The sequence below is a fragment of the Canis lupus genome, chromosome 2 (assembly GCF_011100685.1).
Source record: "Canis lupus familiaris isolate Mischka breed German Shepherd chromosome 2, alternate assembly UU_Cfam_GSD_1.0, whole genome shotgun sequence".
In the NCBI taxonomy this organism is placed as follows: domain Eukaryota; kingdom Metazoa; phylum Chordata; class Mammalia; order Carnivora; family Canidae; genus Canis; species Canis lupus.
This window is the reverse complement of record NC_049223.1, coordinates 80637830-80751785: the sequence shown is the minus strand read 5'-3', so window position 1 is coordinate 80751785 and position 113956 is coordinate 80637830. Positions and strand designations below refer to the sequence as shown.

The 113956-nt window shown below is 56.2% G+C and overlaps 4 protein-coding genes and 1 long non-coding RNA gene across 17 annotated transcripts; 2 read left to right on the top strand and 3 right to left on the bottom strand.

The window, feature by feature from the left end:
- Window positions 1-1743: 1743 nt before the first annotated feature.
- Window positions 1744-43669, top strand: CROCC (ciliary rootlet coiled-coil, rootletin). Of its 6 annotated transcripts, none has more exons than XM_038531843.1 (37): window positions 1744-3341; window positions 4860-5004; window positions 6192-6346; window positions 11173-11358; window positions 11452-11535; window positions 11610-11671; window positions 11754-11919; window positions 12409-12515; window positions 15028-15264; window positions 15740-15836; window positions 16902-16985; window positions 17359-17592; window positions 18361-18560; window positions 20176-20358; window positions 21633-21777; window positions 22405-22551; window positions 22963-23193; window positions 23917-24110; window positions 24395-24522; window positions 25651-25820; window positions 27411-27590; window positions 28341-28475; window positions 28775-28918; window positions 29351-29589; window positions 30076-30235; window positions 31780-31947; window positions 33096-33468; window positions 36586-36755; window positions 36861-36981; window positions 37265-37428; window positions 38762-38977; window positions 39827-40051; window positions 40473-40622; window positions 40928-41128; window positions 41316-41447; window positions 42171-42350; window positions 43082-43669. In XM_038531843.1, the coding sequence occupies exons 3-37, from the start codon at window positions 6212-6214 to the stop codon at window positions 43166-43168; spliced, it is 5835 nt and encodes a 1944-aa protein (XP_038387771.1). In that variant the 5' UTR covers window positions 1744-3341; window positions 4860-5004; window positions 6192-6211; the 3' UTR covers window positions 43169-43669. The 6 variants fall into 6 exon arrangements, with proteins under 6 accessions (XP_038387771.1, XP_038387769.1, XP_038387767.1 ...); XM_038531841.1 differs by lacking the exon at window positions 1744-3341 and adding an exon at window positions 4056-4260 and having other exon boundaries at window positions 11754-11847; XM_038531839.1 differs by lacking the exon at window positions 1744-3341 and adding an exon at window positions 4056-4260.
- Window positions 43670-44005: 336 nt separating this feature from the next.
- MFAP2 (microfibril associated protein 2) lies at window positions 44006-50425 on the bottom strand. Of its 4 annotated transcripts, none has more exons than XM_038531846.1 (9): window positions 50343-50425; window positions 47222-47297; window positions 46216-46305; window positions 45984-46010; window positions 45817-45903; window positions 45663-45707; window positions 44943-45030; window positions 44680-44753; window positions 44006-44492 (listed from the first exon to the last, which is right to left on the bottom strand). In XM_038531846.1, the coding sequence occupies exons 2-9, from the start codon at window positions 47256-47258 to the stop codon at window positions 44389-44391; spliced, it is 552 nt and encodes a 183-aa protein (XP_038387774.1). In that variant the 5' UTR covers window positions 47259-47297; window positions 50343-50425; the 3' UTR covers window positions 44006-44388. The 4 variants fall into 4 exon arrangements, with proteins under 4 accessions (XP_038387774.1, XP_038387776.1, XP_038387773.1 ...); XM_038531848.1 differs by having other exon boundaries at window positions 50379-50420; XM_038531845.1 differs by lacking the exon at window positions 50343-50425 and adding an exon at window positions 49328-49390.
- Window positions 50426-51920: 1495 nt separating this feature from the next.
- ATP13A2 (ATPase cation transporting 13A2) lies at window positions 51921-70878 on the bottom strand. 5 transcript variants are annotated; one of them, XM_038531834.1, is made up of 29 exons: window positions 70770-70878; window positions 64341-64435; window positions 64076-64258; window positions 63752-63810; window positions 63511-63625; window positions 63185-63264; window positions 62251-62328; window positions 61988-62057; window positions 61111-61245; window positions 60958-61024; window positions 60740-60871; window positions 59418-59573; window positions 58803-58913; window positions 58668-58714; window positions 58397-58585; window positions 57159-57365; window positions 56572-56667; window positions 56328-56487; window positions 56120-56240; window positions 55854-55978; window positions 55022-55182; window positions 54780-54896; window positions 54577-54656; window positions 54101-54253; window positions 53920-54016; window positions 52907-53130; window positions 52677-52828; window positions 52405-52574; window positions 51921-52314 (listed from the first exon to the last, which is right to left on the bottom strand). In XM_038531834.1, exons 1-29 carry the CDS (start codon window positions 70777-70779, stop codon window positions 52180-52182), a joined length of 3525 nt encoding a protein of 1174 aa, XP_038387762.1. In that variant the 5' UTR covers window positions 70780-70878; the 3' UTR covers window positions 51921-52179. The 5 variants fall into 5 exon arrangements, with proteins under 5 accessions (XP_038387762.1, XP_038387764.1, XP_038387763.1 ...); XM_038531836.1 differs by having other exon boundaries at window positions 61111-61218; XM_038531835.1 differs by having other exon boundaries at window positions 63185-63261.
- Window positions 70879-77150: 6272 nt separating this feature from the next.
- Window positions 77151-109038, bottom strand: SDHB (succinate dehydrogenase complex iron sulfur subunit B). Its single transcript, NM_001252217.1, is given in 8 exon segments — window positions 77151-77363; window positions 80008-80130; window positions 81486-81587; window positions 84883-84999; window positions 85637-85773; window positions 88287-88372; window positions 99621-99748; window positions 108954-109038. Coding segments are annotated over 8 exon segments (843 nt in total). The 5' UTR covers window positions 109026-109038; the 3' UTR covers window positions 77151-77285.
- LOC119870476 lies at window positions 106223-108103 on the top strand. The gene is made up of 2 exons (XR_005356134.1): window positions 106223-106417; window positions 107813-108103. It is a non-coding gene; the product is annotated as an uncharacterized LOC119870476 (long non-coding RNA).
- Window positions 109039-113956: the final 4918 nt, after the last annotated feature.

Sequence of the window (113956 nt, the reverse complement as noted above, 5' to 3'; positions counted from 1 at the left end):
AGTGGGTGATATTTTTTTGAGTCAAGATCTGGTTGACAGGCAGGAAGCAGCCATGCAAAAGAGGGAACAGCACTGCAGGCAGAGAAAGCAGCAAGTGCAAAGGTCCTGGGGTGGGAGCATGCCTGATGTGTTTTGATGAGAATCAAGGCCAGCGTGGCTGGAGTGATATGAGCACTGAGCACGGGGGGATAGAGAAGGGGATGATGAGGTGCGAGAAGTTGACTGGGGTCCGGGGTGGCAAACCTCATGTGCTTGAATTTTGCTATTTTATTTTGATTGTGACAGGACGCAGTGTGTATGTGTGTGTGTGGGGGGGGGGCATTGAGCAGAAGCGGGAGGTGATTTCCATTGTGTGAGAATAGACTAGAATCGAGGGACCATCTCAGCAGTGCAAGCAAAAGATAGCAGTGGCTTATATAATACGCATGCGAGGGTGGTGCACACAGTACATGCTATGTAATGGCAGCTGTTGCTATGATTGCTCAAAACTTTGGAACCAGGCATGTCTGGGTCTCACATGTGGCTTCAGCTCTTCAGGCTGGGGAGCTTTGAGCAAGTTATTTAACCTCACAGAGCCTTAGTGTCGTCATCTGTAAAGTGGGTAGAACAGTGCTGCCATCACAGGGCTGTCAAGAAGGTTAAAAGAGATGAGGTGCAGATGCAGAGTGATGGGCAGAGGGCCAGGCTTGTGGTCGGTTCAATGTTTTTGTTATAATTCCTAGTCAGCAGTAGAGAATAAAGAAGGGCATAAGTGTGGGCAGCCCGGGTGGCTCCGCGGTTTAGCGCCGTCTTCAGCGCAGGGCGTGATCCTAGAGACCTGGGATCAAGTCCTGCATCGGGCTCGCTGTAGGGAGCTTCTCCCTCTGCCTGTGTCTCTGCCTCTGTGTGTGTGTGTCTCATGAATAAATAAATTAAAAATCTTAAAAAAAAAAAAGGCATAAGTGGGCAAGGACACGGGTGTGTTTGAAACTCATGAGTCATCTCTGAGGGGCTTTTTGGCTGGTTCCTGGCACTAAATCTGGCAAACAGCAGGCTTGGACGGTGGGCAAGGCCAAGCAGGCTGGGAGGGTGGGCCAGAGAACAAGTGCAAAGAGTGGGAGAGAACGAGTGCAGAGTGTCTCCTCTGTATTTATTCTCCAAACAATGGCTGAAGCGTGCCCCTGTGTGCCAGGCTCAGGGTTCTAGAAGGGGTACTGCGAAGAGCCCGTAACAGTCGATAGTAATAATAGCGCTGGTAGGAGCCAACACTTAGGCCTTATTTAACAGTGCGTAATCATTAGGGTAGTACTAGCTGATGTGACAGTGAAACCCTGAAATCTCAGAGGCCTAACAGAAGTTTATTTCTCATTCATGGCAAGTCCTGTTGGGTGTTTGACAGGTGGCTTTCTACATGGCGACCCACGGACCCAGACCCTTCCAGCTTGTGGCTCTCGCATCCCCTAGGACTTCAGCGTTCTTTCCTTCCAGCTGGAGAATAGGGAAGGAGGTCAACAGTTCCTCATGGGAGGCTTTTATGGGCCAGGTCTGAAGTGGCACACGTTCTTTCTGTCTTAATTCTACTGGCCGGAACATGATCACATGGCCATCTCTGACTGCAGGGGAGTCCCAGTTCCTACGAAGAATCGGAAATATGTTTTGGTGAACACATAGCAGTTTCTTTTTTTATTTTTTTTTTAAGATTTTATTTATTTATTCATGAGAGACACACATAGAGAGAGAGGCAGAGACACAGGCAGAGGGAGAAGCAGGCTCCATGCGGGGAGCCCGATGTGGGACTCGATCCTCGGACTCCAGGATCACGCCCTGGGCTGAAGGCAGGTGCAAAACCTCTGAGCCACCCAGGGATCCCCCTACACGTAGCAGTTTGTGCCACACCACATCCAAGCACACAGCTAAGCATGGATCGCCTTACTGGATCCTCATGATAGAAACAATCATTATCATCCCATTTTACAGACAGGGAAACTGAGGCTCAGAGGGGCGAAGTCAGTGGCCCAGGTCACACAGCTGGTGGGGAGGCATAGCCAAGATTGGAGTCTGATGCTGAAGCTCTCACATCCAGACTTTTCCTCTGAAGAATTCCATTATTTTGAGATTTGGCTGCAGATGTTGGAGAACTGCATGGACACACAGAGTTTAGATGTGATTTCTTGGGATCTAGAGAACATGGTCAGACTCAAGGGGAGAACTTTGGGCATAGCCAAGGGTTCTGGCATCCTGTTCCCTTCCCCTGATCCCTTAGGGCACTGCTGGGGGAAGGCACAGAATAATTCAGTTCACCAAGCACATGTGGGGCCGCCTCTGTGCCAAGCTGGGCAAGCGGGGGTGCAGACCCTGGCCGAGGGGTGTTTGTGACCTACCCTCTGCTCTGGTTATGGGTATGGAGCCTGTAGAGGGGACTTCTGGAGGGTATCTGGAGGTGGGAAAACGAGAGTCCCAGAGTTTTGTACTGACAGCTCTCTGCCCCTGGCTGAGTTCACTTTTGCCTAGATTTGGCCTTGGTTGCCGTGGCATCTTGATGGCACTTACCTTTTTGACCTGGAGTGCCCTGTTTCCTGGTTTTCCATCTGCAGAACAGATTTCCTAGTTGAGTGTGAGGGGTCCAGCTTGACTGAGGTGCATTTGTGCAGAACCTGCTGCATTCCTCGGTGTGACTTAGATACGTGGTAGTCTTTTTATTTATTTTTATATTTTTATTTTTTTAAAGACAGAGAGAGAGAGAAAGAGAGAGAGGCAGAGACACAGGCAGAGGGAGAAGCAGGCTCCATGCAGGGAGACTGATGGGGAACTCGATCCTGGGCCTCCAGGATCATGCCCTGGGCCAAAGGCAGGGGCTAAACCACTGAGCCACCCAGGGATCCCCATGTGGTATAACCTTAAAGGGAAAATACCTGGCCCCGCCTGGAAGCACTTACTGGGGGGCTGCCTGGCCCAAAAGAAATGAGCTTTGGGCTTACCACTCCCCTGCGGCATCACTTTGAATAGGGGAGAGCTCTAACCTCTCTAAGCCTTGGTTTTCTCATCTGGAATGAGTTGAGGTGGGGAGCTAGTGAGATGAGCCAATATGCCTCCTATGGGATCCGGCGCTCAGAGGGGCCCCGGAAGCAGGAGGGACACTCCTGCTAATGAAAACAGAAGAGCAGCCTCCGCTCCTCATTGCTCACCCCAAGCCCTCTGGGTTCCAACCCCCTCTACCTTTCAGCTCACTGGATCCTCAGAGACGCTGTGTCATAGCTGCTCTCAATCCCATCTTAGAGATGAGGGTACGGAGCTCAGAGAGGTACCTTGTCCGAGGTCATGCTGCCAAGGAGCGGGAGAGCTGGGCTCCCATGTGACCGCAGGTGTGCGGCTCAGTCCAGAGTTTGGGGCCTCACTGCTTCGGGAGCCTCCCAGCGGCCGGGCGGGAACAGTGGGAGGTGGGGGGTGGGCCTCTGGCCCTGGGGTACAGGGACTGTCCATTTTGGATTCTCAAATGAGTGAAATCGGTATTTCACACGATCGTTGTGCCCACGCGGTTTTTGGGTCGCTCTCCCAGACTACTCCCTGAGTGGGTGCCAGTATTATCCGCATCTTACAAGCGGACAAGGAGACCCAGAGGGGCAGAGCTGCTTCTTCAGAAGCACACGGCCTGTGTGGGGCTGGAAGTGGGGGCGAGGGGATGACGGGGTCCAGATCGCTTGGGGTGGGCCATCCCACACCTTCCGTGGTTGCCCTGAACCTGATGTGGGAAAGCGTCATCCCAGCACCCTGTGAACAGTCTTAGCAAACCACGTGACCCCCGCCTGGGTCAGCAAAGAAGGTCAGAGACTGGCTGACCCCACCCCCTGGGCTTGGCGGCTCTAGGACCCAGCAGCTGGGGAGGGAGGACAGTTTGGGGGGCGGCGTGGAGGGTCCCGGTCTCAGGCCCTCTTGCTCCCTCTCTCTATCCTCTCCCTTTCTCCCCACTCCTCCCCTCTCCCTCCCCTCCCCCCTCCATTCCTCCTCTCCCTCCCCCCTCCTCTTCCCTCTCTGCCCTCCCCTCCTCTCCCCTCCCGGCCCCTCCCCGTCCCTCAGCCCGGCCCACCCCGCGGTCACATGGGGCCCCCGCCGGATTTAAGCCTAATCTGCACAGTGCTCAGCACAGCGGTCTGGCTGGCTGTGGGGTGGGCGAGCTGAGCTGATCTCAGGGGCCCTGGAGGGGGGTGCCCCCAGCCTCCCCCCATGAGCTTGGGGCTGGAGGAATCGTCGGAGGCCCAGCCGACACTGGAGACTGTTATCCAGGTGGGTCCTGAGGCCTGGGCCCACCCTGTCCAGGGCAGGGGAGTGTGGGTCTAGCGGGAATAGATGAGTAGTAGGTGAATCTCGGGGTCATGGGGTGGGAGAGGTGGGTGGTGGGGTGCACAGGGTCCCCGCTTACAGCTCCCAGCCGGATGAGGGGTAGAGCGGATGCTCAGGGCTCAACTGCTACGGCTCCCTTATCCTAGTGCCCCATGGGAAAAGGGGATCCCTGCTCCCAGGTTTAAGGGTTGAGGTGACCTCTGCTAGCACAGTGGAATCCTCACCACGTGGCGTGGGAGCTGGCCTGGGCCCCCGACGCTGCGCTGCCCGGATGGGGTTTGTGAGCAGGCCATGCCGTTGGGTTCACTTCTCTGGTCCTCGGTGGGGCCTCCTTCCCCGGGCAGGGGGCCCACAGAGTGTCTTCCCATGGGGCTCTTTGCCATACTAACTCCCAGGCTTCCCTCCATTTGGGGGATTTCCTGAGGGTCTCCTGGGCACCCACATCTTGGGCGGCAGGACTTTGTTCCTCACCCACCCGGGCCAGGGAGCCCAGGGTCCCAGGTCCCTTCAGAGGCTCTCTCTCCCCATCACCGCCCTACCAGACACTGGAGAGCAGCGTCCTGAGAGCTGGCCAGGAGGAGGGCCTGAGCGCGCAGGACCCAGCCCAGGACGCCCCCAGGACCGCCGGCCTGCCCGCCCGCATCAGGGAGATTGTCACCCGCAACCTCTCCCAGCCTGACAGCCAAGGTGCTACTCTTCTTTCACCTTCCACAGACCCTGCCTGCACCTCACCCCTCCTCACATCCCCTTTTTCCATGGTCAGTGACAGTAGTGACTCACCGTGAGGCAGGCACAACCCAATGGTGGAGGGACCCATTTTACAGATGAGGAAATGGAGGCTCAGAGGTACTTTTGCCCAGAGTTGTTCTCCGTGTGGTGCCGCTCCACAGGGGCTGAGCACCCCGTCCAGCAGCCTGCAGCCGAGACTTAGACCCAAACACCACATTCTCTCCCAGGGCAGGTGGGAGCTGCCTGAACCCGAGGTTACAGGGGGAGGGCAGCTCAGCTTAGCTCAGGGCGCTGCAGAAGTCCAGGGGTGGTACTGACCATTCCCCGCCCGGGCAGAGAGGCTGATGGGCCCCTGTGCCTCCTTGGGGGGGCACCCACAGCCTCACATGTGGCTTGAGAGTCTGGGAAGGGCACAGTCCGTCATAGCTGGCGTATTTGCAGCTTTCCTTCGTGGTGTTTCTGGTACCCTGGCCTCAGTTGTCCAACCTCAGCCTCCTTGGGAGGCCCAGGGATGTGGGGCCCCTCGGAGCCCCAGGCGAGGAGAGACGTAGAGAACCCTCACCTCAGGCTGGGAGAGCCTAGAGGCCTGCGGGGTGTGTCCAGTCTCCTGGGGTGGAAGGGGAGCCCACAGGACAGGGGACACTTCTCCCTTTGGCCTTTTCCCCCTCCTCCTCTGCCTCCTTCTCCTCCCAGCATGACCTGTGCTGTCTTAAGCTCTGGCTTCAGAAGTGACACGAAGCCCTTCCCTTAAGTGAGGCCTCCCTGCCCTCCGGGTCGGGCCTGGCTGCCCTTCCGCTCGTTTACAGAGCAGCAAAAGTGAGGCCCAGGGAGGAGTCATAGTTGGAGAAGGAAGGAGCTAGAACTCAGGTCTAGTCCCTGCCTCCAGGACCGAGCCCCCCGCCCGCACGTTCTGGGCCTGCTGGGGCCACCCTTCAGCTGTGGTTGTGTCCACTCCGAGTCTAGCTCTAGGCCCGTCTCTGCCTACCCCCCGTCCTGCTGTGTGTTTGCGTGGCCCGTGATACATCCACGCTCAGGGGCCCGGTCCCTCTTCCTGCCTCCAGTGATGTGTCTAGAGCACCGGTGGGGGGAGGATGTCCCCCTGGACCTGGGGGGAAGCCAACCTCGTGCCTGCTGTCCCTCTCCAGCCCCGCTGCCAGCCACAGAGATGGCCTCCGTGCTGTCACTGCAGGAGGAGAACCAGCTGCTGCAGCAGGAGCTGTCCCGCGTGGAGGACCTGCTGGCGCAGAGCCGCGCGGAGCGTGATGAGCTGGCCATCAAGTACAACGCGGTCAGCGAGAGGGTGGGTGCTGCCTGAGGGCCAAGAGCTGGGCCAGGGTGCTCCCCTGATGCGAGGGCAGGAGACAGCCAGGCTGGACCTGGGCCCTGGGCTGAAGGTGGGCCCGGAGTTGAGCTGGCCTGGGTGTCGATTGTGGCCCTGCCAACATGCGTGGCCTTCAGCAAATCACTGTGCCCTCCACGTCTGTTTTCTGTCGTGGGGATGCTAGTGTGACGTGGGCTGGTGAGGAGTCAATGAGGTGGTGGGATCAAGTGCCAGTCCCCAGAGTATTTCATTCCTATCTGTCTCCTGCTTGGGGTGGGGAACACAGAGAGTAGGACCCCTAGAGGCCCCTGCTGCCCCTCGAGTGTCTGGACGTCTCTGTGCTCCCACGTCCGTGGGTCTTGGGGTCCGGCCAGCGGCGGCTGAGACTGAGGCAGGCAGGCTGGAGTAGGCATGGGCAGCATTCCGCGGGACCTTCCGGGGCAGCCCTGTGGCCACTCTCCATGGGCGTGAGGCCTCGCCGAGGAAGGAGGAGCAGCCAGGCCGGCCTCCGAGTCCAGACAGGATTCACGCTGCCCCGGGACCTGTGCTGCAGGCTCGTGGGGCTCCCAGGGCCTGGGCCCCGAGTGCACGTGGTTTCTGGTGCACTGTCTCCTTTGGGCCTCCAGGCACGTGAGAGGTGACGCTAGGGAGTTGAGGGGGGCTGGAAGTCTGGGAGTGGCAGGAGGGAGGGAGTGTCTGGTGGGGAGGCTTGCGGGTGGTAACAGCAGTCGTCACAGTAACTACTGTTTGTTGAGTGCTTACTGGGTGCCTGGCACTTGGCAGGGTGCTTCACATCGGATGCATCAAGGTTGCGGGACCGTTATGATATTTAATAGAGGGGATAGCAGGCTCCGAGAGGGACAGCACCAGGCTTGGGGTCACACAGCCAGTGAAGGCTGGGCTCTCGACCCCCGGCCCAGGGCTGTGCATTGCCGTTTTGTTTTCTGGGTGTAGGAAGAGACAACTGTGTCAGGAGTTCCGGGGGAGGGGGGGCGGTTGGAAAGCTGGAAGGACCTCAGACATGACCCTCTCGTGGTAACAAATGGGAGACTGAAGGCCAGAGCCGGAAGCCGGCCCAGAGCCCCCCGTGTGCTAGGCAGAGCCAGGTTAGCCGAGGATCCCTGGGCTCGGCCTGTCCACGCAGGGGCTGCATGGTCATGTTGGGAAGAGGGATATGCGTTTATGTGTGTGGTTGTGGGGTATGCCAGTGTCCTGGTATTGGCTCGCCTGGACAGGCCCCCGACTTGTTGAGACTTGCAGAGGAGCAGGGCGTTGTGGGGGGGCATGGTCGCCCCTAGTGCTGGGGACAGTGCAGAGCTAGTTTTCCAGGGTTTGCAGGGGGTGTGGAGGGTGGGCTGGCCCGAGTCCCCCATTGTTGGGGGTGACGAGGCCTTGAGCCAGCTTTCTTCCCAGTTTAGCACCCTCTCATCTTTTAGCCACTGGCACAGTGCCAGGCCCCTAGGGGCTGCCTCTTAAATGCCAGCTTCTGACTGATAATGAAGCTGGTGCGGCCCCCCTAGCTGGCAGGGGAAGGAGAGGAGATGTGGAAGGTGGCAGGTTTTTTTTCTACCAAGACACAGCTGCTGAGGCTGGAGGCCCAAGGCGTTGGGGTGGCGGGCTGCATTAGTCTAGAAGATTCCCCCATGTGGCTGGGGAGGCCCTTGAATAGCGTGTAGAGGGAGCTGGGTGTTTCACTTTTCTCTGTGTCAGGTGGTGTGAGTGAAGCCCCCCCACCTGCAGGCAGGGTTTGGACGAGAATGGCCTCCAGGCCGGTCCTGGGGTGTGGGCTCCCAGAGAACATCAGAGTCTGGAGATCGCCTTATCACAGATGGGGAAGCAGGCCCAGATCAGGGGCTTGGCCGAGGTCATTGGTGGAGCTGGGTTAAGAGCCCTGGTCCAGGGGTGCTTAGGTGGCTCAGTGGGTTAAGCATCTGCTTCCAGCTCTGGTCCTGACCCCGGGGTCCTGGGGGTCCTGGGATCGAGCCCCATGTCAGACTCTGCTCAGCAGGGGTCTGCTTCTCCCTCTCCCTCTGCCCTTCCCCCCCTGCTCACCCTCAAATAAATAAAATCTTAAGGAAAAAGAAAGACCCCTGGTCCAGGGCTCTGCAGTCAGTTCTGTGGGACTTTGTCCCTGCTGCCAACGTGTTCCCACAGTACAGGTGGCCAGGCCTGCCCCTCTGGTCATACATGTGGGCTGTTTTGGAGGCCCGTGAGGTTGTTCTGATCCTTTAAACCCCACGGCATCCCTGGGAAAAAGAAGTGGAAGCAAGATCAGGATCTGTATTCTGTTGACTGCATGTAGGGAAACTGAGGCAGGGGCTCCCTGTGGCCACCTCCCAGATCAGAAGGAGGACCTCATGGTCCCTTTGGAGGCCACCCCCCCCTCCCATCTTCCTGTCCCTGACTAGCAGGTGTTGGGCAAGGCAGCTGGGAATGGGAAGGCATGGCCACGCCCCCTGGGCTCCACAGGACTGACCCCCTGGGCTCCCCCAGTTCCATGGCAACCTGGACTGAATGAATGGCGGGTAGTAGGGCAGTGGTTGCTAGGGGAGACAGTAAACTTCTTTCATCCTCAGCTTGGTGACCCGCCTCTTTTCCTTTTGAATTACAAGTTAAACTGAAAGGCTGTTTTGTGAGGGGTGAAGTTTACAGAAGGGGGTGAGGTGTGGCTGGGAGTGGTCCCGGGCCGGCTGGGAGCACTGGGGAAGTCGGTGGAGCACCCACCAACTGCCTGAACCCTTCTAAATCACAGCAGCAAATAGCACCTGGTTCACACAGATGTGCAAAACATGCAGAGCAGGGGCCCTGATCAGACCTCATGGAGACACACACAGATGCACAAGATGAGTCACTCGGAAACACAAGTCCCCTTAGTGATACACTCCCATTCATGGACTGGACACAGCGTAAGTCACACCCACAGCCAGGTACCACACAGTCCCCCTGGTTCACCACCTAGACGCACAGCCGTACACCAAGATATCCCATCCTGCAGACAACACAATACGTGGTCTCACGTCTCGTGGACCGACACAGCCAAAGCTGTGATGCATACCTGCACTTTGCATAGAGTTGCTGATACGCATGCCACAGACACACGTGGAGCTCAGACACGCTCCCCAGCCCCACCCACTTGCAGGCCTGCATGTAGACATAAAAACACGTGAACACATGGGCACCCACAGACGTCCCCAATGCTTGCACCGCAGCGTAGTCCTGTGGCCACAGATGCCACCTCACTGAGGTCCCTGCGAAGGCCGAGACACAAAGAGGGTCCCCTATGGGGACAAATGACAAAAAGCCCAGCCACAGCCAGTGAGGTACACCCACATCGATGCACAACACACATGGTATCTCAGTGCCACCACGCTCAGATGGAGACACTCGCCTGTCACCTGACTTAGGTCGACTCCACGCAGACACTGGTCATGGGCCTGCAGCCTGCCTTCCAGGCAGAAGCCCCCAAGCAGTCCCCGCTGACCCTTCTTTATGGGTGGCACCCCAGTGGCCACTGTCGCCCTGCCCCAGCACTGACCCTAGCCCATGGGGAGGGGAAGGTCAGAGAGGGTAGGGAGCAGGCGTTGTCGGTGGTTCCTTGTGTGGCTCCCAGGCTTGCTGGGAGAATGTAGGCCCAGAGGGCTGGCCTGGCCTGGCCTGGCCTGGTCCCATTATGTAGCCAGGGTGAGAGCAGTTGCCCTTGTTGTCGGCTTCCCTGGCACCTGGTGTGCAGGGCATGTGAATGCCATGCCTGGGCTAGCGGGCCAGGCACTGGGGAGGTAGATGGCGAGTGTGGGCCTGGGTCAGGCTCAGCCAGGCGGGGCTGTCTTCCCCTTGGTTCTCTCTGGGCCCTGTCACTCCTCTCGTCATTCCTGTTCCCTCCTCCCTTCCTTGGCAGCTTGAGGAAGCTGAAGGGCCTCTGGGACCAGCAGGTGCCTAAAGGGTTAGGAGGCTCAGCCAGAGCAACCATGGTGATGACAACGCAGGCATCCTGCCTGAGCTCACAGGGACTGACAATGAAGGGACTGCCAGCTGCCTGGGGGTGGAGCAGGGTGCCCACAGAAGCTTCCCGTAAGGTGGGAGGGGGACAAGCCAGGGCTCGGCAGGGATGGGAGGGTATTAATAAGCAGGCCTGATGTTAGAGACTTGGTGCCTCTTTCAGAGCGCGGTGTATGTGAGGCGTGGGGGCGGGCCGGGGGCTCCTCTGCGTCCCCCTGGGGATGTTTGAGATTGCCAGTGTGCCTTATGTGTGTGCATGTCTCTCAGCCCAGATATGCGCGTGTGTATTTTGCCTCTGTTTGAATGGATTCACATGCGCTCATGCGATTAATTCACGATCTCAACCAATTTGCTGCTCCCACTCTTCTGGGGCTAAGAGGCAGTGGAGAGCAAAAATCTACGTTTCCTGAGCTCACCTTGGGTGGGGGCGGGGAGACATGGGCATGTTGCTAATAATCAACCACAGCTGCACTGGGTGTTTGGAGGAGAGGCACATGGTGTACCCATGCGAGCACACAAAGGGCCTGTAAGATTTACCCCCAACCCCTCGTGCAGCTTTGTGCCTTGCATGCACGTGTTTGTGGGCCCACCTGCATGTGTCCACCCATGCCTTGTCTGTGTGTCCATGCATGCTCAGTCTGTGTCTGTGCACAGCTGCATTACCCTCTGCACCCATGCACTGCATCCTGGGCTTGCCCGTGTATGCCTGCAAGGCATTGTGGGTCCAGGCCCAGCCTGGCACCCTCTGCAGAGTTCTGTGCTGCCTTCCCGGGAGGCCCGGGCCTCTCACCCAGGGACCTTCCCTGCAGCTGGAGCAGGCTGTGCGGCTGGAGTCTGGGGAGCTGGAAACGCCAGAGCCCAGGGGGCTGGTGCGGCAGAGCGTGGAGCTGCGGAGGCAGCTGCAGGAGGAGCAGGCCTCCTACCGGCGCAAGCTGCAGGCCTACCAGGAAGGCCAGCAGCGGCAGGCCCAGCTGGTGCAGCGGCTGCAGGCCAAGGTCAGGGCCACCCACTCCTCCCGTTCCCCCCTGTACTCGCTTTGCCCCACCCCCCCACCTAGGGCTAATCTTCCACTCCCCACCCATCCACAGACTCTCCAGTACAAGAAGAAGTGCTCGGAGCTGGAGCAGCAGCTGGTAGAGAGATCCACAGAGCTGGAGCGACAGCGGCTGCGGGTGGGTGCCAGGGTGGGGCAGGGCAGGCCCTTCCCTCTGCCTGCCCAGGCTGATGCCCCACTTCTCCCGCCCAGGACACAGAGCACAGCCATGACTTGGAGAGCGCCCTCGTCCGCCTGGAGGAGGAGCAGCAGAGGTGGGGGTGCGGCAGGAGGGTGCAGGGCTGGCAGGGTTGTCCTCTCCTGCCATGTGCACACCGGTCCCTTTCGTACCCCCAGGAGTGCCAGCTTGGCCCAGGTGAACTCCATGCTCCGAGAGCAGCTGGACCAGGCGAGCTCGGCTAACCAGGCTCTGAGTGAGGACATCCGCAAGGTGACTACCGACTGGACACGCTGCCGTAAGGAGCTGGAGCAGCGGGAGGCGGCGTGGAGGCGTGAGGAGGAGGTGGGCACAGGGGTGCTGCGAGGCTGGTGGGGTCTCAGGGGCCCAGCCTGACCCGAGGGGCAGGACAAAGGGGTCAGGAGAAGGAGAGGGAGGCCGTGCTGGCCTGTGAGTCCCTTAGGAGAGGTAAATAGTTGCTTAGCCCCGACCCTGTTCCTCATAATAACTGTGTGGTAGGTGCTGTCATGCACATTTTAAAGAGAAGTTAAGTAACCTGCCCACACAGGTGATGCAGCTGGCAGCTGGGATGCAAACCTGGGCCTCCAGCACTTTCTGACCTTCCGCTGCCTCAGTGCAGCCCAGTTCCCTGAGGGAGGGAGGCTGGAGATTCTGAGCGGGACACCTCCCTCCAGCCCTGGACGCAGGCTGGGCGCTGGCCCAGGGGAGGACCCACTTCCTGGGCGACCCCGCCTCGCAGGACCCTCGGAGTTGGGGGGCGGGGGCGGGGCTGGGGCGGGGGCGGGCCGGCCCTCACTCACCCGCCTTGTCCAGTCCTTCAACAGCTACATCACCAATGAGCACAGCCGCCTGCTCCTCCTCTGGAGGCAGGTTGTGGGAGTGCGTCGGCTGGTCAGCGAGGTGAAGATGTCCACCGAGAGGTGAGGGAGGCCCGGCTGCCAGAGGGGCGGCCTGCGGAGACGCTGCTGCATCTGCTGGACAGCCTCTTTTTTTTTTTCAAATATTTTATTTTTGAGAGAAAGAGAGAGAGAGGAGCAGGGGAAGGGCAGAGGGAGAGGGAGAAGCAGACTCCGCAGGGAGCGGATGCAGGTGGATCCCAGAACCCGGGGATCATGACCTGGGCTGAAGGCAGACACTTAACTGACTCAGCCGCCCAGGTGCTCTAGCCCCTCTTTTTTTTTTTAAAGATTTTATTTATTTATTTATTCATGAGAGACACAGAGAGAGAGAGAGAGGCAGAGACACAGGCAGAGGGAGAAGCAGGCTCCATGCAGGGAGCCTGATGTGGACTCGATCCCTGGTCTCCAGGATCACACCCTGAGCGGAAGGCAGGTGCTAAACCACTGAGCCACCCAGGGATCCCCTAGCCCCTCTTTTTAAGTTGAATTCAGCTCAACTCAGTTGAATGTCAGTCCAACCCAGCACACCTACTGTGTGTAGGCTCTGTGGAGAGGCAGAAATAGCTTCTGGCACCATCAGGGAAGTCAGCATTTACCAGGTGTTACTCTGAGCTAGGCTCTTTGGCCATTTTATTTCTTCTTTTTTATTTTTTTTATTTTTATTTTTTTTTATTTTTTTTTTTATTTTTTTTTTTTAAATTTTTATTTATTTATGATAGTCACAGAGAGAGAGAGACAGGCGCAGAGACACAGGCAGAGGGAGAAGCAGGCTCCATGCACCGGGAGCCCGACGTGGGATTCGATCCCGGGTCTCCAGGATCGCGCCCCGGGCCAAAGGCAGGCGCCAAACCGCTGCGCCACCCAGGGATCCCTATTTCTTCTTTTTTAAAAAAAATATTATTTATTCATGAGACACACACACACACACACACACACACACACAGAGGCAGAGGGAGAAGCAGGCTCCATGCAGGTAGCCTGATGTGGGACTCCATCCCAGGTTTCCAGGATCACGTCCTGGGCTGAAGGTGGCGCTAAACCTCTGAGCCACTGGGGCTGCCCCATTTTATTTCTTCTGGTATCTACAACGTCCCTATGAGGTGGGAATTATAATTCCCATTTTACAGGTGAGGGGACTGAGGCTCAGAGAGGTAGAGTGACCTTCCCAAGGTCACACAGAAGAAAGTAAGTGGCTGAGACAGGATATAAGCTCCTGCATTTAATCCCTTAGAATGTTCAGCTTCTGCTACAGGACCTTGCAAGCTCTAGTGATGAAAAGATATGGACCCTCAAAATTCTAGACTGAGGAAGTGAGTGGTGAGTGGCATGGAAATAGAGAGAATACCACAGATTCTCAGAGGATGGGAGGGTCGGGGAGGTTAGAGAAACACTTCATAGGAGAGGTGGAATTTGCACCGACCTCAAGGGCTGGGTAGGATTTTAACCAGCAGAGCCAGGGGCACTCCAGGCAGAGGGAAGAGTGTGAGCGAAGGCTCGGAGGTAGGAGGACATGGCAGTCAGTGGGGTTGAAGCAAAAGGCAGGAAGGGGGGTCAGGCTGTGAGAGCCCCCAAGGCCCATGTGAGCAGGGGAGCGTGGTCCTGCTTGATCTTTGAGCAGGTGAGGCTTTGGGGAGAGCTTCTCTACATCCAACATGGGGCTTGAACTTACAACCCTGAGATCGAGAGCTGCATGCTCTGACAAGTGACCCAGCCAGGTACCCCTAAATATGTTTTATTTATTTATTTAAAATATTTATTTATTTATTTGAGAGAGAGAGATGGGGAGAGGGAGAAAGCGAATCCCAAGTGGATTCTGTGCCAAGCGCAGAGCGCCTTCAGAACCAGGATCTGGAGAAGAGTATTCCACTGAATGGATATACCAGATTTATTTAATGGTAGCCCTCTTTTGATGCACATTTAGATTGTTACCAGTATTTCTTACATGAGCAATGCTGCAGTGGATCACATAGACAGGTCACTTTCCTTGCATTGGGCCAATCTATAGGATAAACTCTTAGGGGTGTAGTCAGTAGGTCAAAGAACCTATCCATTTGGGCAGCCTGGGTGGCTCAGCGGTTTAGCGCCGCCTTCAGCCCAGGACGTGATCCTGGAGGCCCGGGATCGAGTTCCATGTCAGGTTCCCTGCATGGAGCCTGCTTCTCCCTCTGCCTGTGTCTCTGCCTCTCTCTCTCTCTCTCTCTCTCTCTCTCTCTCTGTCTCTCATGAATAAATAAATAAAAATCTTAAAAAAAAAAAAGAACCTATCCATTTATAATTTTCAGAGCTCTAATTGCCCTGTGTCATGGTTACACCTACTTACCTCATGCCAGCAGTGCAGCGGAGGGCCTGTTTCTCCATAGCCTTGCCTACATTGTGTTTTATGTGACGTTGTGTTTTGTTTTGTTTTGTTGCCAATCTGACAGTGACATCGCTGTCACTATATACCTATAAAACTATACCATCCTGGGATAGTTTTAATTTATACTTGGGACCCTGCCCCTGTCCTGTCTCTATCCTCTGTTCTCTCCACCAGAGATCTGCTGCATTTGGGAGGAGAGCTGGCCCGGGCCTCAAGAGCCATCCAGGAGGCGGACCTGGGGCTGAGTGCAGGCCTGCGGCTGGCTGAGAGCCGGGCTGAGGCAGCCCTGGAGAAGCAGGCACTGCTGCAGACCCAGCTGGAGGAGCAGCTGCGGGACAAGGTGCTCCAGGAGAAGGACCTCGCCCAGCTGAAGGTGCAGAGCAACCTGGACAAGGCCAATCTCAGTGCCAGGTGGGTACCTGGTAGGCAGCACAGGAGGCAGGCTTCCCTGTAGAGTGTGCATCTGGGGATTCAGGGAGGAACGAGTGTCTGTTCACTGGGGATGGGCCCTCCCCCTGTGTGAGCTCAGCTAGTCTTCATAGACACTGTGTGTGACAGAGGCGGGGGACTGAGGTTCAGGGGGCTCTTGTTCAGGGCACGTTATGAACGATTTAACCACTGATGCTAGAACTTCCATTCCGAGCTCCTGTGACCTGGATGAGTCCCAGGGTGTCTTCCCATGAGGGAAAGCAAGTGGCAGCCTCACTCTTCTCTTACAGATGAGTAGTCTGAAGTCCAGAGAGAAGTGACTTGCTGAAGGTCACACAGCTAGGGAGGTGGAGGCTAGGGTCCCTTCCTGAGGTCTGGGAAAGCATGAAAGTCATAGAGCTGGTGGGTCTGAGGTGGGTGGGTCTCCCCTTCATGTCTGTAACTGCCCTTCTGCCAGAGTGACAGAGCTGGCCCTGACCGTGGAGCGCCTTCAGAACCAGAATCTGGAGAAGGATCAGGTCAACAAGGTCCTTACTGAGAAGCTTGAGGCCCTGGTGAGATGCAGTTGCCCCTGAGACATGGGGGGGATTGGGAGACAGAACAGATCTGTGGATGAGGGCTGTGCTTGCTTGGGCCACCCTTAGCATTCCATTTATTGCTTGCTTGCTTGCTCTTTTTATTATTTATTTATTTATTTATTTATAAGTGTGTGTGTGTATGCACACACAGGGGGAGGGACAGAGGGAGAAGCAGACTCCCCACTAAGTAGGGAGCCTGACTTGGGGCCTGATCTCAGGACCCCAAGATCATGACTTGAGCCAAAAGCAGATGCTTGACCCACTGAGCCACCCAGGTACCCCTAGCATCATCCTATTTATTCATAAAAGATTTTATAAAAGATTTTAATTTATTTATTCATGAGAGACAGAGAGAGGCAGAGACACAGGCAGAGGGAGAAGCAGGCTCCATGCAGGGAGCCTGATGGGGGACTCGATCCTGGGACTCCAGGATCCTGCCCTGGGCCAAAGGCAGGTGCTAAACTGCTGAGCCACCCAGGGATCCCTCTAGCATCCCATTTAGACTCAGTTTTACCCCTCATTCATTGAGCACCTACTGTGTGCCAGGCCTAGTGTGAGTACCTGGTGTGTGCCCGGCTTAGTGGTAAGTACGTGCACCTACTTTATCGTATTTCATCCTTTCAGCAGCCCTGTATGTAGCCTGAGTCCCATTACACGGATGAGGAAACAGGCCCAAACTGAGATGCCTGTGCCCTGCTAGCCCAGAGCTCCTTCTCTTGGAGCTTAGCTGCCTCCCTCCAAGAGGGACCCCCTTCAAGGGTACTGCCTGGGTTGGTCATCCTTCTGTGTGGGGCCTGGCCTGGGTTCTATGTCCCGCCCTCCTCCAACAGACCGTGTGACCTGTATAGTGACACTGTGCTTCTCTGGGCCTGGTCGGTCAGTGAGGGCACTGGGGCTGCTCTGGGGTCTACCAAGCGTTTGGCCTGTGGGCATGGCTTTAGCGGCCACCTGTTGGGCAGGGCCCGAGGAGGGAGATGAAGGTGGAGTTTCAGGCTAGGGTAGAAACCCTGACCACTCTTTGTCTCCCCAACATCATGCCAGGAATCCCTGCGGCTCCAGGAGCAGGCGGCCGTGGAGACAGAGGACGGAGAGGGGCTGCAGCAGACCCTGAGAGACCTGGCACAGGTGTGAGGTGGGCGGGAGCCCTGTGCCGGGCGGGGCCAGGTGGCCTGGAGCTGGGCCGCTAGTGGCTGGCGCGGGGACCCCAGGCTGCTGCTGGAGGCCCCTGCTAGCTGAGCCTGGCCTCTGCCCCAGGGGAGCCCCAGCCTGAGGGGAGGCGCTGCACGTTCCAGGCCCACCTGTGGGAAATGCCCGATTTATGTCTTGGCAGCATAGGGGAGACCTCACCGGCGCCGAGGGCTGGGCCAGGGCAGATGGAATCAGGGGGGCCTGTGGGAAGCGAGCTAGGAGCGTGCGCCCAGTGTGGGGGCAGGCCGACGCGTGGCCCCTGGTCCTGCCCAGCCAACCCGCGGCCCCGCCTCCCCGCCCCCCTCCGCAGGCCGTCCTGTCGGACGTGGACAGCGGCGTCCAGCTAAGCGGCTCCGAGCGCACGGCCGACGCTTCGGACGGCAGCCTGCGGGGGCTCTCGGGCCCCCGGACGCCCTCCCCGCCGCGCCGCGCCTCGCCCGGCCGCGGCCGCTCCCCGCGCCGAGGCCCATCCCCGGCCTGCTCCGACTCCTCCACGCTCGCCCTCATCCACTCGGCCCTGCACAAGCGCCAGCTGCAGATCCAGGTGGGAGGCCCCAGCGGCCTCAGGGGCGGCCTCCAGGCCCGGGGTCGCGCTTGGGCCACTCGGGGCGGGGCCAGCGCCGTGGGGGCGGGGCCAGCGCCGCGGGGGCGGGGCCGGGGTTCCGCGGGAGGAGCCCGGGCCTGGGGCCTGAGAGTGGCTGGGTCCTGGAGGGGATCCAGAGCCCCGAGAAAGAGCCACTGAGTCAGGACCCACGGAGGCGGCTGAGAGCGCTGGGGCAGGTCTGAGCCCAGAGGGCGAGGTGCTTGGGCAGCTGGGGGCGGAGCCTGGGGCCAGAGGAGCCGGGGCAGAGCTAGAGTCCTGGTGTAGGAGAGGAGAGTGCCCTACCGCGGGAGCCAGGAGCCTGGGAAAGGCTGGGAGGTGTTGGAGGGGGTGTTGGAATCAATCTAGGATGGGAGGAACTGGGGATCTAGGGGCATCGAAGAGTCTGGGGGAGAGTCAACCTGGGTGCAAAGGGGAGGAGCCCTGGGGTAGTCAGAATCCAGGAGAGGAACGAGTGTGCTTGTTGGTTTGTCTGGGGCCTAGGTCGGAGCGGCCGAGGAAATGGAGGCTCAGAGCCCTAGCCGAGTGCTCAGACAGGTGGTCGGGACAGTGAACAGGAGTGGAAACCTTGTCTGGGGGGCTAGCTCCTCTCTCCTGCTCCAGGCCTCGGCCGCAGAGTAGGCTGGTGTACATCTCGGAACGAGCAGAGAGTAGGGGACGCTCTGGGAGCTTCCTAGGGCTCCCCCAGACTCAGTGGTTCCCATGCCACAGGACATGCGTGGGCGCTATGAGGCCAGCCAGGACCTCCTGGGCACCCTGCGGAAGCAGCTCAGTGACAGCGAGGGTGAGCGCCGCAGCCTGGAGGAACAGCTGCAGCGTCTGCGGGACAAGACTGACGGGGCCACCCAGGCTCATGAGGACGCCCAGCGTGAGGCCCAGCGTCTGCGGAGCACCATCGGCCTCCTGAGCAGGTGCCTGAGAGGTCGGGGTGGGGGCCTGGGTCTAATGCCAGCCCGAGCCCATAAGCATGTGGATTGCACTGACATGCTCATCACTGGCCTAGAATGTCTGTTAACATTTAAATTAATTAAGCATTATCAGGGTGCCTGGGTGGCTTGGTTGGTTAAGCATCTACCTTCTGCCCAGATCATGATCCTGGGGTCCTGGAATTGAGCCCCTGCTTGTCAGGGAGTCTGCTTCTCCCTCTGCCTTTGCCCCTGTTCATGTTCTCTCTCTCTGTCAAATAAATAAAATCTTTAAATTAATTAAGCATTTAAAAAAGTATAAATTCTGTCTTTCTGTTATCCTCACCACATTTTAAGTGCTTGGTAGCCACAGATGGCCAGAGAACATCTCTGTCATCTCAGAGAGTTCTGTTGACAGTGCTATTCTAGACCGTTTCTTGGAGACCTTGGAGACAAGAAATTATCTACTCTTAGATGCCTGGTTATTTTTGTTGTTGTTGTTTGCCGTCTTTTTTTTTTTTTTTTTCGTAAATGTAACAGCAGAATAAACAGTTGGAAAATTGAAGGTGGAAATAAAAGGGCGGGACCTTGTCACAGCCTAACCACAGTTAACTCGCTGGTTCTGCTTCCCACGGTGCTTCCTGGCGGTGAGGCTGAAGAGGCTTCTTGTACACCTGCCGTGTGCCAGGCTCAGTTAGTCTTCCCATCACGCTCAGGCAGTTCAGAGCTGTGACAGTCCTGAGCTTGAGAGACTTGTCCAAGCGGACACAACAGTGTGGCCATGGGTAGGAATTGGAATTCAGGTCCATCTGACAGCAAGACCAGTGCTTTCCATGCCTTGGAAGGAGGGGTTTTAGGTCACTGTGTACACAGTGAACACCTCACTTTGCATCGTGCTGTTCTTACTTCCTGTCGTGCTGTATGGTTTTTCCCACCTACTGCCAGCCTTAGCGTCTAGTGTACATCTGGGTTGCCACTTCGAGTGAAGAGGTGGGGCTGCGGAGGCGATGGCAGCGATCAGCCCTTAGCTTCAGCCAAAAACCCTAGCTGGCTTGGAAGGAGGGGTGACAAACACACATGCCCCCCTCCTTTGCTGTGACTGCTGAAAGTGGGGGGAAGGCAGCATGCTGAAAATCTCCAGAGTTCCCAGTTGCCCCCTCCCTCCCCCTCTGGCTCCCACGTGCTGCCGGTCTGTGCAGCAGGAAGCTGCCATCTGGGCACACCCAGCTCTATCTTCCAGAATTGAGGGGCTCGGGGTGCTGAGGGGCATTTCCTGGTCCTATGGACTAGCAGAGCTAGCAGCAGAGGAGCCTAGCCTGGCCTCTTCAACCTGGTGGGGTGGTTGGAAATAATGCCAGTGTCTCTATCCATCTCATGGGGCCTCCAAGTCGGTGGGTGGGTTGGGGGAGAAGGAAAGCTGGGTGTCCTCTGCTGGGAGGGGTCAGCTCCAGGGAGATGTGGATGAAGTGAGTCACCCATGGGGGGAGGCAGGAAGGCTTCCTGGAGGCAAGTGCCTTAGAGGCCGGAGGATGTGGCTCCTGCTAGGACAGCAGCACGGTCCTCATCTCTGGGGAGAACAGCCCCAGCATCGCCTTCAGCCTCCCCTCCCCTGGTCCTGCAGGGAGAAGGACAGCCTGGCCTGCAGCCTGCAGGCAGCCCAGCAGCAGGCCGAGGAGCTACAGCAGGAGCGGGAGAAGCTGCAGGCGGCTCAGGAGGAGCTGCGGCGCCAGCGGGACCAGCTGGAGGAGGAGCGGGAGGCCACGGCCCAGGACAGTGCACGGACTCGCAGGGAGCTCGAGCGCAGGTGAGTGGCTTCTGGCCTCTCTGCCAGGGCCACTGAAATGTACCCTGGGGCTCCCCACAGCATCCTGCCATCTCGAGGAATCTTCACAGCACTCCTCTGATGTAAGATCTTCCAAATCTTCCAACCTGGCCCTTTGAGGAAACAGGCTCAGAGAGGTATTGTCACTTCCCAGGGGTCAGAGGAGTGCCATGAGGTAGGGGTATGGCTGGTGACAAGAAAAATTAAAGCAACAGTAGTAATATTAATATCATTATTATTTTTTTAAATTTTATTCACTTATTCATGAGAGACAACAGAGAGAGAAAGAGAGCCAGAGACACAGGCAGAGGGAGAAGCAGGCTCCATGCAGGGAGCCCGACGTGGGACTCGATCCCGGGATTCCAGGATCAGGCCCTGGGCTGAAGGCGGCGCTAAACCGCTGAGCCACCCGGGCTGCCCTAATATTATTTTTTATTTCTTTTTTTTTCTTTAAAAAAAATTATTTATTTAGTAGAGACAGAGAGAGAGAGAGCCAGAGACACAGGCAGAGGGAGAAGCAGGCTCCATGCAGGGAGCCCGACGTGGGACTCGATCCCGGATCCCCAGGATCAGGCCCTGGGCTGAAGGCGGTGCCAAACCGCTGAGCCACCCGGGCTGCCCCTGATATTATTTTTTAAATGGAAAATTAACAGTAATAATTTTAATTGTAATGTGACCAAGTGCCGAACACCATCGCAAGCACTGAGATTCTCTTGTTCGGCCCTCAAGGTATGACTCTGATGTGGGACCTGTCACTGTCCACATCTTGTGGATGGTGAGACAGGCACAGAAGGGTCATGCGATTTGACTAAGGTCACGCAGCTCATTATTAGAAGAGCCAGGATTTGAACCCAAGCGTTCTGCCTTCAGAGTTAACCTCTTAACTGCTGCACCCCTTTCTCCTCTGAGGCATAAGTCATGGTGGTGTTTAGTATGTCGGTGGTGGGTATTCTTGTTTCTGCAGACTGTTGGGGAGATCGGTCACGCACTGTTTTAAGCACTTCGTGTTCAGTAGGTCACGTATCCTTAGAACAGCCTCATGAGGCAGCTGTTACCCCATTTTGCAGATATGAAAACTGAGGCCCAGAGTCACAGAGCCAAAAGTGGAGGGCTTGGCTGTCCTTATGAGGGAGGCCCTGGCCTCCAAGGCTCCTCTCTCAGGCCTGGTCCCTGGCCCACGCCAACGTTGTCTGGCTGCGGGAGACTCTGGGCAGGGAAGTGATGCAGGGCGCCCACCACCCACCCTCTGTCCACAGCCACAGACAACTAGAGCAGCTGGAAGTGAGGCGCTCAGGGCTGGCGAAGGAGCTGGTGGAGGTGAGGGAGGCGCTGAGCTGTGCCACGCTGCAGCGGGACGTGCTGGAGGCTGAGAAGGCCGAGGTGGCTGAGGCGCTGAGCAAGGTGGGACCCCATGTGCTGCACAGCCACAAACCTGCCTGTGCCCTAGGCCCCAGGCCCTCTAGCTCTGGCCACAGACTGACCCCGGTGTCGGGGTGGCCGCTGACCCCTTCCACCCAGACCGTAGGCTGACCTCTGACCCCAGCCATAGGTGAACTGACCTCTATTAGTGGTCACGTCCTTGCTTTTCCAGATGCTCCTGGGGCAGTGCCTGTCGTTCAGGTTATCCCGTCCGATCTCTGGACACAGGTTCCGTGGGGTCTGTGAGAGGTGCCTGCCCCAGCCCTGAGATCTGGGTCCTGAGCGGTGCCCTCCCACACCACTCTGGAGGCCCTGTGAGCCTGGCCCTGCCCTGCGAGAGCTGGGTTCTCCTGCTCCTGCCCAGCCCTGCCCCGGGCGGCTTCTGATAGCTTCATAGGCAGCCGGTTTTCTGCCTCACTTTGTGTCCTCTGCACCGCCCCCCCCATCTCTGAGGGGCTCATCTCTCTGCCTCTTTTTTCTCCTTGCCCCCTGCCTCCATCTCTCTGCCTTCTCCCATCTCCGTGTCTCCGCATATCTTTTCCTGCCTCTCCCTGGCTCTCCCCTCCCTGTCTCTCCATCTGACCGTCTCTGGCCACCCTGGCCCCACAGGCAGAGGCTGGCCGCGTGGAGCTCGAGCTCTCAATGACCAAGCTGAGGGTGGAGGAGGCCTCTCTGCGGGACTCCTTGTCCAAGCTGAGCGCCCTCAATGAGAGCCTTGCCCAGGACAAGCTGGGTCTGAACCGCCTTGTCGCCCAGGTATGCCGGGTGCCAGCGGGCCCACCTGCCCCGGGCCCTGCCCTCCCCACTCAGAAGCCGCACTGGCCGAGGTGCCCTGGGGCCAGCCCCAGCCCCGACCCCTGCCTCGGTGCACAGCTCCCTGTACACCTCTGGCCCTGGCCCTGTCTTGGCCGCTGCCTCTCTTTCTGTCTCTGTTCTGTCCTGACTCCACGTGAGAGGAAGCAGCTCCCTGAGCCCTCCTCTGTACTGCCCCCTCCTCAGTGTCCACACGCCCAAGGGACTGCCCCTTACCCCAGGGAGCCTCGCCCGGGCTGGCTGGGATGGGTGGGCGGGGTGAGGGGAGGGGGCATCCTTGGTCCTGGGTGGGACCCCCTACCGCAGGTGGAGGGGCTGAGCCGACGCTCCTTGGCTTCCCCCTGGCTGCCTCAGCTAGAAGAGGAAAAGGCAGCCCTGCTGGGCCGGCAGCGGCAGGTGGAACAGGAGGCCTCCTTGGCGCGGGAGGAGCAGGAGCGGCTGGAGCAGCTGAGGCTGGAGCAAGAGGTGGAGCAGCAGGGCCTGGAGGGCTCCCTCCGGGTGGCAGAGCAGGCCCGGGAGGCCCTGGAGGACCAGCTTCCCACACTGCGCCAGGAGCGCTGCAGGCTCCAGGAGCAGCTGGCGCAGGTGGGTGTACGGGGTGGGGGGGCTCCAGCCTCCCGCATCCTGTCCTGGCGTAACTCCCGGGCCTGGGAGCCTGATTCGGGGTTTAAATCCAGCCCTCCCTTTGCTAGCTGGGAGCCTTGGGCGGGCTACCCAACCTCCCGATGCCTCAGTTGTCCTGTTTGTAATGCGAGGCTAGTTCTTATCGCAAAACATTGTTCTGAAGAGTACACCCGTGTAAGCCCTTGGTAGATGAATGGGCGCTCAGTAAAAATTCATATGATACCAGATAAATTTTGCGTTAGAATTTCAGACTTTTTAGGACATAGCTGGAAGGTGCCTTAGGGTTTTAGGGATCCAGGAACCTTCATACAGTGTCTGTCCTAGAGGGCCTGGGCTCCTGGGAAGGGGCTCTGGGGGGTGGGCCATGAGGCATAGGGAGCAGGGCTCCAGGTCTTCACTCTGAGTCTGTTTTGTATGTTAAGCTCCTCTGAAAGTCTTAGGGTGCAGAAAGCTACTCCCTAAACTGTGGGAGGACACTTATTTTTGTATGTGTGTACAGTGCAGGTCCAGAGGAGCCTGTGATTTGTCCCAAGTACACATAGCACATCGGGGCAGAGTCTGAGCTTGAACCCAGGTCTCCCACCTGCCCGGCCAGGCCTGGGTTGGGCTCAGGGTTGGGGTGCTGCTTGGTGAGCAGCCGGGAGATTTGGGGAGTGGTGCTCACAATGCCTGGGTGGGGGCCAGCTCTCCCGGCAGCTAAGCGGGCGGGAACAAGAGCTGGAGCAGGCACGGAGGGAGACGCAACGGCAGGTGGAGGCATTGGACCGGGCATCCCGGGAGAAGGAGGCGCTGGCCAGGGAGCGGGCCGGCCTGGCGGTGCAGCTGGCGGCAGCTGAGCGCGAGGGCCGGACCCTGTCGGAGGAGGCCACGCGCTTACGGTAAGGCCTCAGGCTCTGCCCAGCCCACCCTGGGGTGGGGGGCGGGGTCTGCTCGGGGCCACACGGTGACCAGCCACACCCTGGCATTGGTCCACCGGGACAGTTACTTAGGAGCCAGGCTTGCCGGCAAGTCCTAGCGAGGGCCCAGGCATCCCCAGGGAGCGTGGGCCCGGCTGAGCAGGTAGGCTGGCGCCCGGCCCACGGCTGGCCCCGCCCTGGGAGTCACAGTTTCCTGGGGCCCGGGAGGCTGAGTCCCAAGGCCTCAGGGATCGTGTGTGCTGCAGCCTGGAGAAGGAAGCCCTGGAGGGTAGCCTGTTTGAGGTGCGGCGGCAGCTGGCGCAGCTCGAAGCCCGCCGGGAGCAGCTGGAAGCCGATGGGCAGGCCCTGCTGCTGACCAAGGAGGCCCTGACTGGTATGGGGGGCCTGGGTTGGGGGTAGGGAACTCCAGCCCAGGCTGTAACCTGTCGCTTTCTGGGGTCTCCGGATGTTGGGAGCACTGGCTTTGGAGTCTGGCTGACCTGAGTCCCAGCGCTGCTACTGCCACTTAGATCCGAGCTTTCTCAAGCAAGCCCCTTCCCGCTCTGGACCACAGGTTCCTCATCCGACAGAGGTGATAATGCTCACCTTCTAAGGCTGTTGCCAGGATGAGGCGAGAAGGGCACGTGAGGACCTTGGCCCAGTGCCTGGTTCAGCCAGCGGTGGCTGTTTCTCGTCACCAGGGCACTGAGCGTGGTCTGAGTTCTCTGCACAGCCGTGGACTCTCTCAGCCCCACGCTCCCAGCCCCGCTTCCCTCCACGTTCCCCGCCCAATGTCTGAACTTAGGGGGGTTCCTCTTGCTCAACAAGCATTGACTAGGCGTCTACTTGGGCCATGGAAATGAACTTTCCTGTCCGCGTCTACCTGAGCCGGACAGAACCAGGAGGGGAAATGCTGACGGTCTCTGGCGGGCTTCTGACCCAGGAGATGGCTTTTGGATTGTCCACAGTGGGGTGTAGCTTCCCCGTCGTCACGTCCTTTAGTGCTGACAGCCCAGCAAGCGTGTTTATGACAATCAGTCATTAGAGGAAATGCCTTTTGGAAAACTGTGCAGCTTTGGGGAATTCCCTGTCTCCTCTGAGCCTCCATTTCCTCCTCTGTAGACTGGGTACGAGATAAGCTACCTGTGTGTTATAGTGAGGCTGTAGTGAGAGTAGATCTCTCGCGTGCTCAGCCAGGAGTCGGACCCCTACTAAGCACTCAATCCATAATGTGGGTTGTTCTCTTTGGCTAACCTCCCCATCTGGGGGGTCTTCCTCATGTCATTTCATTCCTTTGAACGCCATTCCAGGTAGATGGGGAGGGGGACAGGGCCAGTGGGATCATGTGGCAGATGGGGGAATAGGCCCAGGGAGGGCAAGAAGCTTCTCCAAGAGAACGCAGCCTAGATCCCCCGCTCTCCTCTCTGGGATCGTACCCACGTGGCTCGTCTGGTTTGAAGATGCTGCCCCGTGGGGATGTCCTGGCCCAAGCCTGTCCCCTCCTCCTATCCTTCCTGTGCAGGAGAGCTGGTGGGCCTACGGCAACAGGTGACAACCACGGAGGAGAAGGCAGCTCTGGACAAGGAGCTGATGGCTCAGAAGCTGGTGCAGGCTGAGCGGGAGGCCCAGGCCTCTCTGCGGGAGCAGCGGGTGGCTCACGAGGAGGACTTGCAGCGACTCCAGCAAGAGAAGGTTCGGGTAGCTGGTTGGGGCAGGCAGGGCTCTGAACCAGTGTCTCCAATGTGACCTCAGAGAACTCATCCTTCTCACTCTGCATCAGTCTCCAAATCTGTGAAATGGAACTTCATCTCTGTTCCAGAGACCCTAAGGGCAGCTGAGATCCACTGGGGATGCTTTATCAAACATATGGATTCCCAGGCCCCAAATCTGGTTCAGTCCTAGTGATTTTGATTACAAGGTCCAGACATTTGGGAAATGCTGGTCTAATTTAATGTATAGTAGGGAAGCGTTTTCATTTGCTAAGATGTACTGTTTGCATATGAAAGACCCCTCTGGGACCTGAGCACATGAAAGGCATAGAGCCAGGTTACTAGAAGCCAAAACAGAGCTATCTAAGAACACTTGTTCTAGAATTTCGTTGCCTGGGTTTGGACCTGATCTTGGCCACGTCCTGGTTAGGTTACCTAAAGTGCCTTCATTTCCCTGTCTGTGATGACGGGGAGAGGATGAGGCGAGATAATCTGTATAAAGGGTTTAGCGTAATGACTGGCACTTCCTAAGTGCTCCACTCTTGCTATGGCACTGAGTTACTGTCCAGAGCAGGCCTCAGGGCAAGGGACCCAAGGCACCCATGTGGGACAGGGCTGCCTCTGACAGAGGTCCGGGCTGTCGCTCTGTGACCAGTGGGGCACCACATCCCCGCCTAGTCTTCTTGGCTTTGGGGAGCTAGGGTCTCACTTCTCCAGCAGGTGGCAGCAAAGCATTTGAAGAAGGAGCACTTGTGCCTCCTCCCAAAGTTGCTAGGCCTGGCGCTGGGGCCCGGTCCCTGTGGGACCCCGAGGGACCCCGAAGGCGCCGTTCTTGCCCTGTGGATCTAACCGCCCACCCCCCAGTCCCCAGGGATTCAAACTCCCGTGTCCTCTCTGACTCCTCCTGCACCTTCTGACTTGGCCTCTTTGTCACCAAATCTGTGCTCTTCCGTCCATCTGCTCTGCCTCCCCCGCCCCCCTTGGTCCCTCACAGCCCGCCCAGCCCCTCTCTACCCGAGCCCCAATCCCGGTCCTTCTTCCATAGCTTTGAACAACTCCTGAGTCCCAAATTCAGATTACTGCTTGTCGCCCTGACTTAAGGCTCTCTGTTGCCCTGACTATTCTCAGAATCAGCCCGGCCCTCCCTGCAGCCCTTAGGGCCTGGCCCGGCTAAGGCGTGGGACTCTGGTTCCTTTGCTCACCATGTCCCCCTTGTCATCCAAGCTCCGGGGACCTTAAATGGCGTGCCGGGTTTTCTCTATCCTCCAGGCCATCTCTGGGGCTGGACTCTGGGCCCGGGCTTCTGTTGCTTTTCTGTCTTGACCTGGCTAACTGCTGCCCATCTCTCCCTTGGGAAATGTTCTCTGACCCCCAGGCCAGGCTGCCGCCACTCCCTGGGGCCTGCACAGCTCCGGCGTGTCCCCGTCACAGTCCTTATCACTCACCCCACCTCGTAGTTACCTGGTCACCTGCCCTGCCCCTCAGGGTCTGGGCTGCGAGTGGCTCTTGCGGCCCTGAAGTTGCTGTCTGGGCCCAGCCTCGTGGGTCACACGTGCCCTTGCCTGGCCTGCAGGAGGCTGCCTGGCGGGAGCTGGAGGCCGAGCGGGCCCAGCTGCAGAGTCAGCTGCAGCGGGAGCGGGAGGAGCTGCTGGCACGACTGGAGGCCGAGAAGGAAGAGCTGAGTGAAGAGATCGCCACCCTGCAGCAGGAGCGTGATGAGGGCCTCCTCCTGGCCGAGAGCGAGAAGCAACAGGTACGTGAGCCCTGGTGTGGCCTCTGCTGCTGCCTGAGGGGCCCCTGTTCCGGGCTGGTCCTTGGTCAGCCACCCAGCAGCTAGGAGCTAGGAGCTACGAGGCCCTCTCTGGAGCACACCGTCATCCCCTGCAGGATGAGGGGGTCCAAAGGTCATATGTGAAGCATTGCTGAGACCCATGTTCAGCAAGCCATGCCTCTACGTGGTGGGAACTCCCTGAGTGGCAGCCGCATTCATGATACATGAGCGCCGGGGCCGGGAAAGCTGGCCCAGGGTCTGTCATCAGTTCCGCCCCCAGGGGCTGGCCGTGGAGCCCCCAGGACTGCCTTCTGAGCCGTCCCCGTGACCCCCCTCAAAAGAGCTAACTCCTGACTTGCCTGTAATGTAATGGAGTCAGGCTGGACTGCGTCCGTCTCCTCGCCAGCTGTCACCCTGAGCAAGTCACTTTACCTCTTGAGTCTGTTTCCTCATCTGTAAAAGGAGAATAAGGAAGGGCAAGGATTGTTGTGACACATTAGCAAGATTTCGAGGTTGCGTCCCTGTCCAGACTTACTGTTAGGGCTGCCGTGGCCTTTTCTGGGGCTACAGAGGGGGTGAATCTGCACCGCAGCCCTGTGGCCCGCTGCGGTGACCCAGACAAGGTCCTGAGCCCCCAGTGGGCACCTTCCCCAGGGCGGGGGGTAGGAAGCCCGAGCATGGCCCTGTGACCCACCGAGCCCCCAAGCCCCTTGGCTCCCTGCCTCCGCCCAGGCCCTGTCCCTAAAGGAGTCCGAGAAGACAGCACTGTCGGAGAAGCTGATGGGCACACAGCACAGCCTGGCCGCCATCTCCCTGGAGATGGAGCGACAGAAGAGAGACGCTCAGAGCCGGCAGGAGCAGGACCGGGTAGGGCAGCTCTGTGTGAGCGGGAGGCTCAGCCCGTCTGCGGGGAAGGGGCATGGCTCTGCCCTGGGGAAGGCTCCTGGCCGTGGGGGAGCTTCAGCCCTTTCTTGGGAGTCCCCATCAGAGGGAGGAGGCATAGCCGAGGCAGAGAATGGTGCGGGGACCGCACTCACTGGGCATCAGGGGATCAGCAGGTGGCCTGGCCAGGCAGCAGGAGGGGCTGAAGGGGGACAGCTGGCAGGCCCCACTGAAGAGCCAGGTGTGGGACTCCTCCCCACATCTGAGGAGTCCACCTGTCCTAGAGCACCGTGAATGCTCTGACGTCCGAGCTGCGGGACCTACGGGCCCAGCTGGAGGAGGCTGCAGACACACATGCCCAGGAGGTGAAGAGGCTACAAGAACAGGCCCGAAACCTGGAGAGGCAGCGGGAATCCTCCACGCGTGAGGTAAGCTGTCCGCCCCCCTCCTCCGGGCAGCACACTAAATGCCACTGGGGGCCTGGCCTGCTAGGGGCCCAGAAAGAAGAGCATCAGATCTGTCCCTGCATGTGAGAACAAATGGACAGCCAACGCAGAAAGGAAGCAGTAAGCATTTATTGAGTCCTTGTTGTGTACATCTGGGACTCAGGGCATTGGGGAGGTCCCTGCCCTCTTGATGTCCCTCCATAGAAAGGTCTAGGTGGATGATTATTTCAGGCCCTAATACCACCAACTCCGGCATGCTGTGCCCCAAATCAGAACTCCCACGTGTGGTCTGAGTTGCTGAGAGCGAGGGGGCAGGTGCCTGTGGCCGGGGACTCGGATGTGGGCTGGTTTCTGCCAAGTCCCAGCTGGAGTGGGGCCTGTCGCGTGTCCCGTGATGACCTGCCACCCTCCCAGGCAGAAGAGCTTCGGACGCAGCTGCGCCTGCTGGAGGATGCCCGGGACGGGCTGCGGCGGGAGCTGCTGGAGGCCCAGCGCCAGGTACGGGAGGGTCAGGATGGCCGTGAGGCCCAGCGCCAGGAGGCCAGCGAGCTGCGGCGCAGCCTGAGCGAGGGTGTCCAGGAGCGCGAGGCCCTGCGGCGGACCAACGAGGAGCTGCGGGCGGCCGTGAAGAAGGCTGAGAGCGAACGGATCAGGTGAGGTGATGCGAGGGGACCAGCTCTGAGTCCTTCACCAAGCGCATCCTTCACACTGGATCTTGTCCCTAGAAGCTGCCTTCACCCCCAAGATGCTGGAGAAATCACACAGATAGGGAGAGTCTTTGCCCTTGAACCACAGCTGGGCGCTTGGGGTAGTTTTAGGTGATTTTTCTACCTGAAAAAAGGGGAAAGGTATGGCAGGCAAGGTTGGGTCCAGACTCTGACCCCACCTGCTGGGTGTCACCCTGGAGACTAGTCCTGACCTTGGAGTCTGTGTCTTGTGGCCTTGGGCCTGGTCCCCAGCCCTACAGGGCTTAGCTCAGGAGGGGCCACGTGGTCACTTAGCATGTGGGGCACCTCTAGGCCAAGAGCTGGCCGGACCCACTGGAAGGATTAGAGGAGCAGGCCTCTGTGTAGAGCCCCACAGCGTACTCTTCTCAGGACCTGTGGCTGCCTCTGACCTCTGTCTTCTCCCCACTCCAGCCTGAAGCTTGCCAATGAGGACAAGGAGCAGAAGCTGGCGCTTCTCACGGAGGCACGGGTGGCTGTGGGCAAGGAGGCCGAGGAGCTGCGGGCTGGGCTGCAGGAGGTGGAGCGCTCCCGGCTGGAGGCCCGCAGGGAGCTGCAGGAGCTCCGGCGGCAGGTACCCTCCCTGGTGCTACACCTCGCTGGGCACTTGCTGCTGGACCAGTAGCACCCCACGCTTTTATGGAGTGTGGTTCCCTCCATGGTCCCCTGCATGGCCCCCAAGGCTTTGAACTATATAGCAAGTCTTTTCAATTTAAGAACCCCTGCAACTCTGCACGTGTGTGTGTGTGTGTGTGTGTGTGTGTGTGTGTGTACTTGTACGCAGTTATGTATGTAGTCATTCACATTTCTCCAAGAAGAGGGTCTGGAGCTCTTGTCCAAATCTCAGAGGAGTCTGTGAACAAGAAGAGGTGCAGCCCCCATGAGATGGATCACGAGCTGGCAAACATTTTCTATAAAGAGCCCAACAGTAAATATTTGTAGCTTTGCAGGCCATACAGTCTGTCGCAACTCCCCAACTCTCATTATAGTGAGAAAGCAGCCCCACACGGTATATAAATGCGTGGGCATGTGTTCCATTAAAACTTTGTTTATGGACACTGAAATTTGAGTTTTATATCATTTTTCACATGTAAGAAATGTTGCTCTTCTTGGATCTTCTTCCAGCCATTTAAAAAGAAACCATTTCCAACTGTTTAAAAATATAAAAACCATCGTCGGCTCAGGCTTTCCCAGAAGACTCGCAGAACAGGCGACAGCCCCATTGGGTTCCGAGGCTTTGCCTTGCCCAGAGATATCACAGCCTGAATACCTAATCCTCTTTATCTCCCACCAGTAGCCCCGTTTACAAACACTTCAAGCCCCTTCCTGTTGGGTTGAAGTCCTGGGAAACCACAGGAGTCCCTGAAAGGAAGTCACATTTCTGTGCCAGGCTCTTGCTGGGCGCTTTTCGTGCAACAGCATGATGATCTGTGTTCCTCCCTCACTCCAGCGCTGTGGGGTAGTTGGTCTTACCCCCCACCTCCTCCCCTGGGGAACTAGGGGCTTAGGACGCACCTTTGCATTCCGCATGTCTGAGATTGACTTCCAGTCTGCGGCTTGTGTGCTGTGTGACTTTGGACAAGTCACTTCTCTGAGCTTCAGTTTTCTCATCTGTTAAACAAGGATGATGTTAGTACCTGCCCCTATAGACTTGTGTAAAGATGAATGAGCTCATACAATTGAAGTACTTAGAACAGGGATGGACACCTGGTAAGTACCCCATAAAAGTCAGGCATACAAAAAAAAAAGAAAAAAGTCAGGCATACCCAGAGAGAAAGGTGGCTGGGAAGCTGTGGTTCCTGCCCTATAGTTCCTCTTCCTCTTCTGATGGGGGGTTCACCACTCCCCATGATGAGTGGTTACGATGAGGTGGCCAGTGGGGGTCCTGGCCCCCAGGGCCTGGCATGGCTGGAGCTCGGTGTCTGGGGCAGGTTCCCCGTGGGTTTGAGGTGGTGGTCGGTGTTCCTGTCCCTAGATCAGTGGGTCCTGAGTGCACGTGTGCCCGGGCCAGGCAAGGTATGGGGCAGAACTGAAGAGGCCCTCAGCACCTTGGGCTAGAAGGGGCTGTGGATGCTGAGAAGGGTCTGAGGTCCTACCTGTGTCCACTGTCTCCCCCAGATGAAGATGCTGGACAGTGAGAACGCCAGGCTGGGCCGGGAGCTAGTGGAGTTGCAAGGCCGCCTGACGCTGGGCGAGCGGACAGAGAAGGAGGGCCGGCGGGAGGCCCTGGGCCTCCGACAGAAGCTGCTGAAGGGCGAGGCCAGCATGGAGGCCGTGCGGCAGGAGGTAACCCGGGTGGGCGGGCTGTGTGGATGGGGAGGGTCTCAGGAGACAGCTGGGGTGCCCTGTGCTTTCTCTCACCAGCAAGAAGCAGGGGGACTCCAGTGCTGGAGTCATTCTGAGAGATCACTCCCTAGGACTCGTCCCTGTCCCCCACTCTGTGAGACTCTTCCCCGGGTGTGATAGTAATAACAACCGCAAGAACTGTGTAGCGGGGGTGGGGGTGGGGGGTGAGGGGAAGCTCTGTAGGCATAACCGTGTTTGATTCTCCCGGCAGCCTCATGAGGTAGGTACGCTTAACCCCCTTTTACACAGAGAATCAGACACTTAGGCTCAGAGAGGTCAAGGGGTCTATCAAGGTGACACAGCCGCTCAGATCTGACTCCAGAGCCTGCTCTCTTTCCATTCTGCTTTTCTGGCTGTTTCACTGTAGTGAATCTACTGCGACCTTGACTATGTCACTTGACCTCTCCTTGCATCGGAGCATTCATGGGATGGGGGCCCTGCCATAGGTCTTGGCTCCCAGGTCCTCCATAGATGGTGGTTTCTAGTGAAACTGGTGACCACGAGGGGGTGACTTATTCTCTAGACCAGAGGGGTATGTGTGTGACCATGCACTCCATCAGAACGTAATTTTTTAGCACATGCCCCGTTGTGTGATATATTGATAAATTATGTGCACTGAGAGGCAGTACAACTCAGTAGTTAAAAGAAGAGTCTCTGGAGCCGGGGGGCCTGGGTTTGAATCCTGGCTCTCAACGTAGTAGCTATGTGGCCTTGAGTAAGTCATGCCATTGCTGTGTGCCTCAGTTTCCTCATCTGTAAAACGGAGATGATTCATAGTGGTAGAGTTGAGTTTTTTTAAAAGTACTTAGTACCTGGCCCTGATAAGTCCTATCCAAGTAGGTGTTGGTTGTTAGTTTATTGCTAATACTACGGGGCGTTATACACGGAAGAGAGAAAGCAGATTCTAGTAGTTAACTCCCACACTCCCGTGGCTGTTCCTGCACATCTTGCCTGGGTGTGGGGACCGCTAAAACTCGGGTCTCGTGCAAGCTGCTTTTGGGGAGGGGCCCCAGGCTGGGTCTGGGAGGTGGGGTGTTGGGTTGGGGGCGGCCTTGCTGACTCCCACCTCCCCGCGTGGCCCGCCCCAGCTCCAGGGGGCCCAGAGGAAGCTGCAGGAGCAAGAGGGCGAGTTCCGGGCCCGCGAGCGAGGCCTGCTGGGCTCCCTGGAGGAGGCGCGCGGCGCGGAGAAGCAGCAGCTGGACCACGCCCGCAGCCTGGAGCTGAAGCTGGAGGCGGCGCGGGCCGAGATCGCGGAGCTGGGGCTGCGGCTGAGCGCAGCTGAGGGCCGGGGGCAAGGCCTGGAGGCCGAGCTGGCCCGGGTGGAGGCGCAGCGGCGTGCGGCTGAGGTCCAGCTGGGCGGCCTGCGCTCAGCCCTGCGCCGGGGCCTGGGCCTCGGGCGCTCCCCCAGCCCGGCCCCGCTGCCCTCGCCCAGCTCCCCGACCCGGAGTGCACCGGCCGGAGGTGAGCAGAGCAGGGTCCCCATCCCTGGCCGGGCCCCTGCCTAGGTCCGCTCCAGGGGGCTGCACCTCTCCTTTGATGAGGAGTTGAGACCCCAACCCCATGTCACTGCCCTTCCCTCTGGGGAGCCTGCCGAGGCTCCTCCCCTCTGCTGATCCGTGCTCCCTTGGTTGCTTCATCTTCAAGGGGGTGATGGTGCTGCTTCTTAATGTCCCTGACTCTGCCCAGGCTTTGAGGCTCCATCTACTATAGTCGGTGCTCACCACTCCTCTCCATCAGCACCCCATCCTCCTCAGTCTCCCACTCCTAGCTTGATACCCCTCCATACTAGGCTTGTGACCCCAGTGTCACGGCCAGACAGATACACACCCAGCCTAAGACCCCTTCCAGCTGCTCCTGAGGCCCGATGGATGACCCCGGGGAAGTCAGCCCTGTGCTTCAGGGGGTGTGAGCACACCTGTCCAGAGCATCCACCTTGACTCACCCTGATAATCTTGATTCCTAGGGCCTAGACTAGAACCCGTGGAATCTTAGCACAGCTGGCAATTCAGTATGGGATATTGAGGCATTCGTTGCCTCTTCAAATCTGCAGATTTAACCCCAGGATCACATTCACTCAGTTATTCAATGTTTATGAAGCACCTACTATGTGCTGGATGCAGTTGGTTGGAGCAGTAAACAAAACTGACTAGCATTTTTGCTCTTACGGAGTTTATAGTGTAGGGATAGGAGTAGCAGACAGTAAAAGTGGTATATAAATGAAATAGAGAACATAAGGCCTGGAAAATAGGCAAGGAAAAAACGCATCCAAGGGCATTGCTAGTGAGAATATAAAACAGCACCCCTGCTGTAGAAAATACTTGGCAGCTCCTCAAAAAACTTAGAATTACCATGTGCCCCAGCAGTTCCAGTTCTAGGTATAAAACCAAAAGAACTGAAAAAGGGGACTGGAACAGATATGTGTACACTAGTGTCCATAGCAGCATTATTCACGGTAGCCAAAGGGCGGAATCAACCTCTCCACCGACAGATAAATAGATAAGTAAAATATGGTGTATCCATACAGAGCAATGTTACTCAGCTTTAAAAAGCAGTGACATTCTGGGGCACCTGGGTGGCTCAGTCGCTTAAGCTTCAGACTCTTGACTTCAGCTCAGGTCATGATCTCAGGGTCATGAGATCGAGCCCTGTGTCAGGGCCTGCACTGAGCACAGAGTCTGCCTGGGGTTCTCTCTCTCTCCCTCTCTCAGTACCCCCCAACTCACACTCTCAAAAAAAAAAAAAAAAAAAAAAGACACTGACATTCTGACACACGTTACAACGTTACAACGTGGATGAGTCTTGATAACGTTATGTTAAGTGAAAGAAGCCAGTCATAAAAGGACAAGTATAGTATGAGCTAACTTTATATGAAATGCCTACAGATTAGGGGTTCCCAGGGGCTTGGGGGAGGGAAAATGGGGAGCTATTGTTTAGTGGGCGCAGAGTTTCTGTTTGAGGTTGTACATCGTAATTTGCTCGGGGCTGCCAACGCAAAGTACTGTAAACTGAGTGTTTAAGCAACAGAAATTTGTGTCTCACTGTTCTGGAGGCCAGAAGTCTGAGATCAAGGTGTTGGCAGGGCCATGCTCCCTCTGAAGTCGCTAGGGAAGGATGTGTCCCAGGCCTCTCCTGGCTGCTTGTAGTTCCAAGGCTTGTGGCAGCAGAGCTCTAGCCTTCACATGGCCTTCTTGTGTGTGTGTCCACATTTTCTCCTTTTTTTTTTTTTTAAGATTACTTATTTGAGAGAGAGAGAAGGAGCAGGGGGAGGGGCAGAGGGAGAAGCAGACTCCCCGCTGAGCGTGGAGCCCAACTTAGGGCTCATTCCCAGGACCCCAAGGTCATGACCTGAGCTGAAATGGAGACTTGGACACTCAACAGACTGAGCCGCCCAGGCACCCTGCAGTAAAGGCACTTTATAAAGATGCAGCAAGGGCAGGGGCGGGGGCAGGGGTCTTTGTATGGGAGATGGGGAGCCCCACTGGGGAGGTGGTAGGTAGGATGGGTAGGAGAAGAGACTGTGGACAAGTGGGAGGTCCTGAGTGGCAGGTCCGCTGTCTGGTGAGCAGCAAAGGACAGAGCGGCGGGAGGGCAGGGAGCAAGGTGTGGAGAATGGGAGGAGACGTGGCGACAGGATTTGCTTGGGTAATCCTTGCAGGCCCCCGTGAAGATGGAGGTGGGAGCTCTTAGGGGCCGTGGGTAGATGTCCCGCTCTGGGTCCCATGGGTGCTGGTGGGAGCTGGGGGGCAGCTTGGGGGTCACTTGGCCCAGGCTGACCCCCCGCCCTGCAGTTCCGACGCTGACCTTCAGGCGCCGCGCTGTCTCTGCGCACCGCCCCTCCCACCTCTTCAAGCAAAGTTCATTTTTCTGCCGGGAAATAGGGCTACCTGGTTCCACATCTCAGCTCGGGATCTTCCCAGCTTTGAGGCCAACCAAGTCCCCTAATTGCTTTGAGCCCGTCCAGGCCGTGAAGTTGGGACATGGGTCTTTACTTCTCAGACAATTATTATGAAAGTGGAATAGGATGTCCGGAAGCCCAGTGCCTGGCCCATGGGAAGCACTCAGTGCAGGGAGATGTGGAGGTGGTGGTGTCCACCTTTGGCCTGGGCCCTGGGGTTGCAGCCCTCACAGTGCTCCTGGTCTAGGGATGAGCTCACCCCACCCCAGCCTGGGGGCAGGACACCTCTGTGGAACAGGCCTAAAGGAACGGGCCAGGCAGAGAACCCATGGAAAGAGAAGGGAACAGCATGCATGAGGGCCCTGGTGCTGGAAGAGGGAATGTTCTAGAATTTGGGACCTGAGTGTGATGTGGAATGGATAGCTTGTAAAAGGTGAGAGGGCTGTTCTAGGGTGAGCAAAAGAGCCTCTGTGTGATGGCAAGGACATTGGGTTCCATTCTGAGGGTTGTGGGGGCTGGGGAAGGGTTCCGCAAGAGGGTGAGGGCCCCAGCATGCTGCGGGAAGCTCATGCAAGCCGCTGGGTGTGGCAGGGTGGGTGAAGTGGTACATGAGGAGCCTGCAGGCCCCATTCAGGCAGGGGAGGCTGGGGCTCCTGCACCCCTAAGCAGGCCTCCTCCCTTAGGAAGCGGCGAAGGGCTCAGGAGCCCCAGCCCCTTGGAACGCAGCCCTGGCTGTGAGCCGCCATCCCCAGGACCCACCACCTCCCCGGCCTCTCCAGACCTGGACCCGGAGGCAGTGCGGGGGGCCCTCCGGGAGTTCCTGCAGGAGCTGCGGAGCACCCAGAGACAGCGGGTGAGGCTGGGTATGAATGGCTGGAGAGGGAACCGGGTGGCCCAGGGGGGTGCCGCGGGTTGTCAGAGCAGAGGTCTTCCTTTTCCCCGGACGTTGGGGTCTCAGGATGAACTTCGGGCCCAGATGAGCGCCCTGAGTCGCCAGCTGGCTGAGTTGGAGGCTGAGCGGGACAATGCAACATCACGGGTGAGGCAGCTGCAGAAGGCCGTGGCCGAGAGTGAAGAAGGTGAGTGTGACCCCCCCGGGTCCTTGCTCTGTTCTCTGTGCTTCTAGCAGCGGCAGTGGGACCTGTGGGATTGGCCCGAATGGCTCCTGTGTCCCTGCCCTGGCCACCGTGACCTGAGTTGGGGGCTATCTCCTCTGGGGGACCCTCCCTAATTAGCCCCACTCCAGGTGTCCAGACCAACAGACCCTCAAGGGCCCTGTGGTGGGTGGAGGGCAGGCCGGGCACCCTGGTTCAGGTCTTGAGGCTGCGCCTGGCCAGGCCTGACGGGGCTGGGGTGCTGCAGCCCGGCGTGGTGTGGATGCGCGGCTGAGTGGGGCCCAGGCCCAGCTGGCGCTGCAGGAGGAGAGCGTGCGGCGTAGTGAGCGGGAGCGCCGGGCCGCCCTGGACCAGGTGGCCACCCTGGAGAGGAGCCTGCAGGCCACGGAGAGTGAGCTGCGGGCTAGCCAGGTAGGTGGGAGCCGCGGGCCACAGCGAGGGCAGGGGGTGTCCACGTGTGCCCCAGTGGTTGCTGTGAGTCCTACTGTGTGCATCTCTGTTGCCGTCTGCCTGGGTGCCGCACCCACCAAAGCGACCACCAGCATGTGACTGTCCAGAAGCACATTCAGAATCCACCCTCTCGTCCCTTCCTGAGGTCACCAGGCTGTAGAAGGAAAAGCCTGGGCTTGTGAGCCTGATGGGAAAGGGCCCAGGTTCAGTCCTGGGCCTGCTGCTCGTTTTCCTCCTCTGTATGAGGGGAGCACCGCGATTGTCCCCCAGAGACGATGCACGAATGGTCTTAACATGTGTTCAGGGGACCTCAGTTTCCTTGGTCTCTGTGTAGCCGCACGAGCGGCGCTCTGGGGGTTCTCTGTGTGTTTGGGGGACATGTGTGCGTGTGTGTGTGTCTGGGACAGGACACCTTGGCCCTGGTGGTGACAGTCCACCTGGGGGACTGACAGCCTTTCACACCGCCTCAGATCCCCCGCTCCCTCCCCCCTTCCTCCCTGGCCCTCCAGCATCGCCCCCGTAGCCCACCCCCTGCCTCTGGCTCCAGGTCAAGTTTGAGCTGGATTGTTATGTCTGTGGTTCCAGCTCTGGCCTCGGGCCCAGCCGCAGGGGCCGCGGGAGGAGGCCAGGAACAAAGCTGGGCAGGGGCCAGAGTGGGACTGCCAGACCCAGACATGGCAGTGTTGGGGCTGAGCACGGCGGCAGAGGGGCCAGACCTGGGGAAGGGTTGACCTCGATGTAAGAGGACGGTGGCGGGAGCGGAGGGGCCCCAGTCTGTCTTCCTGTCCTCTCCCCACTCCTCAAGCTTCCTTTGCTGTCTGACCCCTTGTGAGGGAGGAAGAACATCACCCCCCAAAACCAGGTAGAGCCCCGGCTCCCACGCAGCTCAGCTCAGGTCACACAACCAGCTTCTGGACCCGCCTCTGGAGAGAGACGCGACAGCAGGGGAGCCCTGGAATCTGCATTCTGGCCCTCCCCCCGCCCCCCAGGGCTCTGTGAACACCTAGTACCCCTGGGCCAGGGCAGTCCCCCCACTATACCGATGTGAAACTGGGCCTCAGAGCAGAAGGAGAGGATCCTGGGTCCTAAAGCCTGTTAGACCCAGCCAAAACCAGAACATGCTCTGGGATCCTCGGGTCAACCCATCCTGCGAACACAGCGGGAGTCTGAGGGTCAGGAGGCACTGGTCACCCAGGGAGTGGTTGGACCGGCCACCTCAAGGCTGAGGGTCCTGAGGGGGAGTGGGGTTGGGGGGTGGCTGGGCAGCGGGGGCCTGATCCCTCCACACCCACAGGAGAAGATCAGCAAGATGAAGGCCAACGAGGGAAGGCTGGAGAACGACAAGCGCCGCCTGAAGGAGGTGCTGGACGCCTCCGAGGGCCGCACCATCAAGCTTGAGCTGCAGCGACGCTCGCTCGAGGGGGAGCTGCAGCGCAGCCGCCTGGGCCTGAGTGACCGCGAGGCCCAGGCCCAAGCCCTCCAGGACCGGGTGGCCTCCCTGCAGAGGCAGGTGGGTCCCCAGTACCATCTGCGGGCTCCTCATCTGGAGCCCAGTGCTAAGTGCTTTATGGAGACTACATCATACTCCCAACAACCCTGCGGGGCAAGCACCCTACTCCTTTCATGGATGACAGAGGCTCAGAGGTGATGCCATCACCCAAGATCACATAGCTAATAAGAGACACAGACAAAATTAGAGTTCATGACTCTAACAGAATCTGTGCTCACAGGAAGCCTGTGGGACAAGTTAGAGATGTAGATTTCACTCCTGCCCCTTTTTGCCTTGGCTGCCAGGAAGCTCAGCTTTATTTACTTATTTTTTTAGAGATTTTATTTTTTTATTCATGAGAGACACAGAGAGACAGAGACACAGTCAGAGGGAAAAGCAGGCTCCATGCAGGGAGCCCGATGTGGGACTCGATCCCAGGTCTCCAGGATCACGTCCTGGGCCAAAGGCAGGCACTAAACCGCTGAGTCACCCAGGGATCCCCAGAAGCTCAGCTTTAACTAGAATGTTCAGTGGCTCTGCTAGCCCTGCATGGTCAGCCACCAAGGCCAAGAGCAGAACATTTCCAGGTTGTGTGGTTACTCTTTCTCCTCCATAGCAGGGAGGAGAGGGGAATGAGGACAGGGAGAAGGCCGTGGGGTCTGAGACAACCAGGGGGGTGGCACTCCCCGTGAGGGTAGTTAACTAGCAGTGGGACAGGGCCCAGGATGCAGTGGGCTGAGTCACTGGGAGCACATGGGAACGGTGAGCATCAGGGATGAGGTGGGAGGAGCTGGGCTTGGGCTCGACCTCCCTGCTGGAGGCTGTGGCGGGAGCAGAGCCACTTTACCATCCTGCGTGTCTCCCTGCCAGGTGGCGGACAGTGAGGTGAAGGCAGGGACCCTGCAGCTGACAGTGGAACGGCTGAGCGGGGCCCTGGTCAAGGTGGAGGAGAGCGAGGGGCTCCTGCGGGACAAGGTGCAGGGCCTTACAGAAGCCCTGGCCCAGAATAGCGCCAGCCTTACCAGCAGCCAGGACAAGAACCTGCACCTGCAGAAGGCCCTCACCGCCTGTGAACATGACCGCCAAGTGCTCCAGGTATGGGGGTTCCGGGCCTGGCTGGGAGTGGGCTCTGAGAGTCAGCCCCCGAGGGCAGGCCTGGAGGGGCCCTGATAGGGAGCCAGGCAGCAGGGCCGTTGGGCACCCTAGGGAGCCAGGCAGGGAGGCTTTGAGGGGGGTGGGCCCAGTAAAAGCATCTGCCAATAGGAGACTTGCGGGGGGGGCAGTAAGAATCAGCCTACTCGTAGAGGCTTAGAGGGACCCAGAGGCAGGGTTGTGGGCAGAGTTGGGGTCTGGGGGGGGTCCCCACGTGTTGAAGGTCAGTGGGCCAGGCCCACCGTCTTCCTCGCCCTCCAGATAAGGTCTTTGAGCTGTTTTGTGGGCTGTGACCCTGACCCAGAGATACAGAGTAGAGGGGAGCCTTCGCTTCCTCCTGGCCCCATCAGCCCCTGTCCCCCAGGAACGGCTGGAGGCCGCCCGGCAGGCGTTGTCCGAGGCTCGGAAGCAGAGCAGCTCCCTGGGTGAGCAGGTGCAGACGATGCGGGGCGAGCTGGCGGACCTGGAGCTGCAGCGGGCGGAGGCAGAGGGCCAGCTGCAACAGCTCCAGGAGGTGAGGGCTGCGGGGGGCCCCTCTGTCCCCAGAACGCCGAGGCCCTCGGGTGGAGTGGGACCTTCCTTACCCAACCTTATCCCAACCCCAGGCTCAGCCTCCCGTGGGGAAGCGTGGTCCATTCATCCCACAGCCCAGTTACACAGTTGGAGAAGCTGAGGCCCAGAGAGGTGGCCTCGGGTGATGTTGTCTGGCATGGGCCTCACAGCCGCCCTGCCGAGCCGAGGCCGGCATCACCGTGGCCACGCTTCAAGGGTGCACTTCGAGGCCCGGCGGCGGCGTTAGGGGCTCCCTGGCTTCTGCAGGTGCTGCGGCAGCGCCAGGAGGGTGAGGCTGCGGCCCTGCACACGGTCCAGAAGCTGCGGGACGAGCGGCGGCTGCTGCAGGAGCGCCTGGACAGCCTGCAGGGTGCCCTCGCCCAGCGGGAGGCCGAGAAGCGGGAGGTGGAGCGGTCAGCGCTGCGGCTGGAGAAGGACCGGGTGGCCCTCAAGAGGATGCTGGACAAGGTGGGCTGCGCCTCGGGGCCCTCCCCTCCCCTCCTCTGGGTCCTAGCCCTGCTCTCGGCCCTGTGTCTGCAGGGTCTGGGGGCCTCGGGTGCCCCCGGTCCCTGGTCTTGCTGCTTCAAAGCTGCCACCCCTCTCTGAGCCCCCCTCCCTTCGGGCATCCTGATGCCCTCCTGCTGTCCCCGCCCAGGTGGAGCGGGAGAAGCTTCGCAGCCACGAGGACACAGTACGGCTGAATGCGGAGAGGGGCCGCCTGGACCGCACGCTCACGGGGGCCGAGCTGGAGCTGGCTGAGGCCCAGAGGCAGATCCAGCTGCTGGAGGTACAGCCCCTGGCCACCTTCTCTCTCCCTAGCCCCGGACCCCACCCCCCGCCCCTGCCCTCGGCCTGAGTGCTCAGCAGCCCAGGGTCCTCAGCCTTCATAACCCACAAGTCGGACCCTTGGAGGGGGCAGCCCAGAGCCAGGTCCCAGAGGGAGGGGTCCTCCCCAGCGTGGAGCCAAGATGCCCCTTAGCATGTGAGCCTGTGTGGGTGTGTGTGTGGACATGTAGAGGCGTGAGTGTGCCGGGGAGTATTCTTGTGCATGTAGCATGAATCTTGTACACGCTAACCTAAGTATTAGGAATATGTTTTATGTGTGTGTCTCTCTGTACAGATGTCTTCATGTATGTAGGTGTGTGTAGTGTTGGGCTTTTGCACATACGCATGTATCCGTGTGAACACGGTAAGTATTGACATGCTTGCTTTTGTGCCTGTGTGTGTGTGGGCCGGTCTCTGTTGGACTGTATCCCTGTGCGTGTGTGCATGTGTGTGCATGAGTGTGCATGCCTGTCAGTGGGGCTCACTAGGTCCCCCGACCCAGGATCCACAGACCAGGTGGGCCAGGAACAGGGGAGACAGACAAGGATCTCTGCTGTACCTCCTGCCTGCACGGACTTGGTCTTGAGGGGCCTTGAGGCTCCTGGGAGGTGCCTGACATCCCCTTGCACACGCGTGCCTGCGCACACATGTAGGGCCGACCCCCGACAAGCCGCCCCTCCTGCAGGCCCAGGTGGTGGCACTGGAGCAGGACCAGAGCCCAGGCCGGCTGGAGGCGGACGAGCAGCGGCAGCTGGAGCTGCAGCAGGAGGTGGAGCGCCTGCGCAGTGCCCAGGTGCGGACGGAGCGCACCCTGGAGGCGCGGGAGCGGGCCCACCGGCAGCGGGTGCGCGGGCTGGAGGAGCAGGTACTCGGCCGGGCTGCGCTCGGGCCCCTCCGCAGGACGCAGCAGAAGCAGCAGGACGTTCCCTCAGGAAGCCGGGCCGGGGTGGAAGTGTGTGGGGTCGGGGGCGGGGCGGGGGGCGCAGGGCCAGCCTCGAGCCCTGGTAGGAGCCCTCAGCGGCACCCATGACCCAAGCGGCTTGGTGCACCCACGCTCGTGTTGGTTGTGACCTAATGCTGGGGCTCCAGTGTTGTCACTGGGACTCAGTCCCCTTGGCGTGGCTCTGCTGTCCTCGTGGCTGTCCCCTGAGCACTGCAGGTGGCCTGAGCGGGCCCCAGCCTGGGTTATCCTAGAGGAAAGGGGGCCTTTTTCCTGGGAGCAATAGCACAGGGGCTGGGGAGGACCCGTACTGGCCAGCGTGGATCCCACTCCCCTTCCCACCCGTCCCTGACCTGACCTGTGCACAGGTAGGCCAGCCCTGGGTCACGGGTCCCCCGTCGGACTGGCAGTAGGCCTAACGATGAGTGTGGGGACCGGGGGCCCCCTGAAGAGATGGGAGGAATGGCCAGAAGACAGCCAGCTGCCCCGTGGGATGCACAGGAGGGGAAGGAAGCACCCTGGTGCTTCATGAAGTCCGTTTTTTCCTGGGACAGGCAGGATGGGGTCCCTTGTGGGGCCCCAGTGGCAGCTGCCCCCCTCCTCCGACACCAGGCTGGGTGCCTGGGCCGCGGCCCCACCTCCTCTCTCTCCTCCAGGTGTCCACGCTGAAGGGGCAGTTGCACCAGGAGCTCCGGAGGACTTCAGCGTCCTTCCCCCCCGCGTCCGGCCCCGCAGGGCAGTGAGCCCCTTCCTCGCTGGCATCCTGGAGACGGCTGCGGCCCGGGCAGGACGGCAGCCCCCTCTCACTCGGCCCGCCCAGGCCCTGGCCTGTCCCGGCCACCGGAGCTCGGCCGGGGGCGGGGAGGGGCCGGGTGGCAGGGCCGAGGGCCGGGGACTCCAGCAGCAGCTTCTCGCGTCATCCGTGGGCCCCCGGTCTGGTCCCTCCCGGGGATGAGCCTCCCGAGCGGCTGAGCCGAAGCTGGGGGTCTCCTGGACCCCCCTGCCTCTGGTTGGCCTGGAGCATGGGCTCCCGGGAAGGCGGGGGAGCCTGGGAGGCAGAGACCCAGGCCCGCCCCTGGCTTTCCAGAGCTCTCTCCGCCTTAGTTCAGCGTGTTTGTCAGGAAATTCCTCAGAGTCCAGAGTCCTTGTATTTTTATACCTTTTTACAGTGTTAACTGTTCAGAACGGTTGTGTTTTTTGTAGCAAGGAGACCTCATTTTCTAAAAACGGTTTGTACAGACGTGTCCTGCTACTTGGGTCCCTCCTGTACTCCTGCGCCTGAGAGAAGTGGTGCCAGGGAGACAGCGGGGCCTGGGCCAGGAGGGACGGGGCGGGCGGCCGGGGGCGCGCAGGGGGAGGGGGCGGCTCATGGAGGGCCCTGGCATTCCCAGCCTCCCGGGATGTCGGCACAGGGAGGTCCCTGGGTAACAGATGGGACTGTGACCCGAACTGCTCAGGATCGGGAGGCAAGACCACAGGTCACCTTCTCCCCAGGGGGCCAGGCAGCCTCTGGGTGAGGACAGGTGTAGTGGGAGGCCGCTGGCCACCACTCTGGCTCCTGCCCGAAAAATGACCGAATCTTTTGTAAAAACCATTTTAATTTTGTATAAAACAAGGGTGGTCTATGCCCGGGAGCTGTACGAAGTCCTAGTGGACCAGCTGGGGTGTGAGGGGCACAGCCTACCTGGAGGGGCTGGGGGCAGGGGGACAGAGAAGGCACATCAGAGGCCCGGATGCCCCTCATCAGGGGGTGAGCCCTGGGCAGTGGAGGAGAGCCCCCCTTGGGTCCCCGGGTGGCCACAGGCTGGGAGAGGGGCCCGAGACCAACCCCCCCGGGGCCATAGTCCACTAACTTCTTACGGAATAAAAGGAATGTCAGGCCGGGGAGAAAAGCACCAGGTCAGGCAGGGCCTGAGGGCCCCGGATCCGAGAAAGGCCCAGGGCTTGGGGTGCCAGCTCCGCCCTAGCAGCCCCCGCAGCTCCTGGCACAGGAGGCCGCCACAGACTGGCACAGGCCGCTGCTGGCCATCACGCCACATTTGGAGAACTTGTCCCGACACAGGTCAGCTGTGGTGGGGGCAAGGAGTGGGGTCAGGGTGGGGGAGATGATGGAGAACCAGCCCCCTTCTTAGCCCTGGGACTGGGAATGTTCTGAGGCTAAGCGGCCAGGAGGGAGCGCAGGACCAGGTGGGCAGGGGAAGGGATGCTGAGGGGGTGGGGAGCAGGAGGGGTCTCGGGGTGCAGGCCCTCCTACCTCGGAGGAGCTCCTCGTGAGCACAGACTGTGCGGACACAGATCTCCTTGTTTACCACGTACACGCGGCGGAGGCTGGGGGTGCAGAGAGGATGGTGGTGTCACCCCAACCTCACCCAGCCCCTCAGGGGGAGCCCACGCATCCCGCCCCCTACATCTGGGCTCGACCAGGGTGGGGTTCCACTTCAGGATTCCCCGCGTCCCTAAAGCCCACCTGGGCTGGCCCCCGCCCTGCACCCCATCCCCCGCCCCACCCCTGCTCACCTGTAGAAGCAGACCTCATTGAGACACTGCTTGCAGGGCTTGTGGATGGAGTAGAGGCGGGTGCAGGGGTACTGCTCCTCGCGGCAGTCTGCGTGACAGGCGGGATCAGATGCGGGGCTGGCGGGTGGCACCCAGGTCGCCCACCGACTTGTTGGCCCTCCCGAGCTGCCCGCTTTTACATGGTGTATAATACGTGCATGGACTCGCAACCGCACTCGGAAGCACATATTGGTAACTGATGGCAACCCACTGCCACCCCTGCCACGCGGGCATGTGCAGGGCTGGGCACGCTCACCAGAGCACCCCCGAGCACTGAGCTCGCGGTGAGAGCAGCCCTCAGTCTGGCTCTCGGGCTTCTGGGGCAGCTCTGTTGGCCTGGGCTGCTGGTCCCCTTTGTGTCACCTGCCGCGGGCACCACCCAGTCCTGCTGGCTGGCAGGCAGGAAGCCCCAGCATCTCCCTTCCCCTTCCCAGTGTCTGGGGGTAGAGGGCCCTTCTTGAGCCCACAGCCAAGCCCAGGAGGAGGGGATCCCCCAGAGCTGCCTGGGGGGCCATGGGGTTGCTGGCCTAAAGCAGGGGCAGGTTTGCAAGCCCCTGACCCGACAGCCACCCAGCAAAAACAAAAGGCCCGGCTATCTCCGTCCCAAGAGCGCCGCGCCCACGTGACCCCGATTTCTGGGCCCGTGCTCCCGTTTTCTCCAGCTGTCGGGGGAGCTCTTACCCAGAGGCCCAGGCTCCGTGGGCTCTGTCTCCACGCTTCCAGGCGCTGGTGTTGGGAGAGGGGCAGGCAGAGATCACTGAGGGGGTCTGTTCCGGGCACCTGTCCCGCCCTGGCAGGGCCCCGCTCCCAGGGTGGACAGGAGCCGGCTGCCTACCTACGGTGGGGGCCGGGATGACTTCCTGTGGGACTTGCTGCTGGGACTGGAACTGGAACTGCTCCGCGGGGGGCCGAGGAGTCACCTCTGAGACGGGACGATAGGGGGTCCACTCCGTCCTCTCCACCCCAGCCCCCAGCTGCCCACCTCCCGCCCCAGCCCTTTACCTTGATAATCATAGTAGTCCGGGTTGTCTGTGAACAAAGACGGATACGGAGCCGTCGGGGGGCAGGTGAGCTCTTGGTCCCGGGGGCCAAGGAGGTCTGGGCAAAGCCCAGGACCACCGCCCCCTCTGACTCCCACTGCCCTAACCCCTGGGCCCCGGCTGGTCATGCACACGGGGGGCCAGGCCTTGACGTGGCGGGGCGTGGGGAGACCCGCGCAGGGTGAGGCCCTTACCTATCTGGTCACTGTAGTGGGTGTACTGGACGTGGTCCGGGAACGGAGGCAGTGGGTCGAGGTCGTATTGGCCCTGAGCTAGCAGGCCAGCTGTGAGGAGGCAAAGCATGACGGGGTGCCCTGCGGGGGCCCCGGAGCACTTCTGGGGAGGAGACGCAGAGGTCCCAAGGGCCACCCGCGAGACCCGGAGATTCTACAACCAGACTCTCAAATCCAAGGGGCCCAAACTCCTTCCTCGACGGTAAAGGCCCTCACATTCCCTGCATCTGTGTCACCCCGCTGACCTTTGCTGGCCTGTCACCCCCATGCTAGCGTCCTGGCTATTCCTGGAACTCAGCACACTCCTGTCTGCCCCAGGGCCTTTGCCCTCAACTTTTCCCTAGGCCCAACTTCCTTCACGTCTCAACAAAAAAGTCAAGGTCAGTCCCGCCAAAAGGCCCTCCCTGGCCCAACCACCCTCTCCACCCCCTCCCTCGTTTCTTGCTGACATTTATCACATGCACCTGATGTAGCAGCCCGAGGGCAGGGATGCGTCTCCCCGGGGGCTGGCCCAGGGCCTGGCACATAGTAGGAGCGCGGCAAGTAGCTGTCACATGACACGTTAGACCCGGCCGGCCCTTCACCCCCACAGACAACTCCTCATTTGACCGAGAGGGATCAGGCCCCGGTCAAGGTTGTGTAGGGTGGCTGGTTCCCAACCGGGTCTAGGACCCACACCTACAGACTCCTTGCCCTGTGCCTCTCCCTCCTACACTTGGGCTCCCGGCAGGGAGGAAGAGCAGGGGCTCCCAGTGCCCGCGTGTGCACCCACTCTCCAGAGCCCCGGCCTGGCTGCTGCTGCTGCTGCGGAGGCCTGGGGTCAGGGGCTGGGAGGGGTTGGCCAGTCCAGTCTGTGGCCCAGGAACCCCGGGAGCTGAGCTCTGGCCCCAGGGCACAATAAAGGTTGGGCCCAGCTGCCCTCCGGCCACACCTGGGAGCTCCCCAGGCAGGAACAGGAGCCACTCACCAGGCAGGAACAGCAGGAAGAGGTAGGCAGCTCTCATGGCTCCGGGGTGAGGCCGTCTGGGCTGGTGTCAGGACAGCTGGAGGAAGAGGAGGGGCAAGCTGCGGCTCCGGTGGGGGCGCCGAGCCCACCTCTGCTCCCCCACATCCAGCCCGGAGAAGGAGGCCCCAGAATAGAAGCCAGGGGGCCGGCGGGGCGTGGCAGGGGCTACTTCGGAGGGACATCTGCTGTCCCCCATGGCCCAGCGGGCGTTCAGGTCCCGCGGAACAAGGCCTCCAGCCTTGCAAACGGACAGAACTCAGCCTGCCCTTCTCACCGAGGGGGTGTTTCTGGCTCCCCACTAGCCTTGACTCTGCTCCCCTCGCCCACAGCCAGGCCCTCCTGAAGCAGCGCCTCCTGGGGTGTCATGCACTGACCGCATGGACCCCTGACCCAGGCCCGTCCTCAGGACCCTGCTCTGCCACCATCACCGCTGCCTCGCGGCTGCCAAACCCACCACCTGTTCCCAATTAGCCCCCGGGCCCTGAGTGTCTTGCTCTGCAGGAAACCGCATGCATGCATGGGCCCCGGGGGCCGAAGGGCAGCCAGGCCTGGGCAGGGCTCCCACCCCCAGAAGATTCCTCTTCTGCCAGGCCTCCGGGCTCCTAAGACCTGGCTGTCTCCATCACAGACTCACGAGACTAAGGTCTATTTGTCTGGAGCAGCAGGAAACACTTAGGGTGGAGTCTGAGGAGAGCTGCTCTGGATCCTAGAAGGGCAGCGCTGGAGGGACCGTGATGTCACCCGGCCCGGGGCTCCTGAGCCCCCCAACTCTGCCTGACAAGCGCTGTGCGGGTCATTCTGCGGGGAGGGCCCAGTGGTCCGCAGCCTTCACCAGGCTCCCGAAGTCCAAGAACTGCCGTCTTTGGCCGCGCAGTGGCCTTAGCAGGCTCTGCGGGTCCCCGTGCGCAGTCCCAGCTCAGTGGGAGGCAGTCTCAAGACTGTCATCCTTTGCCGGGAGTCCGGGCCAGCGTCCAGGGCTCAGCCGTCCAGGAGGGCCCCTCCCACCGCGGCGAAGGGAGCTCCTGCGCCCAGCTAGGCAGTGAACCCAGACCCAACCGCCCAACTGCCCGCTGCTGCCGGCGTCTAGGGCGAAGGCGAAGGGACGTGGGCCTGTGGGCATCCGTCCCTCCCCCTCCTCCCTCCCAGTCCACAGCCTTTGGGGACCCCGGCCTGGCTCCTCCACTCACCACCTCCCTTCCTTACTGAGGTGGGTGGGGTGGGGTGGAGATGAGCCCCATGACTCAAGCTGCCCCAGAGGCAGGGGACATCTGGTTCCCCACATTCTGAAAACCCTTGGCCTTCTCCTGGCAGGAGGGACGGAAACACCCGGAGCTCTTTCCTTGCAACTCCCCACAAAGCCTCCCTATCCCGTCCTCGTCCCCCAGGGCTGGTGGCAGCTAGGCCAGCTGGACCTGTCATCACTCCGGAGCAGGCCCTGAGTTGGGGCCTAAGGGGCCTTAAGAAGTGGGGCGGGGGCCGTGTGCCCCCCAAACCCCTCCTAGGCCTCCCGGCCCCCTGCATGGCGTCTTCCTCCCTTCCTCAGGAGGTCTGGCACCCAGGCCCAGGCCCGCGGGGAGAGGGGCCCCCAGGGGCAGGAGTGCGGGGTCACATCCCCAAGGCCGTCTAGACGTCGGATGTGGCGGCGCCTCCCCTGCCTGCCCCCTCCCGGCGGGCCGGATCCCACCGCAGGCGATGCAGGGATGGGGGCAGGGGGCGAGCGGGCCTAGGAGCCCAGGCTGCCCGGGAGGCCGGCGGGGGGGGGGGGACCAGATGTGGCCGCGCAGCTGGGAGCCATCAGCCGGCTCCCTCGGCTCCCCGCGCCCTCCCGCGCCCTCCCGCGCCCTCCCGGTCCCGGGGTCCCTTTGTCTCCGCTCCGGCTCCGGCCGCCGCCCCGCCGCCCCCTCCTCTGGCTCCCCCAAACTCGGGCCCCCTCCAACGACCCCCGGCCCCCCAGGTGCCCCCCAGCATCTGCTCGGACGGCCCGGGGTCAGGAGGGCCCCCGCCCGGGCCCCGCGCCCCGCACCCCGCACCCCGCACCCCGCACCCCGCCGCCCGGCCCGCGCCTACCTGGTCGGGTCCCTGCGCCGCCCGCCGAGTGCGCCCGGAGCCGCCCCTCCGCCCGCGCCGAGCCCCCCTCCGGGCCCCCGACGGGCCGGCGCCCGCCCTCCAGCCCCGGAGCCGCTGGGTCCTAACGCGCGCCCCGCCCGCCGCCGCCGCCGCCGCCGCCCGGGGAGGCCCTGGGGGAGGCCCTGGGGGAGGCGCCCCGGCCCCGCGCCTCGCGCGGACCGCGGGCCCCACAACGCCCGGCCGCCCCGCCGCGTCTGGGCTGCTGTCTGCGGGGAGGTGGGCTGTGCAGGACGGGCCACCCCATTGCGCGGAGGAGAAGACCGAGGCTCCTAAGGGGCCCGCTCGGCTCTGGCCCCTCTGGCCCCGGGACAGCCTCCATCCCGGCCAGCTCCAGGGGGGGCCTGGCTTCCAGAACCAGCACTGCCCTCAGCCCCTGGACCACAGGCCCCCACGTATGTCCCAAGGGCAGCAAGGCCTCGAGCAGGACGCGCATCCAGGAGGTCACCCTGGGCAAGGGCGCCGCCGTCCATGGCTCAGGCCACCTCCCTCGCTCGCCCTGTGTCCAGCCCAGCACCCAGCCGCCGATCCTGCTTCCAGATGTTTCTGGAGCCCGTGCACGGCCCCCTCTGCGGTGTAAGCCACGTGGGCTCCCGCCCGGCCTGTGTAATAGCCCCTCACGGGGCCTTCCCTGTGGGCCCTGCCCTCCCGGGCCCACCTCGGCCGCTGGCCCCTTCCTCCATAAGGCCTTTTGCTGGGTTCCCAGGGGAAGGAAGCTAAGGCTGCCCGTGCCCCCCCACCCTGCCCCCCAGGACCCTGCCCTTCATCTGGGTCTGGCTCAGAGCTCCCCGAAGCCCAAGGGCCTTTGGGCACTCTCACTGAACCCCTTCCTCCGCCGGTGCCTGCTGGCTGCTCCTTCCTGCTGGCCCCTTGGGGGGCCCCCTCCTTGGGGTTAAAGACCAAGCCTCCCTCCTTCCCTTTCTCCCGGCGCCCCAGGCCCTTCTGCTCCGCTGCTCACAGCTGTCCTGTTGGCCTGCGTGTGCGACCAACCGACCGTTTGAATCCGGCTCCTCTCCCACGTGAGCCCGCGAGCTTGCGATCCGCGTGGAGACAGCAAACGAGTCTGTTTTTGCTCATCCCCCCGTTTAGGCTCATTAGGCCCAGTGCCAGGCTCGGAGCAGCCGTTCAGTAAACGTCAATGGAAGGATGAACGTGCGCTCAGTTCTCCCGGGAGAGGCTGGCTGGCTGGGGTGTGGGCTCCTGCCTGGGCCGGGGAGCCCGGGGATCTCCCTTCCCCCAGTCACGCACCCCGCAACTGCCTGTTCCTTGAACTCCGAGTCCTATTAGGCAGAAACTCCGTAAGTCCCATGCATCATTTGTTCCCTGGTGCTGGTGTGTTAAAGGGATGAATGAAGGAAGGAAGGAAGGAATGGACACCAGCCGGGCCCTCCCCGGGGTCTGCCGCCCAAGAGCAGAGTCTGGACACCTGGCGCCCTCCCTGCGCTTTCTAGGTTAATTCCACTAGGGGAGGAGGACGCACCTGGCAGTCACGCTGTCCCCTGCGCTCCACAGAGGGGGCAACGGAGCCCCACAGCTTCCCACTCCCGGGGCCAGGCCCCCAGATCCTCTCCGGGGCTTCGAGCCCCTCCCCTGACCCTGAGGACCTGAGCAGGGGGCGGCAGCTCTTTGGGGAGGGTGTAGTGGGTGCAGACACTCTTCTCCCCACGACCCTGGAGATTTGCTCCTTCCCTGCTGGCCGCTCACACACCGACCACCCCAAACTGGGCTGCCCGGTGCCTCTGTGCCCAGTGTGGGCCTACGGCTGCGCCCCTTATTGGAAGCTGCTTTTTCACACCCCTCACCCCACCTTCTCAGTTTGACTCCACACTTACGGAGCTCCCTCCCGCCAGGGGAGCCAGGTGGGGCTGGGGGGGGGGGCAGGAGGCAGTCCTGCTTTCCTGCTCACTCCTGCCCAGCGCAGACGGGCCGGATGACCGTGTGGCCTCTCCAGGGCAGGGCTTGGCCAGTGTCCCGCTAGTGGGATGAGGTCAGAAGCACCCACCTTCCCCGGGGGGACAGTGCACGTGGCTCGGGCTGAGAGAGATGTGGGCTTGGAGCCTGGACTTTCATCCGAGAGGGTAACTGGGCCACAAACTCATCATGGGGTGCGGGGGGGTGGGGGCCGAAGGGAAGTGGTCCCGTTCAATGTCTCGGAGCCGCTGGCTCTTGGGGGACACAAGTCTGTTCTCCTGCTGCCCCCACAGGAAGGCAGGAGTAAGAGTGTGGATGCTGGAGTCCGAGCCAGCTGGCCCCACCTCTGACTACGCACGTGGCCTCTTAAGCCTCAGTTTCTCTATCTGGAGAACGGGGACGAGACTCCACAGCGGCAAGGACTGAACGACGACACACGTGAGGTGCTAAAGGGAACACGAGCCATGGGCTCAACCCGCAAATATCGTTCCTGTCAGATGAACAAACGGAGGCCCAGAGAGGGGAGTCGCCCAATGTGATCTCAAAAATCAGGGGTGCCAGGAGCAGACCCATGCTAGGGGCTACCAGCTGGACACCCATTCGTGGTGCCACATAGGAGACAGGCTGCGCCAGGAAAATATCATGACTTTATTTGCTACACTGACAGCGGCTCCGGGGGGGGCGGGGGGCTGTCGTCTACACAGGATGTCTGAAGTGGGGGGACAATATTATTTCTCCAGCTGAGGGCAGGGGGGCCGGGGCGGGCAGATGCGGGACAGGAGCAGGACATCTGCCAACCTCCGGGCGGTGGCTGTCTCTGGAGGTGGGTCCCAGTCGGTGGCTCAGAGGCAGGGAGATCGGGCGTCCGGGGTGGCCAGGCCGCGCTACCTCACGGGCCCGGTGGGCGGCGGCCAGGGCTGCTCGGCCAACTCCCGCTCCAGCTGCTTGAAGCGCTTCTTTGAGGCCTTTTTGGGCCGGAGCCGCCGCAGGCAGGCCGGGAGGCACTGGTCCAGCACACTCTGCGGAGGACGGGGAGGGCGCAGAGGGGCAGCTGTGACTGAGGCCACCCCCCAGGGCCCCTCTGTCCCCCAACCCAGGGCGAGCCCCACCTCCAGCACGAAGGCCGCCACAAAGTTAAAGGCCACCAGGCCCAGCAGCAGCAGCTTGAAGCAGGTGTCGGCGATGTTCCTCAGCGCCAGTGGGCCCTGCAGGAGGCCAGGGACCAGGAGGAGGCCCGCCAGGATGGAGCCCAGGAGCGCCAGGGCCAGCAGGAAGGGCACTGGGGGCGAGGGCGGCATGAGTCCAGGGGGGCCCCCCACGGGCGCCAGACCCCCCAGCCCGTCCCTCCCCCCGCACCCGGCCTGCCGGGCAGCAGCGGTACCGTTGGTGTAGAGAGGCCGGCGGAAGGGCGCCCCCTTGGACACGGCTGCGGCCAGGATGAGGTACTGGAAGCCAGACAGGGAGAAGACCACGGTGTTCTCATAGTTGGGCAGGTTGTCGGGCGCGGGCACGGTCTTGTTCAGAGGCACGAACCTGGCGGCACGAAGACCCGGGGTCGCGAACGGGCCTGCGGAGGGCAGGGGTGGGCTCCGCGGGCGGCCCCCGACTCACCAGGGTTGGGCCACGGTCAGGAAGTAGCCTCCCAGCTGCACGCCGGCCACCAGCACCACGTGCAGCAGGAGGCTGCTCAGCACAGGGACGCTGAGCAGGGCCCCCGGGGGTCGTGCCCGCCCCAGCGCCAGCGCCGGCCCCGTGCGGCTCATGAGCACCGCCACCGTGGTGGTGATGACCAGGTCGATGGCCAGAAACTGCACGTCACCCAGGTTGGTGTTGATCTGCCGGCAGGGGAGGGAGGGCAGAGGGCGGATGGCAGGGGGCACCTGGAGGGCCCTCAGGAGGTGGCGGGAGGGGGGAGGTGTGGCTCTTGCCCTGCGGCCTGAGGGTGGGGGCAGCAGCCTCCTAGCTCTGGGGAACTCCCAGTCTGATGGGGAAGCCGCTGCCCTGCCTTCAGGGTGTCCCTCCTCCAGTCTGAGGGAGGAGGCCTGAAAGTGATGGGGTGGCTTCCTCCTGCCCACAGGAAGCTCCCAGGCTGGGGGGCGCTTAGCCCCCGCCAAACCCCTCGGTCGCCAGAAGACACCACGGTTCTCGGTGGATGCAGGGACAGATACTAGCATGAGATCGGCGCTGCCCCACTGTGTCGCCTGGCTTCCCGGGGGGGCGGGGGGAGAAGGCGCATGTGCTCAGAGCGGAGCCAGGGAGGTGCCCTCTAAACTGCTGTGACATGGCCAAGGTCTGAGCCAGGCGAGCAGGGCAATGGGTGCATCCTGTCTCCGGCCCTGCGTGGGCTCTGCCTCAGTCTCCCCTGCAGACGGGAGCTCCCGGAGGACAGGGACATGTTAGCACAGGACAGCTGCCCCACTTCTGAGGACCTACTGTGTGCATGAGGCACTGTGCTCGGCGCCTCGCCACCCGAGGTTCAGGAGTCGCCCAAGCCACCCGGCTAGAAAGCGGCAGGGTGGGGTCTGAGGCCACGCCATGCATCTCAGAACCCGCTGGGCTGAGGCCACGCTGCTGAGCGTCCTGGCTCTGGGCCTGCTCCCGGCAGCGGGCTCTGGCCCACTCACCGTGTAGAGGATCAGGACGGAGATGAACTGGGTCAGGCTGTACAGAGCCATGTACTTGAAGACGCTGAACGAGGTGTCGAGGGAACACCGGCCTTCCCTGGGAGCAGGGTAGGGGCGTTACGGGCGCCCAGGCTGGCTGGCGGGCCCTGAGGGGCGCCCCTCCGGCCCCTGCCCGCCTCACCTGATGACCATGGGCACACACTCGATGCTGGCCGTGCTGGAGGTGAAGGGCGAGACCACCGAGGCCTCAGCCTGGGAGAGCGAGATGCCCACGTCGGCTGCCTTCAGGGCCCCGCAGTCATTGGCGCCGTCCCCGCACATGCCCACGCAGTACCTGCACAGAGGGGGCCTGGCTGGAGCCCGTGAGGCGCCTCCCGTCTGTGCAGCCACCCCTCTGCCCGCATGTGGGAAGGGCTGGGGCCCTGCTGGCCTTTGTGCCTGGGACATCCCGGGTGCTCAGTAAACTGAGGCAATGACTACTTTTGGTGTGAGGGACCCAGAAGAGCCTGTCTGGGTTCTCCCAGAAGGTGATGATGACTCCTAACGCCTGCCGGGGGGGGGTGGGGGGGGCGGGGGGCTCATGCATCATGATGCCACGCACCGCAGCCGCCGCCAGGGATTGGCTTGCCCCCTGCAGGTCCTTCGCCTGCTACTCACTGGAGCTTCTGGAGCTCACAAACCAGCTCTGTCTTCTGCTCGGGAGCCATGCGGGCAAAGACAGTGCCCTGGACCAGGATCTGAGAGCACAGGGAGACAGGGGAGACTGAGGCAGTGGCAGGGTCGGGGCGGGAGAGCCACGAGGAGGGAGCGGGGCGCGGGGGCGGCTTCGAGCCACCAGAGGGGCTCAGGGGCAGCCCTACCTTGGGCAGCAGCTTGGGGAAGTGCTTCATAAGGACACCAAAGGTGGACCCGCTGAGGGCCAGGTGGCTGGATCGGGGGTCTGGCTCCATGGTGTAGCTTGCGGCCTGGTCGGGATCCTGGGGGCCCGGGAAGCTCAGCTCAGCTTCCCCTGCCCACCCCCGAGAGAGCTGGGGCCTGGGTCAGGTGACACAGGGCGGGGTCATCAGTGGGGTTCGCGGCTGGAGCCCCGGTTCAGCCTCACCTTAGCCCCGTTCACGGCTGCAGGGGATTCCAACGGCAGGAGCTCGAGGGAGGCAGGCTGGCCCCGCTCAGGGGGGGTGGCGTGGATGATGACCAGACGCTCCTGGGGGCCCACCATGCCGCAGCCCTGGGCCACGGTGACTGCCGTCTGCAGGTTGTCCCCTAGGAATGTGGGGGCAAGGTGAGAGCCCAGCGGCGGCCCGGGGGGCCACCCTCACAGATGAGACAGAGGCCAGACGCGGTCTGTGTGCCGCGCCTGGTGGGGTGAGCTCAGGCAGGTTCATCAAGGTCTCTGAGCCCCGCCTTCCTCACCTATGAAACCTATGAAGGTCTTAGGGGACAGTGGGGACCTGGGCCAATGTCCCACACATACCACTTAGTGGTATGGACTTCGCTGGGAAGGGTGTGTGCGTGTGTGCGTCTGTGCACGCAGGGACGGGGAGGACGAGGAGGACACAGACCTACTGGGCCCCTCCCCGTGTTGCCCTGGCTAGAATCTTCTCTTGCTCCATGAAACTATCACCACTTTCCAGGGTGACATAATCCCCCATCTCCTCTAGGGGGAGCTGAAACGCGGAGAAGTGGCCCAGCGGGCACAGAGCCGGAACCCAGGCAGGTCAGCACCACCCGCAGGGCCTCTGGAGGTCGTTCTACTCCTCCGGGCCTCACCTTCCACCCTGGGCAAGTGGAAGGATGATTTCCACTTAGGAGGGACACTGTGAAGACCGAGAAACGTGTGAAAGGGGCCTGGCCTGAAGCAGGGGCCCGAAAAGAAGGGGTGCTGCGTGCCCTTCCCTCTGCCCTCCTGACCCCGGCCCCGTGGCCAGGGGCACCTGTCACCATGACGGTGCGGATGCGGGTCCTCCGCAGAGCCTGGATGACCGGTGTGGTCTGGGGCTTCAGCAGGTTCCTCATGACCAGCAGCCCCAGGAGGGTCAGCTCCCGCTCCACGGCATCCCTGGAGGGTGGGCAGACCGGGTCAGAGGGCATGCAGCGGCCAAGGCCCCCCCCCCCAGCCACGGGCAAGGACATCTGCCCAGGGCTCTGCCTGCAGAGGGCCCGAGGCACAGTCCCAGGGGCTGGGGCAGGGCCAGCCCACCTGCTCAGCTGCTGAGCGGCCTCCAGGCTGGGCACGATGGGCAGCGGCTTGCTGGCAAGGGCCACGACGCGGTAGCCGGCGGCCGTGTAGCTCTGCAGCATCTGGGCGAAGTCTGCAGGCACTGCCAGGGAGAGGCAAGGGGTCGCTGGGACGAGGGGGTGGGAGGCTGGGGGCCCACCCCCATCTGGGCCGCGGCCCCCCCATCCACCTGTCTCCGGGTTGCAGAGGCCTGCCACCAGCTCCGGGGAGCCCTTGACGTAGGCCTCCGGCTGAGCAGCTCCCGGCCACGCCACCACCACGTTCATGCGCTGCAGGGCTGACGAGAAGGGGAAGCGGTTGAGGATGCTCACGGGTACCGGGGGCTCCTCCTGCAGGGAGACGGAGGGGCAGCTGAAGGGCCGGCCTGTGGAGCCCCCCTCCCCAGCCACTGCTCCCCGGCCCCCGCCACTCACCCTGCCCTGCAGCTGGGCCTCCTGAAGCGGGGGTCTCATCACCGCCAAGACCTGGTCCCCGAACGCGGAGTCTGCAGCCGGCCCCTCCTCCAGGACCTGGGAGGCAGGCAGGGAAGGTTGGCCTCCGTCGGGCCGGGCACTGGCTTGGCCCCGGGCAGCCCATCCTCGGCCCCCGGAGGGAGGCGGCGGCAGAGGCAAGTTAGACTCGTGGAAGACTTCCTTCACGGGAGACCAGATGGAAGTCAAGAACATGGGCTTTGGAGTCGGATGGACCCAAGTCCAAACCCTGGCTTTGCCACTTACAAGTTGCAGGGTGACCTTGGACAAGTTATTCCAAATCTCCCTCGGCCTGGGCTTCCTCCCTGCGAGGCAGGTTTGGAAGCTTCCTTCCTGGGCTACAGGAGGAGCACGAGCCAAGGCCCGGGCCGCGGGGTGCTGGCACAAAGTGGGTGCTCGCACGTGGCCTCGGCCATTATTAATGATGGTGGCACAATGGATGCCACCCGAAGTCCTGGAATGAAGACCAGGCGGGGTTGGTTAGAGCCCAGCTGCCCAGAGGCAGGGGCTGACCTGCTCGGCCTCCTCACCCAGCCAGTAGATTCCACCATCTTGAGGTCCATGGGGTCGCCCACGGGGGTGTCCTGGAGCCGGCTGAGGGCATGGCAGGTGGCCAGCGCTCGGAGCAGGGGCCCCACGGGCAGGCGGCGGGGCTCTGGGACCAGAGGCAGGAACGCCTGCCCTTTTAGGGGCACCACACCCATCACATCCAAGCCGTCCTCCGTGAGGGTGCCCGTCTGCAGGGGGCAAGGGGCGGGCCAGTGATGAGTCCCGGGAGGAGCTGTGTGCGGCTGCGCTGGGCGCCCACACCCCGGGCCAGCGGGGGCCCCTGGGAATCCCGGGAGCCAGAGCAGGAGCCAGAGGCGGTCCCTCTGCCAGGGCCGCTCCCCCCAACCCCCGATTCCTCTGTCCGGCACCGCTGCCTCCAGGAAGTCTTCCTTCACCCTACGGCAGGTCAGGTGGCCCCTGCCTCGGGCTCCCACCCACGACCACTTCGCGACCCTATCACTTGTTTGTCACGGGGCCAGGAAGAGGGCCTGGCCACACCCGGCGCACGGTGTGCGTGCTGAACGGGCGAGCGAGTGAGCGCCCGCGTTCCCCACGCTCGGATGCAGCTGCCCAGGTACACGTCCGGCTCCTTCGCCAGCCTGGGGGCTCCGAGGACCCGATCAGGCCCCACTACTCAGTTTCAAGACTCACTGGGGCCCCCAGGGCCCTCAGAATAATTAACGTCCAACCTCGCCAATGGGGCTGCCCAGCCCCCCCGTCCCGCCCGAGTCCCCACTGTTCCCAGTGCCCAGGCACCCCGTCTGTTCCTCCGAGGAGCTGACTGCTCCCCGGCCCCCGCCTGCCCTGCCTCCCGTCTTCGGGTTCCCCCCATCATTGAGGTCAAAGAGGAGCATTCCCTGAGGGAATGACCCCCACGTCCCACCTATCACGTTACCCAGTTCAAGTCCTCCCCCAAAGCCATCACCACCTGCGGCTCTTTGTGGGCCCTGATCCGCTTATTCTTGGGGGGTGGGGGGGTCTCTGCTGGGTCTCGGCGCCAAGAGCAGCACCAGGGAACGACTAAGTGACCTCAGACGGTCTTGCCTGCCAGACTGGGAGCCGGGCGTGTGTGGGAGCTGGCCGGGGGGTGCGGGGTCTCTGGGCGTTTCCGGCTCCAGGACAGGACCTGGCACCAGGCAGCAGCCTGCGTTGCTGACTGAGGAATGCAGGCATGGAGGCCTGGCTGGGGCGCCCGCGGCCCCCGCCCCGCGGCCCCCACCTTGTCAAAACACACGAGCTGGAGCTTGCCCCCCAGATTGATGCGCAGCGGGTGGATGCAGAAGATGCCCTGGCTCCGCAGCCGGCTCTGGGCATAGAGTGTGCACACGGTCATGGCAGCGGGCAGCGCGGGTGGCACCACCACCGTCACCAGGTCCAGAGCCCGGATCACGATCTCATTCAGAGGCACCTGGCGGGAGGCACCGTGACTCCAGGGGCCAGGCTGGCCCCGGGTCCCCGCCGGCCGCCCCTGCCCGGTCCCCGAGGCTCACCCGGTTGCGGTGGAGGATGAAGATGCTGTAGACGGTGCCGAGGAGAGCTGGGGAGACAGCAAGGGCTCAGCGGGATTTGGGATAGGGCTTGGGGGAGAGGGGCACCAGCAGAAGGCAGTGCAGGGGGTCACTCACCCAGGACAGAGAGAGCAGCCACAAACTTCATGCTGTGTTTGTAGAACTTGAAGTCGATGGGCCGGGGATGCAAGATGGAGCTCACCAGGCCCCCTTTTGCTGTGCAGAACCCTGGGAGCAACCGGGGGGTGGGGGTGGCGAGGGTCAGGACAGGCCCTCCCGGCCCCTGCCTTCCCGCACCACACTGGGGGCTGTGAGACCTGCTGCTCCTGGGAGGAGGCATCACCCAGTGTGGGGTGACTCGTGACGGCCCACGGGTCTTGCCGGCCCTCATGGGGCTTAGCGAAAATGGAACGAGTGGACGGTATCTATGAAGTGGGCGGTTTCACTTTTTAAAAATCCGGATATGTGGCTCTTAGTGAAAAACTCAAGTCTGGTGACGCTAGGGCCAGTTCCCACGTGACAAGAGCCTGCCGGCGTCGTACAGGGCTGTTCCCTTCCTAAGGGGTGGGCTCCTGCTTGCTGGCCACAGCCCTGCGCACGTCAGCCGACCGCACGCATGCTGGAGGTGTGGGGGACTTGCCCAGGGTCCCCCAGTAGGACAGCGGCAGAGATGGCCCCTGCCCGACCCGGTGGCATGAGCCCAGCATCCCCTCCTGCCTCCCTGCTTCCCACCTGTCTGAGTCACCACTGCCAGGACGTGGGGTCCGACGAACGCCCGGGCCTGCAGGACGAGGGTCCCACAGAAGAGTGTGTGGCGCCGGTGGGTCTCTGGGCAGTAGGACACAGGTCCCTCCGGCAGGGCCGTCTTTAGAACCGGAACGCTCTCCCCTGGGAGGGATGGGGCAGGAGGCCTGTGAGGGGTCTCCATGCCACTCCTTCCCACCACCAACCCAAGAATCAAGCACAGAATCGTTTCATAAGCCCTCAGGTCCCACTTAATTCTTACAACCATACATGCAGGCATCATTGCCCCCATTTCACAGAGTGGGACACTGAGACTCAAGACAAAGGCCATAAAGAGGCAGCCAGACAATCCCGGAAGGATGGGTGCCAGCCAGGGACCAGGAATGTGTGCACATGGATACAGCGGGGCGGGGAGACGTTTGGACTCTTGGAACTATTCTGTAACGAGCTGCATCACTTTTATGACTCAAACCAACACACCGCAGGGGGGTGGGGGCGCTTCTGCCCTAGGACGCTGCCTGGAGGAGTGGCCGCGGGGTGCAGGGTTAGCAACCCAGGATTGTCACTCGAGAGCAGAAGGGAAATAGAAACACCAGGGGCAGAGGGCCCAGTGGGCAGGGAGGCCAGGGGCTAGGGGGCCGGGGGTAGGGAGGCGGGCGGCAGGGAGGCTGGGGGCAGGGAGGCGGGGGGCTGGGAGACCGGGGGCTGGGAGGCTGGGGGTAGGGAGGCGGGTGGCAGGGAAGCCAGGGGCAGGGAGGCGGGCGGCAGGGAAGCCAGGGGCAGGGAGGCGGGCGGCAGGGAGGCCAGGGGCTGGGAGGCTCGGGGCAAAGGGCCAGGGGTAGGGATGCCAGGGGCTGGGAGACCAGGGGCTGGGAGGCTGGGGGCTGGGAGACCAGGGGCTGGGAGGCTGGGGGCTGGGAGACCAGGGGCTGGGAGGCCAGGGGCTGGGAGACCAGGGGCTGAGAGGCTAGGGGTAGGGAGGCCAGGGGCTGGGAGGCCAGGGGTAGGGAGGCTGGGGGCTGGGAGGCGGGCGGCAGGGAAGCCAGGGGCAGGGAGGCGGGCGGCAGGGAGGCCAGGAGCTGGGAGGCTGGGGGCTGGGAGACCAGGAGCAGTGGGCCGGGAGCAGGGAGGCCAGGGGCAAAGGGCCAGGGATAGGGAGGCCAGGGGCTAGGAGGCCAGGGGCTGGGAGACCAGGGGCTGAGAGGCTAGGGGTAGGGAGGCCGGGGGCTGGGAGGCTGGGGGCAGAGGGTCAGGGGTAGGGAGGCCGAGGGCAGGGAGGGCGGGGGCAGAGGCCAGGGGCTGGGGCTGACCTGTCAGGGAGCTCTCGTTGACCACGCACTCGCCAGCCACCAGGGCCGCGTCGCAGGGCACCAGCCCGCCTTCCCGGGGCAGCACCAGGCAGTCTCCGGGCACCAGCTCGCTGGAGTCCACCCATTCCTCCTCTGCAGGCAAGCGGGGGCCTCAGCGTGGCCCGGGCCCAACCCCCACCCCAGAGCCTCCCTCCCCCCCGCCCCCGCCGAGCTCTCACCTCCCCCGGGCCGGCACACGCACACCCTCGCGGACAGCTGCACCATGTCCCTCAGAGTCTGGCTTTGCTGTGGGCAGGGGGCACATGGGGAGTGGGTGGGGGCGGCCCCCCGTGGGGACCTGCCCGCCCCGGCCATCCCCCTCACGCACCCACCTTTCTGGTCTTGTAGAGCGACAGGCAGATGGAGGCGGTAGAGATGAGGAAGATGCACAGGGCGTACGAGTAGTAGCGGTCGGCCAGCCACAGCCCGATGCTGAAGGCCTGGAACCCATAGTAGGGGTTCAGTGCCTGGGGAGGGGCGGGGAAGCAGCATCAGGGCTCGTGTCCCCGGGGGGCCGGCCCGTGGCCCCGCTCAGCGCCCCCAAAGGCCCCGGGGCCCTTAGCTTCTCTGCTCTGAAGAGGACACAGACACTGAGATGCCAGCCAGGCCCCTGCTAAGCCCGTCATCTAAGTGTCATCCAGTGGTGGTGACAATTCCACACTCCATTTGCAGATGAGGGAACCGAGGCACAAAAGGGTCAGGTCACTGGCCCTGAACCACGCGGCCCCCATGTGGCTGCCCGGGGTGTACACGAGCCCGACTCCAGGAGCCAGTGTGACTTTCGTGGGCGTCCGCCGCTGGCTCAGAAGGCCGGGAGGTTCTGTGTCCTCCGGGGCGTCCGGCTCATGGCTCCCCACTGTCCCCTAGGCCACGTCACCTCTCTGAAGCTTGGGTCCTTGGTGTGTGAACTGTGTCCCTACTCATGCAGCTGCCAGAGGGTGAAGGTGGCTTAGGTGCAGCAAGGCCAGGAAAGGCCGGGGCTGTGTGGCCTCGTCTCCCGGCCTCTACTCCCAGCCCCAGCCTGGACCACAGCCTCCAATTCCTCGCCCTGAGCTGACGGGGCTGGCTCTGAGGTGACTCTCCCCTACGGAGGAGGGGACAGCTGCTCCGGCCTGCCACTGGCAAGTGGCCCTAAAAGGGCAAGCCCCCAGCCAGGGCCACACCACCAATCGAAGCCAGAGCCGGGGTGCAGCCCAGGGACAGTCCTACCTCGTCCACCAGCAGCTGGGGATAGGACTTGACCGGCACGCTGATGACATTGGGGCCGTAGATGGTCTTCCTGTAAGAGAAGTGGCCGGGCCAAAAGATGGAGGGGGCAGTGGCGGCCGGACCCTCCAAGGGCAACAGAGCTCATCTTACAGCCAGGGAAACCAAGGCCCAGAGAAGGCAGGTGACCAGAAGGCCATGCTCAGGGGGGCAAGATAGGGGTCCCCAGGGCGCAGGGCACCCCTGGTCCGGGGCAGCACACCCACCTCACGGCTTGGTCCTGGAGGCTGAGGCCGGAGCAGGAGCGGTGGACGTCCTCGCAGGTGCGGCCGTTGTCCAGCAGGCTGGGGGGAGGGGGGGAGGCGGGGAACACATGTGGGCGATGGGGCCTGGGCACCGCCTCCCCTACCTATGGGACTCGGGGCTCCAGGCCCCTCCTGGCCCCCTGAGCTCCTGGGAGGAGGCAGCTCTCTAACTCTGGGTCTAACTTCCTCCAGTTCCCCTGGTCGGGCCCCAAACCAGGAAGAACAGTGAGGGATGATGATTAACAGTTAAGAGCGACAAGAATCCCTATTATTTAGCGACAGGCGTGTTCTTCACGACGATGCCTTCCCTAAGTGACTTAACCTCTCTGCGCCTGTCTTCTCATCGGCAGGACGGGGATGGTGACAGCACCTGCCACACAGGGCCACGGCAGATAAACGAGAAGCCATGTAACGCGCGTGGCTAGTGCCTGGCACCTACCACGTGACAGACCCGTCAGCGATTCGTGCTGTGCTTCTCTACGTGGCAGAGGCTGGTGCCACCTCCACGTCCCCCGGGCACTCACCTCTGCAGACGCAGCTCACAGTTACTGAGCACTTAGTAGGTGGCGGGGGCGGGGGGGACGAGACCCCAATCGGATGATCCGAGTCCAGAGCCTAAGGTCTGATTCAGTGTTGCCACCTTGGCCTGAGGCTGAGCCAACCTTTACACGAAGCTTATGTACTTGCCCCTCAAAATAACCCTGGGAGGCCTCTGCTAGGGATTCTCTTTCTGCCCAGGGCACAGACAGGGACTCCGAGGCCGGGGAGGCTCAGCAACTTGCTCACGTCGCCGGGGTCTGAGGTGCGCAGCCCAGGGTGGAGTCCACGCGGGGCCACGTCATGCCACCTCTCGGCCCAACCCAGCAGGAGCGCGCGGTGCCGGCCTGAGCCCTACCTGGCTTGGCAGAAGGCCTGCTGGCTCTCGATCCAGACGTAGCGCTGGCCCCGGAAGAGGTAGTATCGCAGCGTCCGCTGCTGGGTGGGAGAGAGAAGAGGCTGGAGACAGCTTGGGGGTGGGGTGCAGGGGCAGAGGCCAGTGTTGCGGGAAAGAGGCAGGGAGGCCTGGAGGTGCCGAGGTGCTCGGCCCAGCAGCCCGGACATTGGGGCAAAGGAACCAGAGGTGCGTGGGGAACGGGGACTCCAACCCTCCCGTTGTGCAGAGCGTGGCACTGAGGCCCAGGGAGGGTTAAGGGCTCGTGGGGAAGCCAGCTGTGCACTCACGGCCTCTTCGTTCTTGCAGAACTGGGCGGTGTCCTTCCACGCACCCTCTGGGACGGCCCCCACGGCCGCCTGGCTCCGGCCATCCTCCGCCTGGCCCCGGGCCGGCAGCTCCAGGCTGGGAGCGGGCAGGGGTTACCGTGGAGCCCTGGGAACTGGGCCAGCACCTCCCCATCCCATGCAGCCACAGTCCCTCCGTGGCAGGGAGCCGGGGCTTCTGGGCAGGGTGACGGGGCCACCTCACCTGCCCTCACCGATGGCCTCGGTCTGCACCTGCACAGTGTAGAGCTGCCAGGAATTATCCTGGAACACAGAGGTGGGGGCTTGATACCAGGAGACACTGGTCCTCTCCCAGGTGCACCCTGCCGCCCGGCGGCCCCCGCTGGACAAAACAGGGACCAAGGACATACATGATGCCCTGGGGAGCCACCCAACTGCCTCTCCCGCCCATTGCTCGGATGGGAAAGCAGAGGCCGAGAGAGGACAACTGTGCACGGTCCCACAGGAGGTGAGCGGCCAGATGGGGCTGAGACCCCCTCCCCTGCGCTCCCCTCGCCAGCTGCCTCACCTCTTTGTCTCTTATTTCGATGACGAGTGTTTCTGCGCGGGCCAGGTTGCAGGGCCGGAGCCGCAGCCGCACCCCCCACACCGGCTTCCAGCGGAAGAGCAGCAAAGGGATCCCTGCCATCATCCAGACCACGATGTGATAGCCGATGACCCTCCATGGACTGCCACAGTAGCCGCTGAGCCTCTGCGGACGGACGGACGGACAGGCCGGGTGGGCGCGGGGCGGGGGCGCGCCTGGAGCCTCCCCTGCCCACCCCGCCACCTACCACGGATGAAACTGAGGAGCTGAGGGGATCTACAGATGTCTCTATCGTCAGGGTCCCATAGCCGGCGGGCGTGCTGCCCACGAGAGGGCTGCTGTCTGCGGGTGCAAGGGAGACAGGTCATGGGGGCTCCTCCCTCTCTTATACCTTAAAATAAAATTAGCATCGTCATTTGGTGGCCCCACGTGGGAGCTGCTGAGGTCGGAGGGGCAGTTCTCCTGGACAGCTGCCGTCCTGACTGCTCCAACCCATCTGTCACACCTCGGGGATACACGGTCCCCACTGCACCTGCCATTCCTCAGGTACAGAGCCCTTTGTTAAAACTGACGTACGGGGCGCCTGGGGGGCTCAGCGGGTTGAGCATCTGACTCTTGAATTCCGCTCGGGTCATGATCTCAGAGTGGGGTCGAGCCATGTCGGACTCCACGCTGGGAGTGGAACCTGCTTGGGACTTGCTCTCTCCCTCTGCACCCCCTCCCACTCACCCCCTGCATCCTCTCTCTTTTTAAACGTTTTATTTATTTATTCATGAGACACAGAGAGGGAGGCAAAGACACAGGCAGAGGGAGAAGCAGGCTCCCTGTGGGAAGCCCGATGCGGGACTCGATCCCAGGACCCCAGGATCACGCCCTGGGCCAAAGGCAGGTGCTCCACCACTGAGCCACCCAGGCGCCCCTCTTTCTCTCTTAAATAAACAAAAAACCCTGAAATGTTTCCAGAGGTTGGCAGCAGTGTTCCACTGATGGGGTTTCACATAATTACTAGAATAAAGCTTTTGAGAACCAGCTTGCTGAGACCAAGGACCAGCACGGAGGGGCGGATGGGAGCAGGTTGGACACACATCCTGGAAAAATGCAGCAGCAGGTGGCACAGATCCTTGTGGTGCTTTGGGTCCTTGGCCTGAAAAGCGGAAGGTGTCAGAACCAGGACCAAAGGCAGTCAAACCTTTAGACGCTGAGCAGCACAGGAAAGGGACGATAAGGTTATTCAAGACAACTGTATTTGCAGCTGCGTGAGACGAAGGTTCTAGCATGAACCGAAGTGGCACCTGCTGGTGAGTGAGGCCCCTGGGGTCATGGCCGTGATGGGGCCCAGCCGCCTCGGGACCCGGGTGCCCTCAAGAGTCCTGGCAGTGCCTGATCCTGGAGACGCTGAAGACGCCAGCCTGCTGCTGGAGCTGCGCGTCAGGGGGGTCTGGGGCCAGGAACGCGGCGCTCAGGTGTGATTACGGGCTTACAGTGGGAGACAAACACCACGGGGATGAGGCAAGCGGGGAGATAACGGGTTATTTTAAGTGCAAAAGCACAACCTTTGTATTTCTGCTAATGCTGGCACCTGGCAGGGCCAATGAAAGACTTGAAGTGAAAAGAAAACAAAGCATCGCTATTTTATGAACTGGTTCGACAGACCCAATGGCTCAAGTCTTCGCGGGCCTGTTATGTGACTGTCCTGCTGGCTCATTCCAGTCTGGTTTCCTCGTGCGTCTGGTTATCCCTGGCTGGGTGCAGGCCCAGGATCGGGGCCCAAGGCCTGGTGAGCGCCCCGAGCTTCCGCAGCCCTGTGGAATAGCCCCAAGCTACTCGCTCCCTGGGAACCATGTGTCCCCCTTTTGCATCCAGTCCCCACCCGGAGGGCAGAGGTCAGGGCTGCTTATCCCTGTTCAACTCCCGTGCCCAGCAGAGTCCTGGCGGCGAGGGGATGCTGAGAGGTCGGGTCTGGACTTTATGGCAGGCAGGAAAGGGGCCCCCACTCTGAAGGTGGGAGTGGGGGGGGGCAGAGAGGAGGGGTGAGGGAGGACAGAAGCTGCTACGTCCCAGCTGAGCACCAGCTTACTCAACCCTCTGCGGGGAAGGGCTGACTATCGCTCCCGTTTTACAGACGAGAAAACTGAGGTCAGAGACCAGCACTAGGAGGCTCTACTGCAGAAATCCTGTTCTTCCTGTCTCCCCTCCTGCAGAGCCGTGGTCCTGGCGGGGCAGGCGGCCGGCGGGTGTCCCAGGGCTGCAGAGGGCCTGGGCTCGCCGCCCCCACCGCTGGGCCGCCTGTGGGGCTGAGACACGCAGGGGCCCCTCTGGCAGCAGCGCTGGGCACCCACGGGGTTCGCTCAGAGGGATGGCACACAGCAGGCCAGGTGGGGGCGGCCTGCGGATTTTCTGAGCTCCTGCCCCTTCCCCACCGCAGCCAGTTTCCACCCACAAGCCCCGAGGGTCCCAGGCCACTGTCACAACATCCCCAGGCCCTCAGCTGCTCCGTCCCCAGACACCTGGGCTTCTGCAGCTTTCAGAGCAGCCAACGCTTCCAAGAGCCCACCGTGTGCGACATCTGCTCCTGGCCCGTTTTACCACCGTTAACACAAGAACCCTGCGGCGGGAGCTCAATTGTTATCCCCTTCTTAGGGGAGAAAATGAGGCTCAGAGAGGTTAAGTAACTCGGCCAAGATCACGCAGCAAGTACCCGGCAGCGTCAGGGTGCGAGTCCGGGCAGGCTGACTCCGGGTGGTGGTCTCCGTGGGCTGCACCACGCACGAGGCCCCGCCAGACCAGGCAGCCCGTGCTCTCCTACCCCAGCCCCACGGCCCTACGTATGGACGGTCGTGACAGTTACTATGGCCATGCCGGTAAGAGCAGCCAACAGCCCCGAAGCGCTTCCCAGGGGACGAGACCCACTGTATGCCTCCACGCAAATCCAGCCACACGGGGAGGTGGACTCCTTTTTCTCATTTTACCAACGAGGCTCAGAGGGACAAAGACCCCCCGCCACACACATATACACCGGTAAACGGTGGAACCAGGAAACTGGGGCTGGATCCTCGGCTTTCAGGGCCCAATTGGGCACTTTCGGAGGCCAGGGCTTCCGGCCAGGCCTCCCCAGGCCTCTCTGAACTTCATGATTCAACAACCCAAGCCCCACCTCCAGCCAGGCCCTCCCTGTCCACTCGGCTGACTCAGAAAACAAACAGAGCCACCAGCTCCAGGAAGAGCCGGGCCTCAGGGGATGGACACGCACACGCACACACAGCCTGCAGCCCTCAACCGTGGGGGGTCTCCAGCCAGCAGCAGAGGCTCAGAGCTGGGGGGGCAGGAGGCCAGGTCAGCCTTCTCTGGGGCTCAGAGACCCTGCCCCAGCTCTCCTGGGGCGGTCCGGTCCCTTTTACTCTGGGGGGGGGGGGGCGGGGGCGGGGGGGGGCAGCCCCGTCCACTTGAGTGAGGCTTGTCAGGAGAGCATTTCTTCCCCTTCCTGGCAGTGGCCTGCAGATGACACACAGCGGGGGGCCCCTCTGCTCGCTGCTGGAGCCTGGAAAGGGGTGATTCACTCTAGCCCCCTGCCTGGGGGGCAGAGGAGCAGGCCTCTGGGACAAGTGACACAGCCTGGCAAGCTGGGTTCTCAGGTCCTTGGCCACCAAAAAGCCACAGACCTCTCTTGCCCCACTTCAAAAGGCGGCGGTCCCAGTGGCCACTGGAGTCCCAGCTGTCTTTCTGCCAGAGTCCTTCACCTGCCGCAGAGGCCGGCTCCCTGAGTGGGGCACGGTGGGTCATGCTTCAGGCCTTAGGGCTGGTCCTGAATGTTTCCGTGGCACAAGGGGAAGAGCACCTCGGGGTTATGAGGGGTTGACATGAACTTCACGTACATTAACTCACGGATTCCTCACCACCATTCCACGAAGAGGGTACTACTTTTATCCCTATTTTACAGTTTAGGAAACGGAGGCCGGAGGAGGTGTAGCAGGTTGCCCAGGGGCCACAGAGCCAGTGAGTGGTGGCATCTGATCCAGGCGGTCTGGCTCCAGCGTCCACGCTCTTAACCACCGCACTCCCAACCTCAGGGCTTCTCCCTCAGAGCCCTGGGCTCTCCTAGAGGCAGGCTGTGTTTTGGGAGGCAAGTGCCTTAACCTTTCTGGGTCTTCATTTTCCCTCTCGAGGAGCGTAAGCCTGAGCAGCTGGCACATGAAAAAGTGTGAGCAGCAGCCGCCCCAGGGTGTCTGAAGTTCCTGAAGCGTGGGCATGTGTACACGGGCAGCTGCTGGCTTCCCTGCCAAGGAGGTGTGGCTCGTCTCTGACCCATTTCTCAGGCTCTCCTCCCACTTTCCCATCACCCTGTCTGAAGCCACAGCTGTGCCCCTGCTCCCCTGTGCACACTCAACGGCTTCTCCCCGGCGGGCTAGGGATGGGGAAGAAGCCTGCATGGCATGCTGGGCCACCCGGAGCGGGTCACTTCGCTGGTGCTAATCTGATTTCATCCTGCAACAGTCCTGCAATTTATCCCATTTTATAGGTGAGAAGACTGGGTTTTGCAGAGGCAGCTGGCCCCCTAAGGTGTCTAGCAGCTAGACACAGTCTGTGTTGCTCCAAAGTCCTCTCCACCTGCCTCCGTCATGCCCGCTGGCAGCCATCCTGCCATCAGGCTTGAACAGGGTATCCCCATCCTGCTCACAGCGCCGGGCATGGGGCTGGGACGCAGGAACCATTAACTGAATGAGCGAACCAGTACCCGTGTGGACATCTCGCTTCCATAACACAGCATGGAAGCAATGGCTCGGAGTCACTGACCCTGCCTCTGGGGCAGTCAGAGGCCAGGTTAGAGGGGCGAGCTCCTTCGTCAAGGGCCCCTGCCAGAGATCACCTTGTGTGACCCTGGTCTGCTTACTCCCCGCCTCCCACCACCTGGGGATCACAACAATGTTCCCTCTGGGGGGTTTGTCCTGGTGCCTAGCACACACCCCTCATTTCAGGAGCAGCAGCGTGCTCTCCCAAGTCCAGGAAGAAAAAGAGAGAGGCTTGACGGAGGAAGTCCCTTCTGCGGAAAACTCTAGTCTCCAGGCAAGGTCAAAGCCCAGGGCACTCTCTCCAGGGGGACACCTGTGAAAACACTCGGAAGTGCTTGTTTGTCTCTAGTTATGGTTCAGCCTCCCCAGGGATGGCCCAGGAAGGCCAGGGCAGTGTCTGATCTCTTCTAGTAATACCAGCTCGGGGTGGCCCCGAGCAGGCTGTGTGGGATGAGAATACTTTCCACGATGATTATATTGCTCTTCTGAATACCAGGGACTGATCTTCATGCATCGCCCTCAGAGGGAGGGTCTATTATCACCTCATTTTACAGAAGAGGAAACTGCGGAATGATGCTTCAGAGCACCTGGCCCAGAGTCATACAGCTGCAAAAGGGAGAAGCTGCAAAGGAGTGGGTCTGAATGAACACATTCATCTGGACTCATCCTCACGGCCACCCCAGGAAAAGTATGGATTTGGATCCCACTTAGCATGAGGCACAGAGAGGTTATTATGTCCACAGTCACACAGCTATGGGTGGTCAAGGCTAGACATGAACCTACCCTGACTCCACGGCCCCGGGGCAATGCCACCAGCACAGGGGAGTGGAGGAGCTGGAGTCAAAGCCATCTGAGAACCTCTTGTTTCCTGCGGAAGCCCTGGCTTCCTGCTGATGACCTGGCAGGGGCCCAGACAACAGGGCTGCCTCCTCCCTTGCCTTGCTCCCCCCCTCCCCCTGCAGCCAGAAGCTCCTCTCCTCTGCCAGGCGAGAGGGGATGTGTGTGTGTGTGTGTGTGTGAGAAACAACCTGCTAGGAGTGCCCTGATCTTCAGCTCTGGAGTTCAGAGGGCGTCTTTCCTCAGCTTTCCGGCTCCTTCCCCGGTGGGGGGGGGGGGGTGCACTCTGAGCTTCCAGTGGGGTGGGACGGGAGGTGGGAGATGACGGGGAGGGAGAGACCAGAACCGAGGGTGTGTGCAGCTGTCGAGGATGCTCAACCTTTGGTGGACCGTTTGCTGCGGTCTGGGGTCTGGGTGACTGACGCGGAGATGGGACCCTTCTGGAGAAGAGAGGTCTCCTGGCTCCCGTCACAGCAGGGGGGATTTAGACTCCAAAAAGGGTGGGCTCGGGTCGCATGGTCTGGGATGGGTAACATGCAGGGTGTGGTCCTTGGACCTGGGTGTTGATGGGCTTCCTCGGGGGAGGGCCTGAGGTAGGGGATCAAGAGTGGCATTGGTGTCCGGGACACTGTGACCCTGAGATTCGAGAGCGCTGGCTTCTCCAACCTCATTCATTCATTCATTCATCAGTCCATGCAACCAAGAGGAACAACCACCCGGAGGCCCCGGATGCAGCGGGTCTTCCCCTCCCTGGACATCTGTCGTTGCAGAGGGAGTGCAGAGGGAGTGGGGACCCCAGTCGGCCTCGGGCACAGCGCCCAGGGCTGCGGGAGGGCGGGCAGGGCTCGGCTCGGTGCGCCGCCACCGCCGGGCTCCGCGCCTGTCTGGGAAGGGCCAGGCGCCCACTCCCCACGACGGGGGCGGGGGGCAGGGGGCGTCCCCGGGGTCGCCCCCCTGAACCACGAGCCCGCGTGGGGGTGTCGCGCGGCGGCGCGTCGACGGGCGGCCCCGGGCCCGCGCCCGGTTCCGAGAGGCCCGAGCTGCGCACTCACCTGCGCTCATGCCGGCTCCGCGAGCTCATCGCCGGCCCCGACGCTGCGGCCCGTGGCCCCGGGCCCGGGCGTCGCGATGCCCCGCGGCGGGGGCGCGGGCGGGAGGCTGGGGGCGCGGGCGGCGGGCGGGCGGGGGCGCGGGCGCGGGCGGGGACGGGGCACCTGCAGCAGCTGGCGGCCGGCGCGGCTGGAAGGTGCCGCAGTCGGGTGCGCGCAGCCCGCCCGGCCCCGCCCACTGCGGCCCCACGTCCGCCCCGCGCGCGGGCTGCCGGGACTTGTAGTCCGAGCCGCCTGCGCCGCCGCAGAGGGGACCCTCCCCCCGCCCGCGACGGGCCGCCCGGGGTGCGGGGCGCCCGGGGACCGAGCCAGGCCTCAGACGCGAGAACACACACGCGCACGCGCACGCGCACACGCAGAGCCAGGGCTCTGCTTCAAGGGAACAGCGCAGCTCTGGCTCACCAGCCTCAGATACACACACAGGTGACACGTAGGGGCAGGGGGGTGACCCTCGGAAACACAGGCATGACCACTGACCGCCCCTTCCCGCCTCCGTGCACCGCACACAAGGGGTCAGCCCCAGCTGCCCGGCGTGCGGTGTGCCTCCGGGCTCTGCAGGCTGCACCAAGCTGACCTCCGTCTTTGCCAGGCTGTGTGACCTTGGGCAAGTCACCTCCCTCTCTGGGCCTCCTTTCAGCGATGCCCGCCTCAGAGAGTTGTTGTGAGGCCCACAGGAGGGAAAACTTAAAACACTTGAGACTGGCGTGGCTTGGCCGATGTCAAAGAAGGAAGACAGGCCTGCCCAGAGACGCAGGGACTCAGACACGTGCGTGGACATGGGGAGACTCTGCGGCGATGCAGGGAGGCCTCTGAAATCCCGGAGAATAGCGGAGGTAGGGCCCAGACCCCAGGAGTCTCACATCATGACTGCAGATACACCTGCGCAGGTAGGACGCATGGAGGCCCTGACGGGCACCGGACACCTCATACCCGTGTGCAGCATTTAGCACGCTTCCCCATCGCAACAGGTGAACACACAGTGTCCCCTGGCTCCAGTGGAGGTCGGTGGCCTCTGGACTAAGGACCTCCAAAGGCTGATGGTGAATCAGAGACCCCAGGGTCTGGGGTAAATCCAGGAAGAATCCTATTAGGATGCTATTAGGGCCACGACGGGACTGGCCCGATCCATGGTCCACCCAGTGTGATCTCTGGCATGCCAGGCTCTGTTCTGGAAGCTGAGAACATGACGGTGAATGGGACAGACCCGGGGAGCAGCCAAAGGAAGGCAGAGGAAAACCCTAACAATACTTGTCATGGAGGAATGCCTCGGGGGCTCAGCGGTTGAGCATCTGCCTTCGACCCCGGTCGGGGGATCGAGTCCCGCATCAGGCTTCCTGCAGGGAGCCTGCTTCTCCCTCTGCCTGTGTCTCTGCCTCCCTTTCTGGGTCTCCCATGAATAAATAAATAAAATCTAAAAAAAAAAAAGACTTCATGGAAAGGGCAGGAAGGAGCCCGAGCTTCGATGTGGGGGTGCAGGGTAGACTCGAGGAAAGCAGGGAGGCCTCGACAGCATCCAATACCTGGCAAGAGCTCGATACACACATTGGCTAAGGGCGCAGGAGGGCCGTGCAGGTGCAGGCTCTGCTCTGCGCAGGTGCCGGAGTGGAACCAGGGATGCTGAGCGGTGGCGGGTGCGGCGGGGCGGACAATAGCGCCACTTGCGCAGCGCAGGCAGGCTGCTGGCAGGGCAGCCTGACCACCTGGGGGACGCGGCTGGCTTCACTCAGTTCAGCTGACAAGTCCCGTGTCATCTGCTGATGACATTTCCGGGGCAGGCAGGCTACTTCTCAGAGTCCCCACGTCCTCCCCCAGGGCTTAGCCCAGCTCCCCTTGCCGGAGGGACCCAGACCCCCACAACGGCTGGGTGCGGAGAGGTAGCCTGCTAGGGTGGCCTTGCCCGGAGGCGGTGTGGGACCGGCGCCGGGGCTGGGCTTTGCGACGTGCATCCGGCACTTTCTAGCTGTGTGACCTTAAAAGAGTCCCTTTCCCTCTCTGAGCCCCCGTCCTGGGCTGGAAATCGGCAGCTGTTCAGAGGGCGGAACGAGATAGCCGGTGCCTGGGAGAAGCCGGTTGCTTTCTTCAGCTTCTGGCGCTCGGCTGGAAGTTTCGTAAAATCATGGGGCTCAGGGACCCCCCTGCCAGATGGGTCCCCTCAGGCACGCTGCTCATACTGCTGGGCTTTGAAGCGGCCCCACTCTCTGAGCCCTCGCGAAGGAGATGCACCTGCTGCTCCGCCCAACGCCTGGCCAGGCAGGAGGCCAGAGGACGCTTCCTCCCAAACCACAGAGGATGTGGAAGGCGCTCCCGTCTGCTGGGGCTACCTTTGGGGGAAGTGGCTGTCACTGTGGTCCTCTGAGTGGTCTGTGGGTTGGGCTCCAGTCACCTGTGGGTCAGGACCCATCAAGGAACTTTCCTTAGAGGGTGGCTTCTTCTTTGCCTCCCCTCCCCCCCGCCCCGGGAGAAGGACATAAACTATGCCTGGTCCAAGAGGCAAAAGGATTGACAAGTCACTAGTGTGAACCAGTTTATTCTAGAGCATTAATTGCCTTACTTCTCAATTTCTCCAGTTTCACTAGAGTTTTGCTACGAAAGCGGATTTTCTCACCTAGTGACAAACCCCATGACAAGACGATGGCTGTCTAGACACATAAAGTGGGGTTTCAGCAATTTGCCTTGTAGTCTCCTGGGCAAGGAGGGGAAAGGTCGGAGAGAATTAGGGTGTTGGGCTCGGCCGGCGGTGCTCGGTCCCTGCACCGAGCGGTCAGTGTGACACGAGAAATGAGCGCTGGTGGTCCTGCCCAGGGAAACCATCCAATGAATGGCTCTGGTCAGGCCGATGAGAAATATCCCAGGTCGTCACCGAGGTGGTCCCTGTGGCATTGAGGGGACTTCCATGCCGTGGGGATTTGAGACAAAGCTCCTGGATTGCGTTTCTGGAGCATTTGCCCTACTGTAGGATAGATGCTTTCTCGTTTGTCTTTATTTTTTGAAAGTTAATATGTTAAGTATTTATTTTAAAATTTTTTCAGCTTTTGGGACCCCTGGGTGGCTCAGCGGTTGAGCATCTGCCTTCAGCCCAGGGCATGACCCCGGGGTCCTGGGATCGAGTCCTGCATTGGGTTCCCCGCAGGGCACCTGCTTCTCCCTCTGCCTGTGTCTCTGCCTTTCTCTGTGTCTCTCATGAAAAAAATAAATAAAATCTTTAAACCAAAAATAAAAACAAAAAATTTTTAGTGTTTTTTTTTTTTTTTTTTTTTACGTATAAAGGATTCTCTTCCCTGACTTCACACATCTGTCACCTCACATATTTACTTTTCCTGGGGGTTAAGAACTCACATATTTCTCATTTGGACTCGAGCCACAATTCTGAGAGGTGAATGCCGTTAATTCCCATTTTATAGATCGGGAAACAGAGGCACAGAGATTCAAGTTGCCCAAAGACCAGGGAAGAAGGGATGGCTGGGTCCTGTCTTAGGGAAACTCGAGGAATTCCAGTTACGACCTTTGTGGATGAAGAAGGCACGGTGTCTGCACACGCTCTGGGCACAGAAGTGGCATCAAGGACAAAATACCGTCCTTCTCAGCTCAGGTCTGAAGTTCTTATTTGGAAAGCCTTTGGGACTGTTGAAATGGGACATTTGCCCGCAGCTCAGGGAAAGATGACGTAGGCAGTAAATGCGACTACGGGTGGATCACGTGTTCCCATGCGGCCCCGGTTTGAGACGGGCAGAGTGGCTGCAGACACAGATCCGACAGGTGCACAGGCAGATTTCGGGGGCAGCTCCCGGGACCCTGCTTCCTCCCGGGGCGGGGGGGGGGGGAGGCGCAGAGCTGGTCTCCCTGAGCCATTGCCTTATTCGTGAGAAATCCTGTCTCTCCAGATCTAGGCAGGAGGGGCAAAGTCCAGTCATCCGTGAACCCAAGGACCGTGCCCTTCCCGGGGCTGACAGAAGCGGGTCGGTGCGAGCAGCCGTGGAAGCGGCGGCCTGCGCTCTCCCTTCTCACTCCCCAACTTGGGCTCCGCCACCTGAGGGCGGGCCGGGATACCGTGTGGTCTTACAGCTGGTGGGGGGGTGGAGAATTTGAGATGGTGACACCGCAGGGTGAAGATCCTGTTCTTTTTTTTTTTTTTTAAGATCCTGTTCTAATTTCTAGTAATTCATTGTTCTTTTTCAATTTTTTAAAAAGATTTTATTTATTCACACAGAGAGGCAGAGACACAGGCAGAGGGAGAGGCAGGCTCCCTGCGGGGAGCTTGGTGCAGGACTCGATCCCAGGACTCCGGGATCACGCCCTGGGCTGGAGGCAGACGCTCAACTGCTGAGCCACCCAGGCGTCCCTGTTCCTTTTTAATTTGGTGACTTGGCTCCCAGGTGGGAACAAATCTTACTCATCTTTACCCCCAACGGCCTCCCCTCTCATAATGGTGGAGACGAGTGCTTTTGAGGTGTCCCTTTACAAAGCCAGAAATGCTCATTAAGGTTCATCCTGGGTGAGGCAGGCATTTTTCTCAGCCACTTGCCTCATGATGCAAGAAGCCCTTGTTTCCTGGGTGATCTCACTGCAGTGGGTGGAAGAGCAGCCTGGGAGCGTTCCCGGGTGAAAGGAGGGGCCGCCCGGATGGGCAGAGCAGCAGGGCAGTCGCCGTGCACCTGAACCACGGGGCCCTTACCCAGTGGTTAGAGGCGGAATATAAACCACACACACAGGCAGATCTTTATTAGCATCAAAGAAGCCCTTATAGGGACGTCCGGGTGGCTCAGTGGTTGAGCATCTGCCTTCGGCTCAGGGTGTGATCCCGGGGTCCTGGGATCGAGTCCTGCATCGGGCTCCCTGCATGGAGCCTGCTTCTCCCTCTGCCTGTGCCTCTGCCTCTCATGAATAAATAAATAAAATCTTAAAAAAAAGAGAGACCCTTATATATTGGGTAAAAATAGAAGGCTGCTCCTAGTCACAATAGTAAAAAATATGGAAGGCACCCAAGTGTCTACCCACAATGGAGCATTCTTCAGCCTTAAAAAGAAGGTTCTGGGGCGCCTGGCTGGCTCAGTTGGTAGGACACGCGACTCTTGATCTCGGGGTCGTGGGTATGAGCCCCATGTTGGGTGTAATTACTTTAAAAAAATCTTTATTTTAGAAAGCAAGAGAGCGAGAGAGTGAGAGCGAGCCCGTCTTGCGGTGGGGGTGGAGCGGGTGGGTGGGCGGACACAGGAGGGGCAGAGGGAGGGAGCCAGAATCTTCAGTAAACTCCCTGCTCAGGGCAGAGCCTGACAGTGGGCTTGATCCCATGGCCCTGAGATCGTGACCTGAGCTGAAATCAAGTCAGATTCTTAACTGACTGAGCCACCCAGGTGCCCTGTATCACACCCCGTTTTTGTTTTTTAAAATATTTTATTTATGGGCAGCCCCGGGTGGCTCAGCGGTTTAGCACCGCCTTCAGCTCGGAGTGTGATCCTGGAGACCCGGGATTGAGTCCCACGTCAGGCTCCCTGCATGGAGCCTGCTTCTGCCTCTGCCTGTGTCTCTCATGAATACATAAATATGTATTTTTAAAATTTTATTTATGTATTCATGAGAGAAGGGTAGAGACACAGGCAGAGGGAGAAGCAGGCTCCATGCAGGGAGCCCGACGCGGGACTTGATCCCAGCAGCCCGGTACCTGAGCTGAAGGCAGAGGCTCCACCGCTGAGCCTCCCAGGGGCCCCTCACACCGTGTTTCTGAAGGGAAAGCTTTCTGTATGCCCATGTGTCATGACATCAAGGTCTGGAAGGAACAGAACAGTTAATGGGGGGTGGGAGGAGGGCGTGTGCAACATGGGGTCTGCAGGGCCTCCCACATCTGATCTGATGCACTTTTGCAGTCTGGCTTTTCGGTGAGCGCTGCTGCCTTGGTGGTAAAGCCCAGGCTGCGGCGCCAGGAGTCTGCGCTTGCCTCCCTTGCTGGGAGGGGCCCCTCGAGGTCCGCTGTGGAACTCGAGGTCACAGGGGACCCGGTCCTTGCTGTGCTGGAGGCGCCTAACCTCGCCTCAAGGAGATACAGTGACTTAGCAAGACGCGGCTTCACGTCATGCTAATCCTGAATGTTGGAGGAACCGGGAGGCTGCCTGATGACAAGAGCTAACACTCAGTGAGCTTGCAGGGGAAGGGCCCGGTGCTCCCCCGGCCACGAGTGAGGGGGGCACAGTCACACCCCCCCGACAGAGAGGCTAGGGGGAGAAGGAACCCACCCAAGGGCTCGGTTCGGGAGCCCTGGTGGACTCTTCCTTCTGGCACCTGCACATTTCTCTTCAGCAAGTAAAAGGGACGGGCTTGCTTTTTTGTTAATAAAGTAGAATAGCATTTATTTATTTCTTAAAATGTTTATTATACATGCTGTGCTCATGGAAAATCAAGGCCTCTGAAGGGACTCAAGTTGGATGTAAAGTGTGTCCAGCCGAGCCGGCTACTTCACGCTCAGCGTCACACGGACGCTTTCTTCCCCTTATAGGTGGCCATCATTTTCTTGATTTCAGCAATAGCTTTGCCTGGATTCAGCCCCTTGGGTAAAGAAGAGAATAGAAACCACTGGTAAGTGAACTGAACGAAGAACCCAGGGCCTTGGGCGAACCCCGCAGCGGGAATAGGGTCAAAGTGAGGTGGAGGCAAACGACGTCCTCGGAAAGTCAGGTGCCCGGGCTCAGGGCTCCCCGCGTCCACCTGCAGTGCCCCCGACCCGCCTCTGCCCCAGGTCCATGTGTGCAAAATGCACACACCCCCAGGAGCGGGCAGCTCTTCCTCGGGCCACGGCTGGGGGCTCAACCAGCCAGTGGCCTGCAGACCCTTGCACGTTCCCATGGGCACCCAGGAGCCCTCTCGGGTCCTGGGAGCGACCTTCCCCAGGGGGCCCTCAAGTGTCATTAGCAGTCTGTAGGGTCTGCAGGAAGCGCCCTAATTGAACCCTGGGAGTGCCAACCTCTTACGAGCAGGGAGACAAGTGAAAACCTGGCAAAGTGAGACAAGGACTCGTCCGAGGTTGGAAGAGAGTCCCCGTGTTAGCAGGACGACTCCGACCCTGGCACTGAAGTGTGTGGGAAAGAGGCCGGAGGATAGGTGGTGAAGACCGTGCGCAGGAAAGGGAGGACTGGGTGAGGGTAAGCGGCCCTACCCTTCAAGGGTCCTGAGTTTGTGTGCAAACCTCCTGTCAGCAGGCGTGCAGAGACTAAGTAAACAGGGGTTGGCATTTTCTGCAACTGTTTCACTGGTGCCAAGCGCCTGGCTCTGCTCGAGATCAGGCCGGCTCAGCCATCTGGCCCTGCACCCCCCGCCCACACCCGACTCCCCAGGGCCTGTGCTCTGTGGTCGGCCCTGCCTCCCATCCTGGGCCATGCGCTATGCTGTGTGGCCTGCAGTCCCCACAGGAGGGCCACCACGGCCTCCTGCCCGCCACCGCGTGCTCCAGGGAACTAGCCTGCCTTTTCAGGCCAAGGTGTTGTCCTGGGAAGCCTCAAAACAGGAGACCCACGGCCACTGTGGAACACCGTGACCTTGATGCTCAGGTCATGTGGGTTTCCTCTACGCCATCCACTTTCCCTCACTCCAGGTGCCGTCTAGACTTGCGGCTGCCTCGTCCCATCCAGCTGAGAAAGTTTTGTCCATTCAACCCTACTGCCAAAAAAGGCACTTCCATAGTGGAAAAAAACAGGTGTGGGAAGAAAGAAAAAAAGAAAAAAAAATTTTCAGAGAGAGAGAAAGGGAGAGAGGACCCTCTTCAAAGACTGATCTGGGGAAGCCTGGGTGGTTTGGTGGTTTAGAAACTGCCTTCGGCCCAGAGCGTGATCCTGGGCTCCTGGGATCGAGTCCCACGTTGGGCTCCCTGCACGGAGCCTGCTTCTCCCTCTGCCTGTGTCTCTGCCCCTCTCTCTCTCTGTGTCTCTCATGAATAAATAAATAAAATCTTAAAAAAAAAAAGACTAATCTGGAATAGTCTCCAAAATAAATTAAGGGGAAAAGGCAGTGGGAGACAGAACAGGATGCGTGTGCATCAATGTGCAGCGTGAAGCCTCTGGAAGAGCACCCAAGAGGCCAGGGATACCAGCTGCATGGGAGGCGGCAGGAGACGGGGTCGGTGTCGGGCCGCTGCGGCACCCTCTCTCTGACGCTGCACCCGCACCTCTGCCTGTGCCCCGTTTACCGCAGGACTTAGCGGGTCTGTGCCCACCGGCACAGCTCACTGGGGGCAGCGGGGTCCCTGTCCCATCCAGACAGCGTCCTCGGCAAGTCACTGCCCCCAGCCCCTTCCTGCCCAGGGCTCAGCTCCAGCTCCCCTTCCCGCCCCACAGCGGGGCCTCACCACTCCCACAGGTCCCTGAGCACCCCCGAAGCCCATGTGGAGTTTCCGAGAAACACAGGGGCCCGGTGCCCCTGGAGCCGCCGGCCCACAGCCCCACAGGCTCGGCCACTTGGGCTTATTCACTCCCTGTGCTGTGGTGAGCACATCGGTGCCTAACCTGCCCACAAGTTAGAGGCCTGGGGGCCCCCGCCAGGCCCCACTGCTGACACCAGGAGAAGCGCCATGGTAGAGACGGGGCCCCTGGGAACACGGGCATCCAGGCCGAAGAGCAGGGGGTTAGCAGTCTGGGTTTCCTGTGTAAGGTCAGCCGCGTGCCCCCCACCCCCCTTCTTCAGACTGCCAGCTGGTCACCCTCGTTGTCCACCTCCTGCCTGCTTGCTCGCCACACCTTGCAGCGAAGCCCTCTGCCCAGTCTCTGCTCAGGTGGCAGCCAGTCCCAGCAGTTCGTCCACCTGGGATGCAGGCTGCCACGGACGTGCTGAGAGAAGACAGGCAGCTGGCTGCAGGCAGGTCAGGGTGAGCCCGGGAAGCGGGAGAGGGCGTGGAAGCGGGGTGAGCAGGAGCCCGGAGACGAGGGAAAACACGGAGAGGGACCTGGGGCTGTGCCACCTTTCCTCCTGTAGTTCCTACCGAGTCACGGTGAGCTCGGGTTCCTGCTCGGGGACTCCCTTGGGCCCGCGTGCGCCCTACAAGTAAACCTTCCTCCGGGGCCTGAGCATGTCTGTTCCTTGCATTAGGTGCCAGCCGGAGCCCAGGCTCGCGTCAAGGGGACAGGTACTCTGGTGCCTCTCCACCTCTGACACGTGAGCTCGGGGGAGGGAGGCAGGGCTGGGGGCCACCAGCGCCGCGTACCTTGGGGCAGGTCCTTGTGCAGTTCATGATGGTGTGGCAGCGGTACAGAGAGAACGGGTCCTGCAGCTTGGCCAGGCGCTCCTCAGTGAAGTCGTCTCTGGAGTCGATCATCCAGCGGTAGGCCTGCAGAACAGGGGCGGGGGGTGCTGATGAGCTGCACTGGCAACCCAACGGTCAGCTCAAAGCCCCAGGGGAGCAGAAGGGAGCCCCTCAGCTTAGGGGCCTTGTCTCTGCTCTTTAGTTCTTGCCATCTTCCAAGGAAAGGTCCCTCCTTTGTAATTCCTCTCCATCAACGCCCCCCACCCCAAAGCGAACCACACCTGGTACCCTGGTGCTTAATGACGGGTGACTAGGCATCGCTTCATTATTTCAAGGTGCTCACTGGCTTCCTGCCCAGATTGAGTAGGGAAGGCAGGGCCCGTAAGACATGACTCTGTCTTCACAGATGACTTAAGAGATCTGTCCAGAGATAATATTTGTTCCACTGATGGACTCATAATTGGTCAGTCCACCCCAAAGGCAGCTAACTGCCTGCCCGTGGGCAGCTCCATTCACCAACTCAGCGTGGGTACAGGTGCCAACTGTGAAGGGGTGTCATTACCAATCCTTTATGTAGATGAGAATCAATATTGCTAAATGGTCACACAGCACATAACTTCCCTTTTTTGGGAAAATGAGAAATGAGAACTTGTTTTTTTGGAGTTGAGAATCTTGTGAAAAGCACTGACCACAAACTTAAAAAGCACAGCTTTCTGGGAACAAAGGCAGTTTCTTTGCAGGGAACTACACATGTGGTGATGTGCCTGAGAGGCAGTGCTGCCTTCTCGCCAACTAACCCCTAAAGTCGGGACTCCAGGCTTTCATTAGCCTGGAAACAAGTACCAGCCTGAGCTGGGAAGCTTCCCCTCAATGAAATTTCTATTCCCTGCTTGCACTTCAAAAATCCCCATGTGAGGGAGATGGGGGGGCCACCTGACAGCTGTGGTCTGGGGAAAGTGGCAAGAGCCAGCAGCATAGGGGATAGGTTTAAACACCTGCAAGGCCAGTTTTGCCAAAATGCGTGCCACCACCCCTCGGGGTGACCCTCACCACACAGAAGTGAGGTACTTTGCAGATGAAGATTTGCTAAAAGCCAAGCGAGGACAATGTAGCCACCTGCCCTGTGACAGGCGCCTGCTGGGACCCTGGCTCCAACAATACGCTGTCCTCTTAGACTTCTGGATGTCTCAGTTTTGTTTTAAAGATTTATTTATTTACTTGAGAAGGAGAGAAAGAGAGAGAGAGGGAAAACAAGGAGTGGAGGGAGAGGAGAGAAGCAGACTCCACGTTGAGCAGGGAGCCTGACATAGGCCTCGATCTCACAACTCGGAGATCATGACTTGAGCCAAAACTAAATCGGATGCTCAACGGACTAAGCCAAGCAGGCGTCCCTGGATGCCTGTTTTAAGTTCTCTTAGAGCAGCAAAGGAGCACCTTACCTGCATGAGAACCGCAGGCCCCAGGTATTTGTCTCCATTCCACCAGTAGCTAGGGCAGCTGGTGCTGCAGCAAGCACACAGGATACACTCGTACAGCCCGTCCTGTGTGGAGGGGAAGGGCAGTCAGGAGCACATGATGGAAGAGACTGGCATGTGTTCCGCTGGCTGAACGCGAGGTCCAGGATCTGTGCGTGAACAGAGCGCCTACTTGCGTGTGAGTTTTCTTGGCAAAATCTTAGGGGTGGCTTGCAAAGATTTATCAGACTCATAAAAAAGATCTTGGTGTTGAAATGTACGTGTTTGTCGGGTTAGAACCCAGAGTTCTTAAGTCCAAGCACAAAGTACTTATCTTCTAATAAACAATAACCTCTCAGTTATCTAAAAACAAAACCAAAAACCCATTAAAAACCCAACCAACCCACCCAAACACTTCACCGCTTAGAATGTACTCTAGGAAAATGAGGAAGGACTTGTGTGCTGGGGCATCCAGGAGTCTACAAAAGCCACTGCCCTCCCATGTGGAATTTAAGAAAACGACAGATGAACAAATGGTGGGGAGAGGAAAGTAAACCGTAAGAGATTCTTTTTTTTTTTTTTTTTTTTTAGAGATTCTTAACGATAGAGAACGAACTGAGGGTTGATGGAGGGAGGTGGGTGGAAGATGGGCTAGATGGGTGATGGGTTATCAAGGAGAGTACTTGTGATGAGCACTGGGTGTTGTATGTAAGTGATGCATCATGAACTCTACTCCAGAAGCCAATATTGCACCATATATCAACTACCTAGAATTTAGATAAAAATTTGGGGGGAAAAAAAAAAAAAGCCTCTGCCCTGGTGCTGAGGAAAGACCAGGCCGGCAATGGGGATACCATCCTCAATGAGCCCCGTGAGCTCAACTCACTTCTCATCATTTGATCACAACAATCCTGTGGCATGAGGACTACTAGAGTCTAGAGAGGTTAGGTCACTGGTCCAGGGTCGCACAGGCAAGCAGCAGGGCTGGGACAGGACCCCAGGCAGTCCGACTCTAGAATGCCTGCTCTTTATCTTTTTATTTTTTTAAATTTTTTTTTAAATTTATGATAGTCACACAGAGATAGAGAGAGAGGCAGAGACATAGGCAGAGGGAGAAGCAGGCTCCATGCACCGGGAGCCTGACGTGGGATTCGATCCCGGGTCTCCAGGATCGTGCCCTGGGCCAAAGGCAGGCGCTAAACCACTGCGCCACCCAGGGATCCCTGGAATGCCTGCTCTTTAAACCTGGCACGCTGACTCAATCTGTCCACCCAGTTCTAACAAACTGGACCTCCTGATTTCGCAAAAAACAGAAATTGATTAAAAGCAGCAAGACAGAAGGGCACACTGACATCTGAAGTGACAGCTTATTGTAACAGATGACACACAGTTGATGGTCATGATTGTAACTGTGAGTCTTCAACAAAATCTATGTTCTGTTCAGAGAGCAGGCAGGAACGCAAACTGCCCCACTGATCTAGAAAGCATAGGGGACAGGCTCAAGAGCCTTCGTGATGGTCACATTCTTCAGCTCACTTACAGAAAAACCTGTAATAAGAAAAGAAACTCCAAATTTTGGCTAGAACTTGAAAGATCAAGATGTTTATCTAGCCTTCTTTGTAACAGGGAGCGACACTGTCCAACAGTAGTGGAATGGTTAAATAATATACAGTGCATTCAACTGAAGTAGCAGAGAACAAAGTCTAAGCGAATGCTTACGAAGAATTCTCAAGAACGCAGGAAAATGCTTACAATAACCTAAGTGAAGAAGGCAGGACACAAAAGCATATTTGCATTCTGATCCCAGCTACATACAAATGTAGCAGATAAAAGAAAAGCAAAAGTAGCTGACAACAGACATTATCCTTGGGTGCTGCAATAGCACAGATTACTTAAAAAGAGTTATCTGGATTTTCCAATTACCCACAGTGAGCATTAAGGCTTTTAAAATTGTGAGAAAACGTTATGTTCAGCATATTAACTTAAGGAAGTGAAAAATGCTTAACAAATTTTTGGTATTTGAGTAATCCTTGAACTTCCAGAATACACACTCAGGGTAATCAGTCATGCTCTAGGAGTAGGGCATCCAGGAGGCTTGCCTACGGAGGAATGCGGGAGGGCCAGTTGGCCCGGAGAGACCAGTTCCAACCCAGCCCGGTGGCCCTGGGCAGTCAGACTCCCTGCGAGTGAGGAATGCAGGGCGAGCCTTGTGCCAGAACAACAAACTCCTCCTGACACGGGAGAAAGCTGTCTGCACTGCCTTTACACCACTCTACGATGAGCACTGGGCACTCACGTGAAGACTCTCCTCTTACATCTCTGCCTCTCTCTGTGTGTCTCTCATGAATAAATAAAATCTTAAAAAAAAAAAAAAAAAAAGTTTTACAGGGAAGAGGAGGGGGCCTAAATATTCCCCAAGACTTCTAAAAGGTAAAGTGTGTTTACTCATCCACATGCCTAACATGTACTGATAAATAACCCGTGCTGTGGCCTCGGGGTCCAGAAAGGACTAAGATCCCGTCGCTGCCGCTGCCCCTGAGGGGCGCCCGGCCTGCTAGCATGGTGGTGAGTCAGTGATGCTCCTTGGACAAGTGCTGTACTGGAGGAACGCGTGATGCGCTGACCGTGACATGGCACATGTCCTTGGTCCTGTGCAGATTGTTGTTGGGACCCATCTCTATTGGGTCCCCTTCCCACCTCTTCCTCTCCACAAGGACACAGAGTGTGCGGGGAGTACGAGTGCAGATCAGAGGCTTCTTGGAGGGAACAGCGCCAGAGCAGGAGACTGAGAACTTGAGAACGACTCCTTCACCGGAAGACTTCAGAGCCCGGACACTGGGATGTCAAGAGAGTGACAGGGCCGTCACCGTCCCACCCGGCAACCCCTGGGACACTGGGTGTTACGAAAAAACAGCAAGGTTCTGGTCCTGGTTTTGCCATGAACTGTTTTGCTATGAAACAGGGAGATGGAAGCTCCAGCGCCCATGGCCAGCATGTCTTTGATGTGCCCACTGTTGAAGAGCCACTCTAATGGAGCTGCCAACTTGGCAAGACCTGATCTTTTGCATACAAGTTTCTCTTGAAACAAACAAACATCCTGCAACATGGTAATCATGTGCCCTTCTAGGCGGGGCAGACATGCTCTGGATCCTTGACCCCTTGAGGGCCCCTTATGGGTTCATACTACCCCCTGGTCCTGAGAGGACAGCTGTCCAGCCCTTGGACAGATGCTCTTGTGGTTCCTTTCCAGCATACACTCCATTAATGGTCGGCATTGTCCCATGCAGCTACTCCCCCACCCCATCCCCCCCCAAGCCACACTTCTCCCAAGCATCTTTGCACAGAATTCCTCAAAGCAAGACAGTAAAAGGGGACTAATGACCAGTTTCTCACGATCTTCTATGGACTGCAGATACTGCTGCTTGCCCTCTTGGGATTCATCCTTCTTCTTCAAATAAGGTTCAATGGATTTATACTGAGCATAGAAGTTGCTCAAGTCCTGAGTAAGGGGAAGAAGAAGAAAAGAAGGGTCAGATTCTACTATCACTCCCTAGCATTCTCAGTCACCCCATTTCTTGGATGCTGCCCACTTCCCCATCGCACAGCAGCAGAAGTTGGACTCTCTTTGGCGTGGATCCGTGCAAGTGACAGAAGGAGAAATGGTCAGTGTTCATTGTGGCTGGGAAATCTCTCCTCTACCCACTCCTGAGGCCTGGTCCATGAAGGCGCTCACGAGTGGGGAGGCAGACACTGTGGAAGTACAGTGTGGAAGTACACTGTGTAACAATTGTTGCCTTCCCCACTGCTATTTTCCACATGAATTCTTTGTAGTTATGGCCAAATTTTTGATTCTGGGACTGTTCCAACTCTAAAGTCCCTGTTAGTCCCAAACAATCCTCTCCAATGAGGGGCTGGAGAATCTTCCAGGTGTGTTTATCTTCCACCATTCAAATTCCTCAATTAAACTCAGGAAAAAAAGCCTGCCCTAAAGAATGATAACACATCTTTCCCTCACACACACCTCTTCCCTTCTCCCTGAAAATAAAAAAAGGTGGGGTGGGGAAGAGTCAGGAGAGAGAGAGGGGATGGGAGAGAGAGGGGGCAGGGGAGGGATGGGAGGGGAGGCAGAAACTCACAGGAACCAGATCCTTTATCACATACATATGCGGCAGAGGGTAGATTTTGGAGACTTTGCTGAGGTTGGTGTCGATCCGGCGGGTGCAAGCCAGAGTGTTGCCTCCGTTGATGTTCATGGCACAGGAGCCACAGATGCCTGAGACAGAGAAGGCATTCAACGCTTCTGTACCCAGGCTCGGGAAGTCCAGCTTCAGACTCATTTTCTGGAATGTCATTCCCTCATTCCCCTACCATCATGAGCAGCACTGACATGGAGTACACCCGTGGCAGAGGTGCCCCACTGCTGTCTTCCTGCCTGGGATGGAGATCTAATGACCAGTTCCAAAAAGCCATGAGGCAACCCTGAGGCTGGAATCTGCACACTACAGACGGCACTGGAAGACAGAAAGGGCCTGGGGCATTGTTGGCATCACAGAGTTGCCACGCCAATCCCTAGCTCCATGCTTCATGCATTTTCAGAAAAAGAAAAAAAAGAAGAAAAAAAAAAAAAAAAAAAAAAAAAGGCAGCCCTGCCTGTTATTTGAACTCAAACTACTCAAACTCTGACAGACAGAACCCAAAAAGCAAATCAACAGTCTTGGCCATCTTCTGGCTGAGGCCTCGATATGGATTATCCACATATGACTCTTACTCTATAGTCTCCATCAAAACTAGCAGCACAGTGGGGGCCATGAAACCCACATAAACTGCCCGAGCACTGTCTTTCTAGGGAGAAGAATGAACTAATGTGAAAGCAAAGCAAAGCTAACCAAGCAAAAGTTAGGTGCTGACCAAGGACCCTGAAGATGACACTTTTCTTTGCCCGGGCTCATTTGCTGTGTATGGAAATTTCCTAGATATTTTAGAGTTTAAAGAGGAATATGCAATCTGAACCCATTTCTCTGAAGCTGTTTTCTTGAAGATCATCAGACCAGAGAAATGTGATTAGTTGTGAAACCTGTACTGGGTTATCACTTTGGTAAGACCGCGTTCTCTTCTCCTGCTAATCTTAGTAAGTGTGTAAGACAACACAGAGACCTGTTTTTAGCAAATACCGCGAAGTTCCCCAGGAGACTGAATGCTATCCATATATTTGTGTGTGCCTGGCATCCAACCAGAAGTATGCTTTTATAAGAAATGGTATGCAATTTAAAAAATAAATCCAATGAATCTTCTCTGAAAAAGGCTCCCCAGGAAATTCTCTTAAAAAACGATAAGGGAAGAGAAAGGAGTGGCAATTAGTATCACTCTGCCTCATACTTTTTAGTCCAGATGGGCCACATCATATGTTCTTGGCTCTGACAAAGTCTTACGGAGAAAGGTTACTGAAAAGCATCTATATTTCCTAGGTTGCCAGGATTTACGTGGGGAAAGTTGGTATTTAATTACCACAGAGCGTTCCCTGAACAGCAGGACTCAGCCAAACTACTATAATATCTGTCAGCATTTGGTACACTAAATCCCATCCTGTATGATTAGCTGAATCAAAGCAGATGTCTTAGAAGGAAGGCTGGAATACTTGACATGTACCGAACAAAGACAAAAAGCAATGGGCCAATATCCATAGTGACTTTTCCTTTTATGGAAGGTCATTTTAGGAAGAAGCTTCAATCACTGGTTGGGGTCCAACCTACTCTCTGTTTTGGTTTTATCCCAGGTTTTCTGAGCCTGGCCAGCAGAGCATACCGCCTGAGTGCGGTTCTGGAATCTGACAACCCTGGCTGATGCCTGGCTCCCCAACTACCTATGTGTTTTTTTGGAAGTCCCTTAACCTCCCTGGGCCTAAGGTCCACTGACTGTGCTCTACGGCCGTCAGGACCAGTCAGCCCTTGTGATAATCCTCTGTGATTTTTTTCCCATGTCTGAGGACTGCTAAATGATTATCTAGGAGTTTTCTTTTTCTTTTTTTTTTAAGATTTTATTTATTTATTCATGAGAAACACACAGAAAGAGAGAGAGAGAGAGGGGAAGAGATATAGGCAGAGGGAGAAGCAGGCTCTAGGCAGGGAGCCGGACGTGGGACTCGATCCCAGGTCTCCAGGATCATGCCCTGGGCTGAAGGCAGCACTAAACCACTGCTCCACTGGGCTGCCCTATTTATGAGTTTTCTTAGTATCAACTCACTTTATTTAAATTTATATTAAAAAACTGTATCACTGTTAGACTTTCATTAGTAATTATATTTTTCTAGCATAACAGCTCTTACTGTGGGGAGACTGTTCCTGCCTAGAACATTCCTACTGAGCAGATACTTTATATACGTGTACACTCGTAATGCTGGGAGCTGGCAGCGGCACACCTGTGCCCCCTTGCTGGACAAGGGTTAATGTGCACAAGCACTGACTAGAAACTCCACTGCTGTCCCCAGTGAATGAGCTCAGCAGTGGTGCAGAGATGGGCTGCGTCCTGCTAGCAGATGGGAGTTAATGCCTGAGGGGTGGGCAGCTCACGCCAGATGCAGGAACCAGGCTACATATGATTCCCGATGGGAAGAAAACTCAGAAATGTACAGAACCTGTACTACACTTGGGAGTTTTAGGCGCATTTACCCAAGGAAAGGAAGTGCAACACCTGGTCTCCTGGCAGACCGCCAGCTCAGCTGTGGCAGGCAGGCCGGCCGCGGAACCAGAGCCTAAGTGTCTAAAGTTTAACAAGGAAGGAAATGCTTACCTTCTCTGCATGATCTTCGGAAGGTCAAGGTAGAGTCAATTTCATTCTTAATCTTGATTAAAGCATCCAACACCATAGGACCACATCTGACCAAAAACAACAAAACACTCCGGTCATATTGACGGGATGTTCAATCTTCCTGCCCTTTGTTGTAATAAGACCTGAGACATCTGCATATGTCAGCTGCTCTTCTAACCCATTTGGCTTTCTCAGGGCACACTCAGAATTTTTTTCTGTACTTCTGTTTTTATGTTATCCTTACACATTCTAAGCACTGCGGAGTCACACTGCATATACATTTCTAGGAAAAGGAAAGCTACAGGGGTAGAGACAGTCCCCCACTCCTAAGCGCTGTGAGTGTCCATGTGCGTGGGTGCAGCAGGTGGGAGGAAGGGCAGTAGCACTGGCTTGGAAGCTGGAGCGCAGGCCTGGTGGCAGGGAGCCTGGTCTGAGTCCTGGCTTGGACGCTTCCTAGGTTCTTGGCAAACCCCGGCTTCAGCTCCTCACCCACAAAGCAGAGAGCAGTACCTACATCTCATGGGACTACTGCAGGTGAATTAACACACGGGAAGATGAAGGGGGAGTGTCTGCCACATATTTAGTTTAACCATGATCATCATCATGCAGAGTGCAGCTCTATGGACTCGTTCGCTCTCTGAGCCTCTTTCTTGACCTATAAAATGGAACTAATATTTATGTCACAGGATTATTACAAAGATGAAATAAAACTGCGATTTTCATGGCATCTGGTACACAGACAAGCACTCAACAAACCTATTTCTTGGCTGCTGCTCTGGGCCTCTCAGTACTTTTCTATGCATGGCATTTAGAAACATATCTCCCCCCACAAAAAAAAACATATCCCCCTCCCCAAATATCCTTTAGCATTATCTAGGTTTTTTTTCTAGCTTTACTGAGATATAATTGACAATGTGCAAATTTAAGGTGTACAGCACGAAAGTGTGGCACAGAATCTGGAGTGTTTATGTTGTGAAATGATCATCACGAGATTAGTTAACACACCGCGTTATCTGTACTTCTATCAGCAATGTACAAATACCTCTCAGCCCTATCTCTGCTAACACTGGGAGCCGAGACCTTTAAAAACCTCTCCTAGTTTGAGAAGGGAGAACTACTACCATTGTCAGTGTTTTATCTGAGATCTCTGAAAATCGAGGTGGCTGAATATTTGTCATCAAGTCAGTGATTTTTCTTCACTCATGGTTTATTCAAAATCTGCTCTGTGCCAGGTCCCATTCTGGGTGCTGGAGGCGCACCAGAGAGCAGATGAACATCCACACCTGCGTGGCCTGTTCCTTCTAGTTGACTACTGCTAGAGACAGTCCATCCATGGTCTTTGCCTCTTTGTTTGAGATCTTGGGAATGTTTTTTTTTGGGGGGGGGAATGTTTTTTAAAGCGCATTTTTTAAAAGCTGTGAACCTTTCACCTTCTCACTCTCAATATTCCTGGTCACCAAACATGTACTTTCAACACCAGCTAGGTGTCCTACATTGTAACCCAATCTGACACCATGGACCCAGAGACAGCACCACATGCCACAGGTCCCACTGACTGCCACACCCTCCTCAGGCTGCAAGTTTGGGTTGTCACCTGTGCTCTTAGATGACTGGCTATAAATCACATTCTCATAATCCCCTTCTTAGGTTTGGTAATTGCTAGAGTGGCTCACAGAATTCAGAGAAATAGTTAACTTACTAGACTGTAAGTTACTAAATCTACTGATTTAGTAGAACAGGCAAATGGAAGAGATGCACAGGGCAAGGGAAGGGGGAACAGGGCCATGTCTTCTCACTGCACCTCCAGGGGTTCACCCACCCAAGCTCTCTGAACCCCACACATTCCAGGGATTTTATGGAGTCTTCAGTGTGTAGGCACAACTGATTACAAACTGGCTGTTGGCTTAAGTGATTCGACCTCTAACCTCTCTTGCCTCCTAGGTCAAGGGGCAGGGCTTTGTGTTCTAACTCTCTAAACACAGGGTTGGTTCCTGCCAGTTATCTAGATTTCTAAAAATCATGTCATTAACATAAACTGACGGCTGAAAGGGGCTTGTTATGAATAACAAAAGATAACAATAACAAAAGGTAACTTGCTTTTACCTTTATTATATATCTGGAGCTATTTCAGGAACTGGGAGCAAAACCAAAGTCTTATAACAAAAGATGACCCTATAGCTCTGAACACTTAGGATTACATGGGTTTTAGGAGCTGGAAACCCCGGACAAGACCAAAATATATACCACAAATCTATTATATCTGATGCTAACCCTGCCCCTCCCTCATTGGCAGCCTTTAAGCAGCAACTGGCTATCTAACTTCTAATTTGGGTAATGGAATTTTTAAAACGCACAGATTTAAATGCTTAAATGTGCTTTAAAGGTGTCAAACTGATCACCTTTTCCTCTTACGATATTATCACTGTTAAATCTAAAAAGACCACACTCCTTTCTGAGGTTTCATGAATACTTAGAAATTTCTAAGTTTTTACATCTTTAAAATTTTTTATTACATATTATATATCATTTTTTTTAAAAAGGAGGGGGCAGAGGGAGAGGGAGAACGCCAGGCCCCATGTCCAGTGTAGAGCCCAACTCCGTACTCCATTCCAGGACCCTGAGATCATGACCTGAGCTGAAACCCAAGTCAGATGCTCAACCAACTGAGCCACCCAGACGCCCCTACTTTTTGTTTTTAAAGTATTCCCCCTCAAATTGTAAAAACTGTTAATTGCCTCAAATCACTGACTAAACCTACTTTTGCTTCTGATTTGTGATACTTACTTCTGGCATTCCATGTTAGAATTTCATTAAAGTGTAGTCTATTTTGGAACTTTTAAATATTCTAATGGTCTGTCTATTCTTGTCCTGGCATATTTTAAATGACAACAATCTTCTTTGTTAATCAAAGGACTGTCACTGCCTACCGTTTTCCTATGGAAGGACAGTTGGTGCTTAAATTCTCTATTACACACAAGGCTGCAAATGTTTTCTGTACACAGAAATCAAGTTGTTTTGGCTGTGTCCCTTGCATGAGATTGTCATATGAATTTTAGGATCTGCTTGTCAATTTCTATAAAAACAACTGCTGGGCTTTTGACAGTGATTGTGTTGAATTTGTAAGTCTGGGGGCATATTGCCACCTTAAAAATATTGCCTTCCAGGGGTGCCTGACTGGCTCAGTCAGTAGACTTAGTCTCAGGGTTGTGAGCTGGAACCCCACGCTGAGTGTAGAGATTACTCAAAAAAAAAAAAAAAAAAAAAAAAAGTCAACTACAAATATGGGATGTCTTTCCATTTATTTAGGTCTTTAATTTCATTTCAACAAAGTTTTATAGTTCTCAGTGTACAAGCCTTGCATTTTTTTGTTAATGGCTCCTAAGTATTTTAATCTTTTTGATGTTATTATAAGTGGAAACAGTTTCTTACTGGGTTGTTCACTGTTAGTACACAGAAATATAGCTGAGTTTTCTATACTGGTCTTGTATCCTATGTCCTCACTAATCTAATTTTAGTTCTAGTTTTCTGGTGTGGGTTTGTTAAGATTTTCTATATATAGGGCCATATAGATCCTCTTCATAGAGGATCTTTAGTTTCCTATTTTTCCTCTTGCTTAATGTCGTTGGTTAGAGCCTGCAGTAAAATTCCGGTTAATGCTAGTTAAAACAACAAAACAAAACAAAACAAAACAAAACAAAAAGCCTTTTTGCATATTGACCTTCTATTGTGCAACCTTGCTAAATTTACTTACGTTCTTGTAGTTCTGTAGATGCTTGGGAATTTTCTAAGTCAGTGATAGTATTATTTGTGACTAGGTACAGTTTTATTTCCTCCTTTCCAAACTTCATGCTTTCTTTTATACTTGCCTTTAAGATACTTGTTATAATGTCTAGCAGCATCATCCTGAACAAAGCCAGGAGTGGACGTCCTTGCTTTGTTCCTTACGGGCAAAGCACCAACTATTTCACAATTAAGTGTGCTGTGAACTCATAGGTTTTTCCAGAGATTCTCTTTATCTGGTTGAGGAAGTTCCCCTCTTTTTCTATTTTGCAAGTTACAGGTTTTCTCCTTTATCCTGTTATGGTGAATTACACTGATTCACCAATGTTAAACCAACTTTACATCTCTGGGACAAACTCAAACTTGGTTAGGAAGGCATCATCCTTTTTACAGTTATATTTGATCTGCTGAAATTTTCTTGAGAATTTTTGTGTCTGTGTTCAAAAAGATACCAATCTATAACTTTTCTTTTTGTAATGTGTTTGTTAGATTTTGGAATCAGGTTTTGATGGCCTCCTAAAATGAACTGGGAAGTGATTATTCCTTGTTTATTTTCTGAAAGGATCTTATACTGGTGTTCCATTTTTCTTAATTGTTTGATATGATTCATCAGTGAAGCCACCTGGGCCTGGAGCTTTCTTTGTGAAAAGGTATGTATGTATGTATGTACGTATTTATGATAGTCACACACAGAGAGAGAGAGAGAGAGAGAGAGAGAGAGAGAGGCAGAGACACAGGCACAGGGAGAAGCAGGCTCCATGCACCAGGAGCCTGACGTGGGATTTGATCCCAGGTCTCCAGGATCAGCCCCGGGCCAAAGGCAGGCGTGCCAAACCGCTGCGCCACCCAGGGATCCCATGTGAAAAGGTTTTTGATAACACATCTACCTATAGCCAACATAGCACTATTCATCTTTTCTATTTCATCTTTATGTCAGTCTGGTAGTTATATTTTTCAAGGAATTTGTCCACTTCATCAAAATTATTGAATTCACTCCCATAAAGTCATTTATAATACACTTTTAGTATCATTTTTAAAAAAGTTTTCTTTATTTAAGTAAACTCTATGCCCAATGGGGGGCTTGAATTCATGATTCTGAGAACAAAAGAGTTGCATGCCCTTCCTACTGAGCCAGCCAGATGCCCCTACTTTTAGTATCATTTGAATATCTACAGGATCCATACTGATATCCATTCTTTCTGTTTTGCTACTAGGATTTTGTTTTTCTTCTAATTTTTGACCAGTCTGGCTAGAAGATGACCAAATTTTTAAAAAAATATTTTCAGGGATCCTTGGTTGGCGCAGCGGTTTGGCGCCTGCCTTTGGCCCAGGGCACGATCTTGGAGACCTGGGATCGAATCCCACATCAGGCTCCTGGTGCATGGAGCCTGCTTCTCCCTCTGCCTATGTCTCTGCCTCTCTCTCTCTCTCTGTGTGACTATCATAAATAAATAAAAATTAAAAAAAAAATATTTTCAGGGGATCCCTGGGTGGCTTAGCGGTTTAGCGCCTAACTTTGGCCCAGGGCGCGATCCTGGAGACCCAGGATCGAGTCCCACGTCGGGCTCCGGGCATGGAGCCTGCTTCTCCCTCCTCCTGTGTCTCTGCCTCTCTCTCTATGTCTATCATAAATAAATAAATCTTTAAAATAAAATAAAAAATAAATAAAAATATTTTCAGAGAAACAACTGGTTGTTTTCTCTATTTATCTCTTCCTCATGACCCACTGTTGTGCTTATTATTTTTCCTTCTACTTACTTTGAGTTTATTTTGCTCTTTTCTACATTTTTAAGGTGGCTTAGATAGCTGATTTAAAACCTTTCTTTTTTTTTTTTAAAGTACAAGCCTCTGAAGCTACAAATTTTCCTCTAAGCACTGCTTTAGATGCATCTTGTATATTTTAAATGCTCTATTTTCATTATCATTTAGTTCAATATACATTTTCGTTTCCCTCATGGTTTCTGCTTTGATGCATGGGTTATCTGTTACTGCTTTCTAGTTGAATCCCATTATGGTCAGAGAATACACTCTAGAAGATTCCAAATTTTTGGAATTTATTGAGATACATGTGTTTTGCAACCATTTGGTGTGGTATTTCAAAAATATTAGTTAGATCAAGATGATTGATAATGTTCAGATTATGTCTTTACTTTTTAGTTGTTCTATCCACTGCTGAAAGAGCTACAGATGTTTATGTGTTCCTTAACTCTTGAAATTCTCCAATTCTGCCAACTTTGAAGCTTGGTTATTAAGTGTACACAATTGTGAGACATTCCTGATAAAATGATCCTTTATCATTCTGAAATGTCCTCTTATTTCTGGCATAATCTTTGCCTTTAAGTCATCTGATTTTACCATAGCCACTCTACCTTTTTTGTTTTATAAGATTTATTTATTTATTCATGAGACACACAGAGGGAGAGGCAGAGACACAGGCAGAGGAAGAAGCAGGCTCCTTGTAGGGAGCACAACTGGGACTCAATCCTGGGACCCCGGAATCAAGCCCTGAACTGAAGGCAGACGCTCAACCGCTGAGCCACCCAGGCGTCCCACCCACTCTACTTTTTTTTTTTTTTTTTAAGATTTTATTTATTCATGAGAGACACAGAGAGAGGCGCAGAAACACAGCAGAGGGAGAAGCAGGCTCCATGCAGGGAGCCCGACGTAGGACTCGATCCCGGGACCCCAGGATCACGCCCTAGGCTGAAGGTGGCACTAAACCGCTGAGCCACCCGGGCTGCCCGTCCTGCCACTTTCTTATGCTTAGTGCAGTTTGCATGGATGCTTCTTTCCCTTCTTCTTCTCTCCTTCTTAAAAATTTTATTTACTTATTCATGCTCACAGAGAGAGGCAGAGACACAGGCAGAGGGAGAAGCAGGCTCCTTGTGGGGAGCCCTATGCGGAACTTGACCCCAAGACCTTGGGATCATGACCTGAGCCAAATGCAGACACTCAACCACTGAGCCACCCAGGTGCCCCAATATCTTTTATCTTCAACCTGTCTTTATATTGTTAAAAACAAAACAACAGGCCCCAAATGGAGTCACTTATGCCAATCTCATGTCATCAAACTGAGACAACTTAACTGCAGTTTTGGTTCTTCCAGAAATGGAATTTAAAACCAGTCAATCAGAAATCAGCTAGTTGAGTATCTGCCTAATTGACTCTGCCATCCCATAAAGGAAAGTGATCTTGCCATAACCAATCTGCTTTTTTGTTCTTCCCACTCCTGTCTGTCTTTCATTTTGTACAGCTCCTTTTGTTTCTTTTCCTTTTTTTAGAAGATTTGATTTATTTATTCATGAGAGACACACTGAGACAGGCAGAGGGAGAAGCAGGCTCCCTCCAAGGAACCCAATGCGGAACTTGATCCAGAACCCCTGGGATCACACCTTGAGCCAAAGGCAGACGCTCAACACTGAGCCACCCACGTGTCCCTCTTTTCTTTTTTTTAAGTAGGCTCCATACCCAGCTTGGAGCCCAACATGGCGCTTGAACTCACAACCCTTAGATTAAGACCTGAGCTGAGATCAAGAGTTGGATTGTTAACTGACTGAGCTCCTATCTGCTAGGATGGATGTTTTCTGATTTCTGAATGGTTAAATAAAACTAATTAGGATCTTCAAAATTTACTTAGTTGAATTTTGTTTTTAATAATAATTAAAGTACATTTCTTTTAAGTAGCATCAAACTGGGTTTTGCTTTTTATCTATTCTGACAATCTTTGCTGTTTAATTGGGAGTGTTCAGTGCCTTTACATGGTATAATTATTGATGTGATTGGATTTGGGTCTCCCATTTTACTATTTGTCCCAAAATTTTATTTTCTGTTCTTTTCTGCTTTAAGTAATATTTTTCTTTATTTTTTAAAAACGATTTATTTTATCAAGAGAAAGTGAGTGTGTGAGGGGAGGGGCAGAGGGAGAGAAATCCTCAAGCAGACCCCACACCCCTCCCCATATGGAGCCCAACATGAGGCTCGATCTCAGGACCCTGAGATCACGACCTGAGCCAAAACCAAGAGTCAGAAGCTCAAACTATTGAGCCACCCTGGTGCCCCTAGGAAATATTTTTAGGTTGAATAAATATTTTTGGAATTCCACATAATCTATATGTTGGCTTTTTAGCTCTCTCTGGTTACTTTAGAATTATAACGTACATCCTTAACTTTATGATCTATTTAGAGCTCATATTGTACCATTTCACATAAGACCTTCCAACTTTATAGGTCAACCTATTCCCAGCCCTTATGCTAGTTCTCATAGGCATTACATCTGTATTAATTGTGTGTTACACAATACAGTATTATAATTTTGCTTTCAACAGTCATATATATACTTTAATGAAATTAAGAAGAAAAATGTTTAAATTTACCATAATTAGTGCTTTTCACTCCTTTTGCAAGAGCCAAGTTTCTTTAGCCTAAATAACTTCTTGCATTTCATGTAGCACAGGTCTTCTGGCTATGAATTATTTTTTGTTATCTGAAAATGTCTTCATGTCATCTTCATTATTTTGCTAAATGCAGAATTCTGGTTGATAGTGTTTTCTTTTAGTAAGTTAGAGATGTCATTTCATTGTCTTTTGGCATCTATAATTTCTGAGGAGTAGTAAACAATCATTTGTATTGTTTCCCGGGATGTTACATGTTTTCCCCTTTCAGGATTTTCTCTTTCCTTTTGATTTTCAGCAAATTTGACTATGATGTTCCAGGGTGTAGTTTTCCTTGTATTTAACCTGCGTGGGATTCACCAAACTTTTCGGATATGTCAATTAGGTCTTTCAACAGCTTGCGGTGAATTCTCGGCCATTAGTTCTTCAAAAAATTTTTGCCTGTTTTCTTTCTTCACTCTTTCTAGGACTCCAATTACGTATATTAGACCTTTTGATATTGTTCTATAGATCAATGAGGTTCTTTTTAAAAAACCTTTTTGTTAAGAACAGATAATTTCTATTAATGTATTTTCAGGATCACAGGGTCTTCATACTGTCATTCCCAACCTGCTGTTAGCCTATTCAGTGAATTTTCTATTTCAGATATTGCTGTTTTTCACTTCCAGATTTTCCATGTGGTTATTTTAAGTTTCTATTTCCCTGCTGAGATCTCCTATCTCAGGAGCATCCTTTCCTTTATCTGTGAACACAGGTGTAACTACTTAAAATCCACATATGCTAACTCCAACAACTGGAATGCTTCAAGGCTGGGTGGCCTCCACTGATTATCTTTCCACTTGAGTTTGGGTCATATCTCGGAGTTCTTTGCATGATTAGTGATTCTGGACTGTACACTGGACCTCGTGATTAACATAATATAGAAACTCTGGATTTTATTCTCTGGAAAGTACGGTTCTCTAAAATACTTTTTTAATTTAAGTAGGCTCCATGCCCAACATGGGGCGTGAACTCACAACCCTGAGATCAAGAGTTGCATGCTCTACTGACTGAGCCAGCCAGATGCCCCTGATTTTTTTAAAGACTTTATTTATTTACAGAGAACCACCCATGAGCAGGGAGACAGAGGGAGAGAGACTCTCAAGCACTCTGTGCAGACTGTGGAGCCTGATGCGGGGCTCAAACCCACAACCCTGAGATCATGACCTGAACCGAAATCAAGACTTGGCTGCTTAACCAAGAAAGCCACCCAGGCACCTCTGATTTTATTTTAAAGCAACAATTAAAAAAAAAAAAAAAAAAAAAAAGGCAACAATTAACGAGCTGAACTCTCACCTTGGGCAGTTTAAAATAGAATTTGGCCCCCTCCCCCCTTTGTGTTTATTTTTTAGGAGCTTCTTCCATTTTCTGGTTGTTGTGGTGGCCGTACAATGTATCTTCTAGCTGTTCACACTAGTAGGTCTGTTTTTTTTTTTTTTTTTTTTAAATTTTTTAGTAAGTCTGGTTTTATCGAGTTTTTGTCCCTGTACCACCCCATTGACTGGGGCTTGTCCTCAAGTAAAAGCATGCAAAACCCAGTTCATTCACCCGGTAACATTCTGTTCTTCCAAGTGTCTCCTGTGATGGCTATTCTCCTATGCTCGCAGGTCATTATTTCTGTTTTGTCCAGAGTTTATAGCTACTATTTGTGGGAGGGACAGTCTGATGAAAGCTATGCTATGACTGGAAGTGCATGTAATTCCTCTTTAAATCTTTTATCATTAAAAACTACTTACGAATTTAACTCTTCCAGTTTTAGTATCATTCTGTAAGTTCCGATTTGCAGTGCTTTTATTTTCTAAGTAGCTAATGATATTCTATACTACTCCTTAATGAAGTAGTTACTTAAAATAGTGCTTTTTAATTTCCAAATAGTTTTTTGTTTTTAATGTGAATATTTATGGTCAGAAAAAGTGGCTTGTACAATTTCTTTTTGGGTTTTACTAATGATTTTTGGTTGCGGAATATTTGGTAATTGTCTGCTTGACAAGAAGGTCATAGACCAACTAACTCCACTGCTTAGAATTTACGTGTCGATACAGAGTTAAAGAATACATTGAGAGTAGTAGTTTTTAAACCTCTTTTTGGCACCATGGAAGCCTTTGTCTAAAAGAAAAAACACTGACAAATATTCACTGACAAATAAAATAGAACAGTTCTGGTTATGGTGGAGAGGGGAGGAGTGGGGAGGCAAGAGCCCAGCTCACTAGGTTCTTCTCTCCCTTTGGCTCCTGCAGACATCCTTCAGGGTGGAAACCGGGGAGAGAAGAGTGGCTCAGAGAGAGGTGGGGGACTCAACCTGCTGTTGCTGCCTTTGAAGGTGGGAACTATGAGCTACAGAGCACAGTGGCCTCTAAAAGCTGGGACTAGCTCTCAGCTTATAGCCAACAAGAAAATAGGGATCTTAGTCTTGCAACTGTCAGGAACTGAATCCTGCCAACAGCTTGAAGGAATAGAAAATGGATTTCCCTGTGGTGTCCACAAAGGCACATGGCCTGCTGACACTTCGATTTTAGTCTCATGAAACGTTTACCAGACTTCTAACCTGCAGAACTGGGAGGTAATAAATTCATGTCGTTTGTGGTACTTTATTAGGACAGAAATAGCAAAAATAATACAGAAGTCCACATTTTTGTTATTATTTTAACTACATCCTTATCTTGTCCTATCACCATTCTAGCTGAATTTCTGGAGTCTCTCCAGCTTTACCAGTACTCCTAGAAATCTGTCATCCTCTGATTTGGGGAAAGGAAAGGTATTTTACAAAAGTTATTCTTCTTGGTATTAGTTATCCTTTTTTTTTTTTTAAAGTAGGCTCCATGCTCAGTGTGTAGCTCAACATGGGGATTAAACTCAAAACTCTGAGATTAAGACCTGAGCTGAAACCAAGAGTTGGATGCTTAACTGACTGAGCCACCCAGACACCCCTGGTTATCTTTTTGAATCAGGCACCTACTTCATTCTCCTTTGAAAAAGAGATGATAAATTTCAGAGCCACTGAGTGGTCTATTTTTAAACCTTCCAAGGATGTGAAAATCATATCCCTGAATCAGATCGAGAGTTCCCTTTTACTTATCAAATACCTAGCTCTCACAGAGATACTCACTTATTCAAATCAATTTCATAAGTCTGCATATGCGGTTTATCTCCAGTCTTGTCTGGGTCCCATCGGTAGATGGCAAATTTCTTGATTCGGGGAGCTGTGGCTGCCGCTGTCTGTGCCCCCCGGCAGGCCTGAAATTGAAAAAGTTCACAAGAAAGGAAAAAAAACTATTAAAAATGCAAGATAAATCCTTCTGTTTAGCTGGCACTACACACTACCACATTGGATACAAACCCACACAATACTGACAGTCTTTTTTTTTTTTTTAAGATTCATTTATTTTAGAGTAAGAGTGCATGCGTGCAGGCAGCAGGGAGGAGCAGAGGGAGAGAGAGAATCCTTAAGCAGACTCCACACTAAATACCTGAGATGGGGTTCCCTCACCACCCAGAGACCACAACCTGAGCTGAAACCAAGAGTCAGACGCCTAACCAACTGAGCCACCAAGGTACCTCTGACACACAGTCTTCCTGAGAAAGGCAGCCATTCACTATCCAACAAATACTAAGCACTTAGCACATACTAGACATGGTGCTGGGGGTGAGTGAAACAGCACTTAATGAAATGAACTTTTTGCCCTCACAGAATCTACTTTGTACAAGCAAGAGAGAAATTAAATATTCATAATAAAGTACAAAGAGGGAAGAATACAGCAGAGACTTACACTAGTACAAGAGATCAGGGAAGGACCCATAAATGATACTCAAGCTGTGGCTTGATGAGTAGGGATTAGGGGAAGGAGTAGGGGTGTATAAACTGAGGGAACAGGTAGAGAGACCTGGATGGGGGACAGCAGAGCACACCTGGGAGAACCAAGAGAAGTCCAGTAGGAGTGAGGGAGGCTTGATGGAAGTGCCAAATGTAAGGGCAAGATTTTGATTTTATCCTAAGAGCAATTTGATAGCACAAATTATCAGGTGGGTGACATCATCATCTTTATTTATTTTCTTTAAAAGATTTTATTTATTTATTCCTGAGAGAGAGAGAGAGAGAGAGAGAGAGAGAGGCAGAGACATAGGCAAAGGGAGAAGCAGGCTCCATGCAGGGAGCCTGACGTGGGACTCAATCCTGGGTCTCCAGGATCACACCCTGCGCTGAAGGCAGGTGCTAAACCGCTGAGCCACCCAGGCTGCCCATCATCTTTATTTTTGAGAAGAATATCACTGTTTTGAAGGAGGCACTGTCAGATAACATATGGAAAAAACAGTAAAGCTCCTGCAGTTGTCAAAATGAGATGCTGGGGCTTTTAGGGGTCTTAGTCAGTCTTGGCTACTGTAATAAGACACCAAAGACTGGGTGGCTTATACAACACTTGTTTTTCATAGTTCGGGGTCTGGAAAGTCCAAGATCAAGAGTCAGGCAGACTTGGTGTCTGGTGAGGACCCTCTTCTTGTGTCACAGATGACTGCTTTCTTGCTGTGTCCTCACGTGGCAGAAAGAGAGAGAGAGGTATCTTGAGCCTTTTCCTCTTTTTGTAAGGGTGCCAATCCCATCCTAAGGGCCCCACCCTCATGACCTAATTAAAAAAATATTTTTTATTCATTTGAAAGAGCGAGAGAGCGAGCAAGTGCGAGCGTAAGCATGAGCAGGGAGGAGGGGCTGAAGGAGAGAAGCAGATTCTGTGATAAACAGGGAGCCCCACGTGGGGCTGGATCCCAGGACCCTGAGATCATAACCTAAAGGGAGATTCTTAACTGACTGAGCCACACAGGCACCCCTGAATCTTCATTTTAAAGATGAGAAACAGGAGGCTCAGATATCAAGTGATGGGCTATGATAACAACTGATGAGAGGAGCCACAATTGGAACCCAAGTCTGCTGGTCTGACTCCAGAACTCATATTCCTAAACTGTTTATTTGTGAATATTTGCAGATCTTTTCTTGGTCCTATCTTCTTTTTATGTGTTAAAGTCCTTGAGGGCATGTGTATTAGAGTTCTCCAGAGAAACAGAATCAATAGTGTATATATTCACACATATAGTGCATATGTACACATGAAAAAATATATACATACGTATTTACAAAAAGACTTATTATAAGGAATTGGGTCATGATTATGGAGGACAGGAAGTCCCAAGAGCTGCAGCTGGCAAGCTGGAGACCCAGAAGAGGGAATGATGTAAATCCAAGTCCAAGCCCGAAGGCCCATGAACCAGAGAGCCGAGGATGTGGTTCTGGTCCAAAGACCAGCAGGCTTAAGACTCAAGAAGAGTTGATGTTTCAGTTTGAAAGCAGTCAGGGAGGAGGAATTCCTTCTTATTTGGAGGAAGATGTGTTCTACTTATGCCTTTGATTGGATAAAGCCCACCCGTATTAGGGAGATCAATCTGTCTTACTTGGTCTATCGAGTTAAATGTTAAACTCACCCCGAAACACCTCACACAAACACCCAGAATGTTGGACCAACTATCTGGGAACTCTGTGGGCCAGCTGACACATAAAATTAACCACTCACAGCACGGAACAGGTTACATTTTACACCTCCCAGTGTACCAGTCCAGGCCTTTGCATACAGGAGTTCAATTCATGGTTAGGAAAAATTGAAGAAAAGTAAAAAAAATTACACTGGAATTTAAAATACAATAAAATTATATTTAAAAAAGGAAAAAAAAATAGCCAACCTTGACCATTAGACTAATACACACATACTGTCCTCATCCCACAGCCCTTGAAGCTCTTTCCACCCAGGTGGACGACACCAGGTGGAGGCCACACCAAGTCCCCTGGACCCCACCCTGAGGGGGAAGAGCAGGAGTCCTGTCAGTCCAAATAGCAACTAGCAGGTGAATCCTCAGTTTGTATGCAGACACATGTAGACTACCTCCCAGCTCAGCTAGTTCTCTTACAAACTGGTAAAAAAAAGTGAAACTTAGGTTAACTGTTTAACTACAAGAAATGTGATGTTCTTATTTGCTGGCAAAAGGTGTCCTGAATTAGGGGCGCCTGGCAGTTAGTTAAGTGTGTGCCTTCAGCTCAGGTCATGATCTCAGGGTCTTGGATCGAGCCCCACATCGGGGTCCCTGCTCAGGGGGGAGCTTGCTTCTCCTTCTCCTCCCTGCTCATGCTCTTCCTTGTTATCTCTGTCTCTATCAAATAAATAAAATCCAGAAAAAGTGTCCTAAGTGAGGCTGAAAATATAAACACATCAGCTCTCAGTATGAAAAAAAGCAAATACAGAGAGAAGATGAGAATGACAGTGAAGATAAAAGTAGTATTTTTCTTTATCACCAAATTGGCTCAGAATAGCCACAAAAAAGAGTCATTTCTACAAATGAACATCTTCCACTAGGGAATCCATCTTTTTTTTTTCTTTAAAGAATTAAAGGCAAGATTCTATTCTATTCCATTCTATTTATTTTTAAGTAAGCTCTATGTGGGGCTTGAACTCACAATCCCTGAGATCAAGAGTCACTCCCTCTACCGACTGAGGAGCCAGGTGCCCCCAATAACTCCACTTTGTAAAAAGAAAGGAACATTTGCTTGACGCCACCTTGTGGCATTTAAGACAAAGTGGAGGAAGTTAAAAGATCACTGAAGATACTCCAGCAGCCTTCTGCTAGCTCACTGCTCCAACCCTGTTTTGGTTAGATTTAATGAGATATTATTCATTACAGTAAAATTCACTAATTTATAAACAAATTTTATAGTTTGAGGAGTTTTTAGTTTGATGAGTTTTAATAAAGTGGTATAGCTCCTACCATAATTATGACAGAACATTTCCATCTAGAAAGTTCTCTAGTGTTCCTTTACAATCAGTGCCCTCTGCCTACCCCTTGCAACTTATGTGCCTTCTATCATTACAGATTTGCCTTTTACAGAATTTCACATAAATGCAATCGGACAGGGAATCTTGGGTCTAGCTTCTTTCCCTCAACATAATGCTTCTGGGATTCACTCATGGTGTTGCATATATCCAGAGTTTGTTGCTTTTTTAAAAAATTGAACTTCTCATTTTGAGATCTAGAAAAACATGCATTTATAAGAAATAATGAGACCCCTCATATCCTTTACTGTTTCCTCCTGTGAAAACACCGTCCAAAACTATAGCACAATCTCACAACCAGAACATCAACACTGATACAGTCAAGACACAGAACATTCCCATCCCCACAAGACCCCCAGAATTACTCTATCAAAGCCACACCCACATCCCTTAAACCTCTCACCCTACTCCTTAATCTCTAGCCATCACTAATCTGTCTCCATTCTTGTCATTTCAAGAATGTTACATAAATGAAATCATCTAGTATGTGACCTTTTGGGATTAGCTTTCCTTTATTCAGCATAATTCTCTGGAGATTCATCCAAGTCATGTGCACCCCGAGAGTTGTTTCCTTTTCTTACTGACTAGTGTTTCACGGGGTGGGGAGATGGACCCCAGTCTGTGTAGCCATTCTTCTGCTGAAGGACATCTGAGTTGTTGCCAGTTTTTGGCTATAATGAATGAAGTAACAACATTTGTGAACATATTTCCATTTCTCTGGATTAAGTGCCCAGGAAGGTAACTGCTGGGTTGTATGACAGTTGCATATTTAGTTTTTTACAAAATTACCGAACTATTTCCCAGAGTGGGTAGCTGCCTTGCCTGTGGTAGGTGGTAGTGAGAGAGGGACAAAATATGTTTAAACCATCTAACTCCTTCAAACTTTCTTCTTGCCAAAACATTAGTGAAGCCTGAACTTTCAAAAGAATGTGGGACTTTGCAGATGTCACTATAGTTCCATGGCGGTGAAGCCTGCTTTAATAGTCTGACAGAGGGCAACACGCATCCAGCCCTATGAAGCTTGGCCTACTCCCACAAAGGCCTATTGAAGGTGAACGTGGTTACCTGCCACAGATAACCTCACCTTAATACCTGTTTTTAAAACTTAACATCTGCTTCATATCCACTCTATAAAAATGAAAAGGTCTAGACTTGATCATGCAGATCTTCCCAAAAGTGATTAGGTTTTTAATAAATCATTTAAATACTTACCATATAAAAAAAATACTTATCATATGAATGATTCGAGACAAAACCAATGCAAGGGTGCACCACAATAGTAGAGTACTATAAGGCAATAAGCCCTAACATAAGTTTTGGGGTACCCCAAAGTGTCACGAACTTTTTTTTTAAACAACTAATTTAAATTCATTATGTATATTTTATACAACACTTGGTGGGATAAAGGGGAAGGGCTTAGCTTACGGGAATGAGGAGAGAAGATACGGAAATCAAAATCATCAGAAGAGGTTACGGTTCTAAAGAGAAGGAGTTGGTTCATCTTGAGGGCTGTACTAAAAGTTAATCCAGAGGAATATGGCAGCTGTGATAAGAACAAATAAATTCATCCAACAGAGAAATCTAAAAATTTGTTATGTAGGTGACCTAGCAGAAGTTTAAAAAAAAAAAAAAAAGAAAGAAAAGAAAGCTTTCATTCATCATTCATTGAGTCCTTACCATGTGTGGAATTTTGTACTAAATTGTCTCTAATTTTTACGGCATCTTTACAATGGGAAGTTTTACTGTTCTGTTAAAAAATGAAAGTAAAAACCGCACAACAAAGAGCCAGAATTCAAACACAGGTCCAAAGTTCGGCCCTTTACCCGGAGAAAACGCAAATCCAAAATAGAACAGCACAAAAAGATAATTCCTTTTCACAAACAAATCCAAGGAACACTCAACTCATACAATTAGCAAGGTCTTAGGTAGTAGCTGGCCCAGACCCATTCATTTGTTTATTTGTTCAATAAATAATTATAGAGTGGCTTCTATGTTCCAGGGACTGTTCTAGGCCCTGGAGATCAAGGACAAGACACATGTATATTCTGGTCCTTAGGGAGCTTACAGTGGCTGGAGGCACACACAACTAGCATTTACAATGTGTGAGCTGGTGATAAGTGCAATGGGGCAGGGGTAACAATAAAAAGGAGGGGGTGGGGGTCCTGGCTACAACTCAACAATTCTAATTGGGTGGCCAGTGAAGACTTCACTGAAAAGGTGACAGCTGAATGAAAATCTGAAGGAGACAGGTAAGCAAGCCATGCCTGTACCAGGCGAAGAGTGAATCAGGCAGACGGGACGTTGAGCACAAATCTTGAGGTGGAAACGTGTTTAAGGAGCAACAAGATCGTAAGTGTAGTTGAGAATGGAGTGAGTGAGAGGGAATGGGAAAGGAAATTAGGACGTTACCGGGAGAACCAGATCATGTAGGACCTTGTAAGGTTTTTTTTAAAGTAATTTCTATGCCCAATGTGGGGCTCAAACTCAAGACTCTGAGATTGAGTCACGTGTTTTACTGACTGAGCCAGCCAGGTGCCCCTAGCAAATTTATTTAAATGTACTTGATGGAGATTGTATATTTGAGATTCAAACTCTAAAGAATATGTATATATATTTTTAAGATTTATTTTAGAGAAAGAGAGAGAATGTATGGAAGAAGGAGGGGCAAAGAAAGAGGGAAAGGATGAGAACATCAAGTAGTACTCTCATGACCCCAAGAGCACGTCCTGAGCTAAAACCAAGAGTCCAGTGTTCAACCAAATGAATCACCAGACACCCCCACCCCTACTTTTTAAAATTGAGTGCTGAGGCCAAATGTGGGCCTTAAACTCATGACCCTGAGATCAAGAGTTCCATACTCTGCCAACTGAGGTAGCCAGCCGCCCCTGCCTTGTAAGGGTTTTTGCTTTTACCCTGAATAAGATCAGAAACTACTGAAGGTTTTGAGCAGAGGAGTGATAAAGTTAGACTGAAGTTTTGAAAGGATCATTTTGGCTTCTGTTTGAGAATCATTCAAAGATGAAAGCAAGAAAACCAGGTAAGAATTACAGTAATCAGCTAAGAGATGATGATGGCTTGAAACAGGCTGGTAGTTGTGGATGGTAGGAAGTGGTAAGTTTTTGAATATATTTTAAGAAAGAATTGAAGATTTCCTTAGACACTGGATGTGCAAGTGGGGTAAAGAACAAAGATGACTCCAGTTTTTGGCTCAAGCCACAGGGTATAAGAAGGGTAAGTAGGGAAATGGAGTAGTAGCTGGATATGGGTTATTTTTGTTTGTTTGTTTGTTTGTTTTGTTTTTTACAATGGGAGAGATTACAGCATGCTTGCATGCTTGCATGCTGCTGATCTGATGGAGAAGGAAGCACTGCCCATGGAGGGCAGAGCAGACTTACTGGAGAACCACCTTTGAATAAGCGATGGGATACAGCACGAGTGAAGGGTTAGCCATAGGATTCCTGCTCATTTTTCCCACAGTAACAGGAAGAAAGGGGGGAATATCTGGGCAGAAACAGGGAGGTGGGCAGCAACTTGAGGGTTTTTTTTTCCTGTTATGGCCTCTCCAGCAGTTTAAACTATAAGCTCCAATGGAAGAGGATCCTTCAAAGGCATTTCAAGGCATTTCTTCCCTGATCCATAAAACTAATGAGTACTCAAGGCTGAGTGTATCTTTCTAGAAAATCTTGGATGAGATTATCTTCATAGTTCATTATTAATTTAAGGAAGGAAGCAAGACAATTAACAACTGCACTGAACCAAAGTGAGGAGGATGAGAAGGGTGAAATCTGGAACAAGCTGAAGGCTCCCTGTTATTTCTTTAGGAAAGCTTCCTTAAGGAACAGGCTTGGAGCTCGATAGAGCAGACACAGATTTGGAGGTAGGAGTGAAAAGATGTGAAAGTGGAGAGGAGGAAGGCAAAGAAGTCTGTATAAACCTGAGTAAAACAGAAGGCGCAGGCTTGTTTCTGAAATGTGTGAGTGGCACTGGTTCAAATCCAAGCTCTACCCTCTACCACTTAGTAGCTAGCTGTGTGTTCTTTGGCAAATTACTTAACCTCTCTGATTCTACCTCCTCTTTTGTATGGGAATGGGGAATATTAATGTCTACCGGATAAGATTAAACTCGAGAGTCAAGCTGCTAACATAGCCCAGAAAATAATTTCTGATTTTCAACACTGGCAATATCATCAGTTTCTATATTATTCTAATTGGCAGATCGGTATCCTAAGACCTGCCAGTGCTAAGAGCTATGTGATCCACAAATGAGAGGGGGCAGTACTTGCCCTAACGTTGTTCACAGTCTAGGGGAAGAAATGAGGCAACACAATCACAGTTAATACATTAGAGCCAAACACTTAAAGGCAGAGCTATGGCCCACCGGTGCAGACTAATGCATAAAAGGAATTCAGACGAGAAATCCCACTGTGTTGTAGGAACCTGAATATCACCCACAGATAATACACCAAACTCATTACTGCATTCTTCGGAGGAGCCTTTTCCGGGAACAAACACACATTCCTAGGAGGTGGAGGGACTCTTCTATTTCTCTGCCCTCAGGAAGTTCTGCAACGGCCTCACCTGGAATTACGAAACTGACCTATGAAACTAGCCTTCTCCTCAAGCCCTCCATGGAAGAGTGACCTGACTGAGCTTTAGAACTCACTCTCATTGGTGGCGTTCTCGGAGCTTAACTGCTTGCTCAGCAACTATAAAAGAACTGGTAAACAAGGTCATTATTGGTCATCAATTTAGTGCTCAGAGGACACCGACCTGGGGCTCTGGTAGGCAGCCCTCCTGCCCTATCAACTATGTAACAGGATCTGCCCGACTTCACCTACAGCATGTCAGAATGAGCTAGCATTAGAAGGCAGGCCACCCGTCCTGTGTCGTAGGGCCGGAGCTGCATCTAAAATGAGACAGTCTCACATTAAGTGCAAAAAAAAAAAAAAAAAAAAAAAAAAAAAACCCAAAAAACAAAAACAAAAACAAAAAAAAGAGAGAGAGAGAAGCACTGATCATTCTTGGTTCACCTGGGCCCAAATCTGTGCTAGGAGTTTCCCCCCATTATTGTGTTCAAACAGAATAGGATTTAGGTCCTGGATCTACCAGTTCTTGGCTGTGATATTTTGAGCAAGGAAATTTTTCTTTTTTTTTGGCCGGGGGGGAGGGCGGGGGAGGGCCCACCAGGGCACAGCGTGATCCGCCTCGTCCCCCGATTGGGGCCCAAACGTCTGGATTCGAATTCTGCTTCCAACAGCGTCACTCGCTTGTCATGTGACCTTGGGCAACATTCGAGACCCCCCCCCCGAACTTCCCCCCTCCCCCCCCCCGTATGTTTAAAAAAAAAAAAGTCGTCTCCGCCCTGGTAACCTCCCAGGCCGCGGCGAGGCGCGCAAGGATAACGGCCAGGGATGCTCCGGGCCTAGCCCCGAGCACTGCGCACTGGCAGCGGGTCCTCCCCTTCCCGGCCGCCTTGCGCCGTGCCCCCTCGGCCTCCCCCCGGCCCCCGAGGCGCCCGGCCGCCTCCGTAAGTCCCCGGCCTGCCCGCTCCCCACCCCCGGCCCCGCACCTCACCTGCAGGCAGGCTCCGCCGAGGGCTGCAGCCGGGAACCGGCGTTTCAAGGAGACTCCGACCACCGCCGCCATCTTGGCTCCTGACGTCACGCCCCGCCCCTTAACCCCTCCGAGGTCGCACTCCGCCGTCGTCCCGTCGAGCACCGCGGCGCCGAGCCCGCCTCCACCCGGGACCCGCTAGCCGCGTAGGAGCCGCCGAGTGGGAGGCGGTTCCGGTTTCCCGGGTGGGAGGAGGGAAGGAGGAGAAGGCCAGCGCGAGCGTGCGCAGTTGCGGGGCGCGCGGCGCATGCCCAGTTGGCTTCCCGCCTCCCTAAGGTGACCTTTAGCAGAAGGGGGCGGGGTCTGAGGGGGAGGGCGGGGGGAGGAGCCGGCCGGTCCGAGTCCAGTCTCTTCTTCAGCCCCTTTTCTTCCTGAAAATTCGTCAGTAGGATCACTCACCTCTTAGTGACGAGCTTAGTGGCTTTGCTCAGACATTTGTCAGACACACTGCGGTTTGTCCGAGGCTGTAGGTGTCCTCGCCGAGTCCTGGAACTCCGCAACCCCAGGCACGCTGGGAGGGTTGGTGAAGGAGCCCAGATGTCAGAAGATGATGGGTCATCCGTCCGTCCGTCCGTCCATCCATCCATCCGTCCGTCCGTCCATCCATCCATCCCTCTGTCCGTCCATCCATCCATCCATCCGTCCGTCCATCCATCCATCCGTCCGTCCGTCCATCCATCCATCCGTCCGTCCGTCCATCCATCCATCCCTCTGTCCGTCCATCCATCCATCCATCCGTCCGTCCATCCATCCATCCGTCCGTCCGTCCGTCCATCCATCCGTCCGTCCATCCATCCATCCATCCGTCCGTCCATCCATCCATCCCTCTGTCCGTCCGTCCAACCATCCGTCTGTCCGTCCATCCATCCTCTCACCCATCAACCCACTCATCCATCCATCCATCCATCCATCTATCCATCCACCCAGGCAGCCCCCATCCACCCACTCACCCACCTACCCATTCAGCCATCCACCCACTCATCCATCCATCTACCTATTCCCCCCATCCACCCACTCACGCACCTACCCATTCACACATCCACCCACCCACTCATCCATCCATCTAGCCATCCCCCATCCACCCACTCACCCACCCACCCATTCATCCATCCATCTACCCATCCCCCATCCCCCAGCCATCCCCAGCCACCCACTCACCCACCCACCCACTCATCCATTCATCTACCCATCCCCCATCCCCCCAGCCATCCTCCATCCACCCACTCACCCATCTACCCACTCACACATCTACCCACTCATCCATCCATCCATCCATCCATCTATCCATCCACCCAGGCATCCCCCATCCACCCACTCACCCATCTACCCATTCACACATCCACCCACCCACTCATCCATCCATCTAGCCATCCCCCATCCACCCACTCACCCACCCACCCATTCATCCACCCATCTACGCATACCCCATCCCCCAGCCATCCCCAGCCACCCACTCACCCACCCACCCACTCATCCATTCATCTACCCATCCCCCCATCCCCCAGCCATCCCCCATCCACCCACTCACCCACCCATCCACCCATCCATCTATCCATCATCCATCCGAAGATACACCAGCAGCACTGCTCTGCACTGGGTGCTGGGAAGCTGTAGTGAGTGAGCAAGCTGGGCGCAGTTCCTACCCTCACCCGGCTTACTGTCAGATAGGCACACAACTCGTACTCACACCTCACACCTCGGTGAGCTCCACTCTGTAAAATAGTGGGGAGAGGGGAGCTGGCCCTTGGTGGCTTACTTAGCCATTTAGCACCAGAAACCATGGCTTGAACACCCGCAGTCTGCCTAGCCCTAGGCTCCATCGTCTCAGTTAAGCCCTGCAACAGTCTTATATGAGAGTTCTGTGTGCGTCTGTCTCCAGTTTAGTCGTCTCAGCTGCCTTCCCGACCTCTCCGTGGCTTATCTCAGGGCCTGCCTCCCTCTGGGGGCTTGATTACCTCAGTCCTCCAAGTCGCTTGGTCTCTTGGGTCACCTCTGGCAGAGTTTATGTAGGCAGTTGGCTTTGCAGGTACCCATGTATGTCAGGAATGGTGTTTTCCCTTCTCTGCCAGTTAGTTTCTGACACATGAAGGCCACCTTTTAAAAGTCTTTGGTTTTCTCACAGCTCATTTAGATGCGGCTGGGGAAATTAAGATGGCCAGACAAATTGGTTTGTTGGGACGGAGTTTCTGGAGTCCTGTGCTAGAACCTGGTTACACTGCTCAGTGGCCTTGTTTAAAGGAGTTGTGTAGTGAGGCTGCAAGAAACAGCCTGGACCTCTGGGTCTAACCTCAAATCTTCTCAAGGCTGTGTGACCTTGAGCAAATCCCTCCCCGTCTCTGGCCTGTAGTTTCCTTGCCTGTATCATCAGGGTGTGGGGCCAGCTGATGTAGGGTGGCTGCCTGGAGGAGGGGGCTGTCTTGAAGGTAACTATTGACAGGGCTGAGGTCACCTTGACTTTTCACTGAGGCTGACCCAGCACAGGAATAGGGCTCCTCTGAGTCTGCCTCAAGGCCTTTTGGGCCACTCAACGTGGATGAAATCATGGGAAGATTGTCCCTCTCCCTCTAACTCCTTCTGGCTCAATTTGTCTTCTGAGATGAAGGGATGGAGGAGCATCCTCTCCCTCCAGGGAATAGATTTCTAGAAATTTGGTCTAGTTGGCATTTTTCACAATTCTTTCATCTGGATGGCAGATACTATTCCTAGAGAAGCGACTACCCTCTTACTTTGCCCAGGTCACCTTGGAAAAAGCAATCTGAGGCCAGCAGAAGTGAGATCTTGATTTATGGAGGGGCTCTTGATGCCAAGGGGCCCACATGCCCTGCAGTCACATCGTTCCTGGGCTTCATGGGGATTTGGGGAGCTCAGAGTTATAGAGGAATAAATTCCTGGACGGCTGCACCTCCGCCCTGAACTTTGGGATTCCAGAAAGGCACAGCTGCAGGGCTTAGTTTTCATGGCCTGCTCCTGACAGATCTTCCCAAGGTGTCCTCATGGTGAGACCCCGGGGGCTTTTTTGTTAGTCTGTTTCTATTTGTCGAGGGAGTGAAGTATTGCTTTTCAACAGTCGGCTACATGCCTTAAGTTTATGATGAGCCTCATCGCTTACAAATGTGTTTACATAAATAGTCTTCCCTAGTCCTCATAACAACCCTTCTTGGTTGGAATAACTGCCCCCATGTTATAGACTTTCTTAGTATTTGGATAATGGAAAAGCTGAGAAATCTTGGGTGGGAATCTTGTTTCAGGTGCTCTGCCTTTCTTCAGGGCTGGAAATCCAGTCCTGAATTAAAAATTTAAAACCAAAAAACATTGCAGTGTATCAACTATCGTTCGCACAATCAACTATATTTCTAGTGTCTTGTGATTTAGGGCAACCCGGCCAGATTTCCCCCCTCCAGCCAGAGGGCCTAGGATTTAGGGGAGATTTATTAGATAAGATCTAGGGGAGAAATACTAGATAATTTTATAGCCTGGGAGAGTTATGTGTCCCTGAGAAAAACCAGCCTCACACCAGTTAGTCTCTGTGGTGGGACTCTGGGGCCTTTTCATCCAAAATTGAGGATTTCATTTGCCTTTGACCAGTGGGTTCTCTCTTCCATTTCTGGCTGACCCCACATCCCTTTGTCTGGCTATCTTCTGAGCATCTCTATCTGGGTGTCCCAATGGTCTCTGAAACTCAACCTGTCCCCAGCCGTACATCTCACTGGAGGCGTTCACAGCTCCTCTCTTCTCAGCACCACCAAGTCAAAAACCTGGTGTGCACCCTCTTTCCCCCTGCCCCATCCGCTCAACCGCCAACCTCCAAGTCCTCCAGGTCGGCTGCCCTGTGTGGAAGACTCACTGGTCCTGTGTATCAGGCCCTCTACACAACACTTTGAGTACATTTTCTCTAATTGTTACAGCAACTCTGTGAGATAGGGATTTCTGACTTTCATTTAAAGTTGAGGCTGCTAAAAAAAACAAAACAAAACAAAACAAAAAACAGTTGAGGCAGCTGAACCTTGTGACAACTCACATGAGTCATACAGCTAGGAGGTCAGTGTCCTCCATTTGGGAGATGGCTGGGCTCTAGGCAGGCCCCCCAAGGCTCCTGGGAACGTGGTGGTTGCAGCTACCCTGGTCCACCTGCAGAGGGTGCCCCTGCCTCATGGAACTGCCCACGGCTCCCTAATAGCCCTTTTCAACCTGCACTTAGAAAGGGCTTATCTAAACCTTCTTCCCTCTAAACCCCACCATATAATTAGACTTCTCAAAATATTCTCTGTGAGTGGGATGGGGACAATCATATGCTACAGACTTCTCCAATTTCACGAGCAGCCTCTATGGAGCTCCCGGAGCAGAAGTCACGGGTCACCCCCCACTCCAGATGGGGCTGCGTTTCACACAGCTGAAGTCAGCTCAGCTGCTGGGACTTAGCAAGTGGCCCAAGGCCTGCTGGGGACTGTCACGTTGCTGGGCCCTATAGCATCACATCACACCACACACACACACACACACACACACACACACACACACAATTAGAGCTCACCCACCCTGCTAACCTCTGTCTCACTCCCGTCCACCTGCCACATCACCAGCATACTCTCAAATTAGCAGTTAATTTGATCCTCTGGATGTGTGTGGGTGTGTGGTTTGTAAACACAGCACATAATAAAATTGCCTGTCCAGCTAAATCTGAGTTTTGAGCACCCCTTTCAATCAGAGACAAAGCAGGGTAAATAAAATGCCAAAAAGGAGTAGTGGTAAATACTCATTGGTCATGACTAAGACATTGGCTCCCTGGAAACAGAACAAGTCAGAGGGGTGCAAAAAGTTAAAAGCAATTTCGACCTTCTGGAGAGCAGGGAGGTGGAGTGGCTACGTGTGCAGGCCTTTGGGGGTTCAAAAGCTGCTTTATTAGTCATTTGCTGTGTGACCTTGGGCCAATTACTTACTGTCTCTGTGCCTTACTTTTCTATCAT

Excerpts from the sequence above, each read along its gene's own strand:
- CROCC (XM_038531839.1), top strand. The coding sequence starts at position 4,201 with ATGAGCTTGGGGCTGGAGGAATCGTCGGAGGCCCAGCCGACACTGGAG. Across the intron at positions 28,919-29,350 it reads GGGAATCCTCCACGCGTGAG|GCAGAAGAGCTTCGGACGCA; the intron begins GTAAGCTGTCCG and ends CCACCCTCCCAG. Across the intron at positions 41,129-41,315 it reads TCAAGAGGATGCTGGACAAG|GTGGAGCGGGAGAAGCTTCG; the intron begins GTGGGCTGCGCC and ends GTCCCCGCCCAG.
- MFAP2 (XM_038531846.1), bottom strand. The coding sequence starts at position 47,258 with ATGAGAGCTGCCTACCTCTTCCTGCTGTTCCTGCCTG. Across the intron at positions 46,011-46,215 it reads CCACTACAGTGACCAGATAG|ACAACCCGGACTACTATGAT; the intron begins GTAAGGGCCTCA and ends CTTTGTTCACAG. Across the intron at positions 44,493-44,679 it reads TCACGAGGAGCTCCTCCGAG|CTGACCTGTGTCGGGACAAG; the intron begins GTAGGAGGGCCT and ends CCCCCACCACAG.
- ATP13A2 (XM_038531834.1), bottom strand. Across the intron at positions 62,329-63,184 it reads CAGGCCTTCTGCCAAGCCAG|CCTGCTGGACAACGGCCGCA; the intron begins GTAGGGCTCAGG and ends CCCTCCCCCCAG. Across the intron at positions 61,246-61,987 it reads CCCAGCTGCTGGTGGACGAG|GCACTGAACCCCTACTATGG; the intron begins GTAGGACTGTCC and ends GCCCCTCCCCAG.